Source organism: Conger conger, chromosome 2 (genome assembly GCF_963514075.1).
Source record: "Conger conger chromosome 2, fConCon1.1, whole genome shotgun sequence".
Taxonomy (NCBI): Eukaryota; Metazoa; Chordata; class Actinopteri; order Anguilliformes; family Congridae; genus Conger; species Conger conger.
The window spans coordinates 1-143383 of NC_083761.1; the positions used below are offsets into that span (position 1 = coordinate 1).

The following is a 143383-nucleotide window of genomic DNA, read 5'->3' on the forward strand; positions in this document are numbered from 1 at the left end:
TGACGAAAAACACCTTCCCGGCAGCAGAAATTTGGATCCCGTTAATTAATTATTCCCAAAACCTGGAACCCCGCCAGGAATCCAATTTGGAGGAGATCAATAATCACATCCTCCGAAACATGCCACATGTTCCCAAGCTTCCGGAGGAGGACTTCCGCACTACACGGGACGACATCCACTGGACAGAGAGAACAGCTGGCAAGATGTTGGAACACTGGCTAAAACATTTAAACTGAGAATCCCCACAAACCCAAACACAAACAGGGAGGGGAATAAGAACATTATACTGCTGGCACAAAACTTTTCACCCACACCAAATCAAATTAGTTTACTGGACAAAGGCCTATCATTCGTACCGACGGCAAACATTAGAAAGAAACAAAAAGAAACCCTCAGAGGAGAAGCTCAGGAGTTTCACAGAAAGCTGAAACTAGCTGTCTTTTTTGAGGGATCAGAAAACACAGACAGAACACCCTTTATGGCCCGATCCAACTGGGAACCTAGGGAGAGCCAAATCCCGGGTACAATCACACAACTCATAAAAGACAACAACACCCTGATCAAGGCACTTAACCCCCAAACCCATAAAGACAAAAACAACCTCAGCAGAGGAGAGAGCCAAGCACTACATCAGCTGGCAAACAATAAACAAATTGTCATCAAACCAGCTGACAAGGGGAGTGCCATAGTAATCATGGACAGAACACAGTACATCCAAGAAGCACACAGACAATTAAACAACACTACACACTACAGAAAATTAATTCGACCCATATATCTAGACACAGCACAAGAAATATATGACATTATACAGACACTATTAGAAAACAATTACATCACAAAAAAACAAAGTTTTTACCTAAGGGGGGAGGAAAATCCTAGACCAAGGATTTTTTACCTCCTCCCCAAAATACACAAACAGCCTCAGTCCTGGAGTGTACCATATGAGATCCCGGCAGGGAGACCTATTGTTTCAGACTGCAACAGCGAATCCTACAGGATCGCAGAATATATAGACCATTTCCTCACTCCACTGTCAACTAAACACAACAGTTACATAAAAGACACATACGACTTCATACGCATAGTTAAAAACACTAAAATAACACAGGACACCATTTTATTCACAATTGACATAGATAGTCTCTACACAAACATAAACACTGCAGCAGGGCTAACAGCTGTAAAACTCTGGATGGAGAAATACCCGGATGACAGCCGCCCGGATACATCTCTCCTACAACTGTTAGAAATCAGCCTGACAAAAAATGATTTTGAATTCAATAAAGAATTCTTTTTTCAAATCAGCGGCACGGCGATGGAAAAAAATTTGCACCGGCCTACGCTAACATTTACATGGCACACTGGAAGCACACAGACAATTAAACAACACTACACACTATAAAAAATTAATTCGACCCATATATCTAGACACAGCACAAGAAATATATGACATTATACAGACACTATTAGAAAACAATTACATCACAAAAAAACAAAGTTTTTACCTAGGGGGGGAGGAAAATCCTAGACCCTAACCCTAAACCCTAACCCTAACCCTAATCCTCAACACACACCAAATCCTCAACACACACCATAGAATGATAACAGTTAAATACATCACGCATAACCAACAAATAGATTTCTTGGACACTACCACCTACAAGGGACCCTCTTTTTCCCAAACACACACTTTAGACACTAAAGTTTTCTTTAAAGAGACTGACACACACACACTTTTACATAAAAACAGTCTCCACCCTAAACACACTTTCAAGGGCCTGATCAAATCACAATTGCTCAGGTTCAACAGGATTTGCACACAGGTAATAGATTTTGAAGAGCTTTTGCATTGTACTGAATTTTATGTTGCAATCTCTGCTTGCATCTTCCTTGCATCTTCCCTAAAAGATAAAACCATCTCAGCGGGACTTTAACTCTAACCCTACCTAAACTAAATAAAGCAGAAATAAAACAAATCATTAATTGTTGCTTTTTAAAAGTCACCTGAAAAACCTGAGGATCCTAAATGAGCCAATGAAGACACCAAATAAAAGAGAAACGCAAATACTTTATTACCACACAATGTATTCCAATGGAATTACAAAAATACTATTTTAAGTTTACATTTTAAAAGAAATAATATGTTCATCATAAAATTCAATCATAAAATGACTGACACATTATATTGACCTGTTTTACTGAAATTATTATTGGGTAAGCAGACAAAACTATTAACTAAAAAAGGTTTCCTGCTTCAGGAATTCAATCAGCAATTTGTGAAATGCATCAAAATTGGTACAGGCTTTTCAGACATATTTGCAGTAAACAAACACAGTCTGCAGTAACCAGGAATAACCAGATAATCCTCTGAAGCCAAAGGAGTGAAACTGGGTTAGGCATCAGTGTGTTTACTCAAGAATTAAAAGAATTACCTTTAATTCAGTAGGTAATTAATTAGCTTTGTATGTACTGTGTGTAGTGGGTTAGGGTTAGGGTTAGGGTTAGGGTGAATGAAATAATTTTTTTTTTTTTTTTTTTCCAAATTTATTAAAAATAAGAAACTAAGAAATCACATGTACATAAGTATTCACAGCCTTTGCCATGAAGCTCAAAATTTAGCTCAGGTTCATCCTGTTTCCACTGATCAACCTTGAGATGTTTCTACAGCTTAATTGGAGTCCACCTGTGGTAAATTCAGTTGACTGGACATGATTTGGAAAGGCACACACCTGTCTATATAAGGTCCCACAGTTGACAGTGCATGTCGGAGCACAAACCAAGCATGAAGTCAAAGGAATTGTCTGTAGACCTCCGGGACAGGACTGCCTCGAGGCACAAATCTGGGGAAGGGTAGAGAAAAACTTCTGCTGCTTTGAAGGTCCCAATGAGCACAGTGGCCTCCATCATCCGTAAATGGAAGAAGTTCGGAACCACCAGGACTCTTCCTAGAGCTGGCCGCCCGTCTAAACTGAGCAATTGGGGGAGAAGGGCCTTAGTCAGGGAGGTGACCAAGAACCCAATGGTCACTCTATCAGAGCTCCAGCGTTCCTCTGTGGAGAGAGGAGAACCTTCCAGAAGGACAACCATCTCTGCAGCAATCCACCAATCAGGCCTGTATGGTAGAGTGGCCAGATGGAAGCCACTCCTTAGTAAAAGGCACATGGCAGCCCACCTGGAGTTTGCCAAAAGGCACCTGAAGGACTCTCAGACCATGAGAAACAAAATTCCCTGGTCTGATGAGACAAAGATTGAACTCTTTGGCATGAATGCCAGGCATCATGTTTGGAGGAAACCAGGCACTGCTCATCACCTGGCCAATACTATCCCTACAGTGAAGCATGGTGGTGGCAGCAGGAACTGGGAGACTAGTCAGGATTGAGGGAAAGATGAATGCTGGATGAAAACCTGCTCCAGAGCGCTCTTGACCTCAGACTGGGGCGATGGTTCATCTTTCAGCAGGACAATGACGCTAAGCACACAGCCAAGATATCAAAGGAGTGGCTTCAGGACAACTCTGTGAATGTCCTTGAGTGGCCCAGCCAGAGCCCAGACTTGAATCCGATTGAACATCTCTGGAGAGATCTGAAAATGGCTGTGCACCGACGCTCCCCATCTAACCTGATGGAGCTTGAGAGGTGCTGCAAAGAGGAATGGGCGAAACTGCCCAAAGATAGGTGTGCCACGCTTGTGGCATCATATTCAAAAAGACTTGAGGCTGTAATTGCTGCCAAAGGTGCATCAACAACATATTGAGCAAAGGCTGTGAATACTTATGTACATGTGATTTCTTTGTTTTTTATTTTTAATAAATTTGCCAAAATTTCAAAAAACTTCTTTGTCATTATGGGGTGTTGTGTGTAGAATTTTGAGGGAAAAAATGAATTTATTCCATTTTGGAAGAAGGCTGTAACATAACAAAATGTGGGAAAACTGAAGCGCTGTGAATACTTTCCGGATGCACTGTATCTTCAGAAAACGCAAATCCAAGCACCACCCACATAATTGAAAAATGTCTACTGATTTTTCAAGGGAACATTTAGTTTCCATGAATTCAATTTCAAGAACCATTTGGATAAAGATTATTCTCAATCATGCTCAGAGACGACACCTGACGCATACACACCAGCCTAAAGTGCAGAAAGATGAACATGCCAAATCCCAGCCAGCAACTCCAGGCTAAATCTGTACCAATTCTGGCCAGGCAGTGTGGTCCACCTGCTCTCTTAATATCTTCAGTTCCTGGTGACTGTCTCATACTGTTTTGTTTCAGTAGTTATTTTTTAAAGGTTTCATTAATTTCATATACACTCAGTAAGCACTTAATCAACTGCACTTCACTTTCATTAAAAGCATTAGCTAAATAACAAATTATAAATGATTACAAATTATTATTCTGAGAATGACACCAATTAAATACTGTTGAAATTTGTTGAATATTTTGTACTACATAGAATGAGCCAATCACACTAATTTTTGAGAGAAGACAATGCCTGTTTGCAAGTCTTAAGTAAAAATGTAATATATGAATTAAAATGAAGGCATATGAAAGATTCTAACCAGAACCAGAATAAATTTCTGCCCGCTCACTGTCACCATCATGTTACTGCCACTGGTGTTGAAGACATCATAAATGCAGCGATGCTACTTGCTTAACGGAAGACATTTGCATTCAGAAATTTAACCATTTAATACATGCAGTCCATTCATACATATACATTTACTCTAGCAGGTCAAGGTGATTCCTTTCTCAGGGATACAAAGGCAGTGCCCCTCCATGGTGTCAAACATGCAGCCCCAGGTTTCTGAGCCTGTACTACAGGTCTTCCAGGCTGGAGGTGTCCACTCTGATCTTAATGAAGAGAGTGTCATCCTTCACGTAGGCGGCGTTCTTGGGGGCCTCCAGGTTGCCATGGGAAACAAAGCGGGGGAAGCCGGAGGCCACGTTCGTGTCAGAGACGGGGCGGGCGAAGCTGCTGCTCGCCGGGTCGGGTAGGAAGGACTCACTGACGTGGTTTCGGGCAGGGCTCTGGTCCAGCAGGGAGAGGCTGATGGTCTGGCGGAAAGGCCAGGGAAGCAGGGAGTCGAAGTCGCCTCGCATCAGCACCACGTACAGGGACAGGTGTGTACCCCGGCCCGCCCCGTCCCCGCTCAGATACGCCCGCGCGCTCAGCTTGTACCCGCTGCGGCCCGTGTAGAACGCAGAGCTCAGCATCACGGGGGCGTGGCCCCTGCTGGCCGCTTCCTTCCTCTTCTGGTAGTCGCGGATCTTCCAGATGAGCTTCCCGGTGTAGGATGTGGACTCCAGCTCCTGGAAGCGCTCCTCGTTGCGCTGCAGCTGGTCCACATGGATGTCCAGCAGCCGTGAGTGCTGCAGGTACCTGTCCTCCAGTACACCTGAGCAGGAGAGGATCAGCCAATCAGGAGGGAAACAGGACAGGGATCAGCCAATCAGGAGGGGAACAGGACAGATAATTATTCCCATGGAACACCTTGGCTGAAGTGTATAAATGAAGCACATATCAGCATTAATGAATAGTGGGCGGGGTCACTCACCAAGCTGCTCCTTCAGGCCCTCGATGACAGACACCTGCTGACTGAGCGTGCCCAGTGAGCCCCGCAGCTGAGCCAGCTCAGTGTGGGTGGAGTCCTGGCCAAAGGCCAATGAAAGCTGCTTTAGCTGGAGCTGAATGTTGGAGACCCGGCCCCGCTGGTCCTCCAATGACCTCTGAAATGCACACCAGACTACAATACCCACAATGCCATGACCTCGGCAATAGACACCAAACTACAATACCCACAATGCCCTGCACCTGCAACAGCCGCTGCTCCTCCAATGACCTCTGGAATGCACACCAAACTACAGTACCCACAATGCCCTGCACCTCCAATGACCTCTGCAATGCACACCAGACTACAATACTCACAATGCCCTGCTCCTTGAATTATCTCTGCAACGCACACCAGACTACAATACCCACAATGCCTATGACCTCAGCAATAAAGGAGGGAGGAGTGGAGGAGTGAAGTAAAGGAGGGTGGAGTGGAGGAGTGGAGTAAAGGAGGGTAGAGTGGGGGAGTGGAGTAAAGGAGGGTGGAGTGGGGGAGTGGTAGTGGGGGAGTGGAGTAAAGGAGGGTGGAGTGGAGGAGTGGAGTAAAGGAGGGTAGAGTGGAGGAGTGGAGTAAAAGAGGGTAGAGTGGAGGAGTGGAGTAAAAGAGGGTAGAGTTGAGGAGTGGAGTAAAGGAGGGAGGAGTGGGGGAGTGGAGTAAAGGAGGGTGGAGTGGCAGACAATAGGACTCAGCTCTTTATGTGGCCAAACCCCACTGTAAAAAGGGTTAGGGTTAGGGTTAGGGTTAGGGTTTGGGTTTGGGTTAGGTTAGGGAAGGGTAGGGTTAGGCTTCGGGTTAGGGTAGGGTTAGGGTTCGGGTTAGGGTTAGCGTTAGGGTTAACACTGGCTACAGGATGTTCTCCCAGAGAAAGTTTATTAACTGGACAACACACAATAAAGTAGGTCTTCCTGGTTAAAACAGTCTCTGTGTGGTGCTTGGGGAGCATTAAACCAAGAGCAGAATGTTTTCATGTAGAAGCACACCCAGAGGAGACACACCTGCACAGAAGAAAGCGCCAGGTCATCCTTAGTCACCTGCTGCACCGCACGCTCTAGACTGCTCACAGCACTCCTCTGGTCCTGCAGCTGCTCTTGCCCCACTGACATGCCCTGCTGGAGGCTGTGGATCTGTGGAGAGAACAGCCCTGTGACTATGGAGACAGAGACACAGCCCTGTGACTATGGAGACAGAGACATAGCCCTGTTATTATGGAGACAGAGACACAGTCGTGTCACTATGGAGACAGAGACACAGCCTTGTGACTACGGAGACAGAGACACAGCCCTGTCACTATGGAGACAGATACACAGTCCTGTGACTATGGAGACAGAGACACAGCCTTGTGACTATGGAGACAGAGACACAGCCCTGTGACTATGGAGACAGAGACACAGCCCTGTGACTATGGAGACAGAGACACAGCCCTGTGGCTATGGAGACAGAGACACAGCCCTGTAACTATGGAGACAGAGACACAGCCCTGTAACTATGGAGACAGAGACACAACCCTGTGACTATGGAGACAGAGACACAGCCCTGTGACTATGGAGACAGAGACACAGCCCTGTCACTATGGAGACAGAGACACAGCCCTGCGACTATGGAGACAGAGACACAGCCCTGTGATAAACTATAAGCTTGAAATAGTCTATTTGAGATGACTCTGCAGGGTTGCCAATCAGAGAGTTGTTTCTATACTGGGAGAGTCACTTATTTTTGCCAGAATGCCCCCTAAATGAGGGGGGTTTGGTATCATACCTGTTTTTCCAGCTTGGTGTTGTTCTCCAACACCAGGAGCAGATGTTCATTCAGGGCAGCATCCTCATGGACCAGAACCTTCGCCCTCTTTTCCTGCTCAATGGAAAAGGGGACATGTCTCAGAAAGATCCTCACCTGGAACAATCCCGACAGGTCTGCTGAAACCCAGTCTGCCATCACACGGGACCCACTCACCACAACACCTCTCAATACATTATTTAATCTGTGGAGCTGGTACTGGAAAAGTGCAGTCAACAGAGTGCAGTTGGTAGAGAGGAGTCATTAGAGTGCAGTTGGTAGAGAGGAGTCATTAGAGTGCAGTTGGTAGAGAGGAGTTGTTAGAGTGCAGTTGTTAGAGAGGAGTTGTTAGAGTGCAGTTGGTAGAGAGGAGTGGTTAGAGTGCAGTTGTTAGAGAGGAGTGGTTAGAGTGCAGTTGGTAGAGACGAGTGGTTAGAGTGCAGTTGGTAGAGAGGAGTGGTTAGAGTGCAGTTGGTAGAGAGGAGTTGTTAGAGTGCAGTTGGTAGAGAGGAGTGGTTAGAGTGCAGTTGGTAGAGACGAGTGGTTAGAGTGCAGTTGGTAGAGAGGAGTGGTTAGAGTGCAGTTGTTAGAGAGGAGTGGTTAGAGTGCAGTTGTTAGAGAGGAGTTGTTAGAGTGCAGTTGGTAGAGAGGAGTGGTTAGAGTGCAGTTGGTAGAGAGGAGTGGTTAGAGTGCAGTTGGTAGAGAGGAGTTGTTAGAGTGCAGTTGGTAGAGAGGAGTTGTTAGAGTGCAGTTGTTAGAGAGGAGTGGTTAGAGTGCAGTTGGTAGAGAGGAGTTGTTAGAGTGCAGTTGGTAGAGAGGAGTGGTTAGAGTGCAGTTGGTAGAGACGAGTGGTTAGAGTGCAGTTGGTAGAGAGGAGTGGTTAGAGTGCAGTTGTTAGAGAGGAGTGGTTAGAGTGCAGCTGGTAGAGACGAGTGGTTAGAGTGCAGTTGGTAGAGAGGAGTTGTTAGAGTGCAGTTGTTAGAGAGGAGTTGTTAGAGTGCAGTTGGTAGAGAGGAGTGGTTAGAGTGCAGTTGTTAGAGAGGAGTGGTTAGAGTGCAGTTGGTAGAGAGGAGTTGTTAGAGTGCAGTTGTTAGAGAGGAGTTGTTAGAGTGCAGTTGGTAGAGAGGAGTGGTTAGAGTGCAGTTGGTAGAGAGGAGTGGTTAGAGTGCAGTTGCTAGAGAGGAGTTGTTAGAGTGCAGTTGGTAGAGAGGAGTGGTTAGAGTGCAGTTGGTAGAGTGGAGTTGACAGTGCAGGATGTATGATGAGGACATACCCTGACCGAACATCCATATTTCTTATACACACAGTCCGTCTCCAACTCAGGACACTGACTAAAATGTTCCTTCAGCTGTAGGTTCACATGCAATGAACAGAAAGACAGGGGGGAGAGACACAGAGACAGAGACACACATCAGTTTTGTAGCTGGTAGAGGACATTCTTAAGGTCTCATATGATCTCTTACTAATCTCACTGGGTGACAATAATGACACACTAAGCCATGTGACATTGTAATTGACCGCTTTTCACAGACTTGCACACAGCAGATGTAAAGGCTACAGCAGAGAGAACCGAAGCAACTCTTGTGCTCTGTGCACTTAGCTGGAATCAGGTTAACAGCATCATTCATCCTTAAAATATGTAATCAACCAAGCAATATGTTTTACCACTTTGGCATCTGTGTACATTATAATAACTAAATGGTTGAGCTAACTGGTATAACACAACTGGTGGGTTGTCTCAGGTGATCGTCTCTTCACATCAATAGATGGATAGGTGTGTTCAGTACCTTAAACAAGTTACTGAAGTTGTATAACAGGCAGTGCAAACAGATGTAGGCAGTATATAAAATAAAGTTGTTATTTGTGAGGAGAGTGGGAGATGCTCTACATTACCATGTGTCTCTGCATCATCTGGGTGCACTTGTTGGGGCAGGGGACCTTCACCTCGGGACAGACAGTGTTCTCATGGTCCTATAATGAGTGACACATCGTTCTCATGGTCCTATAATGAGTGATACATCGTTCTCATGGTCCTATAATGAGTGATACATCGTTCTCACGGTCCTATAATGAGTGATACATCGTTCTCACGGTCCTATAATGAGTGATACATCGTTCTCATGGTCCTATAATGAGTGATACATCGTTCTCACGGTCCTATAATGAGTGATACATCGTTCTCACGGTCCTATAATGAGTGATACATCGTTCTCATGGTCCTATAATGAGTGATACATCGTTCTCACGGTCCTATAATGAGTGATACATCGTTCTGTTTTATTCAGTGAGGAAAAGGACGAAAAATATGGGAGAAAATATATGGGAGAAAATATGAAACAAAATTAACAAAATAACATTTTACATCAAAAGAAATTACAAGAGCTGCCTTCTACAATAACCAGGAAAGGAACTTGTGTTTATGTGCTGTACTGGCTAGTGCTGGTGATCATAATTACCTTGATGTGGGTGAGTGTGTAATGGTGTTGTATCTTGATGTGGGTGAGTGTGTAATGGTGTTGTATCTTGATGTGGGTGACTGTATAATGGTGTTGTACCTTGATGTGGGTGAGTGTGTAATGGTGTTGTACCTTGATGTGGGTGAGTGTGTAATGGTGTTGTATCTTGATGTGGGTTAGTGTGTAATGGTGTTGTACCTTGATATGGGTGAGTGTGTAATGGTGTTGTATCTTGATGTGGGTGAGAGTGTAAATGTTGTATCTTGATGTGGGTGAGTGTGTAACAGTGTTGTATCTTGATGTGGGTGAGTGTGTAATTGTGTTGTATCTTGATATGGGTGAGTGTGTAATGGTGTTGTATCTTGATGTGGGTGAGGGTGTAATGGTCTTGTATCTTGATGTGGGTGAGTGTGTAATGGTGTTGTACCTTGATGTGGGTGAGTGTGTAATTGTGTTGTATCTTGATGTGGGTGAGTGTGTAATTGTGTTGTATCTTGATGTGGGTGAGTGTATAATGGTGTTGTATCTTGATGTGGGTGAGTGTGTAATTGTGTTGTATCTTGATGTGGGTGAGTGTGTAATGGTGTTGTACCTTGATGTGGGTGAGTGTGTAATGGTGTTGTACCTTGATGTGAATGAGTGTGTAATGGTGTTGTACCTTGATGTGGGTGAGTGTGTAATGGTGTTGTACCTTGATGTGGGTGAGTGTGTAATGGTGTTGTACCTTGATGTGGGTGAGTGTGTAATGGTGTTGTACCTTGATGTGGGTGAGTGTGTAATGGTGTTGTACCTTGATGTGGGTGAGTGTGTAATGGTGTTGTACCTTGATGTGGGTGAGTGTGTAATGGTGCTGTACCTTGATGTGGGTGAGTGTGTAATGGTGTTATACCTTGATGTGGGTGAGTGTGTAATGATGTTGTACCTTCATGTGGGTGAGTGTGTAATGGTGTTGTACCTTGATGTGGGTGAGTGTGTAATGGTGTTGTACCTTGATGTGGGTGAGTGTGTAATGGTGTTGTACCTTGATGTGGGTGAGTGTGTAATGGTGTTGTACCTTGATGTGGGTGAGTGTGTAATGGTGTTGTACCTTGATGTGGGTGAGTGTGTAATGGTGTTGTACCTTGATGTGGGTGAGTGTGTAATGATGTTGTACCTTGATGTGGGTGACTGTGTAATGGTGTTGTACCTTGATGTGGGTGAGTGTGTAATGGTGTTGTACCTTGATGTGGGTGAGTGTGTAATGGTGTTGTACCTTGATGTGGGTGAGTGTGTAATGATGTTGTACCTTGATGTGGGTGAGTGTGTAATGGTGTTGTATCTTGATGTGGGTGAGTGTGTAATGGTGTTGTACCTTGATGTGGGTGAGTGTGTAATGGTGTTGTACCTTGATGTGGGTGAGTGTGTAATGGTGTTGTACCTTGATGTGGGTGAGTGTGTAATGATGTTGTACCTTGATGTGGGTGAGTGTGTAATGGTGTTGTATCTTGATGTGGGTGAGTGTGTAATGGTGTTGTACCTTGATGTGGGTGAGTGTGTAATGGTGTTGTACCTTGATGTGGGTGAGTGTGTAATGATGTTGTACCTTGATGTGGGTGAGTGTGTAATGGTGTTGTACCTTGATGTGGGTGAGTGTGTAATGGTGTTGTACCTTGATGTGGGTGAGTGTGTAATGGTGTTGTACCTTGATGTGGGTGAGTGTGTAATGGTGTTGTACCTTGATGTGGGTGAGTGTGTAATGATGTTGTACCTTGATGTGGGTGAGTGTGTAATGGTGTTGTACCTTGATGTGGGTGAGTGTGTAATGGTGTTGTACCTTGATGTGGGTGAGTGTGTAATGATGTTGTACCTTGATGTGGGTGAGTGTGTAATGGTGTTGTATCTTGATGTGGGTGAGTGTGTAATTGTGTTGTATCTTGATGTGGGTGAGTGTGTAATGGTGTTCTACCTTGATGTGGGTGAGTGTGTAATGGTGTTGTACCTTGATGTGGGTGAGTGTGTAATGGTGTTGTATCTTGATGTGGGTGAGTGTGTAATTGTGTTGTATCTTGATGTGGGTGAGTGTGTAATGGTGTTGTATCTTGATGTGGGTGAGTGTGTAATGGTGTTGTATCTTGATGTGGGTGAGTGTGTAATTGTGTTGTATCTTGATGTGGGTGAGTGTGTAATGGTGTTGTATCTTGATGTGGGTGAGTGTGTAATGGTGTTGTATCTTGATGTGGGTGAGTGTGTAATTGTGTTGTATCTTGATGTGGGTGAGTGTGTAATGGTGTTGTACCTTGATGTGGGTGAGTGTGTAATGGTGTTGTACCTTCATGTGGGTGAGTGTGTAATGGTGTTGTATCTTGATGTGGGTGAGTGTGTAATGGTGTTGTATCTTGATGTGGGTGAGTGTGTAATGGTGTTGTATCTTGATGTGGGTGAGTGTGTAATGGTGTTGTACCTTCATGTGGGTGAGTGTGAGCTGTTGGTGGCAGTGAGGGCAGGGCTCCAGGCGGTGGAGGCAGTGGTTTTTGGTATGATCCTCCAGCTCAGCGCAGGGCAGGGTCTCAGGACAGTCCTGGTTGGGGCACTTAATGATCTCAAACTGACATGTCTTCAGATGCTCCTGGGAAACATATCTGAGCTTTATTGCCCTGCTGCTTAAACCACTGAGAACAGTTCAACTAGAGGAAATTACTCAAACAACACACTCTGTTACAGACAACTGCATGTGTGTGTGTGTGTGTGTGTGTGTGTGTGTGTGTGTGTGTGTGTGTGTGTGTGTGTGTGTGTGTGTGTGAGTGTGTGTGTGAGTGTGTGTGTGAGTGTGTGTGTGTGGGTGGGTGTGTGCATCCAGGACAGGGCACACACACCATTCACTCACACACTCATACCAATGGGCAATTTAGACTCTCCAATCAACCTGCATGTCTTTGGACTGTGGGAGGAAACCAGAGTACCCGGAGGAAACCCACGCAGACACAGGGAGAACATGCAAACTCCACACAGAGAGGCCCCGGCCGACTGGGATTCGAACCCAGGACCTCTTTGCTGTGAGGCGGCAGTGCTACTCACTGCACCATCCGTGCCGCCCTTATTGAAATTACTTATTAAAATATATTTCATTTTAATCTGGCCATCATAATTGGAGGGAAATTATTTATTGCATGAGATTGAATACAGGGTTAGGGTTAGGGTCAGAGTCAGGGTTAGGGTCAGAGATCACCTGCAGATGACACAGAGGAAAGGTGTATGCACAGGCTGGATAGTTGGTACAGTAGATGTCTAAATTCTGTATTTCCCTTTTACAGCAGTTATCTTGAAAAACCTGCAAGGTCAAATATTGAACATATTAGTAATAATAGTGTGATCTCAACGTCATGATATTTTCTGGGTAATCTTTTACTTAGCATCTGTGGAGTAGTTCAATCACTTCCACATTACAGGATGTACTGATTCTAACCCCTATGGCAGTTCACCCCAAAATGAAATGTGTCCACAAAATGCTGGATTGCTAGATAGCACTCCACATATTCCTAATATAGTAGTCACACAGTAGCACATCTTTTAGAAATGAAACCTCACCTCATTAGACTTAATGAAGGCATGGTCTTTGGGACACTTTGCTGACAAGCCGTTTTCCCTGTAGAGCAAGAAGAGCCACAGGGAATTACACTCCAATAAAGGGGCAGGGTTAAGCCCCTGAGCCCAACCCTGGCTCTGATTGGGCACCCAGAGCAGGGCTCTGATTGGGCACCCACAGCAGGGCTCTGATTGGGCACCCACAGCATGGTTTTGATTGGACACTCACAGCAGAGCTCTGATGCAGCGCAGGCAGAAGATGTGGCCACAGCTGGCCTGGTGGGGGTTGATGACCACCCCGCTGCAGCAGGGGCACAGGTACTGGGCCTCCAGCGTCTCCACAAAGCGCAGCGTGTGGGACAGCAGCCTGGAGTCCAGATCCTCAGACCCAAACACACCCCAGTGCTGCTGGGGCAGCCCCTCGTCCTCCCCCTCCGTGGCCATCCCGTCCTCTGCAGCAGACCTGGGAGGGACCGGACAGACCAGTGGACACACTCACAAGCTGCAGCAACACCAATCAGAACTGGAGCCACCCATAATTTGGACTGGGAACTGAACGGAACGGAAGAGAGTGAATTTGTTTGGATCAGGAATTGTTTTTATACCTGCAGCCCACCTCTGGACATTTATTAGCGAATAATTAACATGGGAACAGCTGCAGTCCAACCAGGGTCATTCTCCCTGCAAGGATCTGCCAGCATTCAGGCAATCAACACCTCCCATTGTATATAAAAAACAGCCTGTCAAATTCCAATTCAGAATCTAAACAACCAATCAAAGTCTTTCCATGAAATATAAATTACAACCTTTTGTTACACCTGAAAGAAATCTTCCTACTGTTGCTAATAAAATTATTCCTGGCAAAGTGAAATTAATCTACATACAAGTAAATAAATACAGATTTTACATACCATCATTAAAAAAAAAATACAAGGAGAGATATACTTAAAAAAGACTTTAAAAAACGGTGTCTGTTTTCTGACGTTTCCTTTTACGGAACCGTTTTCTCTCACCACTGTCTGAACAGGACTGCATTACTGGGGTTTACCCTCAGTTTATCCCCTTTCAGTCTTAATGAAACCAGCCATCTGCCTCTTCTGTAGGTTTCAGTTGAATTGTCAATGTATTTTTCAGCTACACTGTGTACATTTTGGTGATCTGGACTTCATCGTACGTTTATGTTTTTAATAATATGATGCGCACCGTTAACCTGATTAATTGACGACAATATGTCAGTATACTTCAGTTTAAGTTACAGGTTTATTCTTGATTGCAAGATGAAATCGTCAGTTTAAGATTTAATGATTAACCTTTACCAGACCAGGAAGACAATTAAACCAAAAGAAACGCAATCCTAATCAATGCATCCGGAATTTAAAAAGTGCCTGAAACGTGCTCCATCTACTACCTAAAGCACTGGGTCAATAAGCGTGAGTTTACACCTGCACACATACATTGGTATTAGTATCCCTCTCCCGCTGATTTTTATTTTTTAGGATATAGTATACACTACGCTTTCTCCTTCATCACCCAGGCTGCACATCGTGGGAAATCCCCGTCATATGAATGCAGCCTATCCACAAATACGGCCAGACGCTTAAATTGCGCATGTTACGTTCAAACACATATTTAACATTTTTATTTAACAAAAGCGGTCTATGCCACTTCAGAAGACCTCTTTCCAGAACATTCAGATTCAACTCAAACAACTTTACTTTCGTTTCGGTCATTGCACAAATGCAGACATCAAAGTGAAGCTCACCAATGTAGTTCGACATTCCTACCTTGTTTTATTTAAAGGTGACGTATCCTCGTTTCAAAGGAATATCCTCTTCAGCAGATTTTCCATTGATCGCAGAAAATGTCTCAGGCTATATCGTCTAGCGAATATTCTCACATTTCAGCAGAACCGTCAGCAGAACTTGGCGCGCGTCCAGGAGTACAAAATGAAAGGAAGTAGCACGCGCACAGAAGCGAAATATAAATGTGACCAAACGACCCCGCGCACACGAGAGGTTAAGACCTCAACGTTAAAATGAACTTACGTCAGATTTAGGAGAATGTCTAGGTAAATGTATTTGTTTCATAACTCCTAAAGTCATTATAATTAACCAAGCCTACTTTAATACAGTCGTCTTAAGACTTGCTTCAAATGATTTAGGCACGAGCCTGGATCAGCCATAACGGTGACATGTGTCAGATGGGCAGATGGGTTCCCCTACTGAGTCAGGTTCTGCTCAAGGTTTCTTCCTGTTCCAGGGAGTTTTTCCTCGCCACTGTTGCCCTAGGTGTACTCTTGGGGCCCGGTTTCTCTGTAAAGCTGCCATGTGACAAAGGCCCTTTGAAAAAAGCGCTATACAAACAAAATTGAATTTAATTGAATTGATGCCCAGTCCATGCCCCTTTCAGTGTTTACATGGAAACAAATACTCATTTTACTGTAGTTATGACATTTTACTGTAGTTATGTCTGTTAAAATACCCATAAGCAATGTCAGAGCACCACCCTATTCAGTTCTTGTCATAATTACTGAGATTCTGTCATCATATCTGGCATCCAAAGCATCGATTATCTCTGGTTCTTATACAGATGTTCACCACTTTCTCACAGTCAGGTTCCAAATCAGATAAAAGGTCCAAACCATATAAACCCTATGAAATTGGTAAGTCACAACAATCCCTTACTCTGAACTGAAAAATTTTCTATGAATGACTGAACAAAATAAAAATGGACAGGACAAACCCGCACTGTAGCATTTTGTCATTTCAAAATATTCAAACAATCAGATAAGCAATAACCCATTACACCCTGAGCCAGCACCTGTTACCTAATCCCACCTTCCCCTAATCATAAATGACAATGAATCACACACCCACACATATACAAAAGAGCAAAGGGGAGATGCAAACATTTAGGTACTTAAGAGCACTTTTATGGTGGTCATAGTTCTGCACACAGGCAAAATTAGCCAGAGGTCATAGCACCAAGTAGAAAAATAAATAACCAGTTATATACAGAAGAGAACTAATGCTAAAGGAGAAAGAGCATGACAGAGCCCTTAAATACAGAGCACACCCCTGAGGCTACACGCTGTCCACTGCAGAGGCTACAGAACTCTAGTGTTTGTGTTTGTTTTGGTACATTCCTCTGCCAGCTGTCATCAATAGGTTTCATATACTTACATTAACAGTGTGAGAGGATATCTACATTCCATTATCAAGCATCTATTCTACAGAAATCCATTACAGGGCCAGGTACACATTAAAAAAATTCTAAAATAAATAGAAAAGAAATAGAAAAAAAGTACTTTGCCAAAATATACATAATATGAACTCCACCATAATCAAGACATTTCCTAATATAAAGAAAGCCCAGGCAGGGAAGCCATCCCCAAACAGCATAGATCATTCTGGAACATCTGACGTTTTATCAGCAGGAAAAAAAGAGAAAAAAAGTCCTTTAGCCGGCAGGTTGATATCCTGTAGGGAGCGTGTCTCAGTGCAGGGAGGGCATGTAGGGGGCGTGTCTCAGTGCAGGGAGGGCTCTGGGCCTGTAGGGGGCTTGTCTCAGTGCAGGGAGGGCTCTGGGCATGTAGGGAGCGTGTCTCAGTGCAGGGAGGGCTCTGGGCATGTAGGGGGCGTGTCTCAGTGCAGGGAGGGCTCTGGGCCTGTAGGGGGCATGTCTCAGTGCAGGGAGGGCATGTAGGGGGCGTGTCTCAGTGCAGGAAGGGCTCTGGGCATGTAGGGGGCGTGTCTCAGTGCAGGGAGGGCATGTAGGGGGCGTGTCTCAGTGCAGGGAGGGCATGTAGGGGGCGTGTCTCAGTGCAGGGAGGGCTCTGGGCATGTAGGGGGCGTGTCTCAGTGCAGGGAGGGCATGTAGGGGGCGTGTCTCAGTGCAGGGAGGGCTCTGGGCCTGTATGGGGCGTGTCAGTGCAGGGAGGGCTCGGGGCTGGTCGGGATCAGGGTGGGGGGCTGTGGGCCAGGTGTTGGGGCAGGGCGGGGGTTGAGGCGGGGGGGTGGTGGGTGGGCGGGCCGGATGAGGGGCGGGGGCTGGGTCAGGGAGGTGCGGGGGTGTTGCTGCAGAGGGGGCGGGTGCCTGAGCAGGGGGGGCGTGGCAGGGGGGGCGGGGGGGGCAGGGCGCAGCAGGGGCGGGGGCTGGGTCAGGGCTGGAGTCTGAGGACCTGGAGATGGGCTGACTGGAGCCTGCAGGAAAGAGAGAGAGAGAGTCACCATACTGACACACACACTACTACACACATACACACTAATACACACACACACACACTACTACACTAAAACTTTTTGTTTTTGCAGTGGAAACCAAATCTAATCACACTGCCATACACAATGCATCTAATTATACATCATGAACAGAACAAATATGTATTTGGAAAGAGTTCAGAGTTCATCTGAACCCTAACCCTAACCCCCCCCAGAAATAAAATAAAATAAAATAAATAATCATATGTATCAAGAGCAGCATGACCTTTCCTCACACTATGAAGATTTATTCATGGAGTAATCACCCTCAATGTGAGGAAATTACAAACAAACATCCAACCTCAACCATAACTAAACCTTAACCATAACTAAATCACGTTACACGCAGCTCCAGAACAATACACTGGGCTTCTATGGGTGTTAATCTTAACCAGGTCAGACATAAAGGGTTTAGCCTTGCTCCACCAGAACCGGAACTGGAACCCCAACCCAAACGGATGCAGCACCTCCTCCTCCTCCTCGTCTGTGCTCTTTCCCGACGGGGTGCCGGAGCTGCTCTTCCCCTCCAGCCCAGGGGGGGCGCTGTCAGCACGGGGGCGCAGTGTCCCCTGCTCCGCCTCCCACTCCTGCAGCACCTCCTCCAAGTTAAAGCGCCGCCGGTAGTTCACAAAGAAGTTCTTTACCTGCCCCACGGTCTTATTACCGATAACATCGGCAATGGCCTGGAAGTCTCTCCCATACTTCCGGACCCCTAGGAAACACAGGGAGCAACATTCAGCCTTGCGTTGCGTTATATTACAGGCATTCAGCAGATGCTCTTATCCAGAGCGATGCACAATCAATGCAGCCTGCCCTTCTCCTTATGCTCTCATTCACCTGCAAATACACAAAACTGTGACCCACATTGCTCCAGGGGGGGACTGGCCCCTGCTTAGTCTAATCAACTGTTAGTCGCTTTGGATAAGTGTCAGATAAATAAATGTAATGTAATGTCTAGAGGTCGACATTTACCTTGAACCGCAAGAAGCTGTTCATCTGTGGTCCAGCGGGCATTAACTTTCTGGTTACACTACAAGAGAAAAATATGAAAGCCTTTATTTAAAAATACACTTTTAGGTTAAAACTGTACAAGATATAAATAGTATGTCTGAACTGGATACAGATAACTTCTATTTGTGGAATTATGTTCATATTTCTGTGTTTTATACAATTTTAAGACAACTCACGACAGCAGGTTCTACAGATAATACACTGGAGTGATGGCCACATGACTGCAGAGGCTACACAGTCCCACAGTTCCCACAGTTCTTCCCGTTACCTCAGGCAGCCGGAAGTCATCGATCCCAGCCTCCATCCTGTGCTTCAGCCCACTGTTCAGCTGCTTCGCATTCTGGACCTGAGTAAACCAAGAGCACAGAGCACACAGAGCCCTTTACACACAGAGCACACAGAGCCCTTTACACACAGAGCACACAGAGGCCTTTACACACAGAGCACACAGAGCTCTTTACACACAGAGCACACAGAGCCCTTTACACACAGAGCACACAGAGCTCTTTACACACAGAGCACACAGAGCCCTTTACACACAGAGCACACAGAGCCCTTTACACACAGAGCACACAGAGCCCTTTACACACAGAGCACACAGAGCTCTTTACACACAGAGCACACAGAGCCCTTTACACACAGAGCACACAGAGCCCTTTACACACAGAGCACACAGAGCCCTTTACACACAGAGCACACAGAGCCCTTTACACACAGAGCACACAGAGCCCTTGACACACTGAGCCCTTTACACACTGAGCTGAAGCAAGCCAAGTACTGATGCAAAGAATGTGCCAATTCAGCAACTCCAGGTCCCAATGGTGAATTTGGTCATAATTGCACATTTTTATGAAGTGGCCGTTCTGTCCAATGTTTCAAAGCTCATAAACACCATGACTGCCCGCTACTATCCTGGGTCAGGGCTAGGGTGTGGCTCTGAGATAGCACTGGAGAGGTGTGGGTTAGAATCAGGGTGAGGGTTAGGGTTAGGGTCAGGGTTAGGGTTAGGGTCAGAGTTAGGGTTAGGGTTAGGGTTAGGGTTAGGGTCAGGGCCAGGGTAAGGGTTAGACAGGGCAGTACCTGTCTCTTTAGCGACACCAGCTCCATGTCCAGCTGCCGGAGCACAGTGTTAGCGGCGCCAGCGCTACAGGACACAGCCACTACGTCCTCCTGCGTGAGGAACATGCCCTTGGGGGGGCGGCACTTCGCCCTCTGGGAGTGGTGCCGGTGCTGCAGGGTCTGGTGCTCCCTCCGGCCCAGGCCCATCTTCGGGGCAGGGGGCGGGACTTCAGCATGAGTCTGAAACCGGAAACACAGAAAACATCAAACCAGCCACACGTCTAGAGCTAGAAACAGGAACACAATACATTCTGTTCTTTTCCTCATTGCCACAGTTTCCCAGACCGCACTGTGTTTTTAGGCAGTGTGAAAAGGAGAAAACATGCATTATGGGAGACTATAGTTCCAGCAAGCAAAACAGAAAGTTGCAGATGAAATTACTTTCCCGTTCAGTTAAATTTAGCATTATAAATTGATGTGTACAAGAGAACTCCATTAGGGTGCACTTGAGGACCGAGCTCACCCATGCCCGACAAGCTCCAGCCCAATTTTAAGCCCAATCGCTGAAATTACTAAAATTGTATTACTTATAAAACTAGCTGGACAGCACAACGGAGCATAATTCAGGAAAGCTGCTCATGAAGGAGCTGGTGATCTTTGTGATGGCACAAAGCAAAGCTTTGGGCTTTTGTAGTGTACCGTTATAATCTAGCAAACAGTCATAACAGCAACAAACTGAAGATGACTTCCTCTTTCTTTTTCTTTGCATAAAGCATGTACATAAAAAGAGGAATAATTTATATTTTAATGTCTGTTACAATCAGAACAGGCTAGCCAGCCAGCTTGTGCCGATTTTCCTTTGGTTAAACCTACTTTAAGTAGGTTTGTCACTCCTGTACTGTCAAATACAACTGTATTAAATTTGTTAGTGAAAAATAATTGTGCGGTACAAAAACTGGAAGCGTTGCACTGTTGTTTTCACGCATTGCTAGGAGGTGGTGTAACTGTTGCCTCTATATTGGCAGCATTTACACAAGACAAGCGCTGTACCCATCTGACCCGACGGTACAGAGCTAAAATTAGGCCCATTGTGCAACAAAAACGACAGCAAAACTGCTGGGCTAGTAGACCTCTAATGTATTTAATCAAGTACCATGCAGAACCCCCCCCTAAGAAACACAAATACAGGTTAGAGCTGCTGCTCGTTGGATAAATCTCAGGATAGCACTGTGCAGTGGGAAGAGAAGGGTACCTCCTTCTTGGTCTCCTTGGTTGGGTCATAGTCACTGTCATTTGCTTCAATGGGATTGGCTTCTTCCATTTCTTCATCACTGTTGGGTTAAAACCATTTAAGTCAGATTTTCATTTTATCTGATTAGAAACTCTAAAAGACCATCACACCAAGAGCAGTTAAAATGGTACCTTTCATCCTGATTTCGGCTTGCTAACTTTCTTGCTTGTCGATCCATCAGACTTGTCCTGGAACGTGTCTTTTTCCAGGAGTAGTAGTATTTTACCAGACTGGAGATGGATTTGTCTGGAAGCTTCCAGGAGGAGAGCAGGTAGAGTCCATGACTTCATTTCACTAATTAGACTCTCTAAGAAAAGTAAACTCTATATTTCCAACAGAGCTCGTATCCCACAGTGAACTTGTGCAAACACCCAAAACTTTCATCAAGGCCCCTTTAAAAGCCACTGATTTGACATTTGGCATACCTAAGTAAACAATTTCAGTTTACCTGTTAAACTATAAAATGGCTGTTCACATAAATGCAAAATTGTGAAAATGTGTTTCTTTTGAACCTTCGCATGTGGACTGACATTAAACAGGTTTTCATGCAGTTTTTTTATAAACACAGTGAACACAGCATATACAGTGGGAGCAATAATGATTTGATCCCTTGCTGATTTTGTAGGTTTGCCCACTTACAAAGAATGGAACTGTGTAGAATTTTAATCATAGGTACATTTTAACATTGAGAGAAAGAATATCACAAAATAATCCACAATAACCACATCATATAAATTTTATAAATTTATTATCGTATTTTTGCATGAAATAAGTATTTTATCCCCTACCAATCAACAATAATTCTGGCTCCCACAAACCAGTTTTTCCATTAAGAAGCACTCCTAATCTCAAATCATTACCCAAAACACCTGTGTCAACTCGTTACATCGTTATGTAGCTGTATAAAAGACACCTGTCCACACAATCAATGAGATTCCAACATTTCCACCATGGCCAAGACAAAGGAGCTGTCTAAGGACATCAGGGACAAAATTGTAGACCTGCACAAGGCTGGGATGGGCTACAAGAAAATAAGCAAGCAGTCACTGCCAATCTCCCTCGGTCTGGGGCTCCACGCAGGATCTCGCCTCGTGGGATATCAATGATCATGAGAAAGGTCAGGGATCAGCCCAGTACTACACGAGGAGCTTGTTAATGACCTGAAGGCAGTTGGGACCACAGTCACGAAGAGAACCATCAGTAACACACTACACCGTGAAAGATTAAAATCCTGCTGCGCGCACAAGGTTCCTCTGCTGAAGAAGGCACATGTACAGGCCCGTCTGAAGTTTGCCAAAGAACACCTGGATGATCCAGAGGAGGCTTGGGAGAAGGTGATGTGGTCAGATGAGACCAAAATAGAGCTAATTGGCATCAACTCGACTCGCCGTGTTTGGAGGAAGAGAAATGCTGAGTACAACCCCAAGAACACCATCCCCACTGTGAAGCATGGAGGTGGAAACCTTATGCTTTGGGGATGTTTCTCAGCTAAGGGGACAGGACGACTTCACCGTATCGAGGGGAGGATGAATGGGGCCATGTACGAAACTCCTTTCCTCAGTGAGAGCACTGAAAATGGGTTGTGGATGGGTCTTCCAACATGACAATGACCCAAAACATTCGGCCAAGGCAACAAAGAAGTGGCTCAAAAATAAACATATTAAGGTCGTGGAGTGACCTAGCCAGTCTCCAGACCTAAATCCCATCAAAAATCTGTGGAGGGAGCTGAAGCTTTGAGTTGCCAAGCGATAGCCTTGGAACCTTAAGGATTTGGAGAGGATCTGCAAAGAGGAGTTGACCAAAATCCCTCCCAAGATCTTTGCAAACCTGGTGAAAAACTACAACAAACGTCTGACCTCTGTGCTTGCCAACAAAGGTTTCTCCACCAAGTATTAAGTCCTATTGTTCTATGGATCAAATACTTATTTCATGTGAAAATATGATATTAAATTTATTAAATTTATATGATGTTGTTATTGTGGATTATTTTGTCTCTCAATGTTAAAATGTACCTATGATTAAAATTCTACACAGTTCCATTCTTTGTAAGTGGGCAAACCTACAAAATCAGCAAGGGATCAAATAATTATTACTCCCACTGTATGTAGGTACCAGTGTGAGTTCTATATTGTATTTCAGGGTCAGATGGGTTTTTTCAGGAGGGGAAGTTACCATTTGTTGAATTCTATGAAAGCTTTTCCCGTGGAAGCTGAAAGCCTGCTCAAACAGCACCTTGTCCTCCACAGTCCACTCATCTGGGAACGGAGTGAAGTTTGGCAGGTCTGCCAGAGACTTCTCTATATTGTGTTTGTGCCAGAAGAGCATGCCCAATGCCTGCAGATAACAGCGATTCAGCACATTCACAGCATGTACTAAACCACAGGCCTGTCAAAGTGCCACAGCCACCAGTATCAGTACGGCTGAATTGCACTTCTTCAATTGTCCATATCAACAATAAGAAAAATGTTAATCAATAAGGTCCTTCTGTGTTTTCTTAGCCAAGTGAACCCAGGAAACTAGGTGGCTATATTTATTGTTACTTATTTGTTTATGAACGCAAGACAGACCTGTTCAACATTGTATCCGTGCTTTTCTTTTGCAATGGCGATGTATTCATCCACTGTGGGGGAATCACAGTTTTAGTGTAATTATGGCTGTAACACAACGTATATAAACAGCTGTAGAACAGAAAAGCAGCGCAGACTCACGTTCACTCTCCGCCACCGCGTGGTGCGGGGACCACACCAGCATGCCGCCGCTGTCCTTCTCACTGTATTTTGTGGAACCTACAAGAAATAATAAAAACTCTCAGCAAAGCGGTGTCATGTAAAGAATATCTATAACAGCTCCTGTGTCATGTGTTTGATGCAACCAGGTAGTTTGAGCATACAGCCAATTCAGTTCCCTGCTTTTTTTTTCTTTCTTTTTTAAGTAACGCTGCTGATCCAACTATCGACAGCGTTAAAGCACGGGACAGCTTGTTCCTATCCACGCAGAGCCCGGCTGAGACACACGAAGACTTTTCGTTCTCCGATCGTGCAATAATATAACTTTATACACGAAAGAAAACATGCACGGGAAATCTGCAAGCGTTACGTAAACATAGTTGTACAATTTAGACTGCCTTACTTTGAAAACATGTAACGGCAGAAATAGCCTAACTACAGTAGACTACCTAGCTCGTGATGTGTACTTTTACAAAATGTATGTTCACTGAATAATGTCGCAAGTAGTGGTGAAAATATAAAATGTGTCTTAACATACGATTCTGACATTATCTGAGACGCCAGATCATTCCTACCGTGTTATATTCATTCGAAGGGCTTTAATACCACTCCGAGGCTACCACTGATAATGTCAGGTATCGTAGCTATGGTGGTCGTCAGTCTGTATTATACCATACCGGGATCAAATTCTGGGATGGTTGCTTGGTATTCCGACCCAACTCGCATCCCCACATCTACACAAAAAATTGAAAATCAAGCATTAGGCCTTTTAAACTGTACGTTTACAATACCCAATAGACGATATATCGACCGTGTTTAAAGAGTGATGTTCGAGGCTATACCGTGCTCGTCGTCGCTGCCGCTTTCGTCAGAAAAATGACCATTCGAGGCGTTGGAAGGACTTTTCGTTCCGTTCGATCGGCCTTTCCCAAGGTACTCCGAACCCTTTTCCATCATTCCAGGCATTATTTATTATTATTTATTTAATTTAAATGTATTAAAAATTAAAAGGCATGCAACGCACTACTTCGGTCGAGATAACTACTCCCCAGTCTACGCAGTAGTAGTACTATGGTAGTGAAATATCACTCCACTGGTTTATTATTTTTATTATTTTGATCTTAACTAGGTGTATTCTTTGTTTTAGACCTGAATTTACTCCGTTTATCGAGACACATATTCGTTTATATTTTAAGTCCGACTGTTTGATTTTAAAAACACGATAAATTGGGATCTATTTCTTCTAGCGGATGTTATTGTCACTTGTCAACAGTGGAGTGGAGCTGCGGCCGCAGCGCTGTGAATCGGAGCTGCAGACGGACGTTTTACTTTTTGTTATTGAGGCTCTCGTTGTTCTTAGACAGTTTCTGGGGGTTCATGGAACGGACAGGTTGTCTTTAATAACTTAATTTGCTTTACTTCCGAACGTTTCTATCTGCAATTATGGTATTTGGATGTTTATTTTCTTTAGGCTATAACAACGAGAAAAGCTCTGCAGAGGGTGGAAATAGCCAACAACTCACCAATCAAAAATGAAAGTAGAATAGGACTTTTTTTTATTTATTTCAGGTACATTTTAATTGTATTGCAAAATTTGCAGGGAGTGGGATTATGTTTTTCATAAATATGACAAGAGTTTGAATAACTGGGTTAATAAAAAACAGGATAAAATACGTAATCTTCCACTTTTCACTGCGGTAGTCAGTACCGAGGAGCGTTAGCCTGATGATATGAACATATAACAGGATACTTTGGCTTTATAATCTCCCTTTTCTCGATGAGCTCATGATCGGCAATAAGTATATTTCATAAAGATATCATTAATAAACGTCACTTTACAGGCAAACTCCCTGTAATGGACTGTCTCAGGCTGTTTAAAGACTTTAAAGTCTGGGATAATTGTTTAAAATGACAGAAAGCAGGTCTACTATCCGTAGGAATTCTACGAGGACGTGTGGCCGAACCCCCTCTAGCGTAAACATATAAAATACTACAGGGATTACATTACGATGATGTCATAGGCCTATTATAGGAAGTGCAAAACAGACGAGAGGAACGGAATTAACCAATAAAAACGTACTGCTCAAACACGTGCATTACGCGAGTAAATTATTGTCATTGTTTGTTATTGTTTGTTATTGTTATTGGTTGTTGCCCTTTTCCTGAGTTCCACCGCCTTTAACCCTTCATGTCTCGCCCTGTTATAAATATATTTTTACATTACACCACCAAAGAGGTGCATGGGATTTGTAGTTCAATGCCAGAGCAACTTTGAGTGACTGAGGACAACATTCTTTAGACATTGGTGGAAAAATAACTTTCAACCCTTGTAATACTCATAATGTGGGCTGATCTATTTCTGTAGAATTACAGAAATTATGGCCCAAGGAAATGCTGATAAATGGTTATTTTTCTATTATCTGTCCAGTTCATAAGCAAGCCTGCAGAGGGAGACAAAATCCACCAATGCAGCATTCTTCCTTAAGCAGAGTATTTACTGAGCTAGTTTTTATATTCCTTCTTCTGGAGGTTCCTTTGGTGTGTGTTTGTGACCACATGCAGGTTTGCGTTACTCTTTTCTGATGACTAAGAGGTTGTATCCATTCTCCCTTTTCTCTCCCCAGTGTGGAATCTCCACTCCTGTCTGCAATGCTCAGTCTTTGCACTCTCCTGATCAGATCACATAACAGATTTAGCTGATGCTTTTATCGAAAGCGACTTACAGTTTGTTAGACTAAGTCGGAGCCATCCCCCCTGGAGCAATATGGGGTTAAGGGCCTTGCTGAAGGGCCACAGCTGCACAGATATTATTGTGGCCCCACCAGGGTTTAAGCCACTTAGTCACAGGCTGCCCCTATATGTGCACTCTCCTAACACATGCACTCTCCTAACGCATACACTCTCCTAACACATGCACTCTCCTAACACATGCACTCACCTAACACATACACTCACCAAACACATACATTCTCCGAAAGCATGCACTCATTCGGTACAGCTCACAGACAGAGCAGTGAGACATGGGGCCCTCGGGCTTCTGAAACCTCCCTTACCCTGCTGTCCTGTAGCCCCCACATCCACACCGGCATGGCCGGATCATCTCAGGGCTGCTCTTCTTCCTGATCTTTCAAATCTGTGGTTGGAGCCTCAACACCAAGACACTGACAAGGCACTATCTGAAGCCACCTGCTCAGCAATCAACACACTGCAAAATCTTAATAACCTCTACTAATCATTCACTCAGCACAGGCTGTCTATCTTCTGTTCTAGTCTCTTCCTGATGGCTTTCTATCCGGACCTTGATTTGCTTGATTGATTATTTGTGTTTTAGTGCTGTGCTAGAATAAGAACCTGCTGACACATTGGCCCTTTTAAGATAGTACTATTCATTCATTACATTACATTATTGGCATTTGGCAGATGCTCTTATCCAGAGCGACGTACAGTTTATTAGACTAAGCAGGAGATAATTCTCTCCTGGAGCAATGCAGGGTTAAGGGCCTTGCTCAAGGGCCCAACGGCTGTGTGGATCTTATTGTGGCTACACCGGGATTAGAACCACCGACCTTGCGTGTCCCAGTCATTTACCTTAACCACTAGGCCACAGGCCGCCCCTGTTATGACTACTCACCCACCCCTGTTATGACTATTCACTCACCCCTGTTATGACTACTCACCCATCCCTGTTATGACTATTCACCCACCCCTGTTATGACTATTCACCCACTCCTGTTATGACTATTCACTTACCCCTGTTATGACTATTCACCCACCCCTGTTATGACTAGTCACCCACCCCTGCTATGACTATTCACCCACTCCTGTTATGACTATTCACCCACCCCTGCTATGACTATTCACCCACTCCTGTTATGACTATTCACTCACCCCTGTTATGACTACTCACCCATCCCTGTTATGACTATTCACCCACCCCTGTTATGACTATTCACCCACTCCTGTTATGACTATTCACTTACCCCTGCTATGACTATTCACCCACTCCTGTTATGACTATTCACCCACCCCTGCTATGACTATTCACCCACTCCTGTTATGACTATTCACTCACCCCTGTTATGCCTATTCACCCACTCCTGTTATGACTATTCACTTACCCCTGTTATGACTATTCACCCACCCCTGTTATGACTACTCACCCACCCCTGTTAGGACTATTCACCCACCCCTGTTATGACTACTCACCCACCCCTGTTAGGACTATTCACCCATCCCTGTTATTCACCCCTGGTTTAGAGAGACCCTGTGCCCAGCAGGCGCACCTTATCGTATAATCTGTTCACACACGTAATCAGGTTCCATTAACCACTTGCCTCCAGTCACATACTCAGGGTAAGGACTGAAACACACGTTAATCAAACAGGTTTCTTGTTCATGAAGTCTTGTGGCTCTAGATACCTAATTACCCAATCGGCTCCAGGTAATAGATAGCCCACCTCTTTTAGCGTTTACCCATATTTCGTCCCATTGTTCCATATATTATATGTATCAAGCGCATGTTAATAACACAGCGTGGTATTTGACAAACATATAAGTAGACTTAGTACGAACGCGTGACCGTGTAGGAAACGGTAAAAACAGAACCGACATCACGCAAAATTTAGTTTTTGAGCGCAGTTACTTTTTTTGGCCAGCAGATGGAAATGCGTCTGTGTGAGACTGGGGTAAGTCAGCATGTGTGGCCGTCCTCTTGGTACCCGGTGGAAGATGCAGGTTTTGCGCTAGTCCTCGGCAGGGGGAGCGCCGTCTCCGGCGCAGAGAGGCGTCTAGAGAACTCTGCACCTTAATCCCATTTTGGAGACCGTGAGACGGCACGCCTCTGTCGCCCCGCGGACAGGTGCAACATCCTCACGGACTGAACCTTCTCCGTCTGAATGACGAGCCAGGATGGCCGGTGGACGGAGGGGACTCGTAGCCCCTCAGAACACTTTTCTTGAGAATATTGTCCGGCGCTCAAACGGTAAGAATAATATATATTTAACCCTTTTCGCAAATTGATATTGACAACGATGACGACGAGTCCCCGCTAGTATTTATTCGGAAAATAGGGTAATATCTCAGATGAGCTTAGATTTTTTGAGTCAATAAAGCATCCTTAAGTATCGCACACTGCCTCCCTTTAAGACACGAGTTTATCTATCTGAAATAAGTTATTTTCCGCACAGGGATGAAATATTTTAAGCAGCACAAATTAAATATTTTATTTTAGGTTTAGTTTAGTTAATTACTTCCTGGGGCATCCATATGACTGCGTATTTATTGTGAATTCTCTATTAACACTGGATATAAATACACACGCTTCGTAAGATTCTCGGAATGAATGAATTACTAATAATCTAAATGCTGACTAATGTTGAAACACGGTGTATATAATTTAAGGCTATATATGATGAGCACGGTTATTGTTAATATGATCAATATTCCTTTGTAGCTGTGTGATCACGAGGATACGTTATAGTTTTCCTTTATCTTAAGAAATTATAGCAGTTACTTGGATGACAAAAAATACATCTACACTCGTAAATGAAAAACTTCAGGTTTATAGTGCTTTTAAATGCATATGATATCCTTGCGTAGGCTGCTTGGATTAAATAATTTAACCAACAATGAAAAGCTGTTACTGCCCTTAGTGTGTGTGTCCTTATTTACCGTGCGCGCGGATGCGTAGACGTACTTTAATAGAGAATCGAATATGAACTTATTTAAAAAATATTTTAATGCGGGCTTCGGGGTGACTTAATTGAACGTTAATCATAGCAGCTTTTTAATAGCGTGTTCACAATTCCCGTACCATCAGCATATGCATCATAAATGGTCAGCTAAATTAAGTAAGGGGTTCTTCATCACTTGCAGATCGCTGAGTGTGTTCTGTTGACATATATTTTTTGGTTTTCTGGAAAAAGCAGTTAATCTTTAAATGACTCTCGGGTCATATTTGGCTGGACTTACTTAACACTTAAGTGTGTTATCAAAGTGAGAGAACGGACAGATGCGGTTACTTCACTAAAGGCTTTGAGATAAAAACAGTGAGAATGCTTATTCCTGTTGTTATGACCAGCCCCCTTGGCTTGTCGCAACACAAAATGGGAAAACAAAATTCATAAAAATAGATGAATTTATTAACAAAAGGACCAAAACAAACAACATGGGCAGAATGGAACCCTGATGGTAGCTGTTCTCCTCAAGTTCCTTCACCCAGGAGTCTTCATTTAGGGTTACCCACAGGTGCCTCCAATCCTGCTATCAATGTTAAAACCACCCAACACACCAGACTCATTCTACTAGGGGCAGACTAGAGTCCTGGGGACGTGACCCTCCCACCCTCACTCACTCACAAGACTAAGGGCAGAGTCACACACACAAGACTAAGAGCAGAGTCACACACACAAGACTAAGGGCAGAGTCACACACAAGACTAAGGGCAGAGTCACACACACAAGACTAAGGGCAGAGTCACACACACAAGACTAAGGGCAGAGTCACACACACAAGACTAAGGGCAGAGTCACGCACACAAGACTAAGAGCAGAGTCACACACACAAGACTAAGGGCAGAGTCACACACACGAGACTAAGGGCAGAGTCACACACACAAGATTAAGGGCAGAGTCACACACACAAGACTAAGAGCAGAGTCACACACACAAGACTAAGGGCAGAGTCACACACACAAGACTAAGGGCAGAGTCACACACACAAGACTAAGGGCAGAGTCACACACACAAGACTAAGAGCAGAGTCACACACAAGGCTAAGAGCAGAGTCACACACACAAGATTATGGGCAGAGTCAAAACAAAGACTCCCCCAGTCAAACCAGAAACTTGTAAATATGGTAGTTTTCACACTGTAATATCCATATCATATGCGCTTTATGCAGACGTCTGCAGCAGTCTGTCCTAAACGTTACCCTTTTTGCTTTCTCAGTCACAATTACTGCATGTTAAAGTGGTTGCACTTTCTTAAATTTCTCCAAACTGAGGACAAGACACTGCTTGGGGAGGAAATGGATGGGGACGCTATTTGCTGCCTTTTAATAGTGCTGCTTTCCTTGCTTTAACCATTGTTCTTTTACATTTTCAGTTTGGACCTTATCTCATAGACAGACAGGTATGCAGAGTGTGTTCTCTCATAGATAAACAGGTGTACACTGTATATGTTGTCTCAGACAGACAGGTGTACACAGTGTGTATTGCTTCATAGATAGACAGGTGTACAGTACGGGTTGTCTCAGACAGACAGATGTACACAGTGTTTGTTGTCTCAGACAGACAGGTGTACACAATGTGTGTTGTCTCAGACAGACAGGTGTACACAGGGTGTGTTGTCAGTAGAATAATAATACATGTACCACCTGTCCAAAGTTTTGTTGAATCTAGGTCTTATGACCAGTTTAATTTCTTTAGTTCAAGCTCAGCCTTTCACTCATGTTAAATCTCAGTAAGCACCTGGAGATCAGCCTGCTTTTACCTGCTTACTGACCTTCAGTGAGTAGAAACTACCCTCACCTTCAAACAGGTGTACCTATGAGTTTAGGTGTATTCAGTGTGTGTGTGTTTGTGTTTAGTGTGTGTAGATGTGTTTTGTGTGTGTGTGTGTGTGTGTGCAGGTGTGCCTAGTGTGTGTAGGTGTGTGTCGGGTGTGTGTGCAGGTGTGCCTAGTGTGTGTGTATGTTTGCAGGTGTGTTTACTCTGTGCAGATGTGCCTAGTATGTGTGTAGGTGTGTTTTGTATGCGTGTGTGTGTGCAGGTGTGTCTAGTGTGTGTAGGTCTGTGTAATGTGTGTTGCATGGATCTTAATCCCTCCTGTGTTTCCATGTCTTATTTCTTCTCAACAGACACAAACTTTGTCCTGGGGAATGCTCAGATTGTGGACTGGCCCATTGTGTACAGTAATGATGGATTCTGCAAGCTGTCGGGCTTCCACCGGGCCGAGGTCATGCAGAAGAGCTGCACCTGCAGGTACCACTGTCTCCTCCCCCACCAGTTCATCCAGCGTCATGTTGTGGCTCAGTCCCTGTGGGACCATGCTAATATGTTGTTTCACTGTACAAATGTCCAGCTACATTACTCATAAGATCTCACTGACAGTTTCCAAAGGTCAGTCTGTGTGTGTGTGTGTGTGTGTGTATGTGTGTATGCGTGTGTGCGTGTCTGCGTATGTGTGCGTGTGTATGTGTGTGTATGTGTATGTGTGTGTGTGAGTGTAAGTGTGAGTGTGTGTGTGTGTGTGTGTGTGTGTGTGTATGTGTGTATGTGTGTGTGTGTGTGTGTGGGGCGGCCAGTAGCACTGTGGTTAAAGTGCATGACTGGGATCCACATCGTCGGTGGTTCCCGATCCCCAGTGTAGCCATTAAGATCCACACAGCCGTTGGGCCCTTGAGCAAGGTCCTTAACCCTGCATTGCTCCAAGGGGGATTGTCTCCTGCTTAATCAACTGTAAGTTCCTTGGATAACAGCGTCAGCCAAATAACACGTAATATAATGTGTGTGTGTTTGTGTGTGTGTGGGCCAAGCCTCTTTAACATTTTAATAATACACTTTATTAGCGTAGCACCATAGCACAGTAAGGAACCACTAAGTGCTTTAAACAAAGGTAAAAATGGCAAAGCCGCATGATGTAGGCTAATTTGTTAATGCAGGTTTTGCAAAGCACACCTGACCCACACGCCTTTACACCCAGAAGCCTCCGAGCTGTAGAACACAAACAGCCCAGAAGAGTGTATTCCTGCAGGGAGACTCATTCTGATTCTGGTCCAGGTGAATCCATACAGTCCTGCTAGATCATGGTTTCAGATAATAAAACGTCATGGTGATTCCACACTGATGTTCCCTGTAGAGTTATGAACCTGCATAATTGCTTTCTGTTGCATGCCACCTCTTGCCTCTTCAGCTCCTAGCACTGTAGATGCACACACACCTGATTCATGGCCCTGCCTTGCCCTGTCAGGGCAATGCTCTGGGCGCAGGGTGATGGATAGGGTGCAGTAGATGTCTCTGACTCAGACCATTGCATATGTTATGGTTGTGGTTTCTTTGCCGGTGTCAGAAGACAGATTTCTAGGGATTTGACCAAACAATGAGATAGATTTGACCAACCTCAAACCTGCTCCCCAAACCACCACCACCCAAACCTGCACCCCAAACCAGCACCCCCCAAACCCAAACATATACACACACACATACACACACACATCCACATACACACACATATGCAGATGGATAAACAGACACACACACATACACACACACATGCAGACGGATACACAGACACACGCAATGTCTGCTTATTACACTGCTTCTCTTTTGTATTTTCCAGCTTCATGTATGGAGAGCTCACAGATAAGGAAACGACTGAGAAGGTTCGACAAACATTCGATAATTATGAGATAAACTCCTTTGAAATTCTCATGTACAAGAAGAATAGTAAGTAACTGTTAGCTGTGAGTTCATCTGACAAATGCTTTCAAAGTTATTTCAATATATTGTACATTTACTGTGCAATCCACAACAAAGCAATAAATTAACAGCTCAATTATTGTACTTTTAATCAACAATGTGTCCACTAATATTCCTAATTCAACCTAATTCATGAAAATGTTCATCTCCCTCTGTAATTTACAACCAATAAGATTCAGAACAATTCTTAATTCCATAAACCAGGAAGCAAAACAAATCATTTAGACCATGTCCCTAACATGGAGGGTGACCTTTCTGTCACAGGGACACCCGTGTGGTTCTTTGTGAAAATCGCTCCCATTCGCAACGAACAGGAGAAGGTGGTGCTGTTCCTCTGCACCTTCAGTGACATCACTGCCTTCAAGCAGCCCATCGAGGATGAGTCATCCAAAGGTTGGTGCATCAAAGTGTAACATGCCAGTGAAATGTTAGCCTATCAGAAGAGGATGCTTAGTAAATGTTGCTTGACATGACTGGACAAAGATTCTCTTTCTCAATCATTGAAGTTTAGCAACAGTGCAGTTCTATGGCAAGAGTGCTGGGCAGTAGCGATTGTGTCACCCAGGGAATCTTTAGTCGGTTAGTGGACTGGTAGATTTGGGTTTGCCTGGACTGCATATGAATGGTCCTCTGACTCCACTCTGCAAGCTCAGCTGTAGTCTGTGGTGTCAGGACAAGTAGATGGCTAAACCTGGATTTAAATCTGCAGTGGGATTTGTGCATGAGTGTGGCTGTGATTGCAGATGATTGGCTATTCCAAATTGGAGTCAGAATTGGACATGCTCAGCCCAAAAATAAAAAAGAAGTCAATAAATAAATATATCAATGGAACCAAACATATTACTATCATATTATTAAAACATTGTACTAATCATGAAGTCTGGTCCGCTGCACTGCAAAAAAAACAAAAGATAAGTCAGTCTCAACAAGTATTTTAGTACTCATGTTGAGACTTTATTTGAAAAAATATTCCCAAAGATGTAAGACAGTTTTGATTCATTTTATGCTTTGCCAATGAAACAAGAAAATTTTATTTGTCAAGTAAACAGTAACTTATTCTTCTAAGTTAATATTTTCTACTTGAGAAAGATTTTAAGTCATATTACAAGACTCAAAAGACAAACATTGTTAAGACAAAAGACAAACTTGTTAAGTCAAACATCTTTTCAGTGGGGTAACTAATGTAGTTGTTTGTTGTTATAACAGCTGTACTGTGTGTTGTTATAAAGCAGTGGTCTCCAACCCTGGTCCTGGAGAGCAACTGGGTCTGCTGGTTTTTGTTTTCACCTTAAATCAGCACCTTGTTGAGACCCACTTATCCAGGTGAGGTGCGTTAACTGTGTAATCAACTTCTCCAATTGATTAATTGAGTGCAGAGTAACAACAAAAACCAGCAGACCCTGTAGCTCTCCAGGACCAGGGTTGGAGACCACTGTTATAAAGGCTATACTGTGTGTTGTTATAAAGGCTGTAATGTGTGTGTTGTTATAAAGGCTATACTGTGTGTATTGTTATAAAGGCTATACTGTGTGTGTTGTTATAAAGGCTATAATGTGTGTGTTGTTATAAAGGCTATATTGTGTGTGTTGTTATAAAGGCTGTGTGTGTTGTTATAAAGGCTATAATGTGTGTGTTGTTATCAAGGCTGTGTGTGTTGTTATGAAGGCTATACTGTGTGTGTTGTTATAAAGGCTATAATGTGTGCTGTTATAAAGGCTATACTGTGTGTGTTGTTATAAAGGCTATAATGTGTGCTGTTATAAAGGCTATACTGTGTGTGTTGTTATAAAAGCTATATTGTGTGTGTTGTTATAAAGGCTATACTGTGTGTGTTGTTATTAAGGCTATACTGTGTATGTTGTTATAAAGGCAATACTGTGTGTTGTTATAAAGGCTGTGTGTGTTGTTATAAAGGCTATACTGTGTGTGTTGTTATAGATTACATTACATTAATGGCATTTGGCAGATGCTCTTATCCAGAGCGACGTACAACAAAATGCAAAGTGCATACCCATAACCAGGGATAAGTGCACTGAAAGACCCTAGAGGGAAGTACAATTTCAACTGCTACTTGTACAACAAAGATAAGGACTAGGGCCAATTTGATCATCAGTATGTATAAAGGCTATAATGTGTGTGTTGTTATGAAGGCTATACTGTGTGTTGTTATAAAGGCTGTGTGTGTTGTTATACAGGCTATAAAGTGTGTGGAGTTATGAACACTCAACACTCAACATGGTTGGTTGCTGTTATAAAGGCTGTGTTGTGATTGGACGTGGTTGATTGATGTTATAAAGGCTGTGTTGTGATTGGATGTGGTTGATTGCTGTTATAAAGGCTGTGTTGTGATTGGATGCGATTGATTGCTGTTATAAAGGCTGTGTTGTGATTGGATGTGGTTGGTTGCTGTAATAAAGGTTGTGTTGTGATTGGTCAGGTTGGGGAAAACTGGCCCGTCTGACCCGGGCGCTGACAAGCAGTCGAGGCGTTCTGCAGCAGCTGGCTCCCGCCGTCCAGCGCGGGGAGAACGTGCACAAACACTCACGCCTGGCTGAGGTAAACGCCCTTATTACCCACAAACACTCACGCCTGGCTGAGGTAAACGCCCTTATTACCCACAAACACTCACGCCTGGCTGAGGTAAACGCCCTTATTACCCACAAACACTCACGCCTGGCTGAGGTAAACGCCCTTATTACCCACAAACACTCACGCCTGGCTGAGGTAAACGCCCTTATTACCCACAAACACTCACGCCTGGCTGAGGTAAACGCCCTTATTACCCACAAACACTCACGCCTGGCTGAGGTAAACGCCCTTATTACCCACAAACACTCACGCCTGGCTGAGGTAAACGCCCTTATTACCCACAAACACTCACGCCTGGCTGAGGTAAACGCCCTTATTACCCACAAACACTCACGCCTGGCTGAGGTAAACGCCCTTATTACCCACAAACACTCACGCCTGGCTGAGGTAAACGCCCTTATTACCCACAAACACTCACGCCTGGCTGAGGTAAACGCCCTTATTACCCACAAACACTCACGCCTGGCTGAGGTAAACGCCCTTATTACCCACAAACACTCACGCCTGGCTGAGGTAAACACCCTTATTACCCACAAACACTCACGCCTGGCTGAGGTAAACGCCCTTATTACCCACAAACACTCACGCCTGGCTGAGGTAAACGCCCTTATTACCCACAAACACTCACGCCTGGCTGAGGTAAACGCCCTTATTACCCACAAACACTCACGCCTGGCTGAGGTAAACGCCCTTATTACCCACAAACACTCACGCCTGGCTGAGGTAAACGCCCTTATTACCCACAAACACTCACGCCTGGCTGAGGTAAACGCCCTTATTACCCACAAACACTCACGCCTGGCTGAGGTAAACGCCCTTATTACCCACAAACACTCACGCCTGGCTGAGGTAAACGCCCTTATTACCCACAAACACTCACGCCTGGCTGAGGTAAACGCCCTTATTACCCACAAACACTCACGCCTGGCTGAGGTAAACGCCCTTATTACCCACAAACACTCACGCCTGGCTGAGGTAAACGCCCTTATTACCCACAAACACTCACGCCTGGCTGAGGTAAACGCCCTTATTACCCACAAACACTCACGCCTGGCTGAGGTAAACGCCCTTATTACCCACAAACACTCACGCCTGGCTGAGGTAAACACCCTTATTACCCACAAACACTCACGCCTGGCTGAGGTAAACGCCCTTATTACCCACAAACACTCACGCCTGGCTGAGGTAAACGCCCTTATTACCCACAAACACTCACGCCTGGCTGAGGTAAACGCCCTTATTACCCACAAACACTCACGCCTGGCTGAGGTAAACGCCCTTATTACCCACAAACACTCACGCCTGGCTGAGGTAAACGCCCTTATTACCCACAAACACTCACGCCTGGCTGAGGTAAACGCCCTTATTACCCACAAACACTCACGCCTGGCTGAGGTAAACGCCCTTATTACCCACAAACACTCACGCCTGGCTGAGGTAAACGCCCTTATTACCCACAAACACTCACGCCTGGCTGAGGTAAACACCCTTATTACCCACAAACACTCACGCCTGGCTGAGGTAAACGCCCTTATTACCCACAAACACTCACGCCTGGCTGAGGTAAACGCCCTTATTACCCACAAACACTCACGCCTGGCTGAGGTAAACGCCCTTATTACCCACAAACACTCACGCCTGGCTGAGGTAAACGCCCTTATTACCCACAAACACTCACGCCTGGCTGAGGTAAACGCCCTTATTACCCACAAACACTCACGCCTGGCTGAGGTAAACGCCCTTATTACCCACAAACACTCACGCCTGGCTGAGGTAAACGCCCTTATTACCCACAAACACTCACGCCTGGCTGAGGTAAACGCCCTTATTACCCACAAACACTCACGCCTGGCTAAGGTAAACGCCCTTATTACCAACAAACACTCACGCCTGGCTGAGGTAAACGCCCTTATTACCCACAAACACTCACGCCTGGCTGAGGTAAACGCCCTTATTACCCACAAACACTCACGCCTGGCTGAGGTAAACGCCCTTATTACCCACAAACACTCACGCCTGGCTGAGGTAAACGCCCTTATTACCCACAAACACTCATGCCTGGCTGAGGTAAACGCCCTTATTACCCACAAACACTCACGCCTGGCTGAGGTAAACGCCCTTATTACCCACAAACACTCACGCCTGGCTGAGGTAAACGCCCTTATTACCCACAAACACTCACGCCTGGCTGAGGTAAACGCCCTTATTACCCACAAACACTCACGCCTGGCTGAGGTAAACGCCCTTATTACCCACAAACACTCACGCCTGGCTGAGGTAAACGCCCTTATTACCCACAAACACTCACGCCTGGCTGGGGTAAACGCCCTTATTACCCACAAACACTCACGCCTGGCTGAGGTAAACGCCCTTATTACCCACAAACACTCACGCCTGGGTGAGGTAAACGCCCTTATTACCCACAAACACTCACACCTGGCTGAGGTAAATGCCCTTATTACCCACAAACACTCACGCCTGGCTGAGGTAAACGCCCTTATTACCCACAAACACTCACGCCTGGCTGAGGTAAACGCCCTTATTACCCACAAACACTCACGCCTGGCTGAGGTAAACGCCCTTATTACCAACAAACACTCACGCCTGGCTGAGGTAAATGCCCTTATTACCCACAAACACTCACGCCTGGCTGAGGTAAACGCCCTTATCACCCACAAACACTCACGCCTGGCTGAGGTAAACGCCCTTATTACCCACAAACGCTCACGCCTGGCTGAGGTAAACGCCCTTATTACCCACAAACGCTCACGCCTGGCTGAGGTAAACGCCCTTATCACCCACAAACACTCACGCCTGGCTGAGGTAAACGCCCTTATTACCCACAAACACTCACGCCTGGCTGAGGTAAACGCCCTTATTACCCACAAACACTCACGCCTGGCTGAGGTAAACGCCCTTATTACCAACAAACACTCACGCCTGGCTGAGGTAAACGCCCTTATTACCCACAAACTTTCACTATGCGAATGAGCATGTGACTTTTACTATGTGAATGAGCATGTGACTTTCATTATGTGAATGAGCGTAGGACTTTCACTATGTGAATAAGTGCCTGACTTTTACTATGTGAATAAGTGCGTGACTTTCACTACGTGAATAAATGTGTGAAATGTTGTCTTTTCCCTGAAATTAAGCAGATTTTGGCTCAGTGGGGGTTTAGACGGCAGCCGTAGAACAGCTTGTTCTAAAGCCGTTAAGACACTGTCTGAAAAGCAGCATTTCTGCCAGAGGCCTGCAAGAAAGCAAAAAGTAGCACAAAATGGGTTGTTTATCACAGTGCACTGCAGGATCATATTTCTGTGTCCAGTGAGAATTACATATCCCATGATGGGTCCCGTAAAATATCAACTCACTTATTGCTGTTCACTGAAATAGCTTTTATTTTGTCCCTTCAGTAATTCATATCATTACATATAGAGGTAGCAGCCAAACAGGTGTAAACACCAATATGAAACCATGTAATAGTGTGCTGGGCCACAGATAACCTCCCATAAATCCACAGTTGTGTGAGAAGGTCATGTCATGGTCATGGGGTGACAATGGCTCAGGTGGTAAGAGCGGCCGTCTGGCAGTCGGAGGGTTGCCGGTTCGAATCCCAGCCTGGGTGTGTCTAAGTGTTCTTGAGCACCTAATATCTAACCCCCAAATGCTCCTGATGACCTTGCATTGCAGCCAATCGCTGTTGGTGTGTGAGTGTGTATGAATGAGTGAATGAGAAGCATCAATTGTACAGCACTTTGGATAAAGGTGCTATATAAATGCCAACCTTTTACCATGTCTATAGCAATGTTTCTCAACTCCAGTCCTTGGGACCCACTTACCAGAAGGTTTTTGTTGCAACCAGGAGCAGAAAATGCCCTCGGTCAGGTGTGTGAGTGGGTCACGAGGTGTCGATCAGGTGTGTGAGTGGGTCACAAGGTGTCGATCAGGTGTGTGAGTGGGTCACAAGGTGTCGATCAGGTGTGTGAGTGGGTCACGAGGTGTCGATCAGGTGTGTGAGTGGGTCACAAGGTGTCGATCAGGTGTGTGAGTGGGTCACGAGGTGTCGGTCAGGTGTGTGAGTGGGTCACAAGGTGTCGATCAGGTGTGTGAGTGGGTCACAAGGTGTCGATCAGGTGTGTGAGTGGGTCACGAGGTGTCGATCAGGTGTGTGAGTGGGTCACGAGGTGTCGATCAGGTGTGTGAGTGGGTCACGAGGTCACACTCCACACCTGGGGCTCCATAAAGACCTAAAGACGTTTCCCCCACCCCACAGGTGCTGCAGCTGGGCTCAGACATCCTCCCTCAGTACAAGCAGGAGGCCCCAAAGACACCCCCTCACATCATCCTGCACTACTGCACCTTCAAGACCACCTGGGACTGGGTGATCCTCATCCTGACCTTCTACACGGCCATCATGGTGCCCTACAATGTGTCCTTCAAGACCAAGCAGAACAACGTGACCTGGCTGGTGGTGGACAGCATCGTGGATGTCATCTTCCTGGTGGACATCGTGCTCAACTTCCACACCACGTTCGTAGGCCCTGCCGGGGAGGTGATCTCTGACCCCAAGCTCATCCGCATGAACTACCTGAAGACCTGGTTCGTCATAGACCTGCTGTCTTGCCTGCCTTATGATGTCATCAACGCCTTCGAGAATGTGGACGAGGTCAGACTCCCTCCCTTTAATCAGAACTGCGTCACACTCCCTCCCTTTAATCAGAACTGCGTCACACTCCCTCCCTTTAATCAGAACTGCGTCACACTCCCTCCCTTTAATCAGAACTGCGTCATACTCGGGTTTGACTTTGGTCAAAAACTGCTTTAACTCTTTTTATGCCAGAAATTGTTTTTAAAAAATACAATTAAAATATTTATGCAGACCATGGAGAATTAAGAAAAACTATTCTAATTGAAATGTACAATCATACAAAAGAAGCAATTTATTCTGAATATTGGAGAAAACTGATTTTTCATTTGCTGTTCTCAGTGAAGGAATTTCAGGGTATGATTCATATATGATTAAAATATGATTCAGGTTACAGCAATGCCCATTAACCCTAACCCTAACCCTAACCCTAACAGCAATAGAAATATTGGGCCTTCAAACAAATAATAACTGGACACGCAGTATGGAGAGACGCAGGTTAGAGAAACACTGGATTCTCAAACTTAGCACTTTATTTCCAAGAGGACTGAACCAACGCACATAGAGCACCGACACAAGAGGGACCAAATTCTTCCTACTTAAAGGCTTCAGTACCCTGAATGGCCAGTGCAAACTTTTATTTCCCAAGAGGCCCTAATATGGGACAACTTGGGAAATAAAGATTTCTTACTTACCTAACCCCTAACCCCTAACCCCTAACCCCTAACCCTAACCCTAACCCAAACCCAAACCCTACCCCGTTTGCTCATGTTGGCTGGCGATATATCCTTTCCATTTGCTGCCCTCGGTATTGGCTAGATTTCATTTTTTAATCTTACTTGGACCAAGAATCTAGCCAGCATCTCTAGAAGGTGCATAAATCTCCACTTTCCCTGATTAATGTGTCAGTACTGCCATGGTGTGACAGGCTGTGTTGTTATCACGTTTAATACAGATGACACCCCCCTCCCTGGTTCCCCCCCCAGGGCATCAGCAGCCTGTTCAGCTCGCTGAAGGTGGTGCGCCTGCTGCGTTTGGGGCGGGTGGCTCGGAAGCTGGACCACTACCTGGAGTATGGGGCGGCCGTGCTGGTGCTGCTGGTGTGTGTGTTCGGCCTGGCGGCTCACTGGCTGGCCTGCATCTGGTACAGCATCGGAGACTATGAGATCATCGACGAGGAGGCCAACGCGGTGCGGATGGACAGCTGGCTGTACCTGCTGGGCGAAGCCACGGGGTCTCCGTACCGCTTCAACGCCAGCGGCTCAGGCCGCTGGGAGGGCGGGCCCAGGAAGGAGTCTGTCTACATCACCTCCCTGTACTTCACCATGACCAGCCTCACCAGCATCGGCTTCGGAAACATCGCCCCCACCAGCGACGGCGAGAAGATCTTTGCCGTGGCCATGATGATGATTGGATGTGAGTACCCCGCCCCTTTCCTCTCCTGGCTTTGTGATTGGTTAGGACTCATCCTTTCCTCTCCTGTTATTGTGATTGGCTAAGACTACCTCGCCCTTTGCTTTCCTGGCATTGTGATTGGTTAGGAGTACTTCACCTTTTCCTCTCCTTGATTTGTGATTGGCTAGGCCTACCTTAGCCTTTCCTCTCCTGACATTGTGATTGGCTAGGACTCATCCTTTCCTCTCCTGGGTTTGTGGTTGGCTAGGGAATTGAGGCTTTGAGACATTTGATAAGTGAGAAATGAGAAGTGAAAAGTGTAACAAAAAATGTACATGTAATTACAAAGAAGAGGCATGAAAAAGAACACTCACTTTGCTTGGCATGGTTCCTGATAGAGAGTGTCATTTAGATTTTCAACAATTCAACCGGTTTAACAATTGTGTTGCTTTGTGTAACAGTTAATAATTAAAATGTGCTTTATAATTTAAACTGAGTTTGCCCAAGGATGTATGTTTAGTTGGAAAGCTGGTTGGGACTAAAAGAATGATGACCACATGTAGGGCAGCAGAGATTTTGACATCTCACAAATACTTTGTATTAGTGTACAACTCATTTAACATGGTGTTACCATGGCAGCCCCATCCCAGGTGGCCTGTTTCAAAAATACAATGAAGGTGAAACTACAGTAACATGTTTTACATAAATAACTACCTGTTTTAACAACATAATGGAGATGAAACAGCAACGTGTTCAGATGTTCAGCACCAGGCATCATTGATGTGCTGTTTCTGGGGCTCTGGTCGGGTCGGGTCGGGTCAGGAAGGGGAACCAGCTCTTCTCTACCCTATTTATGCTTCACTTTCTCACCCAGAGAAACATAAGAACACTACAACAGAACAGGACATTCAGCCCCACTTGGCTCATAATTTCATAAAACAAAATGTGCGCTCTTTTTTAATGAATTAATTATATAAGAGGCAGCACGGATGGTGCAGTGGGTAGCACTGCCGCCTCACAGCAAGGAGGTCCTGGGTTTGAATCGGCCAGGGCCTCTCTGTGCTCAGTTTGCATGTCTGCGTGGGTTTCCTCTGGGAACTCCGGTTTCCTCCCACCATCAACAACACAATATAGGGGCGACATGGCTCAGGCAGTAAGAGCAGTCGTCTGGCAGTCGGAGGGTTGCCGGTTCGATCCCCTGCCCGGGCTGTGTCCCTGAGCAAGACACCTAACCCCCAAATGCTCCTGATGAGTTGGTCGGTGTCTTGCATGGCAGCCAATCACTGTTGGTGTGTAAGTGTGTATGAATGGGTGAATGAGAAGCATCAATTGTACAGCGCTTTGGAAAAAGGCGTTATATAAATGCCAACCATTTACCATTACAATAAAAACAATCAAACTCCATCCCTCTCTCTCTGATCTCTCCATCTCTCTCTCTCTCTGATTTTTCTCCGGCCTGGTTTTGTGAGGAGAAGCTTCCAGAAACACAAACATCACAGACTGCAGTTATATTCATGAGGGATCATCTGTGAGGCACAGCCCAGACTCGAGGTGCTGCTTAAAGATTCTGTTTCTGAAAGAATCTGAATACAATGAATGGAAATGCTCATTACTTGCAGGCACAGAGCACAACGTCTCCAGCAAAGTTTGTTTTGACAGCAATTCAATGCATTTGTGTCAATCATTCTGACTCAGTGTTTCAGGCTGGGCAGTCACTGGAATTCATGAAAAATAATGTGTGAAAAATCATCGCTTAGTTGAGCACAAAGTGCTATTGTAGTTCCCAGGTCCTATTGACCAGCAACTATGGAGGCAGTCTCCTGTGAGCCATCTTCTCTCTCCCTCTCTCCCTGGGGAAACCCCTGAGCTGATGGCAGACAGATTATGAATAAAAAATCTATATTTTCCCAGTGGCAATGAGAGAGAAATATGTGTGTGTATATGTGTGGTGAGTGTCTGTGTGTGTGTGTGTGTGTGTGTGTGTGTGTGTAAGAGAGGGTGTGTGTATCTGTGTGTGTGTGTCTGTGTGTGTGTGAGTGTGTGAATGTGTGTGTGTATGTGTGGTGAATGTCTGTGTGTGTCTGTGTGTGTGTGTGTGTGTGTGTGAGAGAGGGTGTGTGTATCTGTGTGTGTGTGTCTGTGTGTGTGTGAGTGTGTGTGTATCTGTGTGTGTGTGAGTGTGTGTGTATCTGTGTGTGTGTGTGTGTGTGTGTGTGTGTGTGTGTGAGTGTGTGTGTGTGGTGAGTGTCTGTGTGTGTCTGTGTGTGTGTGTGTGTGTGTGTGTGTGTGGTGAGTGTCTGTCTGTGTGTGTGTCTGTGTGTGTGAGAGAGGGTGTGTGAGTGTATGTCTGTGAGAGTGTGTGTCTGTGTGTGTGTGTCTGTGTGTGTCTGTGTGTGTGTGTGTGTGTGTGTGTGTGGTGAGTGTCTGTCTGTGTGTGTGTCTGTGTGTGTGAGAGAGGGTGTGTGAGTGTGTGTGTGTGCGTGTGTGTGTGTGTGTGTGAGTGTGTGTGTGTCTGTGTGAGTGTATGTCTGTGAGAGTGTGTGTCTGTGTCTGTGTGTGTGTTGGGGACATAACTACAGTATGAGGGCCACTAATGTGTGTATGTGTGGTGAGTGTCTGTGTTTGTGTGTGTGTGTGTGTGTGTGTGTGTGAGAGAGGGTGTGTGAGTGTGTGTGTGTGCCTGTCTGTGTGTGTGTATGTGTGTGTCTGTGTGTGTGAGAGAGAGGGTGTGCGAGTGTGTGTGTGTGTGTGTGTGTGTGAATGTGTGTGTGTGTCTGTGTGTGTGTATGTGTGGTGAGTGTCTGTGTGTGTGTCTGTGTGAGTGTATGTCTGTGAGAGTGTGTGTCTGTGTGTGTGTGTGTGTGTGTGTGTGTGAGTGTGTGTGTGTGTGTGTGAGAGAGGGTGTGTGAGTGTGTGTGTGTGCGTGTCTGTGTGTGTGAGTGTGTGTGTGTCTCTGTTTGAGTGTGTCTGTGAGAGTGTGTATCTCTGTGTGTGTGTGTGTGTGTGTGTGTGAGAGAGAGAGGGTGCGTGAGTGTATGTATGTGTATGAGTGTGTGTGTGTGTGAGAGAGGGTCTGTGTGTGTGTATGTGTGTGTCTGTGTGTGTGAGAGAGAGGGTGTGCGAGTGTGTCTGTGTGTCTGTGTGTGTGTGTGAGTGTGTCTGTGTGTGTGTTTGGGACATAACCACAGTATGAGGGCCACTAATGGGTGTCAGTGCTACTTTCTCTCAGTGTGTCTGTGTTTTTCAGTGTCAGTGCTGCTCTCTCTCAGTGTGTCTGTGTTTTTCAGTGTCAGTGCTGCTCTCTCTCAGTGTGTCTGTGTTTTTCAGTGTCTGTGCTGTTCTCTCTCAGCGTGTCTGTGTTTTTCAGTGTCTCTGCTGTTCTCTCTCAGTGTGTCTGTGTTTTTCAGTGTCAGTGCTGCTCACTCTCAGTGTGTCTGTGTTTTTCAGTGTCTGTGCTGTTCTCCCTCAGTGTGTCTGTGTTTTTCGGTGTCTGTGCTGTTCTCTCTCAGTGTGTCTGTGTTTTTCAGTGTCTGTGCTGTTCTCTCTCAGTGTGTCTGTGTTTTTCAGTGTCTCTGCTGTTCTCTTTCGGTGTGTCTGTGTTTTTCAGTCAGTCACCAATGTGCCAATCCTTGATGTAGTTTTGAATGTTTTTGTTTCAATCATTGACAGGATTTTCATAATTGCTGTCTGTGTCTTTCCTGCAGCTCTACTGTACGCTACGATCTTTGGTAACGTCACCACCATCTTCCAGCAGATGTACGCCAACACCAACAGGTACCACGAGATGCTAAACAGCGTGCGCGACTTCCTCAAGCTGTACCAGGTGCCCAGCGGCCTGAGCGAGAGAGTCATGGACTACATTGTCTCCACCTGGTCCATGACCCGCGGCATCGACACAGAAAAGGTATAAAAGTATAGCACACAAACCTGCAGGAACTCAGATGTGTTTGTTTAAATAAGGGTGTGATAAGGGTTTAAATAAATGTGTGTAACATTAATGAATGCAGTTAACTAACGACTGAGTCAAAATCTGTACAATGTTGACCCTAACGGTAACTCTCTCCCCCGCTCTCAGGTGCTGCAGATCTGTCCTAAGGACATGCGGGCGGACATCTGTGTGCACCTGAACAGGAAGGTGTTTAAGGAGCACCCTGCGTTTCGGCTTGCCAGCGACGGGTGTCTTCGAGCCCTAGCCATGGAGTTTCAGACGGTTCACAGTGCCCCCGGGGACCTCATCTTCCACGCAGGCGAGAGCGTGGACAGCCTGTGCTTCGTGGTGTCCGGGTCCTTAGAGGTGATCCAGGATGATGAAGTGGTGGCCATTTTGGGTGAGTGAGTATTGGGGCCTCCATGGCTGCCATGGCCCAGGCTGTGACAAAGGCCAGTCCACTGTAATGATTTATTTTCAGAAAAATTACTCTAACAGTTAGACCCAAGTGTCAAAATAAGCTATGATGGGCAGAATTTGAACCAGGTTGTTTCTAGTTTACTTTCTGTGTGAAGAAAAATGGTTTGTTTAATTGTTTAATAATCTAGATACTAGTAGTTCATACATTATTCATGTGCAGTACACAATTTCTTTATTGTTTATTTTATTTGCAGCCTCCATCTTTAGAGACTTCTGGGGCACAGTCCCTTTGTGTGATGTTTACTGAAATATCTCCACTCTCCAATCTTCATTTTCACTTATGATTTGAAAATCCAGTAGACTCACTCCTCCCTTGCTGTTGGCTATTCTGGTAGTACTATAGATTGAGGGCTGTTTTTACCTCCAGGAACTCAAAGCAGTGTCTACAAATATGCTTAAAAATATCAATTTTATCAATCACATTCACAAAATCCAAAATTATGTTTTTAAAATCAATGTTGTGCACCTGCACCATACATGCACCTGCACACACAGACACCCATTTTATACTCCATTGTGTGTTGCTTCACATAAGCCCAAATGAAGGGCTACACCCTGGTGTTTCTCTCCCAGGAAAGGGGGATGTGTTTGGGGACGTGTTCTGGAAGGAGGTGACCCTGGCGCAGGCCTGCGCTAACGTGCGCGCCCTGACCTACTGCGATCTCCACGTCATCCGCCGCTCGGCCCTGCAGAAGGTGCTGGAGTTCTACGTGGCCTTCTCCAACCACTTCTCCCGCACCCTGCTACTCACCTACAACCTGCGCAAGAGGGTAAGAGAGGCCTGTCCGTCTGTCTGTCTGTCTGTCTGTCTGTCTGTCTGTCTGTCAGTCAGTCCCCCATGTGCAGTGTGTCTGTTCCCCTATCTGTCTGTTGGTCTGTCCATCTGTCTGTGTGTCTGTCCCAGCTCAGACACAGGCATACAGAGTCTCAAGTGTTCCAGTAGTTTAGGGTTGTGTGAGGATTAGGGTTAGGGTGCATATATACAGAGCTGGAACAGCACAAATCATATCCCCGTCCACATACTTATGGACTGCCCTGTCTCTCATGTGCTTGACATACAATACAACTGGCCCACAAAGCTACCACACTGCATCATTTGCTAGTCTGCTCTGAATAGTGAAATGGTCTTTGGCAGATTCACCTGATGTAGCTCCACATGTAAAGATGTTCCAGCGCATGTGAACAGAGCCATTATTCATTCTCCCCGCAATTACTTACAATACAGGCATATAGCCTATGCTATTGTGTGGTTGTGATGATTGTAAAGATGACTTCTCATCCATCCTATGTTGCTCCACACAAGCTTCAATATGTGCCAGTTCTGCTCCAAAGAGTACTGCGCAACAGGAGATCGGTTGTGTCAACGTAATATAGGAATTTACTCAAGCAAGGTTTTAGTTTGGAGCTGAAATAAAACATTTCATTTCCGTTTGAAGCAATTGCCTTGCAAACAGTAAGTGGGCTTCAGTAGGGTTTGAGTATGCTGCATGAAGCAGTATTGATGCTCTCATGGATCTGTTCACACTGATTGATCACTGATCCTTTGCAAGATGTTTGACACCATAGGGTGGCCACCATTTTTTCCCCAAAAAATCTAATCAGCCAGTATGCAGACATGGTCAAGAAGTTCAGTTGTTTTTCAGACCAAATGTCAGAATGGGGCAGAAATGTGATCTAAGTGACTTTGACCAAGGAATGATCGTTGGTGCCAGACAGGTTTGTTTGCATAGCTCTAACCCTAACCCTAACCCTAACCACTGATCCCTACTGATCCAGGGCTTTTCACAGTGTTTAGAGTTTGCAGAAAATGGTGTGAAAAAACAAAAAAAACATCCAGTGAGCAGCAGTTCTGCAGACAGAAATGCCTTGTTAATGTGAGAGGTCAGAGGAGAATGGCCAGACTGGTCAAAAGATGTAATAACCACACATGACAACAGTGGTATGCAGAAGAGCATCTCTGAACACACAACATGTCAAACAATTAAGTGGATAGGCTACAGCAGCAGAAGACCAATAAGTATAATAGAGACCCAATAAAGTGTGTATAAAAGACTGAGGTAATGAAGCCTAGTTTGGGACTGACAGGACAGGTTACTCAGCTCTGTCATCTTTATTTCACTGAGGCGTGATAAGCATGATGGATTACCCCGGGGATTGTGTCTCTTCCTCTTTGGCATCCTGTAGCTTTGAGTTACAGGATGCCAACCCTAACCCTAACCCTAACTCAGCTCAACAATTCCCACACCATGTCTGTCCTGAGTTTCACTGGCCTTTTTTACAGAAGCCCTTTCATGTGTTTTTTTTTTGTTTTCAGAAGCTTTTAAGGGTTCCGATATTGCATTAGTTCCACTAAAGGCTGGTGGTTGGGTAATTAGAAAATTTCACTTCATTTTTTTTAGTTCCTTTTTCTGAAAATCAGTCTTTGCTTCAGCTTTTTAAATGTCACCTAAATAGTCACCTGATGTCACCTGATGTTATCATCTAGGAATAGATATTCTGTCAATACAAATAATTTACGAAATATTATTACATTAAACTGAATTTACTAATTTGTGCTGTGCTTTGCTTGCATTTCTTGGGGCAGAATACATACGTATGTGGAATGATGGCATTTTAAAGGTGATGATGACACCCCACCCTGGGTCTGTAAACAGTGCCCTGTAAAGAAATATATAAAGCCTGTAAAGAAATAAAGCCTGTAAAGAAAGATATAAAGTCTGAAGGCTTTGTTTCTCTGAATGACACTGTGCTGTGTGACAGAATGTTAATTTGCTGATGTGTTTCACAAGCTACTGAAGATGATTTTGTCAAAAATTACAGAGTTGAGTAACATGTCCGGTCTGTGTTGGTCAGACTGCTGCAGAAGAGGAAACAGGACGCATGAGAGTTGGGCCATCAGTGTGCACTTTCCCCCCAGTTCTCCTCTGTAGTGTTCTGCCTGGATTATTCTGCAAATCACGATTTTAGATTTGTTCATTGTAGGCGTTTCATTTTTCAATCAATCGTTACCTGGGATGAGCATTACACACCCTAGCCTCCTTCTTGCTGAACCAATCAGAGAATGAACATCTAACCCTAACCCTGCACAGACTCTCTGCAGCCAAGCACATTTGGTGTTGTCATAGTTGCCATGCTAAATCCTGATCATGAAATTGTGGTTAAGGATAATCATAATCCACGCGCTCTGTTTCTTAAAGTGACAGCGCGAAGATCATTTTCAAAACTGGCATTGGCTCAGGAGGTAAGAGCAGTCATTTGGCAGTCGGAGGGTTGCCAGTTCAATCCCACCCTAGGTGTGTTGAAGTGTCAGGACATCTAACACCCAATTGCTCCTGACGAGCTGGTTGGTGCCTTGCATGGCAGCCAATCGCTGTGAGTGTGTGAGTGTGAGTGTGAGTGTGAGTGTGTGTGTGAGTGTGTGTCAATTGTACAGTGCTGTTTTACTCCCACCTTACTCAGCCCCTCCAGCTGTTTTACTTCCACCTTACTCAAACCCTCCAGCTGTTTTACTCCCACCTTACTCAAACCCTCCAGCTGTTTTACTCCCACCTTACTCAGCCCCTCCAGCTGTTTTACTCCCACCTTACTCAGCCCCTCCAGCTGTTTTACTCCCACCTTACTCAGCCCCTCCAGCTGTTTTACTCCCGCCTTACTCAACCCCTCCAGCTGTTTTTCACCATAGTATTTTCACACAGATACTGTGGTAGTCATAAATCTAGTGGCCTGCGGTGTCCACACCCTCCTTCATTGGGAATGGACTAAGGCTGTTCCATTGCAGGTACATTCACAGGAAGATAAATCTGACGGTGAAGGTTCTCCTTGAGAGAGAATTTGTTGAGTGAATGAAGAGGAGAGTGAGGAGCTGTATTGATGTGCACTGAGAGAGAGCTGGTTCTGCAGCAGTATGTTTAAAATCAGCAGTGTCTCTTTTACAGATTGTGTTCCGGAAGATCAGTGATGTGAAGCGTGAGGAAGAGGAGCGATTGAGGAGGAAGAACGAGGCTCCGCTGAACCTGCCACCCGACCACCCCGTCCGCCGGCTGTTCCAGCGCTTCCGCGAGCAGAGGGAGGCGCGGCTTGCCGCCGAACGAGCCAATCAGGGGGAGTCTGATCTGGAGAGGGGCATCGACTGCGTGGGGCAGAATTCAGTCAATAAGGTCATCGCCAGCACCAGCGTTGTCACGGTAACTGAGAGCCCAGCCACGCCCATCCACTCCAGAGGCTCCGCCCATGTCAATCTGGATGGCCCCGCCCCCTCCAACCTCCCCAGGTCCAGTGACCCCCCCAGGGGGAAGGGCTGGGCTCGTTTCCGTGACAACGTGGGGAAGGGAGGGGGCTGGAGCCAGGTGTCAAAGGCGGAGTCCATGGAGATGTTGGCGGAAAGAAAGACCCCCCAGGAGACGTCGCTGAAGAAGACCGACTCGTGCGACAGCGGCCTGACCCAGAGCGACCAGCGGCTAGACAGTGTGGGGGTGGGTGGGGGGGCGCGGTCTCCCCAGGACCCAGACACCCAATTCAGCCCTGTTCCTGAGCTCCTGCCCCATAGCTGCCCCGTCTCTGAGATTCTGCCCCATAGCTGCCCCATGCCTGAGATTTTGCCCCATAGCTGCCCCATCCCTGAGCTCCTGCCCCATAGCTGCCCCATCCCTGAGCTCTTGCCCCATAGCTGCCCCGTCCCTGAGGTCTCGCTCCAGGCCGCGATGGTAGAGCTGAGGCAGGAGCTGCGACAGGATGTGGGCTCCCTCAGTGCCCGCATGGGGGCGCTAGAGAGCCAGCTCGCCCTGGTGCTCGGCCTGCTGCAGGCTGGGAGACCCTCCCAGGCGGAGACCTCTCAGCCCCCCTCCCCTCAGTCTGACCAGGACGACATCGCCTCCTAAAGCTGGGAGGCTCCACTCCACCAGGGGCTGATGCTGCCCACAGACCAGGCAGAGACAAACCTGGGAAGAACCAGCTTCCTTTTGAAACTGTCAGTCACTGCACCTGGGTCTAAATATATTAACCCTTTAGGCACCAATAATCACTGATCATTTTCAGTAAAACCTCTAATTTCACCAACATTCAAAAAATAAATTGTAATTTTATATAATTATGTTATTTTTTGTAATGTGTTTCAAATATCTAGGGAATGAGCACGTGATCAAACAAAGTTATATTTTTTTATTAATCAATAATATATCTGTTGGGACAATTTGTCCCAGCAACTGATTTCATTTGTCCTGAAGGATAAATTCCTAGTTTATTCCTTTTTTATGATTTCAATTAGTTCCTGTCTTATTCAGTGAAGCTGTGATTCATCTGTTGCCTGTGTTTCAGACTCTGTGGAGACATGATGAGCTTGTGCCTAGGATCACGCATTTAGTGACATATTGAGGATCTGTGCACCTTCATAAACATCCCCCTCCTCTACGCTTTGGTCCCAGATAGTTGCTGTTACGTGTTGCGTGTTTCCCCCTGTAATATCATTAGATTCTCTCCTAGCGCTGTGTTAGAGGTACAGGCAGCCACATTCACCCTAACCCTAATGTTTCGTCTGCATATTTACACCATCAAAAATGGCATATCACGTCCTAAACACAAAAAACAATAATGCTTTTCAAGACTGTTAAGCGCTGCTAATTAACCTGCTGGGTAAACTGTTCGCAAAACACTGTTAATTCAGATTGGAGCTTTAGAAACACACAGAAACACTGTTCATTCAGATTGGAGCTTTAGAAACACACAGAAACACTGTTCATTCAGATTGGAGCTTTAGAAACACACAGAAACACTGTTCATTCAGATTGGAGCTCAGGCTCATTTATGCAAAGGTGACAGGATATGCTGTCAAGGTTACTTTATTTTTAATTAGATGTTAGAACAATGCAAATGATGAAAATGACTAATTACTGTCAGATATTTTAAAATGTTTTAGGATGTGGGTTTTATATTAAATCACATTAATAATGCCTGATCTACAGGAAATGACTGCAGATCCGCTGATGTGTCTCCGGGGGGGGGGGGGGGCATTCTGGTCTGACACCATCTGATGTACACACATTATGACATTCCTGTACTGAAACCTGCAACTGCAACTGTTTCACTCAACTGTTTCACACAAGCACAAGTAAACATATTTGTGAAAATGCAAAATAATTGCAATAAACTGTTTTATATTTGAGCTGAGTATTTGGGTTGTGATTTATTGTTCTCTTTACTGGATGTGATTTATGTAATGTAGTACTCATGTGCTGAACTCACTCAATAATACAGGTTAAATCTGGGTTTAACTCATTCAATAATTCAGGTTAAAGCTGGGTTTAACTCACTCAATAATACAGGTCAAAGCTGGGTTTAACTCATTCAATAATACAGGTCAAAGCTGGGTTTAACTCATTCAATAATACAGGTTAAAGCTGGGTTTACTCACTCAATAATACAGGTTAAAGCTGGGTTTACTCACTCAATAATACAGGTTAAATCTGGGTTTAACTCATTCAATAATTCAGGTTAAAGCTGGGTTTAACTCATTCAATAATACAGGTCAAAGCTGGGTTTAACTCATTCAATAATACAGGTCAAAGCTGGGTTTAACTCACTCAATAATACAGGTTAAAGCTGGCTTTAACTCATTCAATAATACAGGTTAAAGCTGAATTTAACTCACTCAAAAAAGAGCTTTAAAGCTGGTTTAACTCAATTTGCATATGAGAATGAGAATGACAGATTTTTTTCCTGTAACCAAGGTGACGGGTAATTACAGCTGCTTCATTTTGCATGAATTGCATCTGATCACTTATCTCACCCCCAGTCACTCCAAAATTCAGTTGAACTGTTTACTGAAATAGCACAGTGAGATCATAGACCTGTACAGCTGACAGGGAAACCAGACAGTGTGTGCGTGCACGCGTGTGTGTGCATGTCTGTTAGTGTGCGTGTGTGTGTGTGTGCAGGTGTGCATGTCTGTTAGTTTGTGTGTGTGTGTGTGTGTGTGTGTATGTGTGCATGCGTGTGTGTGTGTGTGTGTGTGCAGGTGTGCATGTCTGTTAGTGTGTATGTGCATGCGTGTGTGCAGGTGTGCATGTCTGTTAGTGTGTGTGTGTGTGTGCAGGTGTGCAGCAGATTACCAATCTTCAACTGAAAGACAGGAGTGTTGCAAGTGGAGTGGATGTGCACAGTGAAAAATGAATAAAAATACAGGCATGCTGAGATCAGCAATCACAGCCACTCTCAAAAACTACTGCCAGAATATAGATGAGGCCCACCTCACACCTACCCTGCCCCAGAATGAACCAGCTCTCATTCACAAAGCAGAGAGAATATAGTAATCTATTGAAGCATGTGCGTTACCACCCTGTTATGCTGCAGAGATTAAACCATCATGTGCATTTCTGAAATTATCTTAAAAAAACACATGCAGTTCAGTTCATGTTCAATTCAGCTGAAATCTGAGGAGACACCCCTAAAAATTATTATTGGGTGATTTTACTACCATAGAACTTTCACTATCACCAGGGCTGTGGATCCCATAAATCTCAGAGTGACTAACCTAGCGAACTGTTTAATCAGTGTGTTAGCACATATAATACCCTAATACCAGCCTTGCTAATGCTCAGTAATAATGTTGGCAGCCAGTGACAGGTACAGTAAATCTGTGTGCTGCACAGCTGTTATAGCACATATAATACCCTAATACCAGCCTTGCTAATGCTCAGTAATAATGTTGGCAGCCAGTGACAGGTACAGTAAATCTGTGTGCTGCACAGCTGTTATAGCACATATAATACCCTAATACCAGCCTTGCTAATGCTCAGTAATAATGTTGGCAGCCAGTGACAGGTACAGTAAATCTGTGTGCTGCACAGCTGTTACTGTCCAGTGTTGCCCATACTGCTACTGGTACCACCGCACAGCAGTACTCTGTGTCCATGTCTTCTTCATGGTCTGACATTGCCAACTAAAGGAGTTCCTATTGTGGCACAATTTCTTTACCTAGCTAGTTCACAGCTGGCTAACACATACACTTTGATTTTTCAATAAACAAGCCACGCACAGCAAACAGCCAGCTAAAACACTGATCACCTGGCCCAGAACACCAGAGTGCTTCCATTGGCAACCTCTTGTGCAGACACAGTTGGCAAGTTCCAGCAGTAAAATAAAATCAGTTTTCCTAATGTAAACAATGAAAGGCCCATAGAGATCCATTACATCACTGCCAACTGCCTCTAAAACAGTCCTCAAATCTAGAACATCTAGAACTGTCTGGATGGATAGAAAGTACACTGATGTAAACTCAAGTGTAAACATTTAAACTGCCTCTTTAAGGCTTTGCTTTAATGAAGTATTTCACTCTGTTGTTCCAACAGCACACAAATAATTGCTTTCAATTCCACTTTTACAAAACAAAAACATGCCCTGAGTTTCAGTGGTTCAGACTCCCCTCTACAAAACACCTGGGAGACAGACCACAGGAAATTTCCACAAATTTGACTTGAACAGATGGTGTCTCTTTCTGTACATTTGATTACATGTATATTTCTGATGCAGGCATTTTTTGCTTATTTCCATATTTCTCTTTATATTTTACTTTAAGTGTGTGGGTATATATTTGGTACACTCTATATTGTAGCTTATTTCCGTGGGTACCATCAGTGCTGTCGTTAGAAAGGAGAAAAGGAAAATGAGATTTACTCATATGACATGTAGAGAACGGCAGGTGACCAGAGAAATGGAGGTTGAGTACATGGAGCTGTTAGGCAGGCTTGTTAATCAGCCTGTGGAGTTCTGCAGAAGCTTATGGGACATCACATCGGTCTGACTTCTAGCATGGGTGCCGTACACAGCCAGACCACATACATGTGACGTGTTGCCGGCGTACAGACAGGTGTATTTACTGCTTTGTCCTTGTGGGTGAAATGATGCTTTCATGACTGATCACCCACACTGAACCAGGAAGCCAATCAGTTTCACTGACAGAATAAAGTCACAGAGCATGATTAATGGACAGTGGACTTCATTAGCTATTTTACACCATCAGTGTGATTGTTCTCACCTGCAGTCATGAAACTGCAGTCCAGAATATTCCCAGAATGCACTGCCTGCAGTATGAAAAAGGAGAGCTTCCACACTGCATTGGCCTCATTAAACATTTATTATGCAGCGCATATAAAAATATCAATCAAACAGAGCCACCTAAAAAAGTAATGTGACATAAAAGTCCAGTGGAAGTAAACGAAACAGCTGAGCCCCATTTTAAATATTTACATATTAAACATATTAAACAAACTCTATGCATACACAATATGCAGCATTAAATCAAATCTGATATATTTTCTATAAATCAGCACATTCCATTTCAACTGAATATATATTCTTTCTTCGTGCTTACAAAAATGGCAGCCAGAATTCTAACCATAAACCAAGTTATGTACTCATAAATAGTTATTCACTCATTTTAAGTAATTATAAAATAACCTGACTGATGAAACAGAAATTCAGCCATAGCAATGTATCAGTTCAATCAGTTCATAATTTTCCATTTGTGCTGAGCCACAAAATTTCCAACATCACGTTAGTGTGCGTTTTAATAAAGAAAGCAACAGCCATATGCCTCTTTGATTAGGTGAGTTGTTTAAAAAATAGTATCTGAATAAAATGGGTAAACATGAATAACATTTGTTTATCTCTATCCTGTCTGGAAAAGCTTGCTCCTGCATTAAAGCTTCATCCAATCAATGAACCCCATGAAATAATGATGAGCTGGCCTAGAGCCCATCACAGGACAGACCCTTCGAGCAGCAGGCCTGGGGGCCACAGAGACCGCAGGACAGACCCTTCGGGCAGCAGGCCTGGGGGCCACAGAGACCACAGGACAGACCATTCGAGCAGCAGGCCTGGGGGCCACAGAGACCACAGGACAGACCTTTCAAGCAGCGGGCCTGGGGGCCACAGAGACCACAGGACAGACCTTTCAAGCAGCGGGCCTGGGGGCCACAGAGACCACAGGACAGACCCTTCAAGCAGCAGGCCTGGGGGCCACAGAGACCACAGGACAGACCCTTCGAGCAGCAGGCCAGGGGGCCACAGAGACCACAGGACAGACCTTTCAAGCAGCGGGCCTGGGGGCCACAGAGACCACAGGACAGACCTTTCAAGCAGCAGGCCTGGGGGCCACAGAGACCACAGGACAGACCCTTCAAGCAGCAGGCCTGGGGGCCACAGAGACCACAGGACAGACCCTTCGAGCAGCAGGCCTGGGGGCCACAGAGACCACAGGACAGACCCTTCAGGCAGCAGGCCTGGGGGCCACAGAGACCACAGGACAGACCCTTCAGGCAGCAGGCCTGGGGGCCACAGAGACTCAGATCAGATCATGGTTTTGGGCTGCTGTGCACTGCAGGGCTTCAGCTGGTGTGAGGCAGTCAGAGGTGAGGGTATGTAACCAGCTATGTTACGCGGGACCACAAGGTCACCGTTAGTTAGAGTACCCTGACCAAAAACATAGACTCAAGACTGGATACTGATAGCTCTTATGTACTTATACTAAAGAAGTATTTGAACACACTTTACTTATCAGAAACACCTGTGAAGCCATTTGCCTGATGCCCTCAAACTACATGTACCCCTATGTACTATGTACAGTATACCTGCATGTACACTCAGTGAGCAATTTATTAGGTAGACCTGTGCACCAGCTTGTTAATGCAAATATTAAATAAACCAATCATGTGGCAGCAACTAAGCGCATAAAAGCATGCAGATGTGGACAAGAGGTTCAATTGTTTTTCAGACCAAATGTCAGAATGGGAACGAAATGTGATCTTGGATGTGAAATGATTGTTGATGCCAGACATGTTCATTTGAGTATCTCAGAAACTGCTGATCTCCTGGGATTTTAATGTACACTAGTTGTTAGAGTTTGCAGAGAATGGTGTGAAAAACAAAAAACATCCAGTGCGCAGCAGTTCTGCAGATAGAAATGCCTTGTTAATGAGACGTCAGAGGAGAATGGCCAGACTGGTTAAAGCTGATAGGAAGGTGACACTAATGCAAATAACCACATATTACAACAGTGGTATGCAGAAGAGCAACTCAGAACAAACAAACACATCAAACCTTTAAGTGGATAGGCTACAGCAGCAGAAAACCAATAAGCCTAAAAAATAAGTCTAATAAATACCTAATAAAGGGCTGCAAATCCCACATAGATAACCGAGTGTGGATGTAAATACCTTCAAATTAAAGATGGCAGTCTACACTTTAACCTCATGTTCATTATTCTAATGTGCTGGTGTACAAGTCTGTCACTGTCCAAATACTTACAGACTGGACTGCTCACATATACTGTATGCACTATAATTAACAGGGAAATCAGACATGAATAGGCAATTTTTATTCTTACTGCAGATGGTTTGTTGATTCTGTGATTATGCTGAAGTGTCTTTGGGAGGTTGTATGTTTATGTTGTCATTGCAACCTTGGTTTTTGAAAAATGCATTGAAATATGATTATATTTCATATAAAAAAAAACCAGGATTGAAACTAACGGTTTTCAGAAAAGGTAATAAATATTAACAAAGGCACATATTGGCCTTGTTTTCCCTGGTGTTGTTCTGCATTTAAGAACATTGTGCTTCCTGATTCAGACTGGTACTGCATGTGTCCTCATGAGAATAGTCACAGCCAAACACACTGTCAAAAAGCATGCTAACCCTAACCCCAACCCTATCTGAAAGTATGAATCAGTAAAATAAGTCAATACTAAAGGAGACATAGAATAGATGCAGATTCACACAGAGAATACACACGGATTCACACAGAATACACAGATTCACACAGAGAATACACACATTGATACACATTCACACAGAGACTGCACACACATTAACACAGAGAATACACGCACATTCACACAGAGAATACACACACATTCACACAGAGAATACACAGATTGACACAGAGAATACACAGATTCACAGACAATATATACATATTCACACAGAGAATACACATATTCACACAGAGAATAAACAGATTCACACAGAGAATACACATATCCACACATAGAATACACACACATTCACACAGACAATATACACACATATTCACACAGTAAATATACAGATTCACACAGATAATACACAGATTCACACAGAGAATACACACAGATTCACACAGAGAATACATATATTCACACAGAGAATAAATACATTCACACAGAGGATACACACACATTCACGCAGAGAATACACAAACATTCACACAGAGAATAAACGCATTCACACAGAGAATACACATTCACACAGAATAAATACATTCACACAGAGAATACACACACATTCACACAGAGAATAAACGCATTCACACAGAGAATACACATACATTCACACACATTAACACAGAGAATACAGGTAGGTGAGGGTTAGGGTTATGGTTTCCCCTGTTTCTGCCCACATTGTTCCTGTCTGCATTTAACATGTCAGCTGCAAAAGCACTTTCAGAACAGAAAAAGCACAACAAACTTTCACTTCAAAGTAAGACCACCAAGTTTTTATTACGTGTTCATGCCTCTTCCTCTTTCATTGTAGACAAAGCATCCCTTCTTCAGGTAAAGCCATGTAACCCTAACCCTAACACTTACACATTCTATAAGAAATTGAGCTGCAGAGCTGGCTGTTTTGGATCTCAAAACAGAGCTGATTCATACAGGCTGGCTTCACCAGACGCAGGTTACCTGCAGGGTGTATGTTTCTGTTGAAGGTTACCTGCATAGGGTATTGTTCTGTTGAAGTTTACCTGTATAGGGTATTGTTCTGTTGAAGGTCACCTGCATAGTGTATTGCTCTGTTGAAGGTCACCTGCATAGAGTATTGTTCTGTTGAAGGTTACCTGTATAGGGTATTGTTCTGTTGAAGGTAACCTGTATAGGGTATTGTTCTGTTGAAGGTCACCTGCATAGGGTATTGTTCTGTTGAAGGTTATCTGTATAGGGTATTGTTCTGTTGAAGTTTACCTGTATAGGGTATTGTTCTGTTGAAGGTTACCTGTATAGGGTATTTCTCTGTTGCAGTACACTTCTGTGTGCCAAGTCTCATGCTGATCTGAGCTGCAGAGAGAGTTCTGAAGTTCAGCCAATCAGAGATTGAGCTCAGTGGGTTTCAGCCAATCCGAAACTGAGCTCAGCAGGCAGCCCTAGAAAGCCATCTGCTTTTAGTTTTGACCTGTTCTCAAACAGCAGAGGGTGCTGTGGGACCAGGCAGCACGCCAGGGGCACCACGGGAAGTGGAGTAAACAGGCCTCAGGATCACCAGCAATAAGCCCTGAACTGACTCTCATCTGAGCGGTAAAATGACAGGCCTACAACAGCTCTTCAGTATGGTGGACATGAGGTCTGAACTGTGGTGAACGTTCTAGAAACACTTTTACATGCTAGAAACCTTTTCTATGGGTCAGGGTGGGGGTAAGTGTAGGAAAGTGCGGGGGTCAGTGTGGCTCAGTATGGGTGAGTGTAGCTCAGTGTGGATCAGTGTGGATCAGTGTGGCTCAGTGTGGCTCAGTGTGGGTGAGTGTGGATCAGTGTGGATCAGTGTGGCTCAGTGTGGCTCAGTGTGGCTCAGTGTGGGTGAGTGTGGATCAGTGTGGATCAGTGTGGCTCAGTGTGGCTCAGTGTGGGTGAGTGTGGATCAGTGTGGCTCAGTGTGGATCAGTGTGGATCAGTGTGGCTCAGTGTGGGTGAGTGTGGATCAGTGTGTCTCAGTGTGGGTCAGTGTGGCTCAGTGTGGATCAGTGTGGATCAGTGTGGATCAGTGTGTCTCAGTGTGGATCAGTGTGGATCAGTGTGGCTCAGTGTGGGTCAGTGTGGCTCAGTGTGGGTGAGTGTGGATCAGTGTGGCTCAGTGTGGATCAGTGTGGCTCAGTGTGGGTGAGTGTGGATCAGTGTGTCTCAGTGTGGCTCAGTGTGGGTCAGTGTGGATCAGTGTGTCTCAGTGTGGATCAGTGTGGATCAGTGTGGCTCAGTGTGGATCAGTGTGGATCAGTGTGTCTCAGTGTGGATCAGTGTGGATCAGTGTGGATCAGTGTGGCTCAGTGTGGGTGAGTGTGGATCAGTGTGTCTCAGTGTGGGTGAGTGTGGATCAGTGTGGGTGAGTGTGGATCAGTGTGTCTCAGTGTGGCTCAGTGTGGATCAGTGTGGATCAGTGTGGCTCAGTGTGGATCAGTGTGGCTCAGTGTGGGTGAGTGTGGATCAGTGTGTCTCAGTGTGGCTCAGTGTGGCTCAGTGTGGATCAGTGTGGCTCAGTATGGGTGAGTGTGGATCAGTGTGGCTCAGTGTGGATCAGTGTGGCTCAGTGTGGGTGAGTGTGAATCAGTGTGTCTCAGTGTGGCTCAGTGTGGGTCAGTGTGGCTCAGTGTGGATCAGTGTGGATCAGTGTGGATCAGTGTGTCTCAGTGTGGGTGAGTGTGGATCAGTGTGTCTCAGTGTGGGTCAGTGTGGCTCAGTGTGGATCAGTGTGGATCAGTGTGTCTCAGTGTGGATCAGTGTGGCTCAGTGTGGATCAGTGTGGCTCAGTGTGGGTGAGTGTGGATCAGTGTGTCTCAGTGTGGGTCAGTGTGGCTCAGGGTGGGTCAGAGTGGGTCAGAGTGGGTCAGTGTGGCTCAGTGTGGCTCAGTGTGTCTCAGTGTGGATCAGTGTGGCTCAGTGTGGGTCAGAGTGGGTCAGTGTGGCTCAGAGTGGGTCAGTGTGGCTCAGTGTGGATCAGTGTGGATCAGTGTGTCTCAGTGTGGATCAGTGTGGATCAGTGTGGCTCAGTGTGGGTGAGTGTGGATCAGTGTGTCTCAGTGTGGGTCAGGGTGGCTCAGGGTGGGTCAGTGTGGCTCAGTGTGGGTCAGGGTGGGTCAGTGTGGGTCAGTGTGGGTCAGTGTGGCTCAAGCCCAATTTATACCTCCTTGGCTCACGGCTCACAGGCATGAGCCGTGGCTCACAGACGTCATTTGGAACGTCTCAAATGAAGTCTGTGAGCCAAAAAGCCTTGGCTCATACCACCTGAAATTTCTAGCGGCTCACACCGCGTCATTCATGTCTTATAGCTTTGATTGGTTGACTGGCCTGGACGAGCGTTCTGTGTTGCTAGGAGACGAGAAGTTCCGTGTTTTGATCGGAGCCGAGTCAACCGAGTCAATATGAATGGTTTTGAAGAGAGACTGGCGGAGGAGGTGAGGAAGTACCGTAGTCTCTATGACTCCAGCAGTCAGGATTATAAAGATGTGGTAGGAAATATGAATTCATGGGTCGTAATTTCCGGAAACACTTGGTGTTGCCCGTACCCCCGAAGGCAATCCAACCGTCAAACGAGTGAAGGATACCTGGAGAAGCCTTCGCAATAGGTAGGCTAAAATCTAAATAACGTTAACGTTCATTAACACTATAATAAAGTGTATTATATTAATATTAATTAATTCGTTATTATTATTAGTTAATTATAATCATTAATATTATTATAAGGCAGCACGGATGGTGCAGTGGGTAGCACTGCCGCCTCACAGCAAGGAGGTCCTGGGTTCGAATCCCCGTCGGCCGGGGCCTCTCTGTGCGGAGTTTGCATGTTCTCCCCGTGTCTGCGTGGGTTTCCTCCGGGTACTCCGGTTTCCTCCCACAGTCCAAAGACATGCAGGTTAGGCTGATTGGAGAGTCTAAATTGCCCGTAGGTATGAGTGTATGAGTGTGTGAGTGAATGGTGTGTGTGCCCTGCGATGGACTGGCGACCTGTCCAGGGTGTATTCCTGCCTTTCGCCCAATGTATGCTGGGATAGGCTCCAGCCCCCCTGCGACCCTGTTGAGGATAAGCGGGTTCAGATGATGGATGGATGGATGGATGGATGGATATTATTATATAATATTATTATTACTATAATAATTTAACGTTAGCTACAGGATGCGTCAGTGAGCCGGTGTATTGAGTATAAATGCCTGTGAGCTCATGCCTGTGAGCCGTGAGCTAAGGAGGTATAAATTGGCCTTCAGTGTGTCTCAGTGTGGCTCAGTGTGGCTCAGTGTGGATCAGTGTGGATCAGTGTGTCTCAGTGTGGCTCAGTGTGGCTCAGGGTGGGTCAGTGTGGGTCAGTGTGGGTCAGTGTGTCTCAGTGTGGCTCAGTGTGGCTCAGTGTGGCTCAGTGTGGCTCAGGGTGGGTCAGTGTGTCTCAGTGTGTCTCAGTGTGGGTCAGTGTGGGTCAGTGTGTCTCAGTGTGGCTCAGTGTGGCTCAGTGTGGCTCAGGGTGGCTCAGTGTGGATCAGTGTGTCTCAGTGTGGCTCAGTGTGTCTCAGTGTGGCTCAGTGTGGATCAGTGTGGCTCAGTGTGGCTCAGTGTGGCTCAGTGTGGGTCAGAGTGGGTCAGTGTGGCTCAGTGTGTCTCAGTGTGGCTCAGTGTGGATCAGTGTGTCTCAGTGTGGCTCAGTGTGGGTCAGAGTGGGTCAGTGTGGATCAGTGTGGCTCAGTGTGGCTCAGTGTGGCTCAGTGTGGGTCAGTGTGTCTCAGTGTGGATCAGTGTGGATCAGTGTGGCTCAGTGTGGCTCAGTGTGGGTCAGTGTGTCTCAGTGTGGATCAGTGTGGATCAGTGAGTCTCAGTGTGGCTCAGTGTGGCTCAGTGTGGCTCAGTGTGGATCAGTGTGGCTCAGTGTGGCTCAGTGTGGCTCAGTGTGGCTCAGTGTGGATCAGTGTGGGTCAGTGTGGGTCAGAGTGGGTCAGTGTGGATCAGTGTGGATCAGTGTGGGTCAGAGTGGTTCAGTGTGGGTCAGAGTGGTTCAGCATCAGGTTCTGAATGCTGCACCTGTGTTACTCTCATACGTAGCGCTGGGAGGCTGGGAGGATCCAGCTGATTTATGACTGCTGCCCTCTTCAGTCCACTCCACATGCTGCCCTCTGTTCTTTTAACCCGGATAGCTTATTTAAATTACACTGCGTGCATATTTTAGTCACGCAGGCTGAGGTAAATATGGAGAACAGGGGAGAAACAGGCCATGCCGTGAACACAGATGATGATGATGATGATGATGATGATGATGATGATGATGATGATGATGATGATGATGATGATGATGATGATGATGATGATGATGATGATGATGATGATGATGATGATTGAAAAGAATAAAAGCAACTACATAAAGAAGATTTTTTCATCGGAATAGAAAATCACAGACCTTTACTTTTAGGCTGACTTTTTATTTTTTCAATTATGAATGTAAAACTATTTATAGTCTTGAGCATTTACCTTTTTTAAATGTTTTAAATGGCAGAGGAATTGCCACCTTGGTGGAGGGGTTTGTGTGTCCTGGTGATCCTGGGAGCTAGGTTGTCGGGGGCACTGTTAGCCCCCAGTAGGGTCTCCCAAGGCAAATTGGTCCCGGGGAGGGGCTAGACTAAGAGCGATTCAAAGACTCCATGATACGGCCACACAATGATCCAGTTACCTCGCCTGGAAAAGGGAAACTGGGGCCCCCTGCTGAAGCTAGACCCGGGAGGGGACCTTGTTGGCAAGCGTCTGGTGGCCGGGCCTTATCCCATGGCGCCCGGCCAGGCACAGACTTCTGTGCTGGTCATGGATTGTCGATAACAAACACCATGTTTGAGCATAGGGTAGCTCATAAGTGTACTTGGTACCAGAGCACCTTAGGCCAAAGATCGATGATCGACTTTGTGGTCATATCATCAGACCTGTGGCCGTATGTCTTGGACACTCGAGTGAAGAGAGGAGCAGAGCTGTCAACTGATCACCACCTGGTGGTGAGTTGGATCAAGTGGCCAGGGAGGCTGCCGGACAGACCCGGTAAACCCAAACGTGTAGTGAGGGTGAACTGGGAACGTCTGGCGGAGGCCCCTGTTCGCAAGGTCTTCAACTCCCACCTCCGGAGGAACTTCTCAAGCATCCCGGGGGAAGCTGGGGACATGGAGTCCGAGTGGGCCATGTTCAAAGCCTCCATTGCAGAGGCGGCAAGCAGGAGCTGTGGCCAGAAGGTCATCAGTGCCTGTCGGGGCGGCAACCCAAGAACCCGCTGGTGGACACCAGTGGTGAGGGAGGCCGTCAAGCTGAAGAAGGAGGCCTTTCGGGCTTGGCTGGCCCGGGGGTCCCCTGAAGCAAAAGACAGGTATGGGAGGAGTTCGGGGAGGCTATGGAGAAGGACTTTCGGTTGGCCTCGAGGAAGTTCTGGCAAACCATCCGACGAAAGGGAAAGCAGGGCTTGTCTCAGGCTATTTTCAGCAGGGGAGGAGAACTGCTGACCCAGACTGGGGATATTGTCGGGCGGTGGAAAGAGCACTTCGAGGAGCTCCTGAACCCGAACAACATGTCCTCTGTGGAAGAGGCAGAGCCAGAAGACTCGAGGGAATCTGCAGCTATATCCCTGGCGGAAGTTGCTGAGGTAGTCAAAAAGCTCCTCAGTGGCAAGTCGCCGGGTGTAGATGAGATTCGCCCTGAGATGCTGAAGGCTCTGGACATTGTTGGGCTGTCTTGGCTGACATGCCTCTTCAGTGTCGCGTGGAGGTCGGGGACAGTACCTGTAGAGTGGCAGTCAAGAAGGGGGACCAGAGGGTGTGCTCCAATTATCGGGGTATCACACTCCTCAGCTTCCCTGGGAAAGCTTACTCTAGGGTGCTGGAAAGGAGGCTCCGACCGACGGTCGAACCTTGGATTCAGGAGGAGCAATGTGGCTTCCGTCCTGGTCGTGGAACAGTGGACCAGTTCTTTACCTTGGTGGGGGTTGCTGGCAGGGTCATGGGAGTTTGCACATTCAGTCCACATGTGCTTTGTGAACTTGGAGAAGGCTTTTGACCGTGTCCCCCGGGGAACTCTGTGTACTGCGGGAGTATGGGGTACCGGGGCCGTTGATACGAGTATAACCAAAGTGAGAGCTGTGTCCGCATTCTCGGCACAAAGTCAAGCACGTTTTCTGTGGGTGTTGGACTCCGCCAAGGTTGCCCCTTGTCACCGGTCCTGTTTGTGGTATTCATGGACAGGATCTCAAGGCGCAGCCGAGGTGAGGAGAGTGTCCGGTTTGGTGACCTCAGAATCGCATCTCTGCTTTTTGCGGGTGATGTGGTTCTGCTGGCTTCATCGGACCGTGACCCTCAGCACGCACTGGAGCGGTTTGCAGCCGAGTGTGAAGTGGCCGGGATGAGAGTCAGCACCTCCAAGTCCGAGGTGAAGAACTTCTTGTTTCTTCTTCAATACTATAACTGTTTCACTGCTGGTACTTCGAATCGCGTATCAGCGAAATAATATAACACAAGAAACTCACCAGATAAACGGAGAAAGAAGCAGACTGATGTGCAGGCCAATCTTCTCTGGTCACTGGAAAAATTCCTGTAGTCTTGGTACTTGGATCTTGGTGGAACCTCCAATTGAAGAACTTCTTGTTTCTTCTTCAATACTATAACTGTTTTGCTGCTGGTACTTCGAAAGAAAGAGTCGTAACTCGAAATTCGAGGGTATAAGACAAGTTCAGCTCTTTATTTGTGGTTCCAGGTAGTGGGGACGTTCTCCTGAGCTTTCACCAATCTTACACAATCCTTACTGGGAATGACAGTTTATATCAGTATCTGAAAGGAAGTGCTTCATCCATTGTGACAAAACACTCCTTTAGATATGATAATGTCTATTGACAGGTTTCCTGGTTAGGCCCAAATGGTTGTGCAGACAAATGGTTGTCGGCACCTAGACCTCAAATCAACGCCAGGAAAGGAAATGTAAATAGAGTGGGGGAAAACAGGGTGATTGTGGGGATATGCATTTGAATAGGAGCAGGACTTGCGTGTCAACTTTTTAGCCGTTACATCTTGAAAACACCGAAATCTAACAGAGGCCATGGTTCTCTGCCGGAAAAGAGTGGATTGCTCCCTCCGGGTTGGGAACGAGTCTTTGTCCCAAGTGAAGGAGTTCAAGTATCTCGGGGTCTTGTTCACGAGTGAGGGTAGAAGGGAGCGTGAGATCGACAGGCGGATAGGTGCAGCGTCAGCAGTAATGCGGGCGTTGCACCGGACCGTTGTGGTGAAGAGGGAGCTGAGCCGGAAGGCGAAGCTCTCGATTTACTGGTTGATCTACGTCCCAACCCTCACCTATGGTCACGAGCTTTGGGTAGTGACCGAAAGAACGAGATTGTGTATACAAGCGGCCGAAATGAGCTTCCTCCGTAGGGTGGCTGGGCTCAGCCTTAGAGATTGGGTGAGGAGCTCGGACATTCGGAGAGAGCTCGGAGTAGAGCCGCTGCTCCTTCGCGTAGAAAGGAGCCAATTGAGGTGGTTCGGGCATCTGATCAGGATGCCTCCCGGGCGCCTCCCTTTGGAGGTTTTCCAGGCTCGTCCAACTGGGCGGAGACCCCGAGGGAGACCCAGAGCCCGCTGGAGAGATTATATATCTCTCCTGGCCTGGGAACGCCTCGAGATCCCCCAGGAGGAGCTAGAATGCGTTGCTGGGGAGAGGGACGCCTGGAATACCCGGCTTTGCCTACTGCCACCGCGACCCGACTCCGGATAAGCGGGTGAAGATGGATGGATGGATGGAAATTAAAAACATTTTTCCTTTATTTTACAACAGTTCTTCAATAAGATGATTCAAAACCTGAATAAAGAAATTTGGCATTTTAACTTTTCGATGTAAGACTATTAAGTCATATGTTTTTCCAGTGAAAATGTTTGTATATATGTTTTCATAAAGCATTCCATAGCACAGTGTACTCTAGATCATCGTTTCTCAATCTATGGGCCGCGGACTGGTGCCGGTCCGTGGAGAGGGCGCTACCGGTCCCCTGAATCCTGCCCTTCCTCCACTCAAAATTCAATTTCTTTTCGTGCTCTGTTCTATCTCTGTCACTGTCACTCTGAATGTTCAATCGCAGGCATACACACACTACGTCTACGAGCTCAATATGGCTCAAAGCAAGCTAGCATCAAGGGTTTCTTTAAAAGCCAACCTGCTACACCTACTAATGCTACACCTGATGTTCCCAATGAACCACCGGCAAAAAAACATCGCCCATTTACTCGAAATTTGGCTTTGTGTCCAACAATTCTTCTCCCCCCCAACCCATCTGTGTTATTTGGCAGGCAATGCTAAGCAACGAGGCAATGAAGCCATTGAAATTCTGCCGGCATTTAGAAACTCAACATCCCCACTTAAAAGACAAACCAGAAGATTTGAAAGAGAGATGAATTGGCCAACCAAGCAACTGTGCTTAAAACTAATTTCCCTGGAAATGAAAAGTTAGCAAAAGCATCTTACTTACTTTCACACCACATCTCAAAATGTCAGGCACCGTTTACAATGGGGGAGAAGCTAGTTATGCCATCCTTAGTCAGCGTTTAGTTTGTGCTGAGGTCTTAGGTCCAGCTGCTGCAGCCAAAGTCAGAGATCCCCCTCTCAAATGACACTGTCTCGCGGAGAATTGGTGACATGGCAGAGGACCTTGAAGCCCAGATTGTCGAGAGGGTTAGATTGCCGGACTGGTTCTCTCTGCAGCTAGAAGAGAGCACCGACATCTCCAATCTGGCTATGCTTCTGGTGTACATCAGATATGCTCATGGGGGGCGCTTCCACAAAGATTTTCTGTGTTGTAAAGAGTTACCAGTAAATACAGTGGGAGCAATAATTATTTGATCCCTTGCTGATTTTGTAGGTCCCTCTTACAAAGAATGGAACTGTGTAGAATTTTAATCATAGGTACATTTTAACATTGAGAGACAGAATATCACAAAATAATCCACAATAAAAACATCATATAAATTTTATAAATTTAATATCATATTTTCACATGAAATGAAGTATTTGATCCATAGAACAATAGGACTTAATACTTGGTGGAGAAACCTTTGTTGGCAAGCACAGAGGTCAGATGTTTCTTGTAGTTTTTCACCAGGTTTGCACAGATCTTGGGAGGGATTTTGGTCCATTCCTCTTAGCAGATCCTCTCCAAATCCTCAAGGTTCCGAGGCTATCGCTTGGCAACTCAAAGCTTCAGCTCCCTCCACAGATTTTTGATGGGATTTAGGTCTGGAGACTGGCTAGGTCACTACAGGACCTTAATATGCTTATTTTTGAGCCACTTCTTCGTTGCCTTGGCCGTATGTTTTGGGTCATTGTCATGTTGGAAGACCCATCCACGACCCATTTTCAGTGCTCTCACTGAGGGAAGGGGGTTGTCGCCCAAAATTTCCTGGTACATGGCCCCATTCATCCTCCCCTTGATACGGTGAAGTCGTCCTGTCCCCTTAGCTGAGAAACACCCCCAAAGCATAAGGTTTCCACCTCCATGCTTCATAGTGGGGATGGTGTTCTTGGGGTTGTACTCAGCATTTCTCTTCCTCCAAACACAGCGAGTCGAGTTGATGCCAAATAGCTCTATTTTGGTCTCATCTGACCACATCACCTTCTCCCAAGCCTCCTCTGGATCATCGAGGTGTTCTTTGGCAAACTTCAGACGGGCCTGTACATGTGCCTTCTTCAGCAGAGGAACCTTGTGCGTGCAGCAGGATTTTAATCCTTCACGGTGTAGTGTGTTACTGATGGTTCTCTTCGTGACTGTGGTCCCAACTGCCTTCAGGTCATTAACAAGCTCCTCATGTGTAGTACTGGGGTGATCCCTGACCTTTCTCATGATCATTGATATCCCACGAGGCGAGATCTTGCGTGGAGCCCCAGACCAAGGGAGATTGGCGTTGACTTTGTGTTTCTTCCATTTTCTAATAATTGCTCCAACAGTTGTTAACTTCTCACCAAGCTGCTTGCTCATTTTCTTGTAGCCCATCCCAGCCTTGTGCAAGTCTACAATTTTGTCCCTGATGTCCTAAGACAGCTCCTTTGTCTTGGCCATGGTGAAACGTTGGAATCTGATTGATTGTGTGGACAGGTGTCTTTTATACAGCTACATAACGATGTAATGACCGAGGGCCTTGAAACACCAAAGTCAAATATGATTGGGCCCCAGCACAAAAAAGTTTGAGAAAGGCTGCTCTAGATGGCCGTGAAGTGATCAGTTCTACCTGGGTGTGTCTCTCGAACCCGTACTCTGGAATCTGCCTCAAACTCCCACCTTTAACCCCTGCATGAGGGAGACCATTGCTCACATATTGAGCAGAGCATAATTTGGCATAATAAGGGAATTATAATAAAATTTGCCATCATAAGGGCATTTCAGAAAGAAGGCTTTGTTGCTTGATGCTAAAGGTAAATAAACACTCCCCCCCTATTGCCATCACATCTGCATCATAACACTCAGGACTAATCCATCATTTATTTATATATATTTATTTTAATAATTGTGGGACGTGCAATATTTTTCTACTGCTTGAAATGTCCTATGCTGCTTTTAAACTCGGGTGCGTGAGTGTGTAATGTGTGGAGTGTGTGGGTGCATGAATGTGTAGGGTGTGTAGTGTGTGGGTGCATGAATGTGTAGGGTGTGTAGTGTGTGTATGCATGTATCGTTTTAGGTGCTGCACATCAAATTTCATTGTACTGTTTGTGCAATGACAATAAAGCTTTCTGATTCTGATTCTGATTCTGATATATAATGAATAAAAAAATTAACACCATGTTTAATACACTGTCATAAACCAAATGATGTAACATACAAATACATTTACACATAGTACCTGCATGGAGAATGACCGAGAAAAATAACAGGCTTGAACATTATCCACTGCATCCACGACACAGAGGACTGAGTACCCTGAGCAGAGGGAAGCAGAGAGGATTTCTGTTCTCAATGTGAAGGAAAATAAAAGCGGTCCCTGACAGTGGTTTAGGTGAGCTTTACACCTTCACAAGGTCATTCATTATATTGACTTCATAGAGTACACACCTCTACAAGGTCATTAATTTACTGTATACAGTACACACCTGACTAAAGACATCACAGTGTTACGATATTATTTGTAATAAATACACATAGTTTATAACATATAGAGTGGTAAATGTCTCGTGCTTCAGAGAGAGACCATGTGACAGACGTGTTTCTCTGTAATTCTCCAGATAGCCATCAGGAAACCCCCTGAGGAAATCTCCCCTCTCCTCCTCTCTCCTCCTCTCCCCCATCTCCCCCATCTCTCTCTCTCTCTCTCTCTCTCTCTCTCTCTCTCTCTGTCTCTCTCTCTCTCTTTCTCTCTCTCCCCTCTGCAATGCAGTTTCAGCTGTTTTCTCTTCTCCTGGGCGTCCCTGCCTACAGGCCCTCCTGCGCATATAAACTGACTGCACCACCGCAGCCTTATTCTCCACTGCAAGCCTGCAGTGCCCCCTAGTGAGCCCTGCCAGGACTACAGCTCCTGACTGCATTAACGTTCAACACCGCCCCAGTGGGTAGTCCCCAGCAGCGCCAAACGCCCCTCCCTCCACCCTGCACATGAGCACAGGCCAGGCTCAGGGTGTCCTAGAGACTTCAGAAGGACACTACACACGTGCTGTTCACGCTACACACGCTACACACGCTACACCCACTACACACGCTACACAGGCTACACATGCTACACCCACTGCACACGCTACACACGCTACACCCACTGCACATGCTACACTCGCTACACATGCTACACTCGCTACACATGCTACACCCACTGCACACGCTACACACACTACACCCACTACACATGCTACACATGCTACACACACTACACACGCTACACACGCTACACACACTACACACGCTACACACGCTACACATGCTACACACACTACACACGCTACACACGCTACACACACTACACACGCTACACACGCTACACCCACTACACATGCTACACCCGCTACACACGCTACACACGCTACACACGCTACACATGCTACACTCGCTACACATGCTACACCCGCTACACATGCTACAAATGCTACACCCACTGCACATGCTACACACGCTACACACACTACACACACTACACACGCTACACATGCTACACCCACTGCACATGCTACACACGCTACACACACTACACACACTTACACACGCTACACCCACCACACGCTCTATACACAACACGTGCTACACACGCTCTAAACACTGCACACGTTATAAGCGCTATACACGCTACACACGCTGCAGAGAGGGAGAGGCAGAGAGAGAGGGAGAGAGAAAGAGGCAGAGAGAGGGAGAGAGAAAGAGGCAGAGAGAGGGAGAGAAAGAAGCAGAGAGAGGGAGAGAGAAAGAAGCAGAGAGAGGGAGAGAGAGAAAGAGGCAGGGAGATAGTAAGAGAGAAAAACACAGTGAAAGAGAGGGCAAGAGACACACACAGAAAAAAGGTGAGACTATGTGAAAGAGTGAGAAAGAGAGGGAGGTGTTTTTAAAACACTCATACATTCTAATACAGAGATGCATACCACCCTAAGATTTATAACCGCCTGTGGCCAACTATCACTATTTTTCTAATGTGGTTATCTTACCTCAACAACAGATGCACATGAAGCTTCGCCAAGCTAGCTAATTAGCATTGCAGTCATCCAACAATGGCTGATGATGCAAACCATGAAAAATAGGTGATGAAGGTAAGCAGGAAATATCTGCAAGGTGTTGACTGGACAACTCTGCAGTTCCATTCAATTCAATTCAATTATATTTGTATAGTGCTTCTCTAACAGACTGACCCAAAGATGCTTTGCCCATTCACTCACTGTTTGCCCAGTGCCGGCCAGAAGCAGATGGGCTCCCCTTTGAGCTTGGTTCTGTTCAAGGTTTCTTCCTGCTAGTCAGGGAGTTTTTCCATGCCACTGTCGCCCGAGGCTTGCTCTGAGGGGGGTCTCAGGCCTGGGCTCTTTGTAAAGCTGTTTTGTGACAATCTTGCACTGCAAAAAGCATCAAGTACAAATCACTGTACAAATCATATCAAATCAAATAAAATTAAACTGAATTGAATTGAACATAGTAACAGAAGTGGGATGCTGTAATTATATTGAATTAATAGAACAATAAATAAATGTGGTTTAATACTTATCTACTAATTTATTTAATGCTAACATATTGGATTCATAATTAATCTAAATACTGTGTACCATTTCCTTCAACTTGTATTAAGAGTGAAAATGTTTTTTGTATTCAGAATGAACCTGGTTGTGTGACTTGGTGTTTAGCTATTTTGCTGAACTCAAACTTCATCTCACTCTAAAAAGGGGTGGAGGGCACATCAGGGTTTTGTGAGTAATGTGTCAGATGTCATGGCAACAGGGCAGCGGAGTGCTGTGATTGGCTGGGGCCCTGGGATGGCCTGTTCCTGTGCTCGAGGAGAACTGCTGAGTGGACCCAGTTTTCACCCCCCGAGATCCCCCCCCCCACCCCCCATGCCCCCATTATTCAGCACATCTGTGTTTGCATCCTGGCTGAACCTTCTAGTGAGAGAGAGCCAGCGCTCACATTATATCTGTGCCTAAGCACACACACAGGGGGCAGAACCTGACAAATGTGCGGGGTGAACTGGTAAGAAGCGCTTTCCCTTTCCTTCTAATCTGGGGTTTCGGGGTGGGAGGGGGTCTGGTGTGGAGGTGTGGAGGTGTGGAGGTGTGGTGTAAGCAGTTAAGATCTTTGGTAAGAGATGATGAAAGAGGGTGGGGGGTGGAGTGTATGAAGGGCATAGCTGAGTGCCACTGCATACTACGAAAGTCACCATTTCAGACGGGGATGACTGCGTGTTACTGTCACTTGAACAGACTGTGGAACTTGCTGGGAAACAAGTAGATTTGCTCATTCATGCTAATGGATAATGGCTAATGGATGATGTTCCATTTAGAAAGACAGCTGAGCTCATTGGATAGAAAGTAGCATGTATAGAAATCACTGGTGTTTGCACTGAACTCAAAGCTGGATTCAGAAATCACGCAGGCTTGCCACAGATCTTCAGTCTGTGATTGGTATGTAGCTGTGTGTGAGTGCCTGCCAATGTGGTGTGCTGTTCAGCTGCCCCAGAGAGTCTCACGGTTTAAAGGAGAAAGAAACACAGCATCAGAGAAGACCATGACACACCTGGATACTTCCAATTGTTTGGGGAAGTCCAGGGAAAGGACTTCAGAAGGAACATCTGGATCATGGTCACTCACCGACAGCTGCGGCCAATTTTGGGATTTTGCCAACGCTTAAGTGTGAACTTTAACCTGCAGGCCAATACGAGATGTCCCCTGTATTGGACCATGGGATAGCCTGTCTTATGGAGGTCACTATCAGGGGATCTTTTACATGGGACAGCCTGTCTTATGGAGGTCACTATCAGGAGATCTTTCACATGGGACAGCCTGTCTTATGGAGGTCACTATCAGGGGATCTTTCACATGGGACAGCCTGTCTTATGGAGGTCACTATCAGGGGATCTTTCACATGGGACAGCCTGTCTTATGGAGGTCACTATCAGGGGATCTTTTACATGGGACAGCCTGTCTTATGGAGGTCACTATCATGGGATCTTTTACAGACTTTGCCTTTTCCCACCTCACATACCTGAGGATCTAAACAGGAAGTAAATCTGTCCCACATCATCGCGTTTCCCGGAGTCACAGGCCTGGGTCAGGGAGGGGTGAGGACTGGCCCGGGCTCAGGGAGGGGTGAGGACTGGCCCGGGCTCAGGGAGGGGTGAGGACTGGCCCGGGCTCGGGGGCGGGGGCGGGGGGTACATCACCCTCAGGACACAATAGCCTCGGCACGGCACTCCCAGGGCTACACATTGCTAGATTTCTCTCTGGCCAGTTACACTGTGCTCAACCAGCAAAAGGCAAACAATTGAAGGTTTTACATTTTCTGACGTACTCAGCAGTGTAACCCTGAGGGCTGTGGGCAGCAGCCACATACAAACACAAAGGGCCACTGAGCTGTGCAGCCTGGAGCCGCTCCACAGTCTAACCCACTCCACTGGGGATTAGGGGCCTAATCCCGCCGTCTCAGGGCCTACTCGAAGGCCAGCTGGTCGCTGTGGAGTCTTAGCACTGACAGGCTAGCTGGTTGCCATAGTGATATGATGTTTTAGCACTGACAGACTGGCTGGTTGCTATGGTGATAAGTTGTTTCAGCACTGACAGGCTAGCTGGTTGCTATGGTGTTATGGTGTTTTACCGCTGATAGGTCAACAGGTTGCTATGGTGTTACGGTATCTAACTGCTTACAGACGAGCCAGTTGCAAAGGGGTTATGATGTTTTACCATACACAGGTCAGCTATGTAACATGATGTAGTCCCTGCATAGTGATATTAATTTATTTAGTGTGTGTGCCAGTAAAATTAAGGTATTTCTCCATGTGCAGCAGTTGAATAATAAAGATTATGGATTAATAAAAGAATAAGGATAATTCAGGGTTAATAATGATGGTTCAGGATTAACTGACTAGAAAAAAATAATGATAGATTAAACTAATTTGCAGCACATCCGTACAAAATGAGAAAATGAGAAATGCAGCAGAAAAGTTGCACAGGACCCCAAAGGTTCTCAGATGAGTAGATACAGGACTAGTGTTTTGAATGAGAATCAAACCGTTAAAAACAATGGAGATTCATGCCGGTGGACAGTGTCACGAGCTTGCTTAGTTTGCTCTCTCTCGCTAGATAAATCCTCAAACTCATCACTCTAAGACCCACAATAGAAACTAGCTCATGATTTATTATAGAATTTGTGCACACAGAGCAGTTACTGAAAACAACATGACCAATAAATCACTGCAGCAGTACATCACAAGTTACATAAAATTTGTGAACCAAGCAGAGAAGCATTCTGCATTTTACCACACAAGCTAGCTATAATGCTATAATGGGGCGTGCTGATATTTAAAGTGTTTGTCCTGAAATAAGCCTGTTGTTGCTGACTGGAGCATAGACCAGCCTGTAATTAATTAATGGCATTTGGCAGACAGTCTTATCCAGAGTGACATACAGTTGATTAGACTAAGCAGGAGACAATCCTCCTCTGGAGCAATGCAGGGTTAAGGGCCTTGCCCAATGGCTGTGCGGATCTTATTGTGGCTGTAATTGTGCTCCTGTAGCCCCTAACAGTTTATCTTTCCATAAGGTAACGTACCTAATTATGGTACAACACATCAAGGGCAACATGGTGCCATTGGTCTTGGTTTCTGTTCTGTCTGTCAACACTGTGATGTTCTATTGCTCCTTCAAGCAGATAAACTCAATATCAGCTACGGCTATTTTACTTTTTTATATTAAGTAAGAAAAGTGAGCACTATTGGTCTTAGAAAGTCAAAAAAAGGAACATCACAATGAAGTAACAATTGTACGAGTGATACAGCTGATTACAAGTTGCTTTTAATTATAATTAGTGAAGTATTAACATCAAATAGTTGAATGAAGAATGCATGGTTTGTACTGAGTAATTGTAATTGAATGCATTTGGTAACGATCTACTTTTGTTTTGTTTTTTTGTGACAACGGTCTTTCATGGCCAGTGCTGTGCAGAGACTGCTTCATGACATTAAAACCACTGTTGCAGCAAACTGTTCAGATTTAAAGTATCTTACAGCCCACACTATGTGTGCTAATATGGGTTTTTCTTTTTTGTGGGTTTTGCTAGCGAGCTGACAAGCTTGTTTTCAGTACTGAGTCAGGCATGGCTATGACTTTCTAATGAGCTCCATTAAGCTACGGCAAGAAGGGACCTTCAAATCAGTAAAGTGAACCAGGTAACAGTTAAGCCAGTGTAGTGAATAGCTTAGCTTATCTAATAATAATTTCAATAGCTCCCTGTCTACCTAGTTAGCTTGTTTGTTGCTAAAGCAACACAATTACAAGATACTACTTGTGATATGTTTAACTGTAGTTAAGAAAATGACAAATTGCTAGGTCCAGTCAGTCTTACCCATTGAACAAGCTGGCTGGCTAGTTAACATTAGCAAAATATTTACTGTTGTCATGGTGACATTTTTACCACAGATTCTGAGCATTGTTGTTGTTGTAGCTAGCGAGCTAAGGTTAGTGAAATCCAATCCAAACATGGCACACTTCACTAGTGACAATTATATTGGTACTAATCAACTGGAGTTCACAATAGTTAATTGTAGGACCTAGTCACATAGTCAGTGATATAGCTGGATAAATGGTAAGATAAATGGTCAATGGTAAAATGGTAACAAACTGGTAAGGTTATGTTTACACTAGCAAGCTAGCTAGAAAGGCTACTTAGCTAGCTAGTTGACCAATTTGACAGCTGAATCTAGGTAGCTAGTTTGTAGTCTTTTTGTTTGTTTAGCTACCAAGCTAGCAGTATCTACTAAGGGCAAGCTATGATGCTGTTATGGTAGCTACTAATCAATCTCTTAGTCTAACTAAATTACCAAAATGGGATTGGAACACTTTGCAGAAATGAGCTGTGGTGAAGTACCTTCCTTCCAAAGAAAACAAAAAGAGTGAATGTACTGAACTGGAAATACAGTACAGACAATGCAATCCAATATGTTGATCCTTATTGGTCTGTAAAGTCATCTTTCTTTTACAGACAAGATAATTAGGTATTAATGATTCATTTGGCCAGTTAGCTAGCTACATTAGCAACAGTGCCCTGTAGTAGACAAATTTCCCTTGGGGACAATACAGTAAACCTTCAATCTTTCAGTTTCTTTTCTTTTCGTTTCTTTTTGGATTATGTCATCACTTACGGATAGATTTATAAAATAATAGCATTTTCTTATTTAAAATACCACTTCCTCTGTTTTGTGAACAAGGAAGTGTGCTTAAAGGACTAGCGCTACATTCCATAACCTGTTCAAACTCCGTGCAGGTTCCCCAAAGGGACTCTCCTGAGAAGCTGGCTCACAAAGTCCCGGCCCCGCCTCCTCCTGCTCATCGCCGGGCTGAAGCGGCCGCAGGTCACGCTCATGAGGAGGAAGAGGATGAAACGCACAAAAGTAGCGAAGGCCACGTAAGGGGTAAATATGGTTAATGTGTACTTAAGGGGTAAATATGGTTGATGTGTACGTAAGGGGTCAATATGGTTAATGTGTACTTAAGGGGTAAATATGGTTAATGTGTACGTAAGGGGTAAATATGGTTAATGTGTTCTTAAGGGGTAAATATGGTTAATGTGTACTTAAGGGGTAAATATGGTTAATGTGCACGCAAGGGGTAAATATGGTTAATGTGCATGCAAGGGGTCAATATGGTTAATGTGTACTTAAGGGGTAAATATGGTTAATGTGTACTTAAGGGGTAAATATGGTTAATGTGCAAGCAAGGGGTAAATATGGTTAATGTGCTCATAAGGGGTAAATATGGTTAATGTGCACGTAAGGGGTAAATATGGTTAATGTGTACTTAAGGGGTAAATATGGTTAATGTGTACTTAAGGGGTAAATATGGTTAATGTGTACTTAAGGGGTAAATATGGTTAATGTGCACGTAAGTGGTAAATATGGTTAATGTGTACTTAAGGGGTAAATATGGTTAATGTGTACTTAAGGGGTAAATATGGTTAATGTGTACTTAAGGGGTAAATATGGTTAATGTGCACGTAAGGGGTAAATATGGTTAATGTGTACTTAAGGGGTAAATATGGTTAATGTGTACTTAAGGGGTAAATATGGTTAAAGTGAACATAAGGGGTAAATATGGTTAATGTGTACTTAAGGGGTAAATATGGTTAATGTGTACTTAAGGGGTAAATATAACTACTGTGCATGTAAGATTTGGACCCTATAAATCTGACCATACAGTTTGGAAACAGTGGTACAGCCTCGAGCTGGATGCTCCTTATGAGATCATACAAATTTTTATACTGCATCTACATTCTCTTAAGACTTGTGATATAAGAAATTACAGTCTGTGTATGTGTGTATGTTATTTCACTGGTTATGTTGGTTGGACACACCATGCCTTTGGGTTAATGGCACACAGAGCTACCAGGGCTCTTGAAAGCAGCTATGAAATGACGCTTTATTAGGTATTTATTAGACCTATTTTCAGACTTATTAAGTCTTCTGCTGGTGTAGCCAATCCACTTAGACGTTTGATTGATTAAGTTGTGTGTTAAGAGATGCTCTTCTGCATACCACTGTTGTTATTTGCGGTTATTTGCATTACTGTCACCTTCCAGTCAGCTTTGACCAGTCTGGCCCTTCTCTGACCTCACTCATTAACAATGCGTTTCTGCCCACAGAACAGCTGCTCACTGGATGTTTTTTATTTTTCGCACCATTCCCTGCAAACTCAAGAGACTGTTATATTTTCATAACGGCTGCAGACAGTATTATGGTATTATTATCATTATTATTATAATTAGTATTATTCTGCTCTTTGTTTTTCAGAACCTCCAATCGAATGCCCCATTTCAGCTGAGCCCACGGAGGAGTCACACTCCTGGCCAGAGCGAGGAACCAAAAGCCAGCGTGAACAGAAAAGGGACTCAACACTCATTACAAAAGACAACTAGCCCCACATACACAGCAATATGTACATCATCTCTTAAATACACATTTATTTATGATTCCTTATATTACAGAGTGTGATTGTAAGTTATTTACATTCAGTGCCAACATTTATCTGAATAACAATCAATAGTCCTGTGATCTCTGGAGATTTCTTTTTGTGCTGGTTTGTTTAGATTAACTGAGCTTCAGGGAGTAAGAGAGTGCTAAAATCAATTTCCCCGACTGGATTATTAGCCTAACCATTTTGTGAAAATGGCGAAGGCCAATCGAGGATCATTTGGGGTAAAGTACATGGATCTACATATCCAGCAGTAACTGTGGATTGTTAGCAGTGTCGAGCCAATAAGCAAAGCACACACTTCGCCAATCCAAAATCATAGCAGAACCACAGTAGGAAACTAAAATAAGCATCTAGGTCTTGTAAAGACCAACAGCAACAACAGATGCCATTACCCATCAGCCACCTGTTCAGGTTCTGTAGCCAATCAGTGGCATAAAACAATGACATATTTTAAGCCACCAGCCACATATCAATTCATAATTATTTACTTTATATTAATGAGCATGTCCAAGAAGGAACATTTTAATGGTCAGAAAATTAAGATTAATCAAATAATTCAAAGAATAAGAATCCTACCAATCATACAGTTAAGAGCTAATGGTGTTTAATGGAACAAGTCTACTCCCCTTCAAACGTGTTCCTCTGTTAGAGCTTAAGATCTGTCTTTATATATCTGGTGAAAATGTCCAGTTTACGGATTTTCTTTCTATCATTCCTCTGTTTGTATTTTATTTAATTACATCAGGGAAACAGTGACAGTTACCGGAGACCTTCACCTTAATGAATATCATATTTCTTCTGTTGAGTAAAAGTTGCAGTTTTGCTGTACCTCTTGGTTGTTAAATGACATTTTTTGCTTGTGTTGCCCATTGGGCTAAATTAACAGCCTCCAGGATTAACAGTGCCTCTATTTCAATTAAAATGATTGGTGTAGACCAGGGGTGTCAAACTCCAGTCCTGGAGGGCTGCAGTGTCTGCTGGTTTTGGTGTGTTTCAGACGACTGATGAATTTTAATCTTTCATTGGCTAAAGAGTCCACACACCTTGTTCTCAAGGCCTTAACTGGCTGCTGAATGAAAGGAAACCACAAATACCTGCAGACACTGCGCCCTCCAGGACTGGAGTTAAACCTGCAGACCCTGGGCCCTCCAGGACTGGAGTTAAACCTGCAGACACTGCGGCCCTCCAGGACTGGAGTTAAACCTGCAGACACTGCGGCCCTCCAGGACTGGAGTTAAACCTGCAGACACTGCAGCCCCCCAGGACTGGAGTTATATCTGCAGACACTGCGGCCCTCCAGGACTGGAGTTAAACCTGCAGAAACTGTGGCCCTCCAGGACTGGAGTTAAACCTGCAGACACTACGGCCTTCCAGGACTGGAGTTAAACCCGCAGACACTGTGGCCCTCCAGGACACTGCGGCCCTCCAGCACTGGTGTAGACACCCCCATCACTGGCCTATGATTGGTGTAGAGTGGCCCAGCACTGCCTTGTAATTGGCTGGCTTTGAAAGGGGTAGTATTTTGACTAGGAGGGCCTATTTTGTGGTGAATTTCTGTTGAATGAGTCTGTACTTGGCAAGGTCTTGCTCTGACACAGATGGCTGCAGCCTCTCCAGTGCCTGTGCGAAGTCCTCCGCTGTTAGCATTAGCGCAGACCCCTCTGTGTCCAAACCTGGGGGGGGGGAGAGAGACTGCTTACAGGAGTCCACAGATACCAATCCCCATGGGAGCAGACTGAAGTTTATATACCAGCACACTCTAAGAAAAAATGGTTCCAAAACAAACCCTGCAATTCCATAGAAGAACCCGTAACTAGAGTTAAAGGGTTGTCGGGAAAAAGTTTCTTTGTGTGGGAACTTTCACACACCTATGATTGAGGGTTCCATAAAGAACTAAAAAGGGTTCCTCTCTGGCGATAAGCCTAAGAACCTTTCTTCTGAGAGTGTGAAGTGGTCAGTAAATTTCACATGCTGAACACTTAGGAAGGAGGAGATGCAGTCTCAAGTACAGTACAGTGTGTGACAGTGTGGCGTGACAGATCCACCACAGACTTTTATAGTTGTCATGGGAATGCCTTATTTTTTTATTGTTTCTGAATGAGGAGTGGTGTTTATTTAAATGAATGATAGCTTACTGGTTTCAGGTGGAGGACTCTCATAAAAGTAATTTCAGAACTGTGATGGAGAAGACAGTGAAGTATGACCCAAGCTAAGTGAGAACAGGTGGTAAGATACTGCAGGGTGATTTTTAGAGACGTTCACTCAAGTAAATAACTTTCTGTTGCTGTGACGTGAAACTAGATAAACAACCTGAACATTTATTTTCTTCTCTAGAATCTTTTTTCCTTTATAAGGTACTCCTGTTCTGAAAAGCAGTCCTGAGAATGTGTTGAACAATGCATGAAAAAGACCTTTGGCTATAAATTGCACTGATAGATCTGAATAAAGTAAATATGATGTGCTATGATAGAATTTGTTTTCAAAGTGCTATTCAAGGCTATTTTAGATCCATTCTAACACTTATTCAAGCAATTTCATTGTAATCCATGACCACTTTGTACATTTTATTAGACCATTTACAATATATACCGTGGGAGCAATAATTATTTGATCCCTTGCTGATTTTGTAGGTTTGCCCACTTACAAAAATGGAACTGTGTAGAATTTTAATCATAGGTACATTTTAACATTGAGACAGAATTTCACAAAATAATCCACAATAAAAACATCATATAAATTTTATAAATTTAATATCATATTTTCACATGAAATAAGTATTTGATCCATAGAACAATAGAACTTAATACTTGGTGGAGAAACCTTTGTTGGCAAGCACAGAGGTCAGACGTTTCTTGTAGTTTTTCACCAGGTTTGCACAGATCTTGGGAGGGATTTTGGTCCACTCCTCTTTGCAGATCCTCTCCAAATCCTTAAGGTTCCGAGGCTGTCGCAACTCGAAGCTTCAGCTCCCTCCACAGATTTTTGATGGGATTTAGGTCTGGAGACTGGCTAGGTCACTACAGGACCTTAATATGCTTCTTTTTGAGCCACTCCTTTGTTGCCTTGGCCGAATGTTTTGGGTCATTGTCATGTTGGAAGACCCATCCACAACCCATTTTCAGTGCTCTCACTGAGGGAAGGAGGTTGTCGCCCAAAATTTCCTGGTACATGGCCCCATTCATCCTTCCCTCGATACGGTGAAGTCGTCCTGTCCCCTTAGCTGAGAAACACCCCCAAAGCATAAGGTTTCCACCTCCATTCTTCACAGTGGGGATGGTGTTCTTGGGGTTGTACTCAGCATTTCTCTTCGAGTCAAGTTGATGCCAAATAGCTCTATTTTGGTCTCATCTGACCACATCACCTTCTCCCAAGCCTCCTCTGGATCATCTAGGTGTTCTTTGGCAAACTTCAGACGGGCCTGTACATGTGCCTTCTTCAGCAGAGGAACCTTGTGCGCGCAGCAGGATTTTAATCTTTCACAGTGTAGTGTGTTACTGATGGTTCTCTTCGTGACTGTGGTCCCAACTGCCTTCAGGTCATTAACAAGCTGCTCATGTGTAGTACTGGGGTGATCCCTGACCTTTTTCATAATCATTGATATCCCACAAGGCCAGATCTTGCGTGGAGCCCCAGACCAAGGGAGATTGGCGTTGACTTTGTGTTTCTTCCATTTTCTAATAATTGCTCCAACAGTTGTTAACTTCTCACCAAGCTGCTTGCTTATTTTCTTGTAGCCCATCCCAGCCTTGTGCAGGTCTACAATTTTGTCCCTGATGTCCTTAGACAGCTCCTTTGTCTTGGCCATGGTGGAACGTTGGAATCTGATTGTGTGGACAGGTGTCTTTTATACAGCTACATAACGATGTAACGAGTTGACACAGGTGTTTTGGGTAATGAGTAGAGATTAGGAGTGCTTCATAATGGAAAACTGGTCTGGTCTGTGGGAGCCAGAATTATTGCTGATTGGTAGGGGATCAAATACTTATTTCATGCAAAAATACGATAATAAATGTATAAAATGTATATGATGTTGTTATTGTGGATTATTTTGTGATAGTCTGTCTCTCAATGTTAAAATGTACCTATGATTAAAATTCTACACCGTTCCATTCTTTGTAAGTGGGCATTTTGCAAATTGGATGAGCTGTATCATTTGAAGTGGATAGGCTAGAGACATGAAGTAAATACAATGGTGCGGTTGGTTTCGCATTTCGGTTATCTTAAAACGCAAATGGCGACCATTGCTGATTGATGAAATCTAGTGTGATCTACTGCGTCTGCTGAAGTGGACTGGGAATATGAATCATTCTTCTCTACAATGGTGAGGTTGCTTTTGCATTCCAAGGTCATCTTTCCAAAATGGCAGGCATCAATAGGGAAAATCAAATTTATTGACATGAAGCAGATGTCTTCTTTTTTATTTTTTGGTTCATAAAATGAAAAATTCTTTGTTGTATGTTATCTGTGTAGGCCATGATGAAGTGTTCAAAAACATTAAATGCTGGAATTTAAAATACTAATGTCCATACATGACAACCCATTCATATTTCTAGTCCACCTGGTTGACCGGGGAAATCAGACCTGTCAGCAACAGTCACCATTGTTGATTCCTTTAACTCAACCATTTTAGAAAAGAAGAGCTCCCACTAGAGAGCAGAATCCAAGATGGCTGCGGTCTCATGTGCTGTATCATTTAACCTGGATGGGCTGGAGGCGTTTAAGCAGCATTACACTTGAGGTCATGCTGATATACTGTATAATCATGGCTGTGATTCGGTTGTAGGTATGCAATGCGAGTGCTGAGGATAACTGGTACAAGCATTCTTTGCTTTTGAAAATGTAACATTTGCAATGTGAGGCAAAGGGACTGACCTTCGCCGATGTTGCGGATTTTGCGCTTGATGGCGGTCGTCATGGCATCGGCGCACAGGGCATAGAGGTCTGCCCCCGTCAGCTGGGCGGGGCAGCACTCCACCACTGCCGCCAGGCTCACGCCCGGATCCACCTGGAACCTGCCAGAACACACCGCCAGGTCAGCTGACCTGAGATCACACCTGCACAAGACCTGCCTTCCACTACATGCCCTGACAGGAACCAGCCCCAAGACCAGGAAACCAGCCACAAGGAACCAGCCCCAAGACCAGGGAACCAGCCACAAGGAACCAGCCCCAAGACCAGGGGACCAGCCACAAGGAACAAACTGCATTTGTTTTCATTCTAGAACACTAACTTCCCTCTTACGTTCAGCGGTATACAGTGGGCACACACTGTAGTGCACTATGCTATTTAGATGAGACTAAAGGACTTGCATAATTACCATTGTAAATCCATCTGATGCCTCAGCGACACACAATCTCCAAGAATGAAAGTTTTTAAATCTCCTGCTGCCACTTTCTAATGGTGTTTTCACAGCATTATGGACTGTTTTTCCACTGAACTTCAATTACGTTCCAGAGCTTTAGAAACCCATGCAAAACCCACAATAAACAAGCTAACAGGGATATATACCTGACAAAACTATTTCTGCATATACGCAGTTTTAGAACATTTCTGCATATACACAGTTTTAGAACATTTTCTATGTAACATGCAAATTTAGCTTAATTTCTCCAACAGGAGAATATACCAAATTATCAGGACCAAGTGCGTTTCTCATCTATTGTTGATTTTTACAACACACAGACTTTTTGTACTTTCATTTCTGCATTAATAAGATGGATACATTTCATTGTGTCTCCAATGCCTGTGTATGAACCCTGTATATGAGGCTGAATCTCCTTCTGCTACTTAATGAACAGTAATGACCTTTCATTACAATCAATAACCATTCATAACAATCAATTGGTTAATATCAGTTAATAATAGTTCACCTACTTTCTCACAATGGCCTTCAGGACCTGGAGCTGAGAGTCCTTATCTTCACTGATCCCAACATAGACCAGTTTATCAAACCTGGGGGTAAGGGTCTCACACAGTAAATCAATGACCTGACAGAATTGCTTTAAAAAAAAAAAGTCAAATAAATGAAATATTACATTTGCATATGGGGGGGAGCACAATAAGATACAAGATGTCACAGCAGATGCCATGTGCTGATTGCATTATTTACCTGCCAGGCCTCAGCAGGGATTGGTCAAGCAGATCAGGACGGTTGGTTGCTCCAATCACAAACACATCACCGGAGGAGTGCAGCCCATCGAGTTCAGCCAAAAGCTGTGACACCACCCTGAGCAAGACCACTCAAACATCAGACAACACCACCCTGAGCAAGACCACTCAAACATCAGACACCACCCTGAGCAAGACCACTCAAACATCAGACACCACCCTGAGCAAGACCACTCAAACATCAGACACCACCCTGAGCAAGACCACTCAAACATCAGACAACACCACCCTGAGCAAGACCACTCAAACATCAGACACCACCCTGAGCAAGACCACTCAAACATCAGACACCACCCTGAGCAAGACCACTCAAACATCAGACAACACCACCCTGAGCAAGACCACTCAAACATCAGACAACACCACCCTGAGCAAGACCACTCAAACATCAGACAACACCACCCTGAGCAAGACCACTCAAACATCAGACAACACCACCCTGAGCAAGACCACTCAAACATCAGACAACACCACCCTGAGCAAGACCACTCAAACATCAGACACCACCACCCTGAGCAAGACCACTCAAACATCAGACACCACCACCCTGAGCAAGACCACTCAAACATCAGACAACACCACCCTGAGCAAGACCACTCAAACATCAGACACCACCACCCTGAGCAAGACCACTCAAACATCAGACACCACCCTGAGTGAACAGCTCTCTCGCTCTGAGCTCTAAACCAGCAGCCATCTTCCCTGGTGTCAGATACAGTAAGGCACGGAGAGAAGGCAACATTCAGCCCTGCAGTCTCGTGTGTATTGAAGTATTTAATACAACTGTGGACATTTCCCATGAGCTCCACCCAGGCTGGTTGGTTTAAAAAACTGTAAGTACCTCTAGGTGTGAGTGTGTGTATGTGTGTGCGTGTGCGTGTGTATGTGTGTATGAGTGCGTGGGTGTGTGTGTGTGCGTGTGTGTGTGTATGTGTGTATGAGTGCGTGTGAGTGTGTGTGTGCATATGGGTGTATTTGCATGTGTGCGTATGTGTGTATTTGTATGTGTGTGTATGTGTGTATGAGTGTGTGTGTGTGTGCGCGTATGTGTATGTGTGTATGAGTCCGTGTGTATGTGTGTATGCATGCGTGGGTGTGTGCGTGTGTGTGTGTGTGTATGAGTGTGTGTGTGTGTGTGTATGAGTGCGTGTGTATGTGTATGAGTGCGTGCGTATGTGTGTATGAGTGCATGTGTGTGTATGAGTGTGTGTGTGTATGAGTGCGTGGGTGTGTGTATGAGTGCGTGGGGGTGTGTGTGTATGAGTGCGTGGGTGTGTGTATGAGTGTGTGGGTGTGTGTGTGTATGAGTGCGTGTGTATGTGCGTATGAGAGCGTGGGTGTGTGTATGAGTGCGTGGGTGTGTGCGTGTGTGTGTGTGTATGAGTGCATGTGTGTGTATGAGTGTGTGTGTGTATGAGTGCGTGGGTGTGTGTATGAGTGCGTGGGGGTGTGTGTGTATGAGTGCGTGGGTGTGTGTATGAGTGCGTGTGTATGTGTGTATGAGTGCGTGGGTGTGTGTATGAGTGCGTGGGTGTGTGCGTGTGTGTGTGTATGAGTGCATGTGTGTGTATGAGTGTGTGTGTGTATGAGTGCGTGGGTGTGTGTATGAGTGCGTGGGGGTGTGTGTGTAGGAGTGCGTGGGTGTGTGTATGAGTGTGTGGGGGTGTGTGTGTATGTGTGTGTATAAGACGTGCATGCTCACCGGTCCATCACTCCTCCCGAGTCTCCACTGCGCCCCCTGTTGGGCGCCAGAGAGTCAAGCTCATCAAAAAAGATGATGCAGGGAGAGGCTGCTCGAGCTTTACTAAACACTGGAGAATAAAACACAATTACACTGAGAATAAAACACACAATTACACTGAGAATAATGCACAATTACACTGAGAATAAAACACAATTACACTGAGAATAAAACACACAATTACACTGAGAATAAAACACACAATTACACTGAGCAAAAAACAAGCCACTGGCTGAGTGCCACTGTGTTGGAGTTCCACCCAGGGAACGAGAGGGTCGCCTCTCTGCGACTACGTGTCGCTGGGGGGAATGCTCTGACTGTCATTTGTGCTCATGCACCAAACGGCAGTTCAGAGTATCCGGCTTTCTTGGAGTCACTGGGCAGCATCCTGGAAATGGTGCCGCCCGGAGACTCCATAGTTCTGCTGGGCGACTTCAACGCTCATGTGGGCAACGACGCAGAAACCTGGAAGGGGGAGATTGGGAGGAATGGCCTGCAGTGTCTTGTTATTGGATTGTGCTGGACTTCTGTGCTGGTCATGGATTGTCCATAACGAACACCGTGTTCGAGCATAGGGCAGCTCATAAGTGTACTTGGCACCAGAGCACCTTAGGCCAAAGATTGATGATCGATTTTGTAGTCGTATCATCAGACCTGCGGCCGTATGTCTTGGACACTCGGGTGAAGAGAGGAGCAGAGCTGTCTGTGAGAGCGGTGTCCACATCCTCGGCACAAAGTCAAGCACGTTTCCGGTGGGTGTTGGATTCCGCCAAGGTTGCCCCTTGTCATCGGTCCTGTTTGTGATATTCATGGACAGGATCTCAAGGCGCAGCCGAGGTGAGGACAGTATCCGTTTAGGTGACCTCAGAATTGCGTCTCTTCTTTTTGCGGACGACGTGGTTCTGCTGGCTTCATCGGACCATGACCTTCAGCACGCACTGGAGCGGTTTGCAGCCGAGTGTGAAGCGGCCGGGATGAGAGTCAGCACCTCCAAGTCCGAGGCCATGGTTCTCTGCCGGAAAACGGTGGATTGCTCCCTCCGGGTTGGGAACGAAGTGAAGGAGTTCAAGTATCTCGTGGTCTTGTCACGAGTGAGGGTAGAAGGAGGCGTGAGATCGACAGGCAGATCGGTGCAGCGTCAGCAGTAATGTGGAAGGCGAAGCTCTCGATTTACCGGTCGATCTACGTCCCAACCCTCACCTATGGTCACAAGCTTTGGGTAGTGACCGAAAGAACGAGATCGTGGATATGAGCGGCCGAAATGAGCTTCCTCCGTAGGGTGGCCGGGCTCAGCCTTAGAGATAGGGTGAGGAGCTTGGACATCCGGAGGGAGCTCGGAGTAGAGCCGCTGCTCCTTCGCGTCAAAAGGAGCCAATTCAGGTGGTTCGGGCATCTGATCAGGATGCCTCCCGGGCTCATCCAACTGGGCGGAGACCCCGAGGCAGACCCAGAAACCCCTGAAGAGGAACCGCCTAGGAACGCCACGGGATCTCCCAGGAGGAGCTGGAATGCGTTGCTGGGGAGAAGGATGCCTGGAACACCCGGCTTAGCCTACTGCCACCGCGACCTGACTCCGGATAAGCGGGTGATAATGGATGGATGGATAAATGGATTAAAACACAGAATTACACTGAGAATGAAACACAATTACATGAGAATAAAACACAATTACACTGAGAACTAAAGCATAATTACACTGAGTGTAAAGACACGTGTTAATGTATACACACTCACCTTCTCTGACATTCTGCTCACTTTGGCCAACATACATGTTGATGAGTTCTGGACCTTTAACACTGAAAAACACAACGATTACATTTCAAACAAATCAATAAATACATGAACAACAATTTACATCAATTAAAAAACAAGAAATCGCATCAAATCGATCAGCAAGAACAAAATGGACAGAGGTGCCAGACCCACCCCAAAACAGGGCCAATGCACTGTTTCAGTGCAGCTGATGAAGAGTTTGAGGTTAGAGGTCAGAGGTCAGGGTACCTGAGGAAGGTCATGGCGCACTCTGTGGCCACAGCCTTGGCAAGGAGGGTCTTCCCGGTTCCCGGCGGTCCATAGAGCAGCAGGCCGGAACGCCGCAGCCCCAGGGAGAGCAGCTCCGGGCGCTCCAAAGGGAGCTGGATGGTGTCCAGGATCTCCTTCTTCACCTGCTGCAGGCCGCCCACATCCTGCCAGCGCACCGCGGGGACCTGGTGACATCACAGCGACATCACAGTGACATCACATCCTGCCAGCGCACCGCAGGGACCTGGTGACATCACAGCGACATCACATCCTGCCAGCGCACAGCGGGGACCTGGTGACATCACAGCGACATCACATCCTGCCAGCGCACTGCGGCGACCTGGTGACATCACAGCGACATCACATCCTGCCAGCGCACAGCGGGGACCTGGTGACATCACAGCGACATCACATCCTGCCAGTGCACTGCGGGGACCTGGTGACATCACAGTCCTGCTGTTGAGGAGACCCATTAGCCTGCTGCTATATGCTAATGCCAGTGAGGTTTCCTCCATTAGCCTGCTGCTATGTGCTAATGCCAGTGTGGTTTCCTCCATTAGCCTGCTGCTCTATGCTAATGCCAGTGAGGTTTCCTCCATTAGCCTGCTGCTCTATGCTAATGCCAGTGAGGTTTCCTCCATTAGCCTGCTGCTATATGCTAATGCCAGTGTGGTTTCCTCCGTTAGTCTGCTGCTATATGCTAATGCCAGTGAGGTTTCCTCCGTTAGTCTGCTGCTCTATGCTAATGCCAGTGTGGTTTCCTCAATTAGCCTGCTGCTCTATGCTAACGCCAGTGAGGTTTCCTCCATTAGCCTGCTGCTCTATGCTAATGCCAGTGTGGTTTCCTCCATTAGCCTGCTGCTATGTGCTAATGCCAGTGTGGTTTCCTCCGTTAGTCTGCTGCTCTATGCTAATGCCAGTGAGGTTTCCTCCATTAGCCTGCTGCTATATGCTAATGCCAGTGTGGTTTCCTCCATTAGCCTGCTGCTATATGCTAATGCCAGTGTGGTTTCCTCCATTAGCCTACTGCAATATGCAAATGCCAGTGACTTATTATCCACAGGGTTCCCTAGTCAAATCCTCAACAGAACAGAATTGTCATAATAACATTGTAATTTAAATGTTATTTTTGGGATCCCATAAATACCTCCACTGGACCCGGTAGTGTGAGCCAATATTAACAAAGAACAGCTAAGCCAATCAGGTGGCAGACGTGTGTGTGGGCAGGTACCTTTGGGGCACCAATGGCCTGAGCGTGGCTCTTCTGCAGCTGCTCCAGAGCGCCAGCGAAGTCCTGCAGCAGGACGGTCACGCCGAACGCCCGCAGGTCCCGCTCCTGCCCTGCAGACACCCCTCCTGGGAAACTACACAGGGACCGGCACTCACTCACCCCGCAAAAACACACCTGACACAACCCTGAACCCTAACCCTAACCCTGACACCAACCCTAAACCCTAACCCTAACCCTGACACCAACCCTAAACCCTAACCCTAACCCTAACCCTGACACCAACCCTAAACCCTAACCCTGACACCAACCCTAAACCCAAACCCAAACCCCAAACCACCTGAAGAAGCCTAAGACAAGGCGAAACGTTGTGTCGACATATGCTTTGGAAGACAGCAGAGGAACACATCCTACTCGGAGGAACTCTCCCGCTGCTGATCCCGAAAGAGCAAAACAAACCTGAACATTTTCACGGACGAGACACCAGGAGGAATCCTGCAGCAACACGGTACAGACTGCACTACCTTGTGGTGGAAACCTAACGGTGTCAACTAAACCACAAGGTAACAGTCTTGGTAAGTATAGACTGCTTTGATAAGCGTCAACCTCGTGTTGACAAAGCACGCTATCAAACAGTCGAAACCTGCACCGCCGCTTGCACAACATTTTTAATGATAAAAAATTACTAAAAAAACACTAAAAATCTGTAAAATTTGAAAAATATTAGACAATTCTAGAAAATAAAAACAGTTTAAACCACAAAAAAATAGTCTTGCGTTATTCTCAAAATTAGAAAATTAAAAACACCTAAAAACACACCACCTTACCCACACCAAAACACCATGACGGCTTTCGCTGAGGCCACTAGGACCCTCTTCCGAGTCATCCAGACAACGCATCACCTGCAGAACACTGCAGTGTCTGGAGCCGGGACAGCACCACCCACCAGTTTATTTAAAAAGATGCAGGAACTGGCCACCCTGGTGAGACCGGCCTCCCCGACAGAGGACACCATGTTGTTACTGACGGGGAATGCCCAGAACTGGCTCCACACATGCATGCAGATCTTGGAGGAACACTATCTAAAGATCCTGGAACAACTCACCAAAAAGTTGGAGAGAATTCAGCTCAACAACTGGCCAGAGGCGTTCCAGGTGGCGGCCAGGTGGGCCAAAAAGAAGTTTGGCCGAAGATTACACCCGACCACCCTGGACATCGCCCAGGAAACAGTGGCCCCAATTTGGAGAACCGTAAGATGCACAACTCCAGTCTCCACCAGCAACAGATTCACTGCTCTAGTGAATCCTCCACCACCCCCACCCACAGCGGATAGAATCACCCACACTACGCCCCGGAACCAGGACCAGTACCAGAGGGAGTGGCCGACACTGCGGCAGACATGCACCCCCAGGATCAGCGCTCCTAAACCCCACCGAGCACCAGCACAGAACCGGAGAAGGACCCGTGGAACCCCAGAAAACCACAGGGACTGGACTCCGGAACCACTACCACAAAGGCCCTAAAAACCCAGACACAGACGGAACCATGACCACTCTGGCCCCACCGCTAACCCCCACTCAGCTCCTAATTCTAACTGCACCCCTACCCCTACCCCGGACCGCAACCCCAACCCTACACTTACGCCTACCCCTATCCCTGACCCCAACCCCCACCCCCACCCTAACCCCAACCCCAACCCCCACCCTAACCCTAACCCTACCCCTATCCCTGACCCCAACCCCCACCCCCACCCCCACCCTAACCCTAACCCTGACCCCAACCCCCAACCCCACCCTGACCCCAACCCCCACCCTAACCCTAACCCCACTCCCACTCCGACCCCTGACCTGAACCCTGCACCCACTCCCACCCCCCCACCCCATGCCACTGGAGTCGGAGTAGCGGAGGAAATCTTCTACCCGACCAGACACCCCCGAACAACGCGGAAGGTCCAGGAATGGACCATCAGAACCAGCAAACCGAACATAATCCTAGGGGACTCCAACCTCTCCAGGATCCAGTCCCACTCCAGGGGAGACCTCCAAATTGACAGCTACCCCGGAGCAACATTTTATCATATCGCAGGACTTCTGGAGAAAACCCAAGTGAATCCCAGAGTACAGAGAGTCATCCTGTCCACTGGGATTAACAACAAGGACCAGCACCCTAAAAAAACAGCAATAAAACAGCTGCAGACCATGCTGAGGATGACGAAAAACACCTTCCCGGCAGCAGAAATTTGGATCCCGTTAATTAATTATTCCCAAAACCTGGAACCCCGCCAGAAATCCAATTTGGAGGAGATCAATAATCACATCCTCCGAAACATGCCACATGTTCCCAAGCTTCCGGAGGAGGACTTCCGCACTACACGGGACGACATCCACTGGACAGAGAGAACAGCTGGCAAGATGTTGGAACACTGGCTAAAACATTTAAACTGAGAATCCCCACAAACCCAAACACAAACAGGGAGGGGAATAAGAACATTATACTGCTGGCACAAAACTTTTCACCCACACCAAATCAAATTAGTTTACTGGACAAAGGCCTATCATTCGTACCGACGGCAAACATTAGAAAAAAACAAAAAGAAACCCTCAGAGGAGAAGCTCAGGAGTTTCACAGAAAGCTGAAACTAGCTGTCTTTTTTGAGGGATCAGAAAACACAGACAGAACACCCTTTATGGCCCGATCCAACTGGGAACCCAGGGAGAGCCAAATCCCGGGTACAATCACACAACTCATAAAAGACAACAACACCCTGATCAAGGCACTTAACCCCCAAACCCATAAAGACAAAAACAACCTCAGCAGAGGAGAGAGCCAAGCACTACATCAGCTGGCAAACAATAAACAAATTGTCATCAAACCAGCTGACAAGGGGAGTGCCATAGTAATCATGGACAGAACACAGTACATCCAAGAAGCACACAGACAATTAAACAACACTACACACTATAAAAAATTAATTCGACCCATATATCTAGACACAGCACAAGAAATATATGACATTATACAGACACTATTAGAAAACAATTACATCACAAAAAAACAAAGTTTTTACCTAAGGGGGGAGGAAAATCCTAGACCAAGGGTTTTTTTTACCTCCTCCCCAAAATACACAAACAGCCTCAGTCCTGGAGTGTACCATATGAGATCCCGGCAGGGAGACCTATTGTTTCAGACTGCAACAGCGAATCCTACAGGATCGCAGAATACATAGACCATTTCCTCACTCCACTGTCAACTAAACACAACAGTTACATAAAAGACACATACGACTTCATACGCATAGTTAAAAACACTAAAATAACACAGGACACCATTTTATTCACAATTGACATAGATAGTCTCTACACAAACATAAACACTGCAGCAGGGCTAACAGCTGTAAAACTCTGGATGGAGAAATACCCGGACGACAGCCGCCCGGATACATCTCTCCTACAACTGTTAGAAATCAACCTGACAAAAAATGATTTTGAATTCAACAAAGAATTCTTTTTACAAATCAGCGGCACAGCGATGGGTAAGAAATTTGCACCGGTCTACGCTAACATTTACATGGCACACTGGGAGGAGACTGTTTTTCAAAAATGCCCCAAATTACCCACCAATTATTTTAGATACTTAGATGACATATGGGGAACATGGACACACAGTTTAGAGGACTTCAAACACTTTATACAAATCCTCAACACACACCATAGAATGATAACAGTTAAATACATCACGCATAACCAACAAATAGATTTCTTGGACACTACCACATACAAGGGACCCTCTTTTTCCCAAACACACACTTTAGACACTAAAGTTTTCTTTAAAGAGACTGACACACACACACTTTTACATAAAAACAGTCTCCACCCTAAACACACTTTCAAGGGCCTGATCAAATCACAATTGCTCAGGTTCAACAGGATTTGCACACAGGTAATAGATTTTGAAGAGGCTACCCAGACCCTCTTCAATGCATTAAAACCAAGGGGCTATTCCAGATCTTTCCTCAGACAGGTCCGGAAAACTTTCTTAACCACCAGACAACAAGACACGCGCAAAATCATTCCGCTAATCACCACCTACTCAGCATTGAGCCTAGCTGCAAACAGAAAAATTTAATTAAATCTAACCCGCACTCTACAGAACACAAACATTATCCAGGACTATAAAATTATCTCAGCATATAAAAGAAATAAAAATCTTAAAGATCATCTGGTAAGCAGCAAACTACCAGAAATTAATACTTTACTGACACAGGGCCCAATATTTTACAAACAAGCCACTACAGTCAGAAACACCACTACCAACACAACCTACATAATAAAACAAACACTAACTAAAAACACTAAAAACTGCATATATGCCATTAAGTGCAAACAATGTGGTATAATATATGTAGGAGAAACAGGGAACACAATTAAATGTAGACTAGCACAACATATATACAACATTAGAAATCACAGAGAGACAGACACACACCTGGTGGCTCATTTCCTTCACCATGGACTTGAGGCACTAGAAATATCGGGCCTTCAAATGAACAATAATTGGACACCGGAGGAGAGACACAGGTTTGAGAAACACTGGATTCTCAAACTTAGCACTCTATTTCCAAGAGGACTAAATCAACGCACATAGAGCACCGACACAAGAGGGACCAAATTCTTCCTACTTAAAGGCTTCAGTACCCTGAATGGCCAGTGCAAACTTTTATTTCCCAAGAGGCCCTAATATGGGACAACTTGGGAAATAAAGATTTCTTACTTACCTAAACCCAAACCCTAACCCTGACACCAACCCTAAACCCTAACCCTAACCCAAACCCTAACCCTGACACCAAACCTAAACCCAAACCCAAACCCCTAACCCTGACACCAACCTTAACCCAAACCCAAACCCTAACCCTGACCCTGACACCAACCCTAAACCCAAACCCTAACCCCCGAGCCTGACACCAATCCTAAACCCAAACCGTGAATCAGCAGTATACCTTCATTACCATCTCCCATCATTCCACACACACGGTCACACTGAATCCAACATGAGATTCACACCCCCAGCTTCTTAACTCACCATAAATCCAGAACCCTTCTGTGGGCGGCTTTGCCAGCGAGTGTCACTAATGCACACAAGTCCCCCAAGAGAAACCCCTGAGAGAGAGAGAGAGAGAGAGAGAGAGAGAGAGAGAGAGAGAGAGTAACAGTATGAAGCTTTAGCTGAGCACTAGCAGAGAGCTAGCTGAGAAGATATCTAGATAGCTAGCTTCTGCTTTGAACAGCTGCGACTGCAACTCCCTACTTACTCCCTCCCTAAAACTGCCAGCCTATGCCAGCCAACCGCTACAGCTCATCCAGAACCCTGTGGCCTGACGCAACCTTCAACCTTCAACGCCACGTCCCTGCTACAGTCAGTCTACAGGCAGCCAGGATCAGATTCAGTCCTGACTCCAACACTGCAGCTAACAGGACAGCCCCTCCCTACCTGCTACACATGAGCTCAGCCCCTCCGCTCTGCTGCCACAGGCCAACTTGCTCATCCTGCTAGCCGTGTGAATGTCTTGACTGCAGAGATTCTCCACCCTAGCTCCAGTGATCCAGCTGTGTGAATGGCTCTCTCTGGTCCTGACTGCAGAACTTCTCCACCCTAGCTCCTCAGGGTGGAACAGCTTCCCCATCCCCATAAGAACTGCTCACTCTCTGCCCATCTTCCACTGCAGTCTAAAGACCCATCTCCCATCTCTTCACACTGCACCTTACCTCCATTGCAGGAGTCCCCTAATCCATTATCACTGTCTATCTTTAGCTCCTTGTATTTTAAACCATAATCCAGAAATTTTTACTTTGTCTTTGTGTACTGGACTTATGTTCTTGGCCTTACAACCAATCATAAATTAATTGTACCATATCTAATGTGTTTGGATGTCTGTTGTGTGACCTTGATATGCACTGTTTTGCAGGTCGCTTGGGATAAAAGTGTCTGCAAAATAATAAAATGTAATGTAATGTAAATGTACATGTAGATGTTAGCCAGGCGCTAGCTCACTGCAGTCTGCTTGGCCAGCCGGCCCAGGCTCAGGGCTTTGCCCAGGGGCAGGCCTGCACTCAGGCTGGCTAGCATTGCCCTCCTGTGCTCCTCTGTAGGGCTCTCCATCACCACCTGGTGGACAAACGCTGCCGTCACATCCGGCCACAGCTCCTGCGGATCACACACTGTGGCTACCACGGCAACACTACAGAGGAGAGAGGAGAGAATGAGAGGAGAAAGAGAAGGTCAGTAGTTAGGCAGTGTGCAGATTAAACCAAAAGAGAAGCTCCCAGAACAGTGCACCGAGAGCAGCATTCATGTAACATACATTCATACATAACGTAACTGTAGCAAATACATCTGCACATCACAGTTAATAAACAAAGTATTTGAAAAGTGATGGAACTATATTAGCTCACCTCTGGGGGGCGCTGTTGATGAGCTGGCACAGGAAAGCCAGCACTCTGGCGTCCGGCTCAGCCCCGCCCTGCACTTGGCCTAGCAGATGCAGGTTCCTAAGCAACAGCACGCAGGGCGTGAGCCGCGCTGCACGGGAGAACGCCGTCTGCAACCTCACCTCACAGGCAGCCGGCGTGTCTGCGCAGAGAGAGACGCAGTCCACCTGCAGACACACGCAGACACACGCGCAGACTCAGCCCAGCTGCAGACACACGCAGACACACGCACAGAGACGCAGTCCACCTGCAGACACACGCAGACACACACGCAGAGACACAGTCCACCTGCAGACACACGCAGACACACACGCAGAGACGCAGTCCACCTGCAGACACACACGCAGACACACGCACAGAGACGCAGTCCACACGCAGACACATGTGCAGAGACTCAGTCCACCTGCAGACACATGCAGACAGAGACGCAGTCCACCTGCAGACACAGACACACCCAGACACACGCAGACAGAGACTCAGTCCACCTGCAGACACACGAAGGTGTGTGTGTGTGGAATGTTACCTGTACCAGGTGCATAGTGTGTGTGGAATGTTACCTGCACCAGGTTCATAATGTGTGTGGAATGTTACCTGTACCAGGTGCATAGTGTGTGTGGAATGTTACCTGTACCAGGTGCTGGTGTAACCTGCGACAGGCCGCTCTGAGCACTGTGGTTTTCCCGCTCCCCCTGGGGCCTGACAGCAGGAGACTGCACACACCCGGCAGGGCAGCAGAGCTGAGAAACACGGCCATATTGGCTGGTATCAAACGGACATTTCATGTTGCATTAAAAGATTAGATTGTTCATGATAGTCCCACTGAAATGAGAACGAGACAGGACAGCATTTCTTCTAGTGCTGACCTCACAATCGTGTACGGCTGCATGGTGGATGTTAGCAGGTGGATGTTAGTGGATGGATGTTAGCATTAGCGGCGCTAACCTCGTGCTGCTGTACGGCTGCAGGATGGAAGTCAGATGCTCGGCCGTGTTGGAGAGCCCAGGGGGAGACAGGCTAGCCCAGAACGACAGTGCTTCATCCAGAGAGGAATGTGGCACCGGGCTGTTCACCGGCACCCCCTTGAACAGAAGAAATAAAACCACAAAACAAACACTCACACCTAACACACCCAGCTAACATGCTACACATTCACAGCATGTGAATAAGCAGGATGGGGATGAGCTCAGAACAACTGCAGCTTTTACTTCACGTCTCCCTGAATGAGGCACTGCGAGGTAAACTCCCCAAACAACCAGCCAGTACACTCCCCAAACAACCAGCCAGTACACTCCTCAAACAACCAGCCAGTACACTCCTCAAACAACCAGCCAGTACACACCTCAAACAACCAGCCAGTACACTCCCCAAACAACCAGCCAGTACACTCCCCAAACAACCAACCAAACAACCAGCCAGTACACTCCCCAAACAACCAGCCAAACACCAGCCAGTACACTCCCCAAACAACCAGCCAAACAACCAGCCAGTACACTCCCCAAACAACCAGCCAGTACACTCCCCGAACAACCAGCCAGAACACTCCTCAAACAACCAGCCAAACAACCAGCCAGTACACTCCCCAAACAACCAGCCAGTACACTCCTCAAACAACCAGCCAGTACACTCCCCAAACAACCAGCCAGTACACTCCTCAAACAACCAGCCAGTACACTCCTCAAACAACCAGCCAGTACACACCTCAAACAACCAGCCAGTACACTCCCCAAACAACCAGCCAGTACACTCCCCAAACAACCAACCAAACAACCAGCCAGTACACTCCCCAAACAACCAGCCAAACACCAGCCAGTACACTCCCCAAACAACCAGCCAAACAACCAGCCAGTACACTCCCCAAACAACCAGCCAGTACACTCCCCGAACAACCAGCCAGAACACTCCTCAAACAACCAGCCAAACAACCAGCCAGTACACTCCCCAAACAACCAGCCAGTACACTCCTCAAACAACCAGCCAGTACACTCCCCAAACGGCCAGCCAGTACACTCCCCAAACAACCAGCCAGTACACTCCCCAAACAACCAGCCAAACAACCAGCCAGTACACTCCTCAAACAACCAGCCAAACAACCAGCCAGTACACTCCCCAAACAACCAGCCAGTACACTCCCCAAACAACCAGCCAAACAACCAGCCAGTACACTCCCCAAACAACCAGCCAGTACACTCCTCAAACAACCAGCCAGTACACTCCTCAAACAACCAGCCAAACAACCAGCCAGTACACTCCCCAAACAACCAGCCAGTACACTCCCCAAACGACCAGCCAGTACACTCCCCAAACGACCAGCCAGTACACTCCTCAAACGACCAGCCAGTAAACTCCTCAAACGACCAGCCAAACAACCAGCCAGTACACTCCTCAAACAACCAGCCAGTACACTCCCCAAACGACCAGCCAGTACACTCCTCAAACGACCAGCCAGTACACTCCCCAAACAACATATATCACATCAGCTAAATTAGCCATCAGTTTGACAAAATAAAGTAAACCAATGAAATGCTTTTTTCCACAATGCTATACATGTTACGCATTGTCAGCTGTCACAACATAAACTGTACCAATCCCCACCCCCACACTCACAGCAGTGCACTATGGGTAATGGGACATTAATCGCTGGCACCCAAGAAGGCGACTGATAGAGAACCGTTCGATGTACAAAGAGGTGGCCTGTAACACTCTTACCATGTACAGAGAGGTGGTCTGTAACACTCTTACCATGTACAGAGAGGTGGTGTGTAACACTCTTACCATGTACAGAGAGGTGGTCTGTAACAATCTTACCATGTACAGAGAGGTGGTCTGTAACAATCTTACCATGTACAGAGAGGTGGTCTGTAACAATCTTACCATGTACAGAGAGGTGGTCTGTAACAATCTTACCATGTACAGAGAGGTGGTCTGTACCACTTTTACCATGTACAGAGAGGTGGTCTGTAACAATCTTACCATGTACAGAGAGGTGGTCTGTAACAATCTTACCATGTACAGAGAGGTGGTCTGTAACAATCTTACCATGTACAGAGAGGTGGTCTGTAACACTCTTACCATGTACAGAGAGGTGGTCTGTAACAATCTCACCATGTACAGAGAGGTGGTGTGTAACAATCTTACCATGTACAGAGAGGTGGTCTGTACCACTTTTACCATGTACAGACAGGTGTGTTCTGTAACACTCTTACCATGTACAGAGAGGTGGTCTGTAACACTCTTACCATGTACAGAGAGGTGGTCTGTAACACTGTTACCATGTACAAAGAGGTGGTCTGTAACACTCTTACCATGTACAGAGAGGTGGTCTGTACCACTTTTACCATGTACAGAGAGGTGGTCTGTAACAATCTTACCATGTACAGAGAGGTGGTCTGTAACAATCTTACCATGTACAGAGAGGTGGTCTGTAACAATCTTACCATGTACAGAGAGGTGGTCTGTAACACTCTTTCCATGTACAGAGAGGTGGTCTGTAACAATCTCACCATGTACAGAGAGGTGGTCTGTAACAATCTTACCATGTACAGAGAGGTGGTCTGTACCACTTTTACCATGTACAGACAGGTGTGTTCTGTAACACTCTTACCATGTACAGAGAGGTGGTCTGTAACACTCTTACCATGTACAGAGAGGTGGTCTGTAACACTGTTACCATGTACAAAGAGGTGGTCTGTAACACTCTTACCATGTACAGAGAGGTGGTCTGTAACACTCTTACCATGTACAGAGAGGTAGTCTGTAACACTCTTACCATGTACAGAGAGGTGGTCTGTAACAATCTTACCATGTACAGACAGGTGTGTTCTGTAACACTCTTACCATGTACAGAGAGGTGTGGTCTTTATCTGCCAGAAACCCAATCGGACCGGAGCCGGTGACCTCTTCAGAGCTGACACACACCTTCTTCACTCTACAGCACAGAACGGGCCACCTGCAAATCACACAACGTGAAGCATCCTCAGACAAAAGGAATTGGTTAGGGAATAAAGTAGAGATAGTTGTTTGTCATGAGACCTTCTGAATCCCTCTGTGTTGCTGGATAGGACCTCAGGGTGTCCCTCTGTGGGAACACAGAGCACATCTCCCTGCTGCACCAACCTGGAGGGAAAAGGACAAGAGTATGATGAAAATAGAGACACGTCAGGGGGTCGGGGGGTCGGGGGGTCGGGGGGTCAGGCGCACATTCTGCATTAAGGCTTTCCCTAACCTAGGAGTACGGAAGTGGTCAGAGAGGACACTGTCGAAGACGCCATGGCAGTTGTAGTCCGGAGACACGACCCCCTCCAGGTGGAGCTCTGCGGCGAAAGGCGGAGACGCGGTGCGTGATTGGCTCTCTGAAAGCTGTGTCGCCGGGCGGGGAGGTGGCTCGTTGCGTCTCTGCAGGAAGTCGAGACACAGAGCAATCAGAAACTGCCCTAACTCCCCAGAATTATCTAAATAAATAAAGATAAGAAACCAGTTGAACAGCTCTGCCTTGATTTACATAAAACACTGCTCAAGGAAACATTCAGAGGCTATTATGTTATAATCCTGCTCTTTAACACAAATACAATGAGATTAGAGTAGGAAAATTGATGATTAGAGTCCACTATTTCTTTTAGATCATTTTCTTGATCTGGAAAATAACACAGGCATCGTAAGAGCATGTCTGGGAAGCAACCATAAACAACACCACCATTAAATCAGATTCATTCAGACATAAATTCATGCTTATCCCATAATCTCACCTTTATCTTCACCACACGGCCGCTGACGGGCACAGGCTCTCCCCGGGACAGGTTGAACCACAGCGCAGGCGAGACGTAGCCCACCTGGTCCTGCAGGTCCAGATCTGCACATTTCACAAAGTCTGCCACTACTACGGCGGCGAGGTGAGCACCCCCCCGGCCCCGCGCCCCGTCCCCGTCCGCCGGGCTCTGCGGGACGCAGGCTTTATTTCTGTCAGCCTGGAGGCCTGTCACTGAAACCACAACCCACTCCTGGTTGAACAGGCCCAGTTTGAGCAGTAAATTCTTGCTCATGAAAACTGAACCGTCCGCGTCCATTGCAGACGCCTGATCCACCTTTGGTCTGATTCTCCTTTGCCTGGTCAGACTTGGAATATCAACAACTCTCACATCAATCCTGCATTCCAATGCTTGAAGAACAGCCGAGAATCCAGTATTCAGCAACTGCTTATTATCTAACAGAGAACTACCACCGAGGCTATTTGCATAATGTGCGAAATCCGACGCGTACAGTGTAGTTAGAGCCCTGGTCATAGGCGCGTGGTTGGGTAGCTCCAGGACGCTCGGATTCTGTGCCAGATCCCTGCAGTCTGTGACAAGCACGCTGGTGCTTATCGTAAAGACTCCCTGTGTGACAGGCGCGCATTCCAACACAACCAAGTCAAACAGATGCTGGTACACTTGTGCCGCATCTTCTCCGAACAGTGGATGATAGGGCAGCAACAGGACGTCACCTTGTCTGGCCAAAAGTGTTTGTTTCTGACAGGACGCCAGTATTAGCAATCCATTTGAGAACTTATCAGAACTCGCCCATTTAAAGGTTTGCCTGCTTCGTGCACCTATCACAATTTTACTCAGTCCTACCGGTGATGTTAAACGCACGGTTCCCTCGGTGTCCAGAGGAAATCCATAATGTCGGTAGAAATTCTTGCTAGTGTAAAGCTTCAGAGGCGTACTGTAATCTGCGACTGGTCTACACTCCGGTGTCTCTTCTTCTGTGGTTAGGTGCGCACAGAGCAAAATATCTGCCCTAGAAGGAGAATTCCGTCTCTGTGTCGACAACAAAAGCACGCAGGTGGACTCGCCAATATTGGGAAATAAATGGCTGAACTGATATTTGGAAACAAGAACATGTAAAGGGTTTATATGACTCGGAAACACGTCTAAGCAAACCAGCTGTATCATGGCTGCCATGTTGCCGAATCCGCATGCGCCGATAAACATAGGCTTGGGTGTGGAGCATCGAGCAATCGAGTATTGGGCCGTTCATAATGCCATACGCCAGAGGGCAGTATAACCCAATATTTGTGCATACAGCGGATAGCGGATGTTTCTGCAGTCACTATGTATGATCATAAAGTGGCTTTATTGAGTGAACACAGCATGTCAAATATATTAATGTCCCATATAAAACATCGCTCTATACTAAATACATAATTTTAGACATTCGTAAGCATAAGAACGCCGAAAAAGTAACTTCAAAATAGTTTGAATTTATATCGAATTTATCAGCAATGTCCAGCCTTCCACAGACAACCTAATACCAGTGTGCGTAACTGATGCCAACGCTGGGGACTCTAATGGAGATCTGCCCTTGCTATCTGTAGAAGCATTTTCAACATATATATGGAGAATATAATTACTTTAAAATACAAATACATTTCTAAAAGGCAAACTACAAAGTGAAGCAAATTGTAGTATGCCCTGCGGTAATTATATTTAATGACAGGCTGCGCATTTCCTGCGTATCAACACAGGCTGTGTGCCCGTGTCTTTCCCGAGACAAAAGCAATCCCAGCCGGAGACGGCGAGAGTACCGCGCGCAGGAGAGCAACAGGAGACGGAACTGGCTTCTGAGTTATGGGCGGTTATTAGCCGTCACCAGCCATTGTACAAATTGCAATTCATAGAATCTGAGTCCAACACAATACATGCAAAAGTAAAAGCATTTATTAATAAAACAACGGAATTTACATTTACATTATTCAGCACTAATTTAATCAAAAGACAGTGAAGCAGAAGTAGAAGCAGAAGCATTTAAGTGCAGAATGTTTTTGCATTGGATTTACTTTCCATCAGGATTTTGGTTGCAGTTTAGCAGCTGACTAGTGAACTGTCTTGTATTCACGAAGGCACTTTATTTTCTCAGATGGTAAAGCTGCCCATTCTTCTTGGCAGAAAGCCTCCAGTTCCTGTAAATTCTCGGGCTGTCTTTTATGAACTGCACGTTTGAGATCTCCCCAAAGTGGCTCAATGATATTGAGGTCAGGAGACTGAGATGGCCACTCCAGAACCTTCACTTTTTTCTGCTGTAGCCAATGACAGGTCGACTTGGCCTTGTGTTTTGGATCATTGTCATGTTGGAACGTCCAAGTACGACCCATGCGCAGCTTCCAGGCTGATGAGTGCAAATTTTCCTCCAGTATTTTCTGATAACATGCTGCATTCATCTTGCCATCAATTTTGACCAAGTTCCCTGTGCCATTGTAGCTCACACATCCCCAAAACATCAGCAATCTACCTCCATGTTTCACAGTAGGAATGGTGTCCCTTTCATCATAGTCCTCGTCTCCAAATGTATCGTTTATGGTTGTGGCCAAAAAGTTCAATTTTGGTCTCATCACTCCAAATAACTTTGTTCCAGAAGTTTTGAGGCTTGTCTCTGTGCTGTTTGGCGTATTGTAAGCGGGCTGCTTTGTGGCATTGGCGTAGTAATGGCTTTCTTCTGGCGACTCGACCATGCAGCCCATTTTTCTTCAAGTGCCTCCTTATTGTGCATCTTGAAACAGCCACACCACTTTTTTTTCCAGAGAGTCCTGTATGTCAGCTGAAGTTATTTGTGGGTTTTTCTTTGCATCCCAAACAATTTTCCTGCCAGTTGTGGCTGAAATTTTTGTTGGTCTACCTGACCGTGGCTTGGTTTCAACAGAATCCCTAATTTTCCACTTCTTAATTAGAGTTTGAACACTGCTAATTGGCATTCTCAATTCCTTGGATATCTTTTTATATCCTTTTCCTGTTTTATACAGTTCAACTACCTTCTCCCGCAGATCCTTTGATAATTACTTTGCTTTCCCCATGGCTCGGAATCCAGCAACGTCAGTGCAGCACTGGATGAAACATGCAGGGGTCTGTCAGGAGCCCAGAAACTCACTGACTTTTTATACACACACATTGATTACAAGCAAACAGATCACAGGTGAGGTTGGTTACCTTTAATAGCCATTTAAACCTGTGTGTGTCAATTTGTGTGTATGTTATCAGGCCAAAACCTCCAGGGTATGTAAACTTTTGATCAGGGTCATTTGGATAGTTTCTGTTGTCATTATGATTTAAAAAGAGCAAACACAATTGTTTAATAATAAATGGCTTCACCCAACCACTAACCATGAGTGAAAGAAAAGTTTTTGTATTATCTTTCATATTCTCTGAAAAATGGCCCAAAAAAAAATCACAAAATCTGCCAGGGTATGTAAACTTATGAGCACAACTGTATGTAAGTGGCGTAGCTGGAATGCAGCGGCCTCTGCTCCTGTTGCAGGAGCGTGAATGAAAGTGTGAGAAGCGCGAGAGCATCTTAGAATGTGTTCCTGATTACGGTTTGTGCGGTGGGAAACCGTTAATCATAGTCTCACTGTAAGTAAGATTAGAATGTGTTCCTGATTACGGTTTGTGCGGTGGGAAACCGTTAATCATAGTCTCACTGTAAGCAAGATTAGAATGTGTTCCTGATTACGGTTTGTGCGGTGGGAAACCGTTAATCATAGTCTCACTGTAAGTAAGATTAGAATGTGTTCCTGATTACGGTTTGTGCGGTGGGAAACCGTTAATCATAGTCTCACTGTAAGCAAGATTAGAATGTGTTCCTGATTACGGTTTGTGCGGTGGGAAACCGTTAATCATAGTCTCACTGTAAGTAAGATTAGAATGTGTTCCTGATTATGGTTTGCGCGGTGGGAAACCGTTAATCATAGTCTCACTGTAAGTAAGATTAGAATGTGTTCCTGATTACGGTTTGCGTGGTGGGAAACCGTTAATCATAGTCTCACTGTAAGTAAGATTAGAATGTGTTCCTGATTACGGTTTGCGCAGTGGGAAACCGTTAATCATAGTCTCACTGTAAGTAAGATTAGAATGTGTTACTGATCACGGTTTGCGTGGTGGGAAACCGTTAATCATAGTCTCACTGTAAGCAAGATGCGCTTTGTACCCGATTATTAACAACGGCACATTGGCTGTTGCGCAACTGGTAATTGAAGGTTATTTAAAAAAAACAAAAGGTTGAATTATTATTTTTTGTAAATGCCATGCGGAATTAATTCATTTTGTTGATGAAAGAGTGAGGAAATGTATTTGCCCGAGAAATCGGAACATGTATTTGTATATGATGTCCTCATAACTCTGGTCCCGACTCAGAGCTGTAGAAGGGGGTCAGTTGTAACAGTAACGTAGAGCTGTAACAGGGGCTCGGTTGTAACAGTAACGGGGCTCAGAGCTGTAACAGGGGCTCGGTTGTAACATTTACATTTACATTTTGCACTTCCATTTTTGTCATTTGGCAGACACTTTTAATCCAAAGCAATTTACAAGTGCATAGGTTCTTCCACAAGTTAAAGCATCACATCCATAACTAGTAAAATACACATGAGGTGTTGTTCTGAACATATAGTCATCATAAGTGCAATTTCTTTTTCTTTTTTTGTTACTGTTACAACAGTACGATTGTACGTAGCAACGGGGCTCAGAGAGGTAGCAGGGCTGTTAAACTGAATTCCCAGGGGGCCGCAGTGTCTGCAGGTTTTTGGGATTTCCTTACAATCAGCTGTCAATTAAGGCCTTGTGTGGATTCTTTAGCCAATCAATGACTTGAATGAACCACAGGTGCCGAGAACATCCCAAAAACCAGCAGACACTGCGGCCCTCTAGGACTGGAGTTTGACACCTGTGTTCTAGAGTAAGTGGGTGTGTAACGCTGGGGAAAGGGGTTAACCTTAACTTCATATTTATGACCTGTTCAATCACTGCTTCTACTAAGGAATCTGTCTGTAATGTTGTGGAAATTGAGCACAAACTTGAGCATTAACTGTACAGGATTTGATTTGCTCTGACCTTCATTACATTACATTACATTTCCACTACATTTACATTACATTACATTGCATTACACTACACTACATTACATTACATTTACACTACATTACACTACATTACATTACATTTACACTTGTGGGGGAAATTCCAAGGAGGGACGTCTTGCAAGCAACCTTTCCCGTTTAAAAGAACCCAGTTCTTTCACAGCAAGGAGAGTTTCAATAATACAAACTTTATTAACCCTATAACAAAGCATGGAGAATACATCACACCAATGTGAGAATACACTCTGGATTTTAGCAGACAGGGTGTCATATACCATTACACATCCTAAGTTATCACATTACATTACATTACATTACATTACATTATTGGCATTTGGCAGACGCTCTTATCCAGAGGGACGTACAACAAAGTGCATACCCATAACCAGGGATAAGTTCGCTGAAAGACCCTAGAGGGAAGTACAATTTCAACTGCTACCTGTACAACAAAGATAAGGACGAGGGCCAATTTTTTTGAACAAAGAAACAAACAGCAAAAGTGACCAAAGTTAACTATCCAAACACTGCTTACCTAGCCAACTAAAAATACCGATACACAAAGCAAGTCACAGAGACAATAATTAAGGTTCACAGGGAGGTAGGGAGGGATGGGGAGAGGTGCTGCTTGAAGAGGTGCGTCTTCAGTTTGCGCTTGAAGGTGGGGAGAGATTCTACAGTTCTGACCTCAATGGGGAGTTTGTTCCACCACCGTGGAGCCAGAACAGACAGTAGTCGTGAGCGTGAGGAGGAGGTTCGGAGAGGGGGAGGTGCCAAGCGGCCTGTGGAGGCTAAACGAAGAGGTCTAGCAGGTGTGTAGGGTCTGATGAGTTTTTGTAGATAAGCTGGGGAAGACCAATGTTTTGAATTTGATGCGAACCATGACAGGCAGCCAGTGGAGGGAAGTAAGCAGGGGGGTGACGTGTGAGTATTTGGGAAGGTTGAAGACCAGACGAGCTGCTGCATTCTGGATAAGTTGGAGGGGTCTGATGGTGGACGCTGGGAGGCCAGCCAAGAGGGAATTGCAGTAGTCCAGGCGGGATAGAACCATCGCTTGGACCAGGAGCTGGATCGAGTAGGGGGTGAGAAAGAGGCGGATTCTCCGTATGTTGTATAGGAAGAACCTGCAAGACCGGGTCACCGTCCATCACCATGCTGAGGTTCCTTGCACTGGGTGATGGCGTGAGTGTGGTATCCCCGAGGGAAATGGAGGTCCAGATGAGGAGAGGTATTAGCGGGGATGAATATCATTTCAGTCTTGCCTGGGTTGAGCTTTAGATGGTGGTTGTCCGTCCAGCTCTGGATGTTCCTCAGGCAAGCAGAGATACGGGCTGAAACCTGCGTATCAGACAGCGGGAACGAGACAAAGAGTTGGGTATCGTCCGCGTAGCAGTGGTAGGATAGCCCATGTGCAGTGATCACAGGGCCAAGGGAGCGAGTGAATGCATTATGGTGAAAGCCAATCATACAGTGTTTCAGTACTTTTCCGTCACGCGTTGTACTCCTGTAGCAGAGCACTCACCCCTCCCTTACATTTTTGCTGGTTATCCGGCACAATTTAGTCTTAAGCAGTTTTCTAACGATATGCATTGTACATATCTGGATACATTGTACTACATTATATTTTTCTCCCACACACTACATTACATTACATTTACACTGCATTACACTCCATTACATTTACACTACATTTACATTTCATTACATTACATTTCATTACATTTCATTACATTTCATTTGGCAGACGCTCTTATGTGGTTTTGGATGCAAATCCCTTCCCACATCTCATTCTCAACATTTTTGAGTTCACATATTTTATACATGAATTGAATTTCCACACTAAGCGAATAACACACAGGTACAGGTGTTGAATAAGGACTCGTCAGGTAGGTGTTAAATAAGATGTCTAGTGAAACACCCTTTCCTTCATTTTACAAGAAAATAATGTCATGTAAATATTATATATGGGTTTAAGAACACAAACTTAACAGCAGAAATGGTGTCAGGGGTCACCTGACGTCCTCCTGGAACTGCAAATCTTCAGCAGGGGGAACTGGAGTCTCTTCCCAGGCTGTGGAGGTGAAATATCTGGATAAATCAGCCCCAAAACCCTCACGTCCTGTGCTGGTGGAAGTGCACAGCACTGGAATGTTTTTTTGAGGCAACATCCCCTGCCCCTGCACTCTCTGCCATCGGTGTCTCTCTCTGATAATGGTGTTCTTATTAAACCGCCCTCACGGTAAGCTTATCCAGAATAGTTTTCTCTGATACATTTTGTCATGTGAGCATACATTTGCACAGTAGCCTTAGATGTGATGTTCAACTGAAACCAGAGTCTGTGTGCTTCAGACACATCACGCTAACTTATGCTAACTCCTGTCTCACTGCGGAATGTGGGGAATGTTCAACACACACATTATTTCCTCTGAATGACCGTAAAAGGCCTTTTCCATTCTGTGTTTTTTTTTTCTGCAGCATGAAGGTACGCCATACTGCCACAAGCCCTGCTATACCACTCTGTTCGGACCCAAAGGTAAACCCGGTCCAGTCTGTGGGGCTACCGGTCCATCTGTGGTTAAAGATGATCTTGTCTGGTTAGCGCTCAGCCTGGTTAGCGCTCAGCCTGTGTGATTCTGTGGTTAAAGATGGTCTTGTCTGGTTAGCGTTCAGCTCGTGTGATTCTGTCGGTAAAGATGGTCTCGCCTGGTTAGCATGTTTTTGGCGTGTAGTGCTGATGGTTATGTGTGTGGTGTGTTTTTGGCGTGTAGTGCTGACGGCTGTGTGTTTAGCATGTTTTTGGCATGTAGTGCTCATGGTTGTGTGTGTGTGGTGTGTTTTTGGCATGTAGTGCTGATGGTTGTGTGTTTCGCGTGTTTTTGGCGTGTTGTGCTGACGGTTGTGTGTGTGGTGTGTTTTTGACGTGTAGTGCTGATGGTTGTGTGTTTAGCGTGTTTTTGGCGTGTTGTGCTGACGGTTGTGTGTTTAGCATGTTTTTGGCGTGTAGTGCTGATGTTTGTGTGTTTGCTGTATTTTTGGCGTGTAGTGCTGATGGTTGTGTTTAGCGTGTTTTTGGCGTGTTGTGCTGACGGTTGTGTTTGTGGTGTACAGCCGCGAAGCTTATGTCTCTGGGGCGGGTCTGGCACAGGCAGTGTCTCCGCTGTGAAAGGTGCAAGAAAATGCTGACCTCTGGTGGACATGCTGAGGTACTACACCAGCACCTCGTCTCATTAACTTGTATCGTATGCAGATAGGCTTTGCATAACGTGGAACCGTTCTCAGCATTGGAAGGGTAATGTCTCCCCCTGTGGAGAGAGTTGGTACCTGTCTTTGCGCATTCATTTTTGCATACCTGGTTATCTTCCTTTTAAGTTGTATGAAAATTAAACTCTCATCTTATGAAATGACTTGTATGATATTTCCCTGTAGTCCACTGATTTAAAATGGCTCCAGTATGTGACACTGTTCTCACTCAGCATGAATCCCCTGTTACAGATACCTGTTTGGGCCAAAAGGAGTAACATTGGAGACGTTCGCTGCTACATCTAGGACCCGGACAGTGAGAAGATGGACACTTCCGGCCGGTCCTAAAGCCTGACTGAGAGGAAGGTCTCGAGGTGGCTGGTACCTGGTATATTCCACAGTTTACCAGCCTGGGAACAGCGTTATGGATATGACTGTCCTCTTAGTGTTAACGAACATAATGTTCAGTTGTGAAAGGTTTGTTTTAAAGTTACTATATCTTCATGTGCACTATAGGACTATGACCCACCTCAGTTATCTGTGTGTGTGTGTGTGTGTGTGCGCGTTAGAATTTCCGGTCTATTTGGAAGGTGCTGAAGTGAGATTCTGGCCTGCGTGCTCACCCCCCTGGTGTGGTGTCTGTTGTGGGTGTCACTTCCTGGTAGCGAACACAGTTCTTCGTCACGTGCCAAATCCTAATGAACAATGTTCTGTACCTTTGAGTGATTGTATAATTGAGCATTTGCTGTATTTGACGGTTCAGTTTTCATGAGCAAGAATTTACTGCTCAAACTGGGCCTGTTCAACCAGGAGTGGGTTGTGGTTTCAGTGACAGGCCTCCAGGCTGACAGAAATAAAGCCTGCGTCCCGCAGAGCCCGGCGGACGGGGACAGGGCGCGGGGCCGGGGGGGTGCTCACCTCGCCGCCGTAGTAGTGGCAGACTTTGTGAAATGTGCAGATCTGGACCTGCAGGACCAGGTGGGCTACGTCTCGCCTGCGCTGTGGTTCAACCTGTCCCGGGGAGAGCCTGTGCCCGTCAGCGGCCGTGTGGTGAAGATAAAGGTGAGATTATGGGATAAGCATGAATTTATGTCTGAATGAATCTGATTTAATGGTGGTGTTGTTTATGGTTGCTTCCCAGACATGCTCTTACGATGCCTGTGTTATTTTCCAGATCAAGAAAATGATCTAAAAGAAATAGTGGACTCTAATCATCAATTTTCCTACTCTAATCTCATTGTATTTGTGTTAAAGAGCAGGATTATAACATAATAGCCTCTGAATGTTTCCTTGAGCAGTGTTTTATGTAAATCAAGGCAGAGCTGTTCAACTGGTTTCTTATCTTTATTTATTTAGATAATTCTGGGGAGTTAGGGCAGTTTCTGATTGCTCTGTGTCTCGACTTCCTGCAGAGACGCAACGAGCCACCTCCCCGCCCGGCGACACAGCTTTCAGAGAGCCAATCACGCACCGCGTCTCCGCCTTTCGCCGCAGAGCTCCACCTGGAGGGGGTCGTGTCTCCGGACTACAACTGCCATGGCGTCTTCGACAGTGTCCTCTCTGACCACTTCCGTACTCCTAGGTTAGGGAAAGCCTTAATGCAGAATGTGCGCCTGACCCCCCGACCCCCCGACCCCCTGACGTGTCTCTATTTTCATCATACTCTTGTCCTTTTCCCTCCAGGTTGGTGCAGCAGGGAGATGTGCTCTGTGTTCCCACAGAGGGACACCCTGAGGTCCTATCCAGCAACACAGAGGGATTCAGAAGGTCTCATGACAAACAACTATCTCTACTTTATTCCCTAACCAATTCCTTTTGTCTGAGGATGCTTCACGCTGTGTGATTTGCAGGTGGCCCATTCTGTGCTGTAGAGTGAAGAAGGTGTGTATCAGCTCTGAAGAGGTCACCGGCTCCGGTCCGATTGGGTTTCTGGCAGATAAAGACCACACCTCTCTGTACATGGTAAGAGTGTTACAGAACACACCTGTCTGTACATGGTAAGATTGTTACAGACCACCTCTCTGTACATGGTAAGAGTGTTACAGACCACCTCTCTGTACATGGTAAGATTGTTACAGACCACCTCTCTGTACATGGTAAGAGTGTTACAGAACACACCTGTCTGTACATGGTAAAAGTGGTACAGACCACCTCTCTGTACATGGTAAGATTGTTACAGACCACCTCTCTGTACATGGTGAGATTGTTACAGACCACCTCTCTGTACATGGTAAGAGTGTTACAGACCACCTCTCTGTACATGGTAAGATTGTTACAGACCACCTCTCTGTACATGGTAAGATTGTTACAGACCACCTCTCTGTACATGGTAAGATTGTTACAGACCACCTCTCTGTACATGGTAAAAGTGGTACAGACCACCTCTCTGTACATGGTAAGAGTGTTACAGACCACCTCTCTGTACATGGTAAGATTGTTACAGACCACCTCTCTGTACATGGTAACAGTGTTACAGACCACCTCTCTGTACATGGTAAGAGTGTTACAGGCCACCTCTTTGTACATCGAACGGTTCTCTATCAGTCGCCTTCTTGGGTGCCAGCGATTAATGTCCCATTACCCATAGTGCACTGCTGTGAGTGTGGGGGTGGGGATTGGTACAGTTTATGTTGTGACAGCTGACAATGCGTAACATGTATAGCATTGTGGAAAAAAGCATTTCATTGGTTTACTTTATTTTGTCAAACTGATGGCTAATTTAGCTGATGTGATATATGTTGTTTGGGGAGTGTACTGGCTGGTCGTTTGAGGAGTGTACTGGCTGGTCGTTTGAGGAGTGTACTGGCTGGTTGTTTGGGGAGTGTACTGGCTGGTTGTTTGGGGAGTGTACTGGCTGGTTGTTTGGCTGGTTGTTTGAGGAGTGTACTGGCTTGTTGTTTGGGGAGTGTACTGGCTGGTTGTTTGGCTGGTTGTTTGAGGAGTGTACTGGCTGGTTGTTTGGCTGGTTGTTTGGGGAGTGTACTGGCTGGTTGTTTGGCTGGTTGTTTGGGGAGTGTACTGGCTGGTTGTTTGGCTGGTTGTTTGGGGAGTGTACTGGCTGGTTGTTTGGCTGGTTGTTTGGGGAGTGTACTGGCTGGTTGTTTAGCTGGTTGTTTGGGGAGTGTACTGGCTGGTTGTTTGGGGAGTGTACTGGCTGGTTGTTTGAGGAGTGTACTGGCTGGTTGTTTGAGGAGTGTACTGGCTGGTTGTTTGGGGAGTGTACTGGCTGGTTGTTTGGGGAGTGTTCTGGCTCGTTGTTTGGGGAGTTTACCTCACGGTGCCTCATTCAGGGAGACGTGAAGTAAAAGCTGCAGTTGTTCTGAGCTCATCCCCATCCTGCTTATTCACATGCTGTGAATGTGTAGCATGTTAGCTGGGTGTGTTAGGTGTGAGTGTTTGTTTTGTGGTTTTATTTCTTCTGTTCAAGGGGGAGCCGGTGAACAGCCCGGTGCCACATTCCTCTCTGGATGAAGCACTGTCGTTCTGGGCTAGCCTGTCTCCCCCTGGGCTCTCCAACACGGCTGAGTATCTGACTTCCATCCTGCAGCCGTACAGCAGCACGAGGTTAGCACCGCTAATGCTAACATCCATCCACTAACATCCACCTGCTAACATCCACCATGCAGCCGTACACGAGTGTGAGGTCAGCACCAGAAAAAATGCTGTCCTGTCTCATTCTCATTTCAGTGGGACTATCATGAACAATCTAATCTTTTAATGCAACTTGAAATGTCCGTTTGATACCAGCCAATATGGCTGTGTTTGTCAGCTCTGCTGCCCTGCCGGGTGTGTGCAGTCTCCTGCTGTCAGGCCCCAGGGGGAGCGGGAAAACCACAGTGCTCAGAGTGGCCTGTCGTAGGTTACACCAGCACCTGGTACAGGTAACATTCCACACACACTATGCACCTGGTACAGGTAACATTCCACACACACTATGCACCTGGTACAGGTAACATTCCACACACACACACCTTCGTGCTAGCTCACTGCAAGCAGACTGCAGTGAGCTAGCGCCTGGCTAACATCGACATGTAGGGGCGGTCTGTAGCGTAGTGGTTAGGGTAAATGACTGGGATACGCAAGGTCGGTGGTTCTAATCCCGGTGTAGCCACAATAAGATCCTCACAGCCGTTGGGCCCTTGAGCAAGGCCCTTAACCCTGCATTGCTCCAGGGGAGGATTGTCTCCTGCTTAGTCTAATCAACTGTACGTCGCTCTGGATAAGAGCGTCTGCCAAATGCCAATAATGTAATGTAATGTAATGTAATGTATTTTATTTTGTAGACACTTTCATCCCAAGCGACCTGCAAAACAGTGCATATCAAGGTCATACAATAAACATACAAACACATTAGATATGGTACAATTCATTTATGATTGGTTGTAAGGCCAAAAACATAAGTCCAGTACAGAAAGACAAAGTAAACATTTCTAGATTATGGTTTAAAATACAAGGTGCTAAAGATAGACAGTGATAATGGATTAGGGGACTCCTGCAATGGAGGTAAGGTGCAGTGTGAAGAGATGGGAGATGGGTCTTTAGACTGCAGTGGAAGATGGGCAGAGAGTGAGCAGTTCTTATGGGGATGGGGAAGCTGTTCCACCCTGAGGAGCTAGGGTGGAGAAGTTCTGCAGTCAGGACCAGAGAGAGCCATTCACACAGCTGGATCACTGGAGCTAGGGTGGAGAATCTCTGCAGTCAAGACATTCACACGGCTAGCAGGATGAGCAAGTTGGCCTGTGGCAGCAGAGCGGAGGGGCTGAGCTCATGTGTAGCAGGTAGGGAGGGGCTGTCCTGTTAGCTGCAGTGTTGGAGTCAGGACTGAATCTGATCCTGGCTGCCTGTAGACTGACTGTAGCAGGGACGTGGCGTTGAAGGTTGAAGGTTGAGTTGGGCAACAGGGTTCTGGATGAGCTGTAGCGGTTGGCTGGCATAGGCTGGCAGTTTTAGGGAGGGAGTAAGTAGGGAGTTGCAGTCGCAGCTGTTCAAAGCAGAAGCTAGCTATCTAGATATCTTCTCAGCTAGCTCTCTGCTAGTGCTCAGCTGAAGCTTCATACTGTTACTTCTCTCTCTCTCTCTCTCAGGGGTTTCTCTTGGGGGACTTGTGTGCATTAGACACTGGCAAAGCTGCCCACAGAAGGGTTCTGGATTTATGGTGAGTTAAGAAGCTGGGGGTGTGAATCTCATGTTGGATTCAGTGTGACTATGTGTGTGGAATGATGGGAGATGGTAATGAAGGTATACTGCTGATTCACGGTTTGGGTTTAGGGTTGGTGTCAGGGTCAGGGTTTGGGTTAGGGTTGGTGTCAGGGTCAGGGTCAGGGTCAGGGTCTGGGTTTGGGTTTAGGGTTGGTGTCAGGGTCAAGGTCAGGGTTTGGGTTCGGGTTGGTATCAGGGTCAGGGTCAGGGTTAGGGTTGGTGTCAGGGTTAGGGTTTGGTACCCACCCACACACACGTCTGCCACCTGATTGGCTGGCTTAGCTGCTCTTTGTTAATATTGGCTCACACTACCGGGTCCAGTGGAGGTATTTATGGAATCCCAAAAATAACATTTAAATTACAATGTTATTATGACAATGCTGTTGTGTTGAGGATTTGACTAGGGAACCCTGTGGATAATAAGTCCCTGGATATAGCAGCAGGCTAATGGAGGAAACCACACTGGCATTAGCATATAGCAGCAGGCTAATGGAGAAAACCACACTGGCGTTAGCATATAGCAGCAGACTAACGGAGGAAACCACACTGGCATTAGCATATAGCAGCAGGCTAATGTATGAAACCACACTGGCATTAGCATAGAGCAGCAGGCTAATGGAGGAAACCTCACTGGCATTAGCATATAGCAGCAGGCTAATGGAGGAATGGTGTAAGAGCCATATGCATTTTAGTCATTTTGGTCACTTTTGCTCTGTTTGTTTGTTTCTTTGTTCTCCCAAAAAAAAAAAAAAGGGCCCTCGTCCTTATCTTTGTTGTACAGGTAGCAATTGAAATTGTACTTCCCTCTAGGGTCTTTCAGCGAACTTATCCCTGGTTATGGGTATGCACTTTGTTGTACATCACTCTGGATAAGAGCGTCTGCCAAATGCCAATAATGTAATGTAATGTAGTCATCCATGCCACCAAGGGGTGCATGTCAATGAGCAGGCTGACTACATGTGGGGTCTTGGAGTATTATGTTTGAGTGCACGTCTTCAACAAAGTACGCCTGTTAGCAGCCAGTAGCGGCAGGTAAAGGACTTTGCCACTACACTTAAGTCAAAAACTCGCTATTAGGACAAAACTCCTTCGTGTGGAGCACCGGAGACGGAGCCAGTTGCTTCATTGGGGAATCAACGGCGTTTGTGGTGGACAAAGGCGACCTGACGGAGAACATCTGACAGCGCCGATCTTCAACCTGCTTGACTGGAGCTGCACCGGAGCGAGCTATTGGAGCCACCGGGACACCAAGCATCAGACATCGGACGTCAGACCTTCTAAGCCGGGGTACGAGCAACGTTGGGGTATGAGCAGCACTGACACATGAATGGCCATTCATTGTAAATTGTGTGCACACGTGACAAACCCAATGCATTCTTAGCGACCGTCTTAAAACAAACTTTGCGCGTTAAGACGTGTTGTTTTGTGGCTGGAAATGAACTATTTGTGGACTTAAATAAGCCACTGACTTCACATAAATATGTCCGAAAATGCGGCGCTTGGCGAACGCACCGCCGAGTCCGACCGGCGTGATGAACCTTCAGTAAAACAGACTGAACCTGGTGTGGTGCAGAGGTATTACAAACGGACCTTGTGAAAAGACATGAGGTTAAATTAACATCCAAAGCGTTAACGGAAAAAATAGACAATTTACAAAAGGAAAGGCTCGCCTGCGCTGTGGTTCAACCTGTCCCGGGGAGAGCCTGTGCCCGTCAGCGGCCGTGTGGTGAAGATAAAGGTGAGATTATGGGATAAGCATGAATTTATGTCTGAATGAATCTGATTTAATGGTGGTGTTGTTTATGGTTGCTTCCCAGACATGCTCTTACGATGCCTGTGTTATTTTCCAGATCAAGAAAATGATCTAAAAGAAATAGTGGACTCTAATCATCAATTTTCCTACTCTAATCTCATTGTATTTGTGTTAAAGAGCAGGATTATAACATAATAGCCTCTGAATGTTTCCTTGAGCAGTGTTTTATGTAAATCAAGGCAGAGCTGTTCAACTGGTTTCTTATCTTTATTTATTTAGATAATTCTGGGGAGTTAGGGCAGTTTCTGATTGCTCTGTGTCTCGACTTCCTGCAGAGACGCAACGAGCCACCTCCCCGCCCGGCGACACAGCTTTCAGAGAGCCAATCACGCACCGCGTCTCCGCCTTTCGCCGCAGAGCTCCACCTGGAGGGGGTCGTGTCTCCGGACTACAACTGCCATGGCGTCTTCGACAGTGTCCTCTCTGACCACTTCCGTACTCCTAGGTTAGGGAAAGCCTTAATGCAGAATGTGCGCCTGACCCCCCGACCCCCCGACCCCCTGACGTGTCTCTATTTTCATCATACTCTTGTCCTTTTCCCTCCAGGTTGGTGCAGCAGGGAGATGTGCTCTGTGTTCCCACAGAGGGACACCCTGAGGTCCTATCCAGCAACACAGAGGGATTCAGAAGGTCTCATGACAAACAACTATCTCTACTTTATTCCCTAACCAATTCCTTTTGTCTGAGGATGCTTCACGCTGTGTGATTTGCAGGTGGCCCATTCTGTGCTGTAGAGTGAAGAAGGTGTGTATCAGCTCTGAAGAGGTCACCGGCTCCGGTCCGATTGGGTTTCTGGCAGATAAAGACCACACCTCTCTGTACATGGTAAGAGTGTTACAGAACACACCTGTCTGTACATGGTAAGATTGTTACAGACCACCTCTCTGTACATGGTAAGAGTGTTACAGACCACCTCTCTGTACATGGTAAGATTGTTACAGACCACCTCTCTGTACATGGTAAGATTGTTACAGACCACCTCTCTGTACATGGTAAGATTGTTACAGACCACCTCTCTGTACATGGTAAAAGTGGTACAGACCACCTCTCTGTACATGGTAAGATTGTTACAGACCACCTCTCTGTACATGGTAAGAGTGTTACAGACCACCTCTCTGTACATGGTAAGAGTGTTACAGACCACCTCTTTGTACATGGTAACAGTGTTACAGACCACCTCTCTGTACATGGTAAGAGTGTTACAGACCACCTCTCTGTACATGGTAAGAGTGTTACAGAACACACCTGTCTGTACATGGTAAAAGTGGTACAGACCACCTCTCTGTACATGGTAAGATTGTTACAGACCACCTCTCTGTACATGGTGAGATTGTTACAGACCACCTCTCTGTACATGGTAAGAGTGTTACAGACCACCTCTCTGTACATGGTAAGATTGTTACAGACCACCTCTCTGTACATGGTAAGATTGTTACAGACCACCTCTCTGTACATGGTAAGATTGTTACAGACCACCTCTCTGTACATGGTAAAAGTGGTACAGACCACCTCTCTGTACATGGTAAGAGTGTTACAGACCACCTCTCTGTACATGGTAAGATTGTTACAGACCACCTCTCTGTACATGGTAACAGTGTTACAGACCACCTCTCTGTACATGGTAAGAGTGTTACAGGCCACCTCTTTGTACATCGAACGGTTCTCTATCAGTCGCCTTCTTGGGTGCCAGCGATTAATGTCCCATTACCCATAGTGCACTGCTGTGAGTGTGGGGGTGGGGATTGGTACAGTTTATGTTGTGACAGCTGACAATGCGTAACATGTATAGCATTGTGGAAAAAAGCATTTCATTGGTTTACTTTATTTTGTCAAACTGATGGCTAATTTAGCTGATGTGATATATGTTGTTTGGGGAGTGTACTGGCTGGTCGTTTGAGGAGTGTACTGGCTGGTCGTTTGAGGAGTGTACTGGCTGGTTGTTTGGGGAGTGTACTGGCTGGTTGTTTGGGGAGTGTACTGGCTGGTTGTTTGGCTGGTTGTTTGAGGAGTGTACTGGCTTGTTGTTTGGGGAGTGTACTGGCTGGTTGTTTGGCTGGTTGTTTGAGGAGTGTACTGGCTGGTTGTTTGGCTGGTTGTTTGGGGAGTGTACTGGCTGGTTGTTTGGCTGGTTGTTTGGGGAGTGTACTGGCTGGTTGTTTGGCTGGTTGTTTGGGGAGTGTACTGGCTGGTTGTTTGGCTGGTTGTTTGGGGAGTGTACTGGCTGGTTGTTTAGCTGGTTGTTTGGGGAGTGTACTGGCTGGTTGTTTGGGGAGTGTACTGGCTGGTTGTTTGAGGAGTGTACTGGCTGGTTGTTTGAGGAGTGTACTGGCTGGTTGTTTGGGGAGTGTACTGGCTGGTTGTTTGGGGAGTGTTCTGGCTCGTTGTTTGGGGAGTTTACCTCACGGTGCCTCATTCAGGGAGACGTGAAGTAAAAGCTGCAGTTGTTCTGAGCTCATCCCCATCCTGCTTATTCACATGCTGTGAATGTGTAGCATGTTAGCTGGGTGTGTTAGGTGTGAGTGTTTGTTTTGTGGTTTTATTTCTTCTGTTCAAGGGGGAGCCGGTGAACAGCCCGGTGCCACATTCCTCTCTGGATGAAGCACTGTCGTTCTGGGCTAGCCTGTCTCCCCCTGGGCTCTCCAACACGGCTGAGTATCTGACTTCCATCCTGCAGCCGTACAGCAGCACGAGGTTAGCACCGCTAATGCTAACATCCATCCACTAACATCCACCTGCTAACATCCACCATGCAGCCGTACACGAGTGTGAGGTCAGCACCAGAAAAAATGCTGTCCTGTCTCATTCTCATTTCAGTGGGACTATCATGAACAATCTAATCTTTTAATGCAACTTGAAATGTCCGTTTGATACCAGCCAATATGGCTGTGTTTGTCAGCTCTGCTGCCCTGCCGGGTGTGTGCAGTCTCCTGCTGTCAGGCCCCAGGGGGAGCGGGAAAACCACAGTGCTCAGAGTGGCCTGTCGTAGGTTACACCAGCACCTGGTACAGGTAACATTCCACACACACTATGCACCTGGTACAGGTAACATTCCACACACACTATGCACCTGGTACAGGTAACATTCCACACACACACACCTTCGTGCTAGCTCACTGCAAGCAGACTGCAGTGAGCTAGCGCCTGGCTAACATCGACATGTAGGGGCGGTCTGTAGCGTAGTGGTTAGGGTAAATGACTGGGATACGCAAGGTCGGTGGTTCTAATCCCGGTGTAGCCACAATAAGATCCTCACAGCCGTTGGGCCCTTGAGCAAGGCCCTTAACCCTGCATTGCTCCAGGGGAGGATTGTCTCCTGCTTAGTCTAATCAACTGTACGTCGCTCTGGATAAGAGCGTCTGCCAAATGCCAATAATGTAATGTAATGTAATGTAATGTATTTTATTTTGTAGACACTTTCATCCCAAGCGACCTGCAAAACAGTGCATATCAAGGTCATACAATAAACATACAAACACATTAGATATGGTACAATTCATTTATGATTGGTTGTAAGGCCAAAAACATAAGTCCAGTACAGAAAGACAAAGTAAACATTTCTAGATTATGGTTTAAAATACAAGGTGCTAAAGATAGACAGTGATAATGGATTAGGGGACTCCTGCAATGGAGGTAAGGTGCAGTGTGAAGAGATGGGAGATGGGTCTTTAGACTGCAGTGGAAGATGGGCAGAGAGTGAGCAGTTCTTATGGGGATGGGGAAGCTGTTCCACCCTGAGGAGCTAGGGTGGAGAAGTTCTGCAGTCAGGACCAGAGAGAGCCATTCACACAGCTGGATCACTGGAGCTAGGGTGGAGAATCTCTGCAGTCAAGACATTCACACGGCTAGCAGGATGAGCAAGTTGGCCTGTGGCAGCAGAGCGGAGGGGCTGAGCTCATGTGTAGCAGGTAGGGAGGGGCTGTCCTGTTAGCTGCAGTGTTGGAGTCAGGACTGAATCTGATCCTGGCTGCCTGTAGACTGACTGTAGCAGGGACGTGGCGTTGAAGGTTGAAGGTTGAGTTGGGCAACAGGGTTCTGGATGAGCTGTAGCGGTTGGCTGGCATAGGCTGGCAGTTTTAGGGAGGGAGTAAGTAGGGAGTTGCAGTCGCAGCTGTTCAAAGCAGAAGCTAGCTATCTAGATATCTTCTCAGCTAGCTCTCTGCTAGTGCTCAGCTGAAGCTTCATACTGTTACTTCTCTCTCTCTCTCTCTCAGGGGTTTCTCTTGGGGGACTTGTGTGCATTAGACACTGGCAAAGCTGCCCACAGAAGGGTTCTGGATTTATGGTGAGTTAAGAAGCTGGGGGTGTGAATCTCATGTTGGATTCAGTGTGACTATGTGTGTGGAATGATGGGAGATGGTAATGAAGGTATACTGCTGATTCACGGTTTGGGTTTAGGGTTGGTGTCAGGGTCAGGGTTTGGGTTAGGGTTGGTGTCAGGGTCAGGGTCAGGGTCAGGGTCTGGGTTTGGGTTTAGGGTTGGTGTCAGGGTCAAGGTCAGGGTTTGGGTTCGGGTTGGTATCAGGGTCAGGGTCAGGGTTAGGGTTGGTGTCAGGGTTAGGGTTTGGTACCCACCCACACACACGTCTGCCACCTGATTGGCTGGCTTAGCTGCTCTTTGTTAATATTGGCTCACACTACCGGGTCCAGTGGAGGTATTTATGGAATCCCAAAAATAACATTTAAATTACAATGTTATTATGACAATGCTGTTGTGTTGAGGATTTGACTAGGGAACCCTGTGGATAATAAGTCCCTGGATATAGCAGCAGGCTAATGGAGGAAACCACACTGGCATTAGCATATAGCAGCAGGCTAATGGAGAAAACCACACTGGCGTTAGCATATAGCAGCAGACTAACGGAGGAAACCACACTGGCATTAGCATATAGCAGCAGGCTAATGTATGAAACCACACTGGCATTAGCATAGAGCAGCAGGCTAATGGAGGAAACCTCACTGGCATTAGCATATAGCAGCAGGCTAATGGAGGAATGGTGTAAGAGCCATATGCATTTTAGTCATTTTGGTCACTTTTGCTCTGTTTGTTTGTTTCTTTGTTCTCCCAAAAAAAAAAAAAAGGGCCCTCGTCCTTATCTTTGTTGTACAGGTAGCAATTGAAATTGTACTTCCCTCTAGGGTCTTTCAGCGAACTTATCCCTGGTTATGGGTATGCACTTTGTTGTACATCACTCTGGATAAGAGCGTCTGCCAAATGCCAATAATGTAATGTAATGTAGTCATCCATGCCACCAAGGGGTGCATGTCAATGAGCAGGCTGACTACATGTGGGGTCTTGGAGTATTATGTTTGAGTGCACGTCTTCAACAAAGTACGCCTGTTAGCAGCCAGTAGCGGCAGGTAAAGGACTTTGCCACTACACTTAAGTCAAAAACTCGCTATTAGGACAAAACTCCTTCGTGTGGAGCACCGGAGACGGAGCCAGTTGCTTCATTGGGGAATCAACGGCGTTTGTGGTGGACAAAGGCGACCTGACGGAGAACATCTGACAGCGCCGATCTTCAACCTGCTTGACTGGAGCTGCACCGGAGCGAGCTATTGGAGCCACCGGGACACCAAGCATCAGACATCGGACGTCAGACCTTCTAAGCCGGGGTACGAGCAACGTTGGGGTATGAGCAGCACTGACACATGAATGGCCATTCATTGTAAATTGTGTGCACACGTGACAAACCCAATGCATTCTTAGCGACCGTCTTAAAACAAACTTTGCGCGTTAAGACGTGTTGTTTTGTGGCTGGAAATGAACTATTTGTGGACTTAAATAAGCCACTGACTTCACATAAATATGTCCGAAAATGCGGCGCTTGGCGAACGCACCGCCGAGTCCGACCGGCGTGATGAACCTTCAGTAAAACAGACTGAACCTGGTGTGGTGCAGAGGTATTACAAACGGACCTTGTGAAAAGACATGAGGTTAAATTAACATCCAAAGCGTTAACGGAAAAAATAGACAATTTACAAAAGGAAAGGCTAAATTAAATAAATTACCTAAACTGAAACAAGCTATTGCTGAACTGATACGTGATAAAGAGCATGTAAATTAGGTTAAATGTGCCTTTGAAAAATACATGGTTTTGTGTGATGAAGCAAACCGGGTGCATGTAACTCTTTTGGGGTATTTGCCTACAGCTGAGGCAACCAAACAGGAAATATGGTACCAAGCTAAAATGTTGAATGTCAATGATTTTATTGCTGTTGTGTCTAAATGGCTGACTGCTGCTCATTCTGGTGACATTAACGTGGAGGAAAAGGAGGATCATGTTAAGGGTGATGACAATGATGAAAAGGAGGTTCAGGTTGAAACTGCTGTTAATGGTGGTAATGGTGAAGAGGAGGTTCATGTTGAACCTCATGACAGTATTTCAAATTTTGAGTCGAGGGTCTCCAGTAAACGGTCAAGCAGAAAATCCACCACCTCTTCTGCATGCATTAAAGCTGCTTTAAGGGAGAAACACGCTTTGGAGGAGCAAGAGCATCTTCTAAGGAGGCGAAAGGAGCAGCTTGAGCTGGACACTGAATTAGCAGCTACTACTGCTAGGCTAGCAGTACTCCAAGCATGTGGCAGCAGTGTTGCATCTAAACAAACGGATGGAATGGAGTCTTACATCAGGAAAGGAGCTAAACCTAAAAGCAAGGCTACATTTCTCAATCCGCATGCCACAGAATATGAGTCCTCACAGCAGCATTTCTCTCTTCATTCAAGACAAGGCAATGCTCAGTCAATGGTGGGAAGACCAATTACATCTGATCATGGTGCAGCTCACTATATTAAGCAGGGTGATCTTAAAGTGGCCTTATCTTAAAGATATTAGGATTCCTCGTATAAATGCTGATGTTGACCTATTAATCGGCACCAATGCCTCCAAGCTAATGGAGCCTTGGGAGGTCATTAATAGCCGTGGTGATGGACCATACGCTGTCAGAACCCTACTGGGATGGGTAATTAATGGTCCATTACAAGGAAACCGAGACAGTGGGTGTGGCTACCCTAAAGTTAATGTTAACAGGACTACTGTCGACAGGATTGAGGAGCTATTGGTCAAGCAATACAACTATGACTTCAATGAGAGAACCTCTACAGATCAAGAGGAGATGTCAAGAGAGGAAATTAAGTTTGTTGAAATCATGAAAAGCTCGGCCCAGCTTCAGGAAGGACACTACAAGTTTAAACTGCCTTTCAAGAAAGGAAAACCAATTCTACCACCAGGACTTTTTGACAAGAGAGATCTTTATGCGAGGAGAAGATGGAAACAAGTCTAGTACATCTCCAATCTCTTTTGGAAAAGATGGATTCATGAGTATCTACCATTATTGCAAAAACGGCAGAAATGGACAAAGAAAAAGAGGAGTTTCATTTCTGGAGACATTGTTATGGTTGTGGATTATACAGCACCACGTGGAGCATGGGTGCTTGGGAGAATAGTGAAGACTTTTCCCGATAAGAAAGGTCTTGTACGTTCAGTTCGTCTTCAAACCAAGACAAATATGATTGAAAGACCTGTGACTAAAATATGTCTGTTATGTGAAGCTACAGATTGTATTTAATGGCTCCTTTAAATTTTGTTTGAGAATTGCTTTGTCTTCTGCCATGCGCAATTAGGGGCTGGTGTGTAAGAGCCATATGCATTTTAGTCATCCATGCCACCAGGGGGTGCATGTCAATGACCAGGCTGACTACAGGTCATGTGGGGTCATGCAAGTTTATATAGGTAATTGTCAGGCAATGCCCAGCTGTTGCTAATAGAGGGAAGCAAACAGTTTTTGACTGTACTCATTTGTGCTCAATTACGCCAGAATAAATCTGTGGCTGTTTATTATGTTTTATTGGTTGCCTGTTACTATTGGAGTAACGGATGAAATGGACGAATATGGACATGGTGAGAATAAACGCCAATTAACATCAAGTGATTGGAGTATTATGTTTGAGTGCACGTCTTCAACAAAGTACGCCTGTTAGCAGCCAGTAGCGGCAGGTAAAGGACTTTGCCACTACAAATGGGTCTCCTCAACAGCAGGACTGTGATGTCACCAGGTCGCCGCAGTGCACTGGCAGGATGTGATGTCGCTGTGATGTCACCAGGTCCCCGCTGTGCGCTGGCAGGATGTGATGTTGCTGTGATGTCACCAGGTCCCTGCGGTTCGCTGGCAGGATGTGATGTCACTGTGATGTCGCTGTGATGTCACCAGGTCCCCGCGGTGCGCTGGCAGGATGTGGGCGGCCTGCAGCAGGTGAAGAAGGAGATCCTGGACACCATCCAGCTCCCTTTGGAGCGCCCGGAGCTGCTCTCCCTGGGGCTGCGGCGTTCCGGCCTGCTGCTCTATGGACCGCCGGGAACCGGGAAGACCCTCCTTGCCAAGGCTGTGGCCACAGAGTGCGCCATGACCTTCCTCAGGTACCCTGACCTCTGACCTCTAACCTCAAACTCTTCATCAGCTGCACTGAAACAGTGCATTGGCCCTGTTTTGGGGTGGGTCTGGCACCTCTGTCCATTTTGTTCTTGCTGATCGATTTGATGCGATTTCTTGTTTATTAATTGATTTGATCGAGATGTAAATTGTTGTTCATGTATTTATTGATTTGTTTGAAATGTAATCATTGTGTTTTTCAGTGTTAAAGGTCCAGAACTCATCAACATGTATGTTGGCCAAAGTGAGCAGAATGTCAGAGAAGGTGAGTGTGTATACATTAACACGTGTCTTTACACTCAGTGTAATTATGCTTTAGTTCTCAGTGTAATTGTGTTTTATTCTCATGTAATTGTGTTTCATTCTCAGTGTAATTCTGTGTTTTAATCCATCCATCCATCCATCCATTTTCACCCGCTTATCCGGAGTCAGGTCGCGGTGGCAGGAGGCTAAGCTGGGTATTCCAGGCATCCTTCTCCCCAGCAACGCATTCCAGCTCCTCCTGGGGGATCCCGAGGCGTTCCCAGGCGGTTCCTCTCCAGCGGTTTCTGGGTCTGCCTCGGGGTCTCCGCCCAGTTGGACGAGCCCGGGAGGCCTCCTGATCAGATGCCCGAGCCACCTCAATTGGCTCCTTTCGACGCGAAGGAGCAGCGGCTCTACTCCGAGCTCCCTCCGGATGTCCGAGCTCCTCACCCTATCTCTGAGGCTGTGCCCAGTGCTGTGCGTGGAGGTGAGCCCACATCTAGTTGGTTCCGCTCCGCCTCCCGCACTAGCTCTGGTTCCTTCCCCACCAGAGAGGTGACGTTCCACGTCCCCAGAACCAGTCTGCGACGCCGAGGATCAGCACGCCCGGATCCCCGCCTTTGCCTACTGCCCGTTGGGCAAAGCACCCGACTCCGATGCCGACCCCTGCAGGTGGTGAGCCCACAGAGCGGCGGCCCCACGTGACCAGTTCGGGCTGTGCCCGGCCGGGCCCCATGGGATAAGGCCCGGCCACCAGACGCTCGCCGACGAGCTCCCCTCCCGGGTCTGGCTCCAGCAGGGGGCCCCGGTTTCCCTTTTCCAGGCGAGGTAACTGGGTTCTCGTGTGGCCGTATCATGGAGCCTTTGAATCGCTCTTAGTCTGGCCCCTCCCCCGGGACCAATTTGCCTTGGGAGACCCTACTGGGGGCTAACAGTGCCCCCGACAACATAGCTCCCAGGATCACCGGGACACACAAACCCCTCCACCACGTTAAGGTGGCGATTCCTTGGAGAGGCCTAACCCTAACCCCTAAACCCTAACCCTAACCCCTAACCATAACCCTAATCGCTAACCCTAACCTCCCCTAACCCACCCGAACCCTAACCCCTATCCCCTAACCCTAACCGTAACCCCTAACCCCTATCCTCTAACCCTAACCCCTAACCCCTAACCATAACCGTAACCCTAATCGCTAACCCAAACCTCCCCTAACCACCCCCCCCCCGAACCGTAACCCTAAACCCTAACCCTAAACCCTAACCCCTAACCTTAAACCCTAACCCCTAACCGAAACTCTAACCCTAAACCCTGACTCATTCTGGCTCTCTGCAACACATACACATACGCACACACACACATGTACACACGCACACACACACACACGTACACACATGCACACGCACACACACACACACATGCGTGCGTGCATGTGTGTATGTGTGTGTGCATGTGTGTGCGTGTGTGTTCCAGTGTGTTGCAGAGGGCCAGAATGAGTCACACACAGGCACACCCTAACCCTAATCCTAACTGATAACCCTAACTGCTAACCCAAACCCCTAAGCCTAACCCCCCCTAACCCCTAACCCTAACCCCTAACCCCTGAAACCTAACCCCTAACCCGAACCCTAAACCCTATCCCTAACCCCTAACCCTAACTCTAACCCCCTCATTCTGGCCCTCTGCAACACGCACGCACACACAGGCACAAACACACACATGCACAAACACACATAGACACACGCACACACACAAAAACACATGCACACACACACACACGCACACACACGTGCACACACGTACACACACGCACATACACACATGCACATGCACACGTAAATGCATGTGTGTGTACGTGTGTGTGCGTGCTTGCATATGTGTGTGTGTGTGTGTACCCATGTGTGCGTGCGTGTTGCAGAGGGCCAGAATGAGTCATACACATGCACACCCTAACCCTAACCCCCCCTAACCCCTAACCTTAACCCCTAAACCCTAACCCCTAACCCTAACTCTAACCCCTGACTCATTCTGGCTCTCTGCAACACACACACACACACACACACACACATGCACACACACACCCACACGCACACACACAAACACACATGCACACACACGTACACACGTACAAACACGCACACACACGTGCACAGAAGCACACACGTACACACACGCACATACACACATGCACATGCACACACGTAAATGCATTTGTGTGTGTACATGTGTGTGTGCGTGCATGTGTGTGTGTGTGCTTGTGTGTGTGCGTGTTGCAGAGGGCCAGAATGACTCATACACATGCACACCCTAACCCCTAACCCTTAACCCCTAAACCCTGAAACCTAACCCCTAACCCCTGACTCATTCTGGCCCTCTGCAACACGCACACGCACACGCACACGCACACACACACACACATGCACACACACACACAAACACACATGCACACACGTACACACACGCACATACACACATGCACACGTAAATGCATGTGTGTGTGTACGTGTGTGTGCGTGTGTGCATGTGTGTACATGTGTGTGTGTGTGCGTGCATGTGTGTGTGTGTACGTGTGCATGTGTGTGCGTGCGTGTTGCAGAGGGCCAGAATGAGTCATACACATGCACACCCTAACCCTAACCCTTAACCCTAACCCCCCCTAACCCCTAACCTTAACCCCTAACCTTAACCCTAACTCTAACCCTAACTCTAACCCCTGACTCATTCTGGCCCTCTGCAACACACACACACACACACACACCCACACGCACACACACAAACACACATGCACACACACGTACACGCGTACAAACACGCACACACACGTGCACACAAGCACACACGTACACACACGCACATACACACATGCACATGCACACACGTAAATGCATTTGTGTGTGTACATGTGTGTGTGCGTGCATGTGTGTGTGCGTGCATGTTGCAGAGGGCCAGAATGAGTCATACACATGCACACCCTAACCCCTAACCCCCCCTAACCCCTAAACCCTGAAACCTAACCCCTAACCCCTGACTCATTCTGGCCCTCTGCAACACGCACGCACACACAGGCACACACACACACACACGTACACACACACACACATGCACACACGCACACGCACACACGCACACACACACACACACACGCACACACATACACACACATACACACACACACACACATGCACACACGCACAAACACACATGCACACACGTACACACACGCACATACACACATGCACATGCACACGTAAATGCATGTGTGTGTGTACGTGTGTGTGCGTGTGTGCATGTGTGTACATGTGTGTGTGCGTGCGTGCATGTTTGTGTGTGTACGTGTGCATGTGTGTGCGTGCGTGTTGCAGAGGGCCAGAATGAGTCATACACATGCACACCCTAACCCTAACCCTTAACCCTAACCCCCCCTAACCCCTAACCTTAACCCCTAAACCCTAACCCTAACCCTAACTCTAACTCTAACTCTAACCCCTGACTCATTCTGGCCCTCTGCAACACACACACACACACACATACACACACACACCCACACACACGCACACACACACACACGCACACACACAAACACACAGGCACACACACGTACACACGCACACACACGTGCACACAGGCACACACGTACACACATGCACACACATTCAAACCGCACCTGGGCCGATTAACCTCCAACATTCCGCCCCTCTACACAGCCGACACCTGGATACGAGATCTTCTGGATCCCTGTCCCACCTCCAAAAACAGAAATGCAAATCAGCAGTGTCACAGAACCTGTGAACCGGCGCGTCACAGAACCTGTGAACCGGCGCCTCACAGAACCTGTGAACTGGTGCGTCACAGAACCTGTGAACCGGCGCCTCACAGAACCTGTGAACTGGTGCGTCACAGAACCTGTGAACTGGCGCGTCACAGAACCTGTGAACTGGCGTGTCACAGAACCTGCGGGGGTTGGGTCAGGGCGGCTGGCTCACCGGGCCGGATGACGGAGCTCCGTGCGTGGTCTGCCGGCTGTGGAGACGCTGTGGTCCTGGGTGTGATTTGGGCATGGCATTCCTGGGCTGCGCGAGGGTGGGTCTCTTGGCGGTGGTGCGGGTTGGCGGCTGGTACTTCCTGTTGCGCTCAGCCTGCACAGAGTCCTCAGAGCGCTGGACCTGTTCAATCATCTGCAGCTGCTGCACTGCCTGTTTCCGCAGCATCAATGACTCCATCTGCAACACCGCCACCGTTACCACAGCAACCTCACACATGCACCACCAGGCACTGTTACCACGGCAACCTCACACACGCACCACCATGCACTGTTACCACGGCAACCTTATACACACACACCAGCAGCCGTCGCCATAGCTACCTCATACAAACACACACTACAGTGTGTGTCTCAGAGGTGAGGGGTATGAGCTGTATCTTTCAGAGGTGAGGGTTATGAGTTGTATCTTTCAGGGGTGAGGGGTATGAGCTGTGTCTTTCAGGGGTGAGGGGTATGAGCTGTATCTTTCAGGGGTGAGGGGTATGAGCTGTATCTTTCAGGGGTGAGGGGTATGAGCCGTACCTTCCTGTTCCTCAGCTCCCGGGCCTCTCTCTGCTGTCTCTCTCTGTTCCACTCGTGTCGAACCTCCGCCTCAATCATGCGGAGCCGTGAACGCTCCTCCTCCTTCCAGCTCAACAGGGCCTGCAGCAGAGAAGAGCTTTTTACCACACACACCACACACACACACACACACACACACACCACACACACACACCACACGCACACACACACACACACCACACACCACACGCACACACACACACACACACCACACGCACACACACACACACACCACACGCACACATACACACCACACACACACACCACACACACACACACACCACACGCACACACACACACCACACACACACACACACACACACCACACGCACACACACCACACGCACACACACACACCACACGCACACACACCACACACACACACACACCACATGCACACACACACACACACCACACACACACACACACACACACACACACCACACGCACACACACACACACACACACACACCACACGCATGCACATACACACCACACACACACACCACACGCACACACACACACACACCACACGCATGCACATACACACACACACACCACACACACACACATGCATACATACACACACACACCACACACACATGCATACACATACACCACACACACCTCACACACACATGCATACACACACACACACCACACACACACACACACAAGCATACACACACACACAGTTTGTTTTGAGTTTGGGCCAGATTTCTTACCATCTCTATGCCGCAATCCCATGTGTTCTCTGTTTTCCCCCTTCATAAAAGAGATTTAGCAAAGTACCATGATTAATGTATTCATACTATCCATCTTTAACAGTTCCAGTGCTCAGTCTGGGAGGACTTGGTTACCGTACCGATAATCTTCCTCTCTCAGGAACTGCCGGAATACCTCCACCTCCTCATCCAACAGCCGCTCACGCATGTCTGTGAGAGTCATGTCCGGGGGCAGGAGTCCGTCCTGCTGCCTTTCCAAAAACAGCCTCATCCTGGCGCTCTGCAACACACACACACACACACACACGTACACACACACACACGTACACACACACACACACACACACACGTACACACACACACACATACACACACATATTCAGGTTTAGTTTGGTAAGAGGGGGTTTTGGTTACAGAACGAGGGGACAAATAAATGGAAGGGATAAATTGCTTCATTTGCGATGAGCTCATCACATGATTGATTCTGATTGGCTGAACATGGCGGCTCTCACCCGTCTCTTGGTGTTTGTTCGGTCGGTGACGCCCTTCAGGTGCTCCAGGTACCGCTGGTGGGTTTTATACTCCTTATAGGAGCATCTCACCTGAGCGGGAAAACGCAGGATAAACAACTCCCACACCAACTCCCACACCACACCCCACACCCCCCACTACACCAACGCACCAACCAACTCCCAGACCAGGAACTCTGAACCCCTAACCCAAAACCCTAACCCACAACCCAACATCACCCACCACACCAACGCACCAACCAACACATCCCAACGGCGTCTAAGCATGATGAGCCCCTCACAGTAAGTCACTTTGGATAAAAGTGTCCACTAAATCACTAATGTAACTCTAATGTAAGGTTCTCATGAGGATGTGAGGGTCTCATGGGGATGTGAAGGTTCTGTGGTGGTGTGAGGGTCTCATGGTGGTGTGAGGGTCTCATGGGGATGTGAAGCTATCGTGGTGGTGTGAGGGTCTCGTGGTGGTGTGAGGGTCTCACCTCTTTCTCTGGTGTGATGAGGTCCCTCCTTCGCAGCAGGTTCTGCATGTCCTTACGCAGGAAGTACTTGCGCAGGTGAGGGTCATGCAGGCTGCTGTAACTGGGCTTCATTAAGTTCATTTCTGGGTCGGAAAGGATGTAGTCGTCCGTCCTCAGAACGATCTGAAAGCAGCACATCGGCATTATTTCAATTATTATCATTATGGGGAGGGGGGGGGGGTTGTTCTTATTTTTAGACCGCCTCGAAATAGCCTAGTTATTATTTTGGCAGATTGTTTAATGCACAACGAATAAAGAAGCGCGTCCTCCGCGCTTACTGTACCTTCTCTCCGATTTTGCCCCGGGAGATCGGCGCCCCCTTGGCCCTGGCTTGGTTCATTGTAGCCTCTAGCCGCATTACCACTTCGAGCTTGAGATCTGAAAGCAGACGTTTTAATTAACTTCACTGTTTAAACTGAGATGGAATCGCGATGAGTGGTAGTATTATAGCGCGCTGGACTGTTTACGTCATAAAGGTTATGATCCAAATGGCTTGTGAACCTTATGACGCAAAAGTATGACGTGCAGCCAAACTGGCTGTGTTCAGTTGGTCCTGTCCGCGCGGCTTGCATTGTCCTATTGTCGTTAACATCTCAACTCAAAGTGATTTCCGATTCATAAAAACGTTTACAGAGTTAGAACGGTTTGGCACACGCTAGCTCATGTCACGCGAAGTCATCACCGCCAATCTTCCACATACAGAAAAGCAGCTTTCCGTGGATGTTACCACTCGAGAATGTAGGCTAGTTCTGGATTTCGATGAAATCTCCTGCTCTTTTTAACGTGTCCAGTTACTGTTATCTGTTTTATTGCGAGCTGGCCCGTCGTTTTATTAGATTGGACATATACGCAAACAGCGCTAGCCTTTAAATAAAACGCGTCACAGGCTTTCTCGAAAGGTTTAAGGGCACCATGCGTTCTGGTGGTTTTTAACGCGAGCGCTTCGGTTGTTTGCGTTAACAGACCCAATCGTACCCTTGGAGTATAGTCACCGGGTAACACCAGACTCATTACAGTATCAACATTGTAGCGGTTTCAATCAATCAGAATCATAATAATCATCTATATATTTGAATACACACCCGCCCCCCCAAACAGGGAAATAAACAAATAATGTCCATCCCATCAAACAATTTAAAAATATATTAGATTTATAAAACAGTAATACAAAAAAGAATAACATACAAAACAGCAGTTACATGTATATATGTATATATAAATATGAGTGTTTACATTTAATCGCTAATATTCTTTACATCAGTACTTAATGAACAGGGAAAACCCGATAACGCAAATACAGCGAATACGACATCGCTAGATTTAGCGGGACAGAAACTTCACTCAAAGGTACAGAACATTGTTCATTAGGATTTGGCACGTGACAAACAACTGTAAATAAGGTTCGCTACCAGGAAGTGACACCCAACAGACACCACACCAGGGGGGTGAGCACGCAGGCCAGAATCTCACTTCAGCACCTTCGAAACAGACCGGAAATTCTAACGCGCGCACACACACACACACACACACACACACACACACACACACACACAGATAACTGACATTACATTACATTATTGGCATTTGGCAGATGCTCTTATCCAGAGCGACGTACAGTTGATTAGACTAAGCAGGGTTAAGGACCTTGCTCAAGGGTTCAACGGCTGTGCGGATCTTATTGTGGCTACACCGGGAGTAGAACCACCGACCTTGCGTGTCCCAGTCATTTACCTTAACCACTAGGCTACAGGCCGCCCCTGAGGTGGGTCATAGTCCTATAGCGCAAATGAAGATATAGTAACTTTAAAACAAGCCTTTCATAACTGAACATTATGTTCGTTAACACTAAGAGGACAGTCATATCCCTAACGCTGTTCCCAGGCTGGTAAACTGTGGAATATACCAACTACCAGCCACCTCGAGACTTTCCTCTCAGTCAGGCTTTAGGACCGGCCGGAAGTGCCCGTCTTCTCACAGTCCGGGTCATAGATGGAACAGCCAACGTCTCCAATGTTCACTCCTTTTGGCCCAAACAGGTATCCGTAACAGGGGACAAGGCAGTAGGGTCGGCCTTCCTGCTGAGTGAGAACAGTGTCACATACTGGAGCCATTTTAAATCAGTGGACTACAGGAAAATATCATACAAGTCATTTCATAAGATGAGAGTTTAATTTTCATACAACTTAAAAGGAAGATAATCAGGTATGCAATAATGAAGACTCGCAAAGACGGGTACCAACTCTCTCCACCAGGGGGAGACATTACCCTTCCAATGCTGAGAATGGTTTCACGTTATCCAAATCTGCATACGATACAAGTTAATGAGACGAGGTGCTGTTGTAGTACCTCAGCATGTCCACCAGAGGTCAGCGTTTTCTTGCACCTTCCACAGCGGAGACACTGCCTGTGCCAGACCCGCCCCAGAGACATACGCTTCGCGGCTGTACACCACAAACACAACCGTCAGCACAACACGCCAAAAACACGCTAAACACAACCATCAGCACTACACGCCAAAAATACAGCAAACACACAAACATCAGCACTACACGCCAAAAACATGCTAAACACACAACCATGAGCACTACACACCAAACACACACTACACACACAACCATCAGCACTACACGCCAAAAGCATGCTAACCAGATGAGATCATCTCTAACCACAGAATCACACGGGCTGAGCGCTAACCAGACGAGAACATCTTTTTAGTCTTCTGTACGTAATAATTTAATTTTATTGCGTTTTTACTGTGTATAAAATGGTGTCTCCTGTGCCAGTTTTGTACTTTATTAAGGAGGCTGGCTGCCTCCAGCTGGTGTGGTTATATCCAGACTAAGTTTACTTGTACATTGCGGAACCACATGAACCTTGATTCTGCTAAGAATCATCCCTAGTTGTGTCCTGGCTGTGTATATGAGTATATATGGTGCTTTATTTGGCAGGCGGTTGTGAGCTGGCGGTGTACAGGAGTATATATACGGTGCTTTATTTGGCAGGCGGTTGTGAGCTGGCGGTGTACAGGAGTATATATACGGTGCTTTATTTGGCAGGCGGTTGTGAGCTGGCGGTGTACAGGAGTATATATACGGTGCTTTATTTGGCAGGCGGTTGTGAGCTGGCGGTGTACAGGAGTATATATACGGTGCTTTATTTGGCAGGCGGTTGTGAGCTGGCGGTGTACAGGAGTATATATGGTGCTTTATTTGGCAGGCGGTTCTGAGCTGGCGGTGTACAGGAGTATATATACGATGCTTTATTTGGCAGGCCTACCTGTGGATGGAATAAAGCACTGTTGGCGGAACAGTTGGAGCTTTATTTTCTGAAAAAACATTCCATATTATATTGTCATTATTGCATTTCCTGATGTTTGTTTCTTTTTTATTTTTATTTTATTTTAATTGAGGATAACTTAATAAAAATTATAATATGAATAATTATCAATCAGAATCAACTAGAAACTCAAGAGATTGGTTTGTCTTTTGTACCCATACGCACACACACGTGCACACGCACACACACACAATGATACTCTACTTGGTTGTTGTCTGTATGTGATGATAATGTGTGTGTCTGGCTTTATTTCGGGGAAAGCACGTCTCCAGTGAAGTTCGAACCTCCAACCCTTTTCTCTCTCTCCCTCTCTCTCTCTCTCTCTCTCTCTCGTCCACAAGGCTGGGCTGGAACCGTCTGGCCTGTCGTTGAGAGTCCCCGCCAGCCAGAGCGGCCGATTGGCCGGTTCCTCTCCGGGTCAGAGGGGCCGATTGGCCGGTTCCTCTCCGGGTCAGAGCGGCCGATTGGCCGGTTCCTCTCCGGGTCAGAGCGGCCGATTGGCCGGTTCCTCTCCGGATCAGAGCGGCCGATTGGCTGGTTCCTCTGCGGGTGAGAGTGGCCGATTGGCCAGTTCCTCTGCGGGTCAGAGCGGCTGATTGGCCAGTTCCTCTGCGGGTCAGAGCGGCTGATTGGCAGGTTCCTCCTGGTGTTCCTCACGGCACACTGGATCCGGTTCACAGGCCTGATCTGTGCCTTTTCATTTATTTTTTAAGTCTCTTTTTATCTCAGCTCACGTTGTGGAATCATGATTTCATATTATGCTGACACTTTTATCCAAAGGGACTTACAGTTGATTAGACCAAGCAGGGAACAATCCCTACAGCGGTGCAGATCTTACTGTGGCTACACCGGGGCTTGAACCCCCAACCTTCTGGGCCTCAGCCACTATGCCCCCCGCCCCCCCCCCCCCCCCGGCTCCTTGCACTGAAACACATCTCCTTTGTGCATATTTACTACTTTTGTTTATTTTGGTGGGGGGTAGTATTAGTCAACCATTTCAAAGATCATCTGCCATGTTTGGGGATTTTGGTTAAATTAAAATGAAAATGCCTGTTGCAAAATCCCATTTTACTTTTATTCTTGATTGGCACTTTACTGTAATGTTTTGGTTTTTACCCACTGTGAAATTATGTAAAACATAAAGGTTAAGTATAATTGTAATAAAATTCAAATTCAAGTTTTTTTCTGAACTTGAAACATTGCTTCTGTCCTTTGATGCGGTACAGGGTCCCTTCTGCTGGAGTGAGTTTAACCACCACAGAAAACTGCGTCTCAAATCTCACCACAGATCTCCCATCTGCTCTGAGTCCTGTCCTTCCCTAAGCAGATCTGTGATTGGTCAGTGCTGAGTCCTGTCCTTCCCTAAGCAGAGCTCTGATTGGTCACAGTGCTGAGTCCTGTCCTTCCCTAAGGAGATCTGTGATTGGTCACAGTGCTGAGTCCTGTCCTTCCCTAAGCAGATCTGTGATTGGTCACAGTGCTGAGTCCTGTCCTTCCCTAAGCAGATCTGTGATTGGTCACAGTGCTGAGTCCTGTCCTTCCCTAAGCAGATCTGTGATTGGTCACAGTGCTGAGTCCTGTCCTTCCCTAAGCAGATCTGTGATTGGTCAGTGCTGAGTCCTGTCCTTCCCTAAGCAGATCTGTGATTGGTCACAGTGCTGAGTCCTGTCCTTCCCTAAGCAGATCTGTGATTGGTCATAGTTCTGAGTCCTGTCCTTCCCTAAGCAGAGCTTGGCAGTGTAACCTTTTTTTTTTTTATGTGAAGGAAAACATTCCAATTAAAATTTTTTAATTAAATTAAATTTTAGACACATTTGTGAATTAAACCGTTTGGCTTGGTATAAATGCCATTCAAAAGTATAAAGCATATATAGAGTAAGCAGATATCCTTTTAAAGGGTCAATCCAGCCTCCTATTGCTCATTGAACTCAATGGAATATGTGTGCGACTGATTATCCAATCAGCAGGGCAGAATATTTCTATTGGAGGTCTGCGGTCCGCCATTTTGTTTCCAGTGCAGTCATCTTCCTTCATCTGCAGCTCCACTGGAATCAGTGTCTTTAATATGAAAGGGCCGGGGGGGCGGAGCTGCTCTGGACTGCAGTAACACGGCAGAGCACACAGAACCGCTGTTTCAATCGGGACGGTGTGAATGTTTAACGTAAACAGGCCGTAGGTAGGATGGAAACTTGCATTTGGAAACCAACAATATTAAAAGTGGAAAAAATAATTGAATTTAAAAGTCTCCTTATCAATGAGTGTGTTTTGTGTTGCATTCAGTGCAGTAGCAGAATCAACATGAGTACAACGTCAGGAAGATTGAGTACAGCAGCATAAAACATGCTTTTCTTACTAGTGCTTTTTGCGTTGGGCTCAGCGCTGAAGTGTGTATGTGTGTGTGTGTGTGTGTGTTTGTGTGTGTGTGTGTGTGTTTGTGTGGTGGTCTCAGCGCTGAAGTGTGTGTGTGTGTGTGTGTGTGTGTGTGTGTGTGTGTGTGTGGTGGTCTCAGCGCTGAAGTGTGTGTGTGTGTGTGTGTGTGTGTGTGTGTGTGGTGGTCTCAGCGCTGAAGTGTGTGTGTGTGTGTGTGTGTGTGTTTGTGTGTGTGTGTGTGGTGGTCTCAGCGCTGAAGTGTGTGTGTGTGTGTGTGTGTCTGTGTGTGTGTGTGTGTGTCTGTGTGTGTGTGTGTGTGTGTGTGTGAGTGTGTGTGTGTGTGTGTGTGTGTGTGTGTGTGTGTGTGTGTGATGGTGTCAGAGCTCTGCAGTGTGGCTGTTTCCACTGCTGCTGCTTTTCCTGGTTGACGTCTTCCTTTCGGGATTCGTTCACTCTTTCATGGAAACGTTTTTAATTTTTTTGCATTCTGTGACATATGGTTCTCTTACCTGATTGCTGCTTCCTGATTCAGAAGCAAGTGAATTCCTACACAGAAGAAGAGGAGAAATTATGACGACATCAGTCTGATGAAAGCTTGCCCTTTGTAAAAAATGTTATAATGTTGTTTGTTTTTTTTCTGAATTTCAAATCTGTGTTCCAGTGTTCTAGAACTCCAGTGCTTTCAGTCGCCAGCAGTGATTGTGACGTCATCATTAGAGCGTTCTGTTAAGAACATTCTAAGCGCGTATTTGAGACCTCACACAAAGGGTTAATTCATCACCCTGATCTTTAACACCAGCGTGTGACAGAGGAAACGGTGTTAAAATGGAACGTGTGGCACCCCGTGGGACCAGTGAACTGCGAGTGCTTCATGTCATTCTGCTGGCGGCCGGAGGCCCCTCTCCCCGCACACCTTCTGAGAGACAGAGGAGGGGCTGCTGACCTGTGCTCTTGGTAGTGGTTCCCGAAGCTGACCATGTCCTTCGGCGAGCTCTCTTTGCCCCCTTTGCTGTGCTTCCGGGACCTGGAATGAGATGTCAGTGAAATCCCTGACTGCTGCCGATTTGAGGAAATGGATGAATGGCAGAAATGTGTAGAATTTTGGAACGTATACTTCAAGAAGTGTTCATAAGGTTGTTCAAAACATCGATGCTAGCCTTCCAAGCAGTTAAGGGGTCTTCCCCAGCTTACCTACAAAAAATCATCAGACCCTACACCCCTGCCAGACCTCTTCGTTCAGCCTCCACAGGCCGCTTGGCACCTCCCCCTCTCCGAACTTCCACCTCACGCTCACGTCTACTGTCTGTTCTAGCTCCACGGTGGTGGAACAAACTCCCCATTGAGGTCAGAACTGTAGAATCTCTCCCCACCTTCAAGCGCAAACTGAAGACGCACCTCTTCAAGCAGCACCTCTCCCTGTCCCTCCCTACCTCCCTGTGAACCTTAATTGTTGTCTTTGTGATTTACTTTGTGTATCGGTATTTTTAGTTGGCTAGGTACCGTAAATCCTCAAATTGTGTCCGGGGTCTTTTATTTACTTAGGCTGCACCAAGCACAGGCCTTTATTTGGGGCAGGCTTGTATTCGAGGCAGGCCTTTATTTCTTATTAGGCTTCTGTTGTAGAATTTTATTCTTAGAAATAAAGTAAAAGGCGACACTTAAAGTGGGCCAACACTGTTCAACACTTCCTGCAACCGTTCAGAAATCAATTAGTGTAGGCTAAACAGGAAACACCGTTTGGTAAGTCATAGTGTCAGTCTTAACAGACTTAGTTTATTGCAAATATTCTCAAACACAATAAATCACATACAAATCGAGAATCCATAAAATAACAACTTGCCAGACACGCCTTCATGAACAATAACAAATTAGCGTAGATAACAGCAAGTTAAGGATCTTTTTTTCCTAAAGTGTGTTTTATTGTGAGACCTGCGTTTCATTTGGAGCAGCATGATGAGGCTATCAAAAGATTTTCGCTTTGGTTTGGGATTTAATTTACTTTTGGACCGTTTGATTCTATTGCTAAATGTTGGGACTGATGGGCACTGAAATCTGGGGGGTATTTGATGGTTCACTGTTAAGTTTTATGTAGTTGAAAGACAGTGGGGATTTCCACCCGTCTGTTTATTGCGAGCCAAGGCAGCCGCTTTCATTCATTCATTGAACGTGCGCTGTGCTGTAAATACATGGAAACCTTATTGCGTAGCCAAGTAGCCTAAATTAAGCCTAAAATATTAAGAAGGGTTCTTTTATTTCATTGAGTTAAATCGAAACAATGTCTTCTAGTGCTCATGGACTGATAGCCCTACCGGTAGGCAATATTACCCCGGCTTGTATTTGGGGGCCAGCCTTTATATGTCCGAATCGACCACGCCCCCGGCTATTATCCGAGGCCCGGCTTCAAATAGAATCCCAGACACAATTTGAGGATTTACTGTAAGCAGTATTTGGATAGTTAAGTTTGGTCACTTTTGCTTTGTTGTTTATTTGTTCGTTTAAAAAAAAGAAAAAAAAAAAGAAATAGGCCCTGGTCCTTATCTTTGTTGTACAGGTAGCAGTTGAAATTGTACTTCCCTCTTGGGTCTTTCAGCGCACTTATCCCCGGTTATGGGTATGCACTTTGGATAAGAGCGTCTGCCACATGCCATTAGTGTAGTGTAGTGTAGTGTAGTGTAGTGTAGTGTAGTGTAGAATTGGCTGAATTGAGGGGAAATTGAGGGAATTTAGATTTCACCTCGTCTTTAACCAACGGAGCACCCAGCAGTCCTCTCTGTCGTCTGGGAATTTTGAGTTTGTGCTGAAGCCGTTCGGCACACAGAATAAACCTGGCTCACTTACTTGACCACCATGGTCACGGCCACCGCCACCAATCCCAGCATGCTCAGCGCCAGCAGCACGCCCAGAACGATGACGGCCGTCTGCTGGGAGGAGTCTGGCTCGCCCGGCCCCGCCTCCAGGGCGTGTTCCACTTCCTGTCCGAACACCTTGGCCAGCTCGGCCGTCACAGCGTCCCTCTCGCTCTGCAGCTTCCTGTGGACGACAGCGGCGCGGCCTGATGACATCACTCACTCTACCAGCTGCCGAGCAGCCCAGTGCAGTTAGTACGATATAAAGCACTAAATACGTTGCATTTATTTAGCTGACGCTCTTATCCAAAGCGACTTACAGTTGATTAGACTACGCAGGGGACAATCCCCCCTGGAGCAACGTGGGGTTAAGGGTCTTGCTCAAGGGCTCAACAGCTGCGCAGATCTGATCATGGCTACATTGCAGCTTGAACCCCCAACTTTCCTGGTCCCAGTCAGACTCCACAGCACCTTCGCCACGAGGCCATAGGCCGCCCCCCCAGTAACTGGCTAACTGTAGGCGACTGCTGAACTCTGACCTTTTGACGTCATGGGGCACGATGGCGCCGGGGGTATCCATGGCGATGAAGGTGACATACGTCTTGCCGGTCTCCCTGGAGGACCTGGCCCCGCCCCCAAAGGTGCTGATGCTCGTGATGCTGAGGACCTTCACTGTCCAGGGACCTGGGGGCGTGTCCGGGGAAACAAACAGCCAATCAAACGGCCTCGCAATGTACGCAATATGACATTACGCAAGTCATTTAGCTGATGCTTTCATCCAAAATGAGTCACAGTTGATTCGACTAAGCAGGGGACAATCCCCCCGTGGAGCAATGGGGTCTGTGATCATCTTACCTCTCCAGTTCCACAAATTGTTTGGTTAACTGCCGCTACCATGACTACCATGATTCATCTTCAGTGTTCTAGAACTCCATGGGCCAGTAGCGATTGTGACATCAGCATTAGAATGTTCGGTTTGGAACATTCCAATCACATATTTGCAATCTTCCATCTCTAAGGGAGTTTTCAGTTCTGTCTGAAAGATCCTTCTGGTTTTGTTTTGTTGTTCTTTATTGATCTTTTTCCTAACTAAGCTTACTGATGGATAATGATTTGATCCGTTTATAAGAAAGGCACATGATTATACAGTCATGGCCTGGGCTGATCTGTTGCCTTTAGCTGTTGTTAGTACTTTAGTTCTGGAGTTCATTCCGGGTACACTTAGATCCATGATTGTCATTACAGTTAATGATGAAACATTAGTAATTTAGCTGACACTTTTATCCCAAGCGACTTCGTTGATTAAACTAGGTAGGGGGCTATCCCTGTTGGAGCAATGTGGGGTTAACCTTCTGGGTCAGTCATGTGCATTAGCCACTAGGCCACGGGCTGCCCAAACACTCATAAACCTCCCCCCCCCCCCCGAAAATCAGAGACGCCTGCACTAGAGTCAATGGAGCGCTGTCATGAAAGTGAAGCTCACTTTCAAATCCCTAAGATGTCGGTCTCTCCCGAATCTCCCGTTTTGTTTTTTATTTATCGCAATAACACTGTAGTCTGCTTCCTACAGGTAAAGCATGTATTTAAGCTTTTTAATAAATGTGAAAATGTACATATATACAGAACAATAACTACTGAATTTACCGGTATATTAGCATGCTGAAATACTGTATATATGGTGAATTACTGTACTTAGGGAAACGCTTGTTCTGGGGGAGAGTAAGACTGTATGATGCATATTGTGCCTTTTCTATTCATGTATGTAACCAGACAATCCTGAAATGCTTGTACACATCTCAATAAAGGCTGTGGAGAGTTTAGGCTATAAAAACGCATTTTCAGACTACAACTACGGGCACCTGGCTGTCGAGCTGCACGTTCACGCCTGTTTTCCGTTCTGGTTCCGCAGTGGTGGAATGACTTGCCTACCACTGTCAGGACAGCAGAATCCCTCCCCCTATTTCGACGCAGACTCAAAACACACCTCTTCAAACTCTACCTTAGTCCCCCCTCCTGATTTACCCCGCCCCCCCCTTCTGATACCCCTATCCCTGTCTAACCCCCCCCCCAAAAAAAAAAAAAAAAAAAAAAAAAAAAAAATTGCACTTATAATGACGACTATATGTTTAGAACAGCAGTCCAGGTGTATTTTTCTTGTTCTGGATGTGATGCTTTGACTTGTGGTAGAACCTATGCACTTGTAAGTCGCTTTGGATTAAAAGCGTCTGCCAAATGACTAAAATGTAAAATGTAAATGTAAACTAAATATTTCGGTACAGAATACACATGGGGCACTTGCACAATCAGTTCTGTATGAAATCATGCGGTTATGTACTATGTTGGTAAACTTGTTTATGTTTATTAGCCTTAGCAAACATTATCTTGTGTTCAGCTATAGTTATTAAATGTGCACGTATTTGCTCTCACTACACCACCTACTTGCTGATATGCTCTGGGTATGTATGCTCTGGTCTTGGAATCTCAGCGCTAGAAGAAAGTTCCATGACCTCTGAGTACTGATTGAGTCCAGTACATAACTGGTGCAAAATGCAGCTTGACTAGGTTGCAATGACCAGCTACCAGCTGTTTCAAAACATAGCTTGAGCTGTTTTCAGCAGGGAAGCAAGTTATTGGGTGGATAACAGTAACAAGTACAAGTAAGTTTCTCAGACTTGGTTCAACACTACCATACCTCCAGGTAGCACACACTTATTAGACTGACCTGCAATGGTCCTTTGGTCACATTTTCAACCCAAACTAGAACACACCCTTGAAATGGAAGTAATACACAAAGAGTCAAATAGTAATGGATTCATGACATGAAGAGAAGCCATTTTGAGTGAATTTGCTTGGTTATTTATTATTTTCTCTGTGAAATCTGGCACTCTGCCTCAGTGAAACAGGGATCCCACCTTGCTGTCCCTGCACAGTGTCACAGAGCATGCACTTCATCAGAATCATCACACACCTGCAGGAACAGGTCCAGGTGAACCTGAAGAACATTCAAACCGCACCTGGGCCGATTAACCTCCAACATGCCGCCCCTCTACACAGCCGACACCTGGATACGAGATCTTCTGGATCCCTGTCCCACCTCCTCTTCAGCTGCGGGATCCTGGGAAAAACAGAAACGCAAATCAGCAGTGTCACAGAACCTGTGGAACCGGCGCGTCACAGAACCGGCGGGGGTTGGATCAGGGCGGCTAGCTCACCGGGTCGCGGCCTGGGGCCTGTGTCTGCCTCCTGGGCCGGATGACGGAGCTCTGCGTGGTCGGCCGGCTGTGGAGAGGCTGTTGTCCTCAGGGCGCTCCGGGGCAGAAGGATGTGTGATTTGGGCATGGCATT

General features: G+C 46.2%; 5 protein-coding genes and 3 long non-coding RNA genes across 18 annotated transcripts; 5 read left to right on the top strand and 3 right to left on the bottom strand.

The window, feature by feature from the left end:
• Positions 1 to 2051: 2051 nt before the first annotated feature.
• traf5 (Tnf receptor-associated factor 5) lies at positions 2052 to 16190 on the bottom strand. Of its 2 annotated transcripts, none has more exons than XM_061231571.1 (11): positions 15188 to 16190; positions 13633 to 13866; positions 13407 to 13464; positions 13048 to 13149; positions 12283 to 12447; positions 9280 to 9357; positions 8660 to 8734; positions 7369 to 7461; positions 6645 to 6737; positions 5557 to 5728; positions 2052 to 5397 (listed from the first exon to the last, which is right to left on the bottom strand). In XM_061231571.1, exons 2-11 carry the CDS (start codon positions 13845 to 13847, stop codon positions 4817 to 4819), a joined length of 1632 nt encoding a protein of 543 aa, XP_061087555.1. In that variant the 5' UTR covers positions 13848 to 13866; positions 15188 to 16190; the 3' UTR covers positions 2052 to 4816. The 2 variants fall into 2 exon arrangements, with proteins under 2 accessions (XP_061087555.1, XP_061087554.1); XM_061231570.1 differs by having other exon boundaries at positions 6609 to 6737.
• A 123-nt stretch (positions 16191 to 16313) lies between these two features.
• LOC133121964 (REST corepressor 3-like) lies at positions 16314 to 24805 on the bottom strand. 3 transcript variants are annotated; one of them, XM_061231574.1, is made up of 13 exons: positions 24592 to 24805; positions 24427 to 24483; positions 23732 to 23809; positions 23591 to 23643; positions 23196 to 23357; positions 21155 to 21276; positions 20985 to 21063; positions 19754 to 19972; positions 18942 to 19019; positions 18635 to 18692; positions 18107 to 18374; positions 18028 to 18031; positions 16314 to 17605 (listed from the first exon to the last, which is right to left on the bottom strand). In XM_061231574.1, exons 1-13 carry the CDS (start codon positions 24713 to 24715, stop codon positions 17330 to 17332), a joined length of 1578 nt encoding a protein of 525 aa, XP_061087558.1. In that variant the 5' UTR covers positions 24716 to 24805; the 3' UTR covers positions 16314 to 17329. The 3 variants fall into 3 exon arrangements, with proteins under 3 accessions (XP_061087558.1, XP_061087556.1, XP_061087557.1); XM_061231572.1 differs by lacking the exon at positions 18028 to 18031 and having other exon boundaries at positions 18130 to 18374; XM_061231573.1 differs by lacking the exon at positions 18028 to 18031 and having other exon boundaries at positions 16314 to 17651; positions 18119 to 18374.
• Positions 24806 to 28423: 3618 nt separating this feature from the next.
• Positions 28424 to 52249, top strand: LOC133119631 (potassium voltage-gated channel subfamily H member 1-like). Of its 3 annotated transcripts, XM_061230088.1 has the most exons (12): positions 28424 to 28730; positions 30853 to 30879; positions 31607 to 31730; positions 33088 to 33194; positions 33492 to 33620; positions 35665 to 35783; positions 40093 to 40485; positions 41451 to 41880; positions 45564 to 45763; positions 45935 to 46187; positions 46841 to 47037; positions 50203 to 52249. In XM_061230088.1, the coding sequence occupies exons 1-12, from the start codon at positions 28658 to 28660 to the stop codon at positions 51142 to 51144; spliced, it is 2994 nt and encodes a 997-aa protein (XP_061086072.1). In that variant the 5' UTR covers positions 28424 to 28657; the 3' UTR covers positions 51145 to 52249. The 3 variants fall into 3 exon arrangements, with proteins under 3 accessions (XP_061086072.1, XP_061086073.1, XP_061086074.1); XM_061230089.1 differs by lacking the exon at positions 30853 to 30879; XM_061230090.1 differs by lacking the exons at positions 28424 to 28730; positions 30853 to 30879 and adding an exon at positions 32452 to 32528 and having other exon boundaries at positions 31651 to 31730.
• Positions 52250 to 72603: 20354 nt separating this feature from the next.
• On the top strand, positions 72604 to 79432 carry LOC133121695 (uncharacterized). The gene is made up of 3 exons (XR_009708039.1): positions 72604 to 72682; positions 76967 to 77114; positions 78489 to 79432. It is a non-coding gene; the product is annotated as an uncharacterized LOC133121695 (long non-coding RNA).
• pex6 (peroxisomal biogenesis factor 6) lies at positions 78621 to 102260 on the bottom strand. 6 transcript variants are annotated; one of them, XR_009708037.1, is made up of 18 exons: positions 101059 to 102260; positions 100539 to 100708; positions 100346 to 100429; positions 100151 to 100262; positions 97259 to 97395; positions 96942 to 97053; positions 96281 to 96483; positions 95880 to 96066; positions 94911 to 94987; positions 89835 to 89967; positions 88583 to 88788; positions 88316 to 88377; positions 86543 to 86651; positions 84782 to 84898; positions 84547 to 84624; positions 83545 to 83684; positions 79958 to 80345; positions 78621 to 79629 (listed from the first exon to the last, which is right to left on the bottom strand). XR_009708037.1 is itself a non-coding variant. In XM_061231083.1 (17 exons), exons 1-17 carry the CDS (start codon positions 102250 to 102252, stop codon positions 80209 to 80211), a joined length of 3258 nt encoding a protein of 1085 aa, XP_061087067.1. In that variant the 5' UTR covers positions 102253 to 102260; the 3' UTR covers positions 78621 to 80208. The 6 variants fall into 6 exon arrangements, 2 of the variants coding, with proteins under 2 accessions (XP_061087067.1, XP_061087068.1); XR_009708035.1 differs by having other exon boundaries at positions 78621 to 79802; positions 79913 to 80345; XR_009708034.1 differs by having other exon boundaries at positions 78621 to 79802; positions 79839 to 80345.
• An 8088-nt stretch (positions 102261 to 110348) lies between these two features.
• Positions 110349 to 111255, top strand: LOC133121994 (uncharacterized). Its single transcript, XR_009708063.1, has 3 exons — positions 110349 to 110492; positions 110843 to 111012; positions 111114 to 111255. It is a non-coding gene; the product is annotated as an uncharacterized LOC133121994 (long non-coding RNA).
• Positions 111256 to 116304: 5049 nt separating this feature from the next.
• Positions 116305 to 117172, top strand: LOC133121996 (uncharacterized). The gene is made up of 3 exons (XR_009708066.1): positions 116305 to 116367; positions 116718 to 116887; positions 116989 to 117172. It is a non-coding gene; the product is annotated as an uncharacterized LOC133121996 (long non-coding RNA).
• A 7159-nt stretch (positions 117173 to 124331) lies between these two features.
• Positions 124332 to 125243, top strand: LOC133113432 (peroxisomal ATPase PEX6-like). Its single transcript, XM_061222956.1, has 4 exons — positions 124332 to 124340; positions 124651 to 124856; positions 125073 to 125134; positions 125239 to 125243. The coding sequence occupies exons 1-4, from the start codon at positions 124332 to 124334 to the stop codon at positions 125241 to 125243; spliced, it is 282 nt and encodes a 93-aa protein (XP_061078940.1).
• The last annotated feature ends 18140 nt before the right edge of the window (positions 125244 to 143383 follow it).

What these genes read in the sequence shown, in the direction of transcription:
- traf5 (XM_061231570.1), bottom strand. Translation starts at nt 13,847, where the DNA reads ATGGCCACGGAGGGGGAGGACGAGGGGCTGCCCCAGCAGCACTGGGGT. An exon ending in CGCTGCATCAGAGCTCTGCT is followed by an intron (nt 13,465 to 13,632) that starts GTGAGTGTCCAA and finishes CTTGCTCTACAG; the next exon opens with GGAAAACGGCTTGTCAGCAA. An exon ending in ACACCAAGCTGGAAAAACAG is followed by an intron (nt 6,738 to 7,368) that starts GTATGATACCAA and finishes TTCTCTCCACAG; the next exon opens with ATCCACAGCCTCCAGCAGGG.
- LOC133121964 (XM_061231573.1), bottom strand. Translation starts at nt 24,715, where the DNA reads ATGCCTGGAATGATGGAAAAGGGTTCGGAGTACCTTGGGAAAGGCCGA. An exon ending in TTCATAGAATTCAACAAATG is followed by an intron (nt 21,277 to 23,195) that starts GTAACTTCCCCT and finishes TCCTCCTGGAAG; the next exon opens with CTTCCAGACAAATCCATCTC. An exon ending in TGGTGTCGCTAAAGAGACAG is followed by an intron (nt 19,020 to 19,753) that starts GTACTGCCCTGT and finishes TGGTTTACTCAG; the next exon opens with GTCCAGAATGCGAAGCAGCT.
- LOC133119631 (XM_061230088.1), top strand. Translation starts at nt 28,658, where the DNA reads ATGGCCGGTGGACGGAGGGGACTCGTAGCCCCTCAGAACACTTTTCTT. An exon ending in CGAGGATGAGTCATCCAAAG is followed by an intron (nt 33,621 to 35,664) that starts GTTGGTGCATCA and finishes GTGATTGGTCAG; the next exon opens with GTTGGGGAAAACTGGCCCGT. An exon ending in GCGGCATCGACACAGAAAAG is followed by an intron (nt 45,764 to 45,934) that starts GTATAAAAGTAT and finishes CCCCGCTCTCAG; the next exon opens with GTGCTGCAGATCTGTCCTAA.
- pex6 (XM_061231083.1), bottom strand. Translation starts at nt 102,252, where the DNA reads ATGGCAGCCATGATACAGCTGGTTTGCTTAGACGTGTTTCCGAGTCAT. An exon ending in AACACAGAGGGATTCAGAAG is followed by an intron (nt 100,263 to 100,345) that starts GTCTCATGACAA and finishes TGTGATTTGCAG; the next exon opens with GTGGCCCGTTCTGTGCTGTA. An exon ending in CAGCCGTACAGCAGCACGAG is followed by an intron (nt 97,054 to 97,258) that starts GTTAGCGCCGCT and finishes CGTGTTTCTCAG; the next exon opens with CTCTGCTGCCCTGCCGGGTG.
- LOC133113432 (XM_061222956.1), top strand. An exon ending in TGCGCCATGACCTTCCTCAG is followed by an intron (nt 124,857 to 125,072) that starts GTACCCTGACCT and finishes TGTGTTTTTCAG; the next exon opens with TGTTAAAGGTCCAGAACTCA.